We start from the raw sequence: 102,549 nt of genomic DNA on the forward strand, positions 1-102,549 counted from the left end.
CCCTATCGATTGCAACCCCAATCAGCTCTATCTCACCCACAGAGCACTCTAGCGGGCCATGGTCCGGGTGCTCCTGACTGCACGGATGAAAATCAAAAATTTTTGTGGAACGTTGTTCAGGGTCACAAGCAGACTAAGAATATCCAAAAATATCAAATTTGCGGCGACATGTTTAATAGATTACGCCAAAATCACTTTTTTCCTCAATTTTTTTGCATAAAATTATTGAACTTTGAAAATAAAGATACTCGTGTTTCATTTTTTGATGAAAAAACTTAAAACCGAAAAGATTTCACATTTTATAAATTCCAGGAAAATGTGATTTGCGCCATTTTCCACCCAAATTCCACATAGACTATGAAGTTTGGTGCAAAGCACTATACCTATAGAAATCGTATAAACTGTCACAGTGTCACACGTATAATCACATGTATAATACGTTGAAGTATTAGATTTTTGTTGTTGACATTGAAGTATCTGAGATATTGATTCACTTGAATAAGGGTAAATATTATATTACAGCTTAGCTGGACTCAAATTAGAGCAATGATTTGTTACAGCTCCAGTAAATGTAGACGTAGGATACGAAAAAGCCAGTAGCAGTAACTTTCCAATGGTGCCGATTCAAATGTTAGCGGAATTTTTTAACAGAACGACAATGTACATCAACAATGAATCCAGTGGTATTAAAGCAAATAGGTCCCTAGGGAGCAAGTACGGCGATGAAGCTATAGGAAGAGTGCAGGTAAAGCACGCCAAGGAATCTTGTAATGTAGTTGCCGCTGTAACTCCCGAACACAAAATCAATAATCTGTTGGAAATACACTTCATATATCATAATCTAGTGATTGTACAAGACTTTTATATTAAAATTATAATCGTCTTAGCCAGTCAGTCGTTCTAATACAGTCACCGAATAAAGAACTAAATTTACTTTTTCTTAAAACAATGTTTTCACTCAAATTACAAAACTGCAACTTACAACAGGTTATGGGCCCAGTTATACGAAACAGTGATTTAGTGAAACTCAAATTAGAACGATTCAAATTAAAGTTTTCGACGGCAAACAGAGAAACGAAACAAACTTTCCGTGGAAGAAATTTATGGGAAGTCGTTAAGGCACTAGCTGCGAATTAATAAAGGTTTCGACGACGAACGGAGAAACGAAATAAATTTCTTTTACACGTAAGAAATTTGTGGGCAGTCGTCATGGTATCAGCATTAATTAAAAGAATTCGTGGAGCGTCAAGAGTAGCGTTCTCACAGGCATCAATTTTAAACGAGATACAAAAGCAGTTGGAAGGCCGATTTTTGTTGTTGCGTAATAGCAATCACGAATTAAATGATTCCATGCAAGAGAAAAGAAAGAAATTATCTGCATACGAATGAGGGATGTGACCTACCCCTAACTAAAGGTGTTATCGTAAGGTTCCTCAAAAGTGATTGCTTTCGCACTAATTTATTTTACCGGAAACGTATACACATTTAAACTAAAGCGTTTCCGCTAAAACGTAATTTTTAAGATTACCGCCGACATTTTATTTTTATTGGGCAACGCACAGTGCTTTGTACTGGGTCATCTCTTTTGAACTTCACATCACACCAAACGACAATATTTTTGTTTGTTTACATGATTGGTCAATGTAAATTTTTCGTGATTTCGGTGGTTTTGACGAATATTTTAAGTCAACCGTTGATTGCACTGTTAAAAAAACACAAGAAGCACATTTCCGCACAAAATATGAATTAAATCACATCGAAATCACCGAAATTATTACAATTTTCACAAGATCGTACAAGACTTTTATATTAAAATTATAATCGTCTTAGCCAGTCAGTCGTTCTAATACAGTCACCGAATAAAGAACTAAATTTACTTTTTCTTAAAACAATGTTTTCACTCAAATTACAAAACTGCAACTTACAACATAATCAACCGTATAAAGTTGTTGCAAGTATTGATGTACGTAACCAAAAAATTAAGAGCGCTGAGTGTAAGGGATGTATGGCTGCGCTAGGAGGCTGCAAACACGCCATAGCTTTGATTGGTTGGTTGCACAGACGAAGTGAGGAGAGCCTTCTCCAACCGAAGAACTTTGCTATTGGAAAAAATCTGTACTCGCAACTGTCGACACATCTAAACCCTATCATACTGATACAGAGGAATCATCTACTTACACCGATTCTGAAGAGAACGATAGCGATGGATTCATTTCGGAATTTGCGGCTGAGTCGGAAAGACTACACGTTAAAAATTGTCACTTCTTGCTTCATTACGATTTCAAAAAGTTTTCGTCGCCGTTACTTCATGTATCGTTGCACCACTTTATGATCGATTACATGGAGTATAACGTTATACATTCGCCAAATGATTTCATATCGTTTTGTGAGCGTAAAATGAGTCAAAGTATAATTGACAAAATTTCCATTGAAACGATGGCTCAACATAAATCTGCTTTATGGCGTGAGCTGCGGTATGGAAGAATTATTGGATCGTTGGTTTATGAAGTAGCGCATTGTAAAACTGGAAATGGTTCAAGGATTAACAAAATTTTTGGAAAGAAAACGCTTGACACGAGACATATGAAGCGTGGCCGCGTGCTTGAATCGAAAGTGAAGCTTGCACTTGAAAAACGTTTAGGTCATAAGATAACCGATAGTGGCTTATGGTTGAAATCAGATTGATTATTCAGCAGGGGGAATGAATCCACGCAATTCATGTACTTAACACTTAAGAAATTTTTAAGTCAACGAAATATAACATTGGAACATCTTTTGCCTTCAGCGTATGCTGCTCGACAGTCAGCATAATGACAATCAAAAAAATTGCGCGCAAAACTGGAATGAACACGCACGGTTCTGAAAAAGTGAATGACTTCGCGATGATTTCATTTTTTTATGACAACCACTTTACTGACAGATTCACTGTTATCAAAAGAGTTGTGAAAAATGATTGTCTGAAAAATTTTGTTTATCAAATTATGAAGAATAAAATAGTGAAATAAGCAATTGATCGGTGAACTTGCATGCTAAATAGTAAGTTAAAACATTGGATATGACTGGACGCAATCGAAATACGAATGGAAAAATCGAAGCCATCATCGAAAGTTGTCGTAGTGAAGGTAAATGGAAGAGAGTTATCGAACTGGCCGAGGAATTGAAAGTTGGCTCACCCTCCAACTATGGTAAGGACTTTGCTTAAGTGACTGCAAATTCACTGAAACTGTACCAACTCTTTCCGCAAAGAATGTTTGTCCAACTTTCTGGTCGGCGAAGGAAAATTGGAAAGTTATCTGGAAGAACATCCGCCCATTGAATCCAATTTTACGAAGGCAAAGTCTGGACTGCAAGAAGCTAAAAATTATTTGACATTAGTAACTGGTGAAAGTGGACGCCGGGCTGGTATCGCATTGGACGCACATCTCTTACTGGCCAAGCTGTATTATTCATGCGGTCAATATGACGATAGTTTAGAGAATTTCGTGAAGGCTGAATTAAATTCCTTGTCAGAAAAAGAACTAACTCTGTAAGTCGTGGTGCTCGTTGCCTGTCGAATTCTAACTTTTGATAAACAAAATAACTTCATTGTTCCAGGCGAAGTTTGAAAATTTTAGCCGAATCATATGCCATCAAAGGGTTGAGTCTCGAAAATCAAGGGCTAAAGGGAACGTCCAAATTCAAGCAAGCAGAAAGAGAAACTGAAATGGTGAGTTAATCGTTGACCTATCCACACAGCCATTTTCAAAATGTCATGGATGATCATTCCTTAGATCACTTGCTTCGAACGAGCTGCCGATCTTGGACTTCTTTATCTTCAAGAGCAAGATCTTGCCGACATTGCTTCGGAAACACGGTGTATGGGCGCTATTTTGGAAACAGCGTTACAACGAGCTCCCATTGTGCTAATTAAGGTTGGGCGGCTGTTGGATGCCATAGAACGCTATCGATCGATGTTAAATGCAGTCGAAACAAAGACTACACAGTCTCTCCGGCTCACCTTAGCTCGTCAGCTGGCGGAAGTTCTGCTTAGAGGAGTGTCTGGTACAATCTATGCACCGCCCGAGAAATTGGTACCCACAAAAAATACTGCGACGCCCCGTAAGCTGTGGAAACCGAAAAAATATTCCGGCAGAAACTACTTCACGCCGAAGAATCTACCGGAAGAGACCATACTCTTGTTGCTAATTGCTGAAACGTTGGCAGTTCGTGACGCTGTTTTGTCACAAAGTACAGAGTTTCGAGTAGCTCGCAGCCATGCACTGGGTAATGCTGCAGCTGTATACGATCTATTAACTTTAGCAACGATGCGTTGGGGTCAAGTGGGACTGCTACACGAGTCATTTGAAAAGGCATTGAAATTTTCGTTCGGCGAACAGCACATATGGCGACAGTATTCATTCAGTTTAGCAGCACTGGGCCGACATGCTCACGCGTTACGAGCGTTAAAGGAAACATCAAAACTGGTGCCACAAGATTCACTTTTGTGTTTGATGTCATCACGACTGTGCTACGAAGAATTGGGCTTGATCAAAGATGGATTGTATTGGGCGCAGCAAGCTCAAAGCAAAGATATCAAAGGATTACGACCGTCGCGAGCATTACTGTACGTCGGTATTGGTTATCAACAAGTAGCTGCATCAACGAATTTAAAATCTCAGAAGGAGCACTACGGGAAGCTTGCATTCGAAGCATTAGAAAAGGCTGTACAATTGGACCCGAACGATCATCTCTCCGAATACTATCTGGCTTTGCAGCATGCTATGAACTACAATATTATTGACGCCTTGTACCACATACGAATAGCGTTGTCTTTGCGTGCTGAGCATGCCAGCAGTTTGCATTTGTTTGCACTACTGTTAACAGCGAACCGTCGACCGAAAGAAGCTCTATTGGTTGTGGAAGACGCATGCGACGAATTTCCAGACAATTTACATCTGTTGCATGTAAAAGCTTACTTAGAATTACATTTACACGATGCTGAAACGTCGCTAGCTACAGTGCAAAAAATGTTCCTGATATGGCGCGAACTTTACGAGTCGCAAGTGACTGGATTAGACAATGATAATTCCGACACCAAAAGCATCTTTCAAATGCATTCAGCGCATTCGGATAAGGATTCAAGTAAGTTCTCGTTTCATGGCGTTCAGTCCCAGTGGGTGTGACTTTTAACATTCAGAGTCACTGGACTGGATTCCTCTCTCGATTTCAATTAATCGAAAAACTTCGAAACAGGTTCCGTTCATGCCGCATCACTGGCCGCCTCACGCGTTGAGCATGCATTGAGTGAAGCAGCCAGTTCACTAAGTTCATTTAGTCCACGACCCGGTCCACAAGGTGCTTGGATTATTCAACTAAAAGTATGGCTACTGCTGGCCGACATTTATCTGTCCATAGAACAACCCAACGAAGCAATGTTTTGCATACAGGAAGCGTCACAAATACATCCACTTTCACATCAAATCATGTACATGGTAAGTGTTGTTCGTTTAACTTCCGATTGATTGATGACATTGTCTGATTACTCAACCACTTGTCCAGCGAGGTCAGGTTCATGTCTTTTTGTCGCAATGGGCTGACGCGAAACAATGCTTTCTCAATGCTGTCTCAGCCAATCCATGTCATACCGAAGCACTGTGCGCGTTGGGAGAAGTTCATCATATACTGGGCGAGCCACGATTAGCGGAAAAAATGATTAAGGACGCGGCCCGGTTGGATCCGAATAGCCCGAATATTTGGTATAGTCTAGGAAAAGTCATGGAAACACTTGGTGATCATCAAGCAGCCGCCGATTGTATGGCAACTGCTTTGCAATTGGAACCATCATGCCCGGTTCTGCCATTCTCGACGATTGCACTAACATTTGAATGAATGTCACGGAGCAAAGTTAAAATTATGTGACCGGTGGAATGGGGTGCAGTATCTGGTGATAGAATTTTTTTTTTCGAAATTCAATTTATTGTTGAACCGACAACTTATATACAAGGGTTCTGGATGTTAATCTATCTGTAGATAAAATCATGTTAAATTTTAATCATTGTTCAAAGGAAAATGTAAAAATTCAAAACGTTACTCATGTATTTCGTGAATAAAGAGGTGGAATGCTATGCCTGGGTATCAAAACTATTACAAAAAATAGAGGTGAACTAAACAGATTGATTTGATGCATAGTTCCGTGCGAACGGTGCGTAAAAATTCAACGTGTCCACGGTATCCATGTTAGTAGTATATAGCGATAAGTCACCTCTACATCGCTTCTTAACGGGAAACTTTGACTCTAACACCTAGACAAAACATAATTTACATGCTTCTGCACCCAAAAACCGTTCAGCAGTGAATAATAAATGGCAGCATGTCAATAATGTTGCCTTCGTCGCGTATTTCCAACATCGTTTAGGAAAAACTTTGTTCCTAACTTAAGTTAAAAGGATTTTTAGTTACTTAAATTGCTGAACTTCCCTACAAGCTCGGTCGAAAAATGAAAAGTCACCTTTTAAAGTTGAAAAGTCGCGTTTTCGCGTGTTTACTGACCTCAGCGTCGACTCAGTTCAAAAAAACAAACTTCACTCGAAAACTCGACTTTTCAACTTTTCCGCCCATGTGACGTAATGGTTGTTCATCGACTCTCGGTCTGTTACATGCGCACGTTCGATACTTATGACTTGCGCGTACTTAGGGAAACTACTGTCGTGAACTATAAACGAATTTACTGATATGTCCACGTCCTTCAAGGTTTGAAACTGTCTTGAAGACCTGACAGTTGCCGACGAGGCGTTTACGGATACTTTAAAATTTCTCCTATTTTAGCCTTCCTCTTTTTCTTCAAAATTTTATTTTATGAAGAATGCATGTTGAAACTTTTTTCCTTATAAAGTTCGCTACCATCAGTGAGTCCACTGGAATCGCGGATTCATTAATAAGTATTGAAGTAAAAAACGGATATTTTATTTCAAAAAAACTTGTATAATATTCATGCTTCACTGTTTCATAAGTTTTCATAACAATTGTGTGGTTCCACACGTAATGAAACAAAAAAGAAATGTGTTACGCATAACACACTTCAAAATCCCTGAAAGGCATCTAGCCAAGCCACGTCTGGATCTCTGAATTCGATATTCTTCAAATCGAATTCCGATTCCATCCAACTGCAGTTGTCTTCGTCTCCATCTGACAATATTTCCGGCACCATTCCATCTCCATCCACACAACGTGGATATTTAATATGCGGAATGGCTGGCAGTACTTTTTCTAGCGTAACGCGAAACGTGTACGGTCTCAGGAAATTGTACATGTAGACACATTCGCAATTTGACAACGAAAAATATTTGGCAATCAGAGCATCTTTCTCAGAAATTATTGGCTCGCACATCAGATCATCCGGAATGCCTATGTGGTCCCGTTCCTTTGTTAACGGGTTTTTCATGTCAAATTTATGCAGCTCAACATCGGACCAGATCAGTGAATCTTGAATGGCAACGTGAAGATCGTAGAAACTGTAGCTCTCGGGTATTTCCAATATTCGCCATATTGGTGCATCGAGCCGGTCTTCGCATAGTTCTACCGTAAATTTATAGATTTTGGCAGAGCTTGTCATTTTCTGTTGCAAATTTTCCATTTTACTGAACGTAATTTCAATGTGAAACCGAAGCTGGTTTGCTGTTGTCAGGATATGAATAATGACTGAACTGTATATTTTGCAAACGTTTTATGATAGACAAGGGTTGACCAAATTCGATAGAGAATTTAACATTAACAAAAACGGTCACTGCCTAGTGCTGGCTTTAAAAAGACCGAATCAGCACAAATAATAGGCATCATCTGTAATCGGCAACGGCGACGAAAATAAATAACGAACCAACGCACTTCAAGCAAAGGTGCTATTAATGACAGCTCTGCCAAATAAAGTACTATTTTGTATGAAATAATCATAAAGCTTACTGACATATTTCTGGCCAAGACATTCTTTTAGTCGATTTTTCACCATGAAGCGATGATGGCTAATTTTTGGTCAAACGGAGAAAAATGTAGACCACACCCAGATCAAACCAGTTCATGGTGAAAAATCGACTTAAAGAATGTCTAAGTGATTTAAGGTCTTTTGGTGATATCTATGGCAAAATAAACGATGGAAATGACACAGCAAATGATAGGTATTGTCAATTTCAATCCAGAAGAAAGTTGTTTAAAATCGGGTGAGTGGGCCGTGAGCTAGGGCTTCTTAGAAGTGAAAGGCTGCTCGGCCCTATGTGTATTCTGCATATAACTCGAGTAAATTTGATCCGTTTTTCCTAATTTTTGTTCCGTTTAAAAGGTAATCGAACAACGAATAGAATGTTGTTGAAAAAAAATTGGGTCCTTGGACTAAGGCCGCTACAAGATCCTATGTGTATTTTACATAGAACTCGATTAAATTTCATCAATTTTCGTCAGCTAAGCTACAGCCGAAAACGCGTTCCCGGCCCTCGAAAACCACACTCAGAAACCACTTCGAGGCCAATAAAAGAAAATTATGATTTTTCCTGTGGTAATGGCGTATCACATTTTCATATTTATGCCCACCCTGAGGCTCCTGCAAAATTTCATGGAGATTGGCTGACTAGTTTCCGAGATCGACCGTCGATAGATAGGCAGACAGATAGATAGATAGAAACATACAGAGTAAGTTGAAAGATTTTGATTGTTTGGAAAAGGTCAATTTGATGTATTTTGTATGAAAATGACAAATTTCAAAACGGATGTATCTCCGGCAATTTTAAACCTACATAGTCGTGTGATAGCTCGTTTTGCTCGTATTTGAAGCGAGAATATGATAGAATAGGTTTTGTGGGGATATAGTCTAAAGGGCAGAAACTGAAATGTTCGACTATACATAGTTGTCTCGTCTCAAAAAAAAATTTCGTTTTTTTTGGAAGTTAGACTGCGTCAAGTCCTCCGCTATCGCTCCGGACATGATGATTGACCCGGACATGAATAGCCACTGCCTTTGGTCTTAGTTTTCGAGAGGAGAAACTGTTCAAATAAAATTAATAGCGTAGCGGCTCTTGAAATAATGTTGAAAAATAACTCAGGGACAACGATGGATTCAGGTCATAGACTTGAAATCTGATCATCAGATGTCTTGTAAATTTCCAATGGAACAGTTGATGGGTGATAACTCGAATAACTTTGCTCGTTCAAAATCCCTAGACTTGAGGTCGGATTCAATTGTCAGCCCTAAACGTTAAGCTATGCTTTAGATAATAAACACAATGTATATCAACAAAACGCCCAAAATGACACGATTTTTTTTCCTAAACATTGAATAACTTTGATCACTGAGCGGCTCCAAACTCGGGACCGGTTTCAATCATCAGCCCTAAATGATCCCTAAACGATAGACTATAATTTCAGTCAGAAGCTTTTTGAATATCGTCGAAAGAGCTAAATGGCATGTTTGTGTTGAGAAAAAGCTGAATATCTCCGGCGGGATAGCAGCCCTAAACTCAGGATTGGCTTTAATTATTAGCCCTCAACGAGCCCCAAACATTAGTATATACTTTACAACTCCAAGCTAATATATACTTTCAACTAGGAACACTATGAATAACCTCCAAAACTGCCAATATGTTTTTTCTAAAAAAAAATAACTTTGGTATTTGAGCAGCCCTAAACTCGCGACCGGTTTCAATCGTCAGCCCTACACTAGCCCCAAATCAGAGATTAATTGGAAAGTCAAAAACCTATTCAGTTTATGACAAAACACTTAAGTGACATCATAGAGTTATACTCGAGAGGTGGCATGGTAGCGCTGTCGATGAGGTGGCATGGTGGCGCTGTCGATCAAAGAAAACCACAAAAATATGTGGGAAACTAGACATGTTGAAATAATAACAGCGCCACCTTGACATCTATTCGAGTGTAACTCTAAGAGTGACATACTTGAAAACTTCAAAACGGTATAACTCACGTAAATCGACAACCGTAGCAGCTATTGTTATTGAAATAATATTAGAAAAATTTCGAGGGCCTTAGTAAAGCTGAAATCTGCCCATCAGATCAACGCCAACTTTGTTGTCTTGAAAATTTCCAATGGAACAGTTGATGAGTGATAACTCGAATAACTTTGCTCGTTCAAGATCCCTAGACTTGAGGTCGGTTCAATTGTCAGCCCTAAACGTTAAGCTATGCTTTAAATAAGAAACACATTGTATATCAACAAAACGTCAAAAACGACATGATTTGTTTTCTTAAACATTGAATAACTTTGGTCACTGAGCGGCTCCAAACTCGGGCCCGGTTTCAGTCATCAGCGACATGCCAGCGACATGTACCTCTGAAACTGGGCTGTGTAACAAAAAAGATGGCATGCAAAATCGTACTCTATTTGGCAGCTACATAGCACTGTCAAGCAGCGAAGTGCTGGCTTTGACATCACTCAATTAGAAGGCCAAAAACACACCTGTTGACTATTTAAAAAAAATTGATATCTATTGCATGAAAAAGAATAGCCAACTTTGATCAGTTCAGTCCTCTATTTTAGTGACGTCAAAGTCAGCTTCGGTGCTAGACAGTGCGTTGACCAAAGCTATATTTAAATGTCTTATTGTATACTTTCACTGACTTAATTAAAACAAGCTAAGCCCGCCCTCCCTGTGCGCATTAAAATAATACAAATTTCGTCATATTTCCGATTTTCGCTTTGCTTCAAGCTTTATCACTATATCAGCTTGGCAGCTCTCATTAGAATCACTTTTGATTGAAGTGTGTTGACGTAAATATTTTCGCCGCCCCCTTGGAAAAATTTGTGCCCCACTGAGAAATTCCTGTTACTTCATTTTCGACTCTTTGAGATCAAGATCATCGCTGATAGAATTGGTATTTGTAATTCTTCTATCGTTATTTAAAGTAAAATCGCTGCGCGGCTAATATCTTGACCTTTCAATTTTCTCGACATAAATTTACAGGTCTTGTCTTAAATGAATATAGACTCACAGATAGAAATACGGACCTTGACAATAATCTTTTGTGTGTTATTCCCTACCCGACCGAATCTTTTTTGGAGTAAAGTTTAATTTTATTAGAAGCTACTTCCATTTCCGTTTAGCCCCAAGTCATTACGTCCAACAGGAATTACATCTTAATTTTTCGTTCAAAATCCAAAAAGGTTTCAGATGTGGTGATATATACTGTTAATATCAGTGGAGAAAGCGTCTTTGTAAATCAAAGAGAAATTCACTTAATTTAATTTAACCTGTCGTGATTTGAATGCGAGGCCTCCAGCATTCCAGTCGAGAATCTTTACACTGATCTATTGAGTTCTTAATCTTGTTGGAGGTTATTTCGAACTGTCGTAACGGAGAGAAATAACCCTCAAGGGATTAAATGTGATATCTACTTGCAAATTCAATGCGAACATCCCGAACCTAGGTTCGAAATCGTTTAAAAGCGTTTAATGAGCCATAAGTTAAATGCAACACAAAAATGGAAACGATTTTTTTTGCATAAAAATCAGTCGTACGCCTAACACAAAATTACATTTCGAGTATCGCACAAATATTACAATAAATTGTATTGCAATAAATGTTTAAACTTTTCACTTGAGTTTCTGCTTTCCTAAAGTTTTGCTAAGTGTTTAATGTTAAGTGCCCATTCCACTTAAAAAAAGTACGCCGTGAGAGAGCCGTGAGAGAGCAAACTGTCAAATAAACAAAGAAAAATTGAAAAAATTCAATTTTGTCTCTCACACAGAGTACTTTTTTTGGTAAGAGGAAACTAAGCATTAGCGATAATCAGAAGAGAAAAAAAATCGCACGCTCCGCTCGCGCTGGATTTGCAGCTTTAATAGTAGATTTAGCTGGAACATTTGACGTAATTTCGAACAAAGAATTTCTTTGGGGCGCGTGCCACTTCTGAGATTTCGTTCTGGCTACGGCCCTGAGTTACCATACAGTGTAAGCCCAGACGGGCCCGACCATACTCTCTTATTACCGTTTCAAATTTTTCAAAATATAAAACTATGTTGAACGTGTGTTCAGGTAAAGGATGATAAATATTACGATACCGAACCACAGAGGTAGCTCTGTATTGTTTTCTCTTTTTTGACATTTCAATTTTTTGTTGGTTATGTTTCACAAACATCCGAAATCAAAATAAAAAGATGGAACAAGAAATCGGTAAGTTAAAAAGAAAATAAACAAAACCCATTTTTGGGCGCTGTTTATGTGATAAATTGGCGACTGATGTTGGTCACCAAAGTTTACCGTTGCCGAAACGTGTAAAATCAAGATCATTGAGCCATTCAAACTGTGTTTATTTGGCGAGACTTTGAAGCTTTTTTTAAAAGTTTATTAGGTTCGATTGACTCAAAAGTGACGATGACAATACAGTTTTTTGTTTAGATTAATATTAGAGTCTCTTGGGTCCCAAATTCAGTATTTTATTCGGAACAGTGAATTTTATAGCCAGATTTATTGATTAGAATTATTTTCTCGTTTCGTATAAAGACAAAAATCTTGTTTCAGAACTACTGGAGAGAGTGCTATTCCGTTTGGGAACATCTGACAGTGATGAACAACTTGAAAATGCTGTCAATAAATTCCTTACTCCTGTGCTACTTAAAATTACGTCTCCAAATGAGACAGTGCGTTGCAAGGTAAGCTGCCTTTAAATTGGCACTGGTGTCCTACTTTATGTAAATTTTAGTATTGCTGAAGCCAGCATATGTAATGACCAGAGACATTTCTGACTAACTCTAAATTATCAACTCAGAATTCACCGTTGTACCATTGGTGGTGTGTGCATTTTCTTTGTAGGTCATGGAAGTTCTTACCCACGTCAACAAACGTTTGAAATCGAGACCATTGGTTCAACTTCCAGTCGAACAGCTTCTCGTGCAATATAACACGACTGATTCAACGTTTCTACACAATTTTTCGATAATTTACATAACGATGGGCTTTCCGCGCTTATCGGTCGAAAAGCAGACCGAACTCACTCCAATTCTACTGAACTGCCTAGAAGGTAAGACAGAGACCCATCAAGACAAGTAAGTCACAAAAATAATTTTTTAGTTTACTGTCGATCCGATTTGATTGGATATTGTCATTTACAGACTGTTGATGTTAATACTGCCACTGTTGGGATCGATTAAAATTCCTGAAGATCCAGAAAAACGTGGAACTTTACTGGGATTGGCGGACAAACCGCTAACGAAAAAACAGTTGATCAATCTCTTGCAAGACGTCATTTTGCTTCCTTACGGGTAAAACAATCACTTATTCCTACCCGAGAAAGTTGACGCTGATCGAATCGATTTCATCCGTTTCAGAGTTACATCTGAGGGTGAAGTGCCGCCGGGAATGAGTCCATATTCCTTTAAACGCGTCATCGCCAACAACTGGAAAGCCGAAGAATTAGAACAGTTGAAGAAAGGAATCTGCCGTTTTATATGTGCGAGCGTTTTCCCGGACGAAGATATTTTAACCTTGCTGGTGCTGTCTTCAGCTGATACAAGGTACGTGCCAATTTGGAAGAAGTTGTTTAGTTTAGTGCGCACTATTCTGTCATTTTACCGTTTTCTAAACGTCGTTTTCGTATTGAAGGTTCAGCGTAGCCACTCCTGCAATTGCTGAATTGAGTAAAGTGAATAGTTCGTTGGATTGGACTGATCCCAATTTGTCAGCTCCATTTTATTCGTTGTTTCTGGGAAATGCTTCCAAGATTGTGGATCGAAAGACGACTGCGTGCAGTGCTCGAGTTCGGCAGAAATTGCTGCAATATCTGCTGAAAAGTCGTGGCAAGGGTATTAACACGGTTCGTGGCATTCAAGTTATATTTGAGGCGTTATTCGGCGAGAACACCAATCAGAAATGTAAAGTACTCTCCCTACAATTCACTGAGAACTTAGTTAAAGAGTAAGTACCTGCCGCGTCGGCCAGTTTGTGTCCAGCCATTCTCAATTGTTTTACTCTCTTCCATAGTGGGCCCATCGAATTGATAAATAAGATCTCCAAGGTAATTCTAGCCGGAGTGACTAAACTAATTGGCACCGAATCCACCGAAGCGTACGATGTGCAAAACGGTGCTTACTGTGTCATTGCTCAACTATCTCGGGTTTGTCCCGACGGATTCAACAAGGATTTACAATTGATCGTGTCATATTTTGCACATCTGGTTGTGGCACCGACCGAGCTGCACGGATCAATTAGGGAAGCGCTGATAGCAATTGCACCAGCATTTAAGTCGACTTACGACATCAGTGGAGGGACAGAGAAATTCACTCCAAACGCCAATCAGACATTACTGTTGGCCATGCTTGCGGAACATGTTGAATCCAAGTTGGCAATCGTCCAGAATGTGGCCAGTGTCTTTCTAACTACTTGTTTCCCGGAACACTATGTGCCGGCACGTTACTTATTGCTGCTGATAGCCGGAGAACGTTCGTCGCTAAGAGAGTCCGTCATCACATCACTCTACGGGGTGGCTCGTACGGATCACATTAACTATTCGTACATATCGTCTGTAGATCATTCAGAGTCTGTTCAGGAACAAGATGTCGACAAATTCAAATTAACGCCCGAACAGCGACGTGTAATACTACCGAGCTTCAAAGAAATGGTTAATTACGTGCACGAACAGATGGACAAGCGGGCATCAAATTCGTCACAAAAACACATCTATGGAAAAGTGACACTATCTTGTCATTATGAGACGTACACGGAGGTAGGCTAATAAGTTCCGCGAACAAACAAAAAAAAATTCACGAAATTTTCGCTCAGATTCTCGACTATCTCCGGTTATGCCTGTGGTTTTCGGCTGGTGCTAAAACATCTCCTGGCGACCCGAAATCGGTTCAACAGATTAACGATTACATCCGCAATGAGCTGAGCAATTCAATTGAAATCAACAATTACCTCGCGTTGGCCAAGCGAATTCTGTACTCTAAGCGAGGTAAAGTAGAGCTTCAGTGTCTGTACGACTTGCTGAACGCCACACCAAATGCATTGGTAAATGATTGCTTGGACCTGAAGGAGAGCTTTATGCTTGGCCTGAAAGATGTTTCGGACTTGACAAGAATTTTGGTCGCACAGCTACAAGGTATTCTCATTGCTCATGGAAACATTGAGTCAGAGTTTAACGCAGAGGTTAAGGACATCATAGCCACCTTATCCCAGAGAACTTTGGAACATCGTCACGGAAGCATTTTAACGTTAAGTCATGCTTTTCAAAGACGCATCAAGAGTTTAAAGTCCCAGAGCGATTTCAATGAGAAGACAATTCAAAATTGGGAGGTGTTGAAAAAGTTTATGGATTTGCTGGGTGAGTTATACAGAACTGTACTCTCCGTATTTAATTGTTGCAATAATCCGGTGTCGATTTTAGGAGCCCTACTATCAGAGCAGCAATCACTTCTCATCTCAGCAGCAATTAAAGGAATTTCATTGATCGGTTCATCTACGATTCTTCCGTTGCCCGATACATCAACATCATCTGCGGCAGGCTCGGAAGCGATGGAAGTAGATGGCATAGATTGCTCCATGTCGAAATCATCGTTGGTGTCTACCATATTTCGTTTGCTGAAAAGCGCACACACGAAGGCCAAACTTAGAGAAGATGCTGCAAATTGTCTCGGCTATCTGGCAGTTGGTGATGGCAAATACTTCGCTGCGAGTAATTTGAAACTGTTCATTGAAATCGTAAAATTGGTATGTGTTGCGTCACTGTAACACAATCGGTCCACTCGAATTACTTTTCTTCTTCGTTTCTTTAGTCAAAGGACACGGCATTGAATATTGCGATTGCACAAGGGATTGTTCTAACGATTGCTGGGGAAGAAAACATTTATGGCGATGAGTCGGCGAATTCAGAAAATCCGTTTTGTGATGACAAAACCTTCAACGATTTTCTGAATGGTGTCATCGGCTTCGTAAGTGATCCCAATCCATGTTCGCGTAATTCGACAGCAATTTGGCTGCTGGCATTGGTTAAGAACTTTTCCAAACGGGCGCCAATCTATTCGAGGAAGCAGACGCTACAATTTGCATTCACAGAACTATTGTCGGATGACAGCGAGTTCATACAAGACGTTGCCTCTCGTGGTTTAGGTTTAGTGTTTTCCCTATCGGATCAAAGCGGCCAAACCGATCTGGCGAATTCGCTGCTGGACCAGTTGATTGGTGGAAGACGTCAAGTAAATCAGGTGAATGAGGACACGAAGATCTTTGAGGAAGGAGTTTTGGGAAAAACTCCAATGGGTGGTAACATCACCACCTACAAGGAGCTCTGCAGTTTAGCATCGGATCTGAATCAGCCGGAAATGATATACAAGTTCATGCAATTAGCCAATCACAATGCAGCTTGGAATAGTAAATTAGGTGCGGCCTTCGGATTGAAGTCAATATCCAAAGCCGCTAAGGAGCAAATGCAACCGTTTCTGGGCAAAATCGTTCCTCGCCTGTTCCGCTACAAATACGATCCGACGCCGAAAATTCAAAATTCCATGATTTCGATTTGGGACTCGATTGTGTCCGATTCGAAAGAAATTGTCGAAAAGTACTATTGGGAGATCTTCGACGAGCTGACCACCAACTTGACGCACGTCGAATGGAGAGTTCGTATTGCCTGTTGCTTGGCTATACGCGATTTAATCAAAAGACCGGCCGGACTAAGATTGAGATTCGATGACCGAGGTAATTTCGAATTCCGACTATCTTGATCATGAACTGAAGCTTTCATTGAAGCACTGACAGTAAACAAAATGGAAGTGGATTCGTCGGACGACATATCGAGAATGGAAACGGACGATGTCGATGTTCCTGAACCGGAAGTGACGAAACTTTGGTCGCAACTGTTCCGCGTTATGGACGATGTCCACGAAGGAACGCGTTTAGCTGCCGAGGGATCTGCAAAAGCTTTAAGCAAAGTAAGAAATCAAGTCGGATCTGAACTGTTTTTGCATCGATAAAACGAATGGATTTGTTTCTTTAGATTTGTGTGGTTGCAGCTTCAGGCAACGGTAAATCTGCTCAAAATCTGGCTAGCTCAATATTACCGCTGATTTTAGAGGTTGGAGTCACGCATACTGTACCCGAGATTCGTAATTTGAGGTAAGAATTCATCCTGTCTCCCCAAACTTAGTTGCCGTGACCAAATGTTATTTAGCATGAAAACATTGTCCGAGTTGATTGAATCATCGGGTGGCATTCTGAAGGATCATTTACATACGCTGGTGCCATGTTTGCTTAAAGCAACTGGAGAACTTGAGGTCCCGAAGCTGTCGTATTTGTCAACTCGACTAGGAGCTAATATTGAGGCTCAGGAAGCCGTGGATTCATTAAGAGCTGAAGCCGCAAAGCAACATCACAGTATGGAAACTTTGGTGAAGGTAAAGACAATGCGAATTGATTTCCAGTTTCCGTTTTTCTTTTAATGCACCACAATTCTCACACAGTGCATCCGACACATTTCCTTTGAATCGCTGGAGAAAATGACACCCGAAGTTGTTGAGCTGATGCGCACCACCGTAAATCTCGGTACGAAAATTGCGTGTGCACATTTCGTTTGTTTGGTATGTGATCCCGAATGATCTCTGGCTCTGGCGCAACGCAGTGAATAAATTTTGCTTTCAGATTACCGTTCGTTTCAACAATGAAATGACTTCGCTTGTGAGTAAGTATCTCAGCGCCTGTTTCAACGGATTGAAAGATCGAAACACAATCGTTCGAAAGTACAATGCCAGCGCAATTGGTCACCTAATCGGTAATTAATTTCGAACAAGCGAGTCGGACGATTTTTTTTACCTCTTTGCCGCAACAGGTTTGGCGAAAGAACAATCGATTATCCGGCTGTTCGCAAAACTGACTGAATTCTATTTCGAAAATCAATCGAACAAAGGCGTCCCATACGCCATATCAGCAATAAACAAACGCCATCAGGACATTTTGAAAGACTATCCGGCACACGTGCTGCCGTTGATATTCTTTGCCATGCACGAAGAAATCGACGAAGAGAATCGCAGCAATGTGGAATTGTGGAAAGAATTATGGCTGGAAGTGAGTCCGGGAGATGGCGGTATTCGAATGAATTTGGAATCGATAATTCCGATGTTGGAGAAGTCCCTGGACGACCAGTCTTGGTTGATCAAAGCTCAGAGTGCGAATTCCATAACCACAATAGCAACCCGACTGGGAACGAATCTGGGTCAAGTAGAACGTGAACGACTGATCGCATGTTTGATGGCTAACATATCGGGACGGACATTTCAAGGCAAAGAAAGACTACTGCAGGCTCTATCGAGTCTGTGCAAAGACTTGAAAAAGAGTGAAAGCGCCAGCTACACCACAATCATTGATGCTATAATGAAGGAGTGTCGTAAGGAGGAACCATTGTATCGAACGCATGCACTTAAGGCGGTTGGTGACATTTTGGAACAATTGGGAGAAGATCGATTCGAAGAGGTTTGTCGTTTGTAGCTTCCGTTAATTATGCACGAAGGCTAATTGCATTTCGATTCAGATCTACAACATGATCTGGTATTTAATGGACAAAAAGGATCTGGCCGCAGTAACCGGTGATGATGAGGACAAGAACTTATCAGCAGACGAACGTAATAAGCGGGCCATGATCGTGATTTCGTTAAAGGAAACCGTTTGCGAAACATTGGGCAAAGCTTGGCCGACAGAAGAAAAAACGCAGGAAAAGTATCAGCTGATGTTTGTGGAACAGTGCGTTCGATGTTTGCAGAACAATACACGGCCGGTCCAGTTGAGTGTTCTGGTTTCACTGGGCAAGTTTTTGGATCGGTTAAAGATACTGGAGCCGCCGAATACTGACCAGAATCAGGAGAAAAAACAAAAGACCGATGGTAACGAATGTCTGCAGAAAATATGTACGGACGTTCTGTCGGCTGTGGTTTTCGTTGCCGGTAAAATCTTTTTTGTTTGCTTGCATTGACTAGAGACCAACATTTCCCATTTTGTTTCCATTCAGGCATACCACATACCGGACTGAAGAAGGAAGCGCTGAACATTGTGCTGATTTTAGTAAAACGTCTGATAGACATCAAAAGTCATACGGAACTGTCCATGGTGAAGAAAACGTTCGACGAAATTCTGATTACACTCCAGAAAGACAGCGCTCCGGAAATAAAGTGTCGCATCAATGACATTGAGGATAAGCTTAAGTCAAATTAATTACCGTGGCGGGCAGAGTCAAATCAAAGTGCCGTGAGAGGAGAACCTTTTTTTAATTGCAAATAAATGTCGTACTTGAGAGCTGTCTCGTTTATTCAAGTTTTCATTGCCACAATCGCAAAGCATCTCGGTGACACAACTGGATCAAACAGTTTGACCAAGAACGAATTGGAAATGTCATTTTCCTTGACATACAACAGGCGATCCAATAAAATTAACGTTTCAATTACGGGAGCAAACGTCATCCGAACCAAATAAAACAAATTGATTTGCAGCCGATGATGATCCAGCGATTTTTCCAGCGTGAGTAATTCGTCATCGGTTATTGAATCGAAGTTTAGTTCACCTTTCTTGCACGCGACACGCACATAGTCAACGAAATTAGTCGTCCTCTTAGATCGACCGACTTGAATCCGATTTTTGTACTCGGGATATTTGTCTGCGATCAGTGTTTCCAGCAATGCTCGGTAAAACAACGAAATTTGCGGTAAATCTTTTTCCTGTTTAGTTCGATGAATCGATTGTGAGCCAAGCATCCTCGCGTTCCGCCCAAGCTTGAATTCCTGAAATCAATTTTTCATTCAAAATCAGACCCAAATGGTGTCGACTATCGCTGCGACTAACCTGATTCCTCAAATAATTGCTCATCGGAAAGCCAGAATCGATTTCAATTTCCCGGACTCTACGATTCTCAAAGAATTCGTCAACGCAAAATTCTTCGCCCAACAAGTGGTAGCAACAGCCAACATTACACAGTACGTTGAGGTCCTTGTTCTCCGTAAATATTCTCAAACAGCTCGACGCTAAATTACCGCACGTATGTAGTCCGCTTAAACAAAACCCAGTCGGATTTTCGTGCGGAAAATGTTGATCGAATAGTTTCACAAAATCGGTTTGTGGTGTAATGTAGTGTGTCGACGTCTTGTAGTTTTCCATTGCTAGATGACAAACTTGCGATTGACTAGGACTTTGTCCACCACTCTTATAATTTCGACGTCCCTTACGCGGTGGAACAATCCCGTTCTCAATGTCCTCCGCACGCTTAGTCAGGCCATTCCAAGCTTTCTGTAAATGAAAAACAAAATAAAATCGTCACCCAGCCAGATTGTCGGTTCAGAAATTACTTCTAGTCTTGCGCTTCGCTTGATGGCATTCTCCGTATTTGTTGGACTGGAATCAATACCAAGAACTTTCAATTTGTACTCCAATGATAGACGGGAGGATAAATAGCCTGAAATTACTGGATTGGTCACTTTGTCAGTTAACAATTAAAAAAGGTTACAGACCTTTGCCATCTCCTGCTTCGATAATAACCAGTCTATCATCATTTTGCATGCGAAACGTACATAGAGTGGACACCAATTTTGCTGTTTCTTCGACCTGTAGCAGCAGAAAGATTGTAATTAATATGAATCTGATGAAACGGTGAAAAATGTTTGATGTTGTGATGACGACATGGACGACGACGACTGTCGAATTAATTTTGTTTAAGATGTAGAGAAACTGGTTTGTTGTGTTCTTGACATTGATTGTAACGCAAATTCAAGGGGCCGTTCACAAATTACGCACTCTGGTGGGCCGACTCCTCGAACCTGCGAAATCGGAAATAAGGCAAGTCTTGGTGCACCGTCGGTTATGATGAACTCTAAGAAGATGAGGATTTACCATCATTAGAGTTCAGGGAAATTTCCATGATAAAAGTAGTAAGGCCAGGGAGTAAGGAACAAGGGATCTTTGATCTGGGTTCCTGCTTCTCATTTCAAGAAGTCTCTCAAAAACTCTAATCTATCTATCTAGATAGATGACGGTGCTGACAAAAGCGTACGTGTTTACACTTTAAACTTCGTCTTTTTGCGCACTTGTATTTTGTGAATGACCTCCAAGTAGTCTGATGACGTGATATATTGAAGATAGAGTTTTTGTTGTTGTTAATCTAATAAAAAAAAAACTCAGTCATGATGTCGTGACCATTTTATTGTCGAATTAAATCGTAAGCAACACTAACAGCGACGTTCAAAATTCAAGTAAACCGTTTCCTTAATTCGCATGTTGAAATTCGACGAAAATGTCAATTTAGCTGGCGTTTTTGGAGACGGAACGATTTTGAAATTAGCTAAAACATTGAACAACAATAGCTTGGCTTCCATTAATGCGAACCGACTGAAACAGATAAAAATTCATTCAATCTGCAGCAGATAGACCGTTTCATTTATCAGTATACCTCCCGATGCACGCTCGCGGCCCGAGTCCGAATGGAAGATAACTTCCCGTGACAATGGAATTCCTGTTTTCATCGCTGAAGCGATACGGATCGAATTTCTCTGGATTCGGAAAATATTTGGAATCGTGATGCAGCAAGTAGAATGGAAGGAATATCACTTCATCCTTCTTTATTTCAATCGACTTTCCGCTTCCCAGATCCATTGTGTAGTCCTTCGAACAGCATCTGTCGATTTGTGGCGCTGGTGGTTGTATTCTCAATCCCTCACATACGACCATGTCGAGGAACTTCATTTTGTGGAGCGCTTCGTATGTCACTTGCTTGCCACTTAAGGTGCAGGCCACTTCGTTCACTTCTCGATACAATTCCTCTTGAATTGCAGGATTCATCGCCAAATTGTATGTAATCGATTGCAAGAGATTGGAGCTTGTATCAAACCCAGCAACAAAAAAAAGAACTCCTGCCATAGAAGAAGTTATTACAACTCGACATATTTACAAAATACAGTAACCAAACCTTGAGCGATCCAGTACTCATCATCGTCAACGATTTCCTGGAGATTTTTCACATTCGACTTTAAACTGTGCTCCTCGTGAGCTGCAAAGCCACCAAGGTCTTTGTCATTTGCACCCTCATTCTCATTTGATTGCAGTTGACCGTTCTTTACTTGCATCATCAGTTGAATTATGTCCGGTCGCGTGATCTTTTCACGGCCCCGTTCTTTCATTACATCAATGATAACGCGTTTGAAGAATTCAACCGTTCTGTCACTAGTTAGTTGTATGTTCAGCGCTTTATACAGCTTCGGAAATGTGTTACCCAAGATAAACTTTAGGCCTCCGACAGGTCCACCAAAATCTCGGAGAATGTCCCTAACCTTTTGGTACAAAAAACTTTTTTCGTTTTTCACACAATCACCTTCGAAACCCAGCACAGCAGTTGCTATACCGTCGGCAGTAAACCTTGCGAATATCTCCAACACATCGATGTCATTCTTTCCATCGCTTCCAGCTTTCACTTCAAAGTGTTGAACAAAGTCTTGTGCATGATTCGACAGTAGTCCAAATATTGATTTCAACTTAGAACTGGTGAACATCGGCGATAGCGTAGCTCGCATGTCTTTCCATTGCTGTCCCTGCATGCCAAACAAAGTCTTCCCAAAGAGTCGATCCAGATTTGATAACATTGCATCGTGATTGACAAAATGATCGAAATCTTGAATTGTAATCCGCTTTATAATTTCTGGATCGGTAAGAATGTAAACCTTTTGGTTGAAATTGAAGAAACCGAAGATCCTTATCATCGACAAACCGATAAAACAACAATAAATTAATATTTCAGCTCCGCAATGTAGGCAATGAAAAACTATACTTTGAGCCTTCAAAGTTGTAATAGGAGCGCTTTGTAATGTCAACTATCGATTCTCGTCCCAATACCATGTTCAGAAGATTACCGGCAAGAGGTAGCGGTTCCTCAAACTGTATTCCACGCTTGCGAAAGTAATCATGACTTGCTGTAGACCATTTGTACAAAAGGTACAGTAACACCAAGACGATCCACAAAAACATGTTGATTCACTAATGAAATTCGTACAACACTGATTGTCAATTTGCTAACGCGACGCACTTTATACAATACGAAAACCAACAACAAAATTATATTCCACACAGTATTGATAATTTGACCGCTCTTGAAATGTATATAAACATATAAAGATTAATAAAATTCGAGTTTTGAATTAGTTTGGCGCTTTTAATCTGCTCGTTGATTTGATACGCTTTATGGTTAACTTGGTAACAATTTTTTTGCTGTTCAATTTAGCTAGATAATTGTTTTGGAATATTGATTTCGGGTTATTTGGATTGTGACAATGTACTGTCACCAATTGACAAGAAAAACAAATTCTGCTAACTCAATGTAAAGATTTTGGTATGTAGTGATTTGAGCGATTCTGAATTATCGAACTGCATATCAGTATCTCACAGTTCGAAATCTTTGCCACATTATTACACTACAAATACAAAATATGAAAAATATTGGTTCTGCTACTTCGGTTTTGAGAACGAGAAAACCCTTAACGAAACTAGACCAAGTGTATGTCTAAGCCATCGAAGAAAATCCAAATTGGTTACAACATGAATGACGAAACAGATTTTATATTCAGGCGGTCACTTTTGTTCGAACTTTCTGGTGCGCCTGAATACATAGTAAAGTTACTACTCTACGCTTCGCTACATCCGAGGCTACAGCCTTGGACCTTTTCCTATCCTAACTAGTGTTGAAATATATCGCTGGAACCCTCTCATTCGTTGGGAAAATAACTATTTCAGCATCTGGGTCAGAAATAGACGTTTTTGGTCCTAGTGACGCAATATGCTATTATAATCAGACGGACTAAAAACGTTCCATTCTCTCACCAGATCGAGCCGACACGAAAACTATTTTTCCCACTTTTGAAATTGCAGTCCACAAGGAAATGCACAAAGAACCAAATAAAAAATCGAAAGTCTTTTGTAACATTAATATGAGATTCTACCGCGAACGTTTGGAAATTTATAACGACAAATACGGTTTTCTAATTGAAACTGTCTCTACTTTCCATTGGATTCAGGTAAGTCAAATATTGAGCAAGTTCCGGTAAGATAACATGACTCACTGCCACACACGGTGGGGTTGAACAAAACTTAAATACAGTCCCTCTTTCAGTTGCGATAACAATCTGTATTCAAATTGACTCGTCGGTCCCGCACGGCAATGAGTGCCGGTTTTCCGAAACAGCTGGATGGATCCGCGAACTGAATGTGGTTCCTTATAGTGCTCGAGTCCCTCAATAAGAAAATAAAGAAAAATCAGAGGTGGTATCGCGACTCTATTTAAATTTTGTCCACCCCACAGTGCACAACCTCGGATTGTAATGACAAAAATAGATAAAAGCTCGGTAGCATAGAGACATGATCGAAATATAGGCGCAACAACCATAAATTGTATATCATCCAACTAATTCGACAGTTCGAGTCGAAGAATTTTATCAAATTTGCCCTAAAAGTATAGATTTTCAACAATATCATCGCTTCCCGAGTAAAAATAAAAGTCTCAAAGGTTCGAAAAGAGACGTCTCACGTCTCACAATACAAAGGATTTGAGACCGTGAGACGTCTCTTTTCGAACCTTTGAGATTTTTATTTTTACTCGGGTTAAAACCAATACAATGAAGTGATCGTCTAATATCTTACTAAATTCATCAAAACACTCACCTCATGGTTTTTCTTCGGCGACATGAACTCCTTGATTTTCAAATATCCCGCTGAATCCACTGAACATCCAACAACATTCATGATATCACGAAATCGCACAGCATCAATCCAAGTATGAGTCAGACTGTCGTAACTAAATTTTCGCCCTTCCTCAATAAATTGGACGAAATTGGAAAATTTTGATAATTCCTCTTGGCTGACAGAATCATGGTTCCAGTACACGTCTAGAGCTTCCGCAATATTCTCCTCTGTTCCAATTTCATTCTGAATATTTTGTGGAATGAAAGTTTTCCAGTGACCGTCAGTTATATAGTTCACCATGTGACAGCTGATTAACGGGGAAAATGGATTTAAATATTTTATTATTCCATCCAACGTTCCCTGAAGTCCAATTGTTGAAATCATATTAAGTGTTAGAAGTTTAAATCGTCTGCTTCCGGGTACTTTCCATTAATTTTCAGTAGCGAACAGGCTTTACGAAACTGGGCTCTAATTGCATTTGCTAATTCAAATATATCACAATTCTCGTCGTTCGTTTGCGGAAATTCTTCAAGCGACTGCTTCAAATTCACCAGAACACCAGCTACTTTAGAGCCTTTCTCGACTTTATTTTGTAGATAACACGTCGTGATTCCGTAGTAGTAACCAAGTTCAGCACCCAATTCACTTCCACGATGATATCCTAGATGAAAACCGTCAGAGTTACCGCTTGCCTGTCCGTCTTTAAAACCGTCCGAATATCCTTGTTCGGTTAATTTCTCTTCAATAAAAACAATATTGTCAAATACGTCGTTAATATCTGGTTCAATTTGATTTTCGTGGTTAGCAGACATAATGTTTACAAAATTATTGAACAGAGGTTAGAAATTTTAGTGTTGACATTTTGGACAGGAAAAGTCAAGGAATGCATTTCATTTACCCAACACCAGATGGGACTAGGGGAGACCATCGTATTCGTTCGATTTTGTTTCTTTGATTGATAAATTCGAATAAGCCCGCGTTTAATCATACATAGTTCGCATACATTATACCTTCTTTATAGGGGAGTGCGATGGATAAATGATCGAGACTGTCGTAGTCCACACAAAATTGTTATCCTCCCTAGATGTCAAAAATAGATTTTAAAGATTTTTGAAAAATTCTTTCACAACTTGCGACAAATCATAGAAGCTAAAATTTCGAGAACTATCCAGAAAAGTAAAGTTTTTAAAAATTGTTTTTCTCAGTTGAGGCATTTTGATCCAATTTTAAGCCAAACAAACACTCACGACACAAACGTTTCTCACATGATTTTCGTAAAAAATTTCCTGTTCTGAATAGTCTACAACATTCGCAAGAATTTATGCCCACTTCAGCACAAATTGAATAATTTTCCAGATGAATTTACGAATTTTCAAGTTCAAGATCCACTCAATTTTTCATAGTCGGCGAACTTTGACGACTCACGAAGAAGACTTCTGCGACAAACTTCTTCCGGATTTTATTTTTTTCTGTTGCATTGGACTAGTATGTAAATAGGACTGATACAGCTAGCAAAAATGTCAAAGAAGTTTTTTGGTAGAGGTCGAAATAGGTGGGAGGCCAACAACTCGAAAAGTTAGTTTCTATGATTTGTCGCAAGTTGTAAATGAATTTTTCTAAATTTTTAAAATCGATTTTTGACATCTTGGGAGGATAACAATTTTTTGTGGACTACGTCAGTCTCGATCCTTTATCCATCGCACACCCCTACTTTTTAGGAAGGAAAATGTGATGTTTCACCCTTTAAACAAAATTCCGAATTTTCCTTAAAAAAAACATTTTCTTCGCACACAATCTGTACTGAGTGCGTTTAAAAATGTCGATGTCACCCAATGAAAGTAAATAGATAGGTATGGCCAAACGTTCAAATTTGTTCTAGCCGGAGCACATACGGATTTGCATGGCGCCACCTCAAACGAACTCATTTCTAGTGCAAATTTCCACTAGAAATGAGTTCGTTTGAGGTGGCGCCATGCAAATCCGTATGTGCTCCGATTTGTATGGACTGGCCATACCTACTTATCTACTTTCATTGGATGTCACCCGCCTTAGTGGCTGTCTAACCCAAGGTAAATATAGTGAGGAGGTAATGCCATTCAGACGCGCGGCCTAGCACATAAGTTCGATGCCAATGACATCTTTTTTTAAAATGGTTGACTACGATTTACTTGTAATTCACAAAAATATTTTTGCTATCTCACAACAGATGGCCCGACTTTCTATTCCATTTTTTGCTTTCAACGAAGGGATGAGATGGCGTTTATATCGAACTTTCGTGCCACCGCACATCTGATTCGGTTATATATGGCATTACCTCCTCACTATATTTACCTTGGTCTAACCCAAGGTTCTGAGAGAACAGGTTAAGACACTCACGAAGGCGGGTGTGATACACAAATTTTCACAAATAGATGCTTTTCGTTGAACACACTCATTACAGATTGTTTGAAATGTCAAGTTAAAGAAAAAAAAGTTTTTATCAAGTTGATATTTCAAACAATCTGTAATGAGTGTGTTCAACCAAAAGCATCTATTTGTGAACATTTGTGTGTCACCGCCTTCGTGATCAACTCAGAAGTGTCTTAACCTGTACCTTCCAAAAGCAATTTGTTTTCTTCATTAGTGTTCAGATAATCAAGATCTACATTACCCAGTTAAAATTTATGCAAAAAAAGCTAAAAAGACGAACAAAATAACTTAAAGTGACTGATTTTCGTCGCTACACAGGTATTTCAACTTTACATTTTTTTCGGCCCATCCTGTATTTTCCACAAACTTTTTGTTTCTATGTTTCTCCCGAAGAAACCAACTTTTTGTCTTTTCTGGTTCTCTTGATATTCAACGAAAAGTGTGGAAAAACACGGTTTTTGGGCTTTGAGCCGCCGCCAAAAGTTATTGCCCAGGAACCCAGCCTGGCACCTTAACTTTTCTTCATCAGGGTGCTAACCTCTACCGAAAAACACTTTAACATGCTCCGGACCCCTCTTTGGACACAGCTTTTTCAGTGGCCCCTGTATTTCTTTCAGAACCTTGTATACTTCTCCATTTGCCCAAAAATGTGCCATCATGGCTTTTCACGGTTAAAAATCGATGTTAAGAATGTGTATAGGCCAAAAGTGACATTTAAGTGGTAAGGTTCTTTCAACGCACACTATGAGAATATTGTGAATCACTAACATACGACGCGTTGTAGTGACGTGCGTTTGGTTTGATGTTGTTACTTCAAATTTTGAATTTTCAGCGGACTTACGCGGCGTGAATTTATTCAAGTTATCTAGTAAATCATAAATAACGATGGATAGGAGAATGTTTTGTCATGGCCGTCTGCTTGGAATTTCACATTTTAGAAGCGACATAGAGGTTCTTTAAGCCTTTAGTTCTTCGTGGGATAACTTTAAGTATTAAACTTAAGTGAGGTTATATCTGAAATTAATGTAACTTGAAGATGAACTATAGGCATCTGTTTCCCTGATAATGTCTTTAAAAATGTTGTAGTATTTTGAGGCGTAAGGCTTCATGTCACTAAAAGCAATGACCTCTCTGAACATTATTTAAAAAGATCGGATTGAAGAGATAGTTATTTATGTATTTGGCATTGAATCCAATAAAGGATAACCTCAGCGTAATTACACGAAATTCACATGCAAAACCTGAGCACGTAAAAGCAATAAAATGAATCAGCAAAGAAAGAACCTCGAAAAGAACGTTTTTCCTAAATTTTGCGTGTTTAGAAATAATTTCTCGAAGTAAAACATAGCTAACGCCGACCCGTACGAAACACCTATTCGTATCAAAAGCCTTTAATGTGAAACTCTTCATTTCTCTTACTTCATTTTCTTCTCTGCTGAAAAACTATTCTCCCTTTAAAATCACTTACATTATCCACTCTTTGCCTTGTTATCATATACAAATAAATTGCCGGAGGCAATATAGACAGCCCCGTACGAAGTCAAATTTCATAAATTCCTATTTAAACAGCTATATACCGCTTTATTTACCTATATTTCACTATAAATAAACATTTCACAGAGGAATATGCTATTATATAGCTCTATATGCCTGTATATAGCTCAATATAGCTGTATATAGGTATATATAGATGTCCATATATGGAATCCCTGAAACCCCATACACATAACAAATTATTTCCTTGTTAACAGAAACTATCTATGTATCATTTTTTCCAAGATGTTTCACTTTTAATAAAATCCAATATGGCCGCCGGCAGCCATTTTGTTAGGAAACCGAAAATAGTACCGACGCTTTACATTCGTTAATACCTTTCAAACAAAAAAAAAATCATGAAATTCGGTCAAAATTTACTCGAGATATTGACAAAATACTCCACGTTCATTGTACGGCCGAGTAGCCAGATAAGAGCTCACTCCAAGAGACCTAGCTCACGCTCCGGAGAACATAATTTCATAATTTTCCCTGATTGGTACGGTCAATACCTATCTAATAAAGCTAAAACGAACGAAATATGTTCAAATTTGGCCGACCTACAAGCAAAAACTGCTTGCCGCCCTGTGCCTGTTTCACACCAAGGGGTCTAACTCACAAGTCGGTCATCCGATTTCCATAAACTTTTTTTTTGTCGATCGGTATTGCAAATATCTTTCATTCGATGTATCATTTACGAGTATAGCGTTTAAATGTCCGGAGATATCTTCGAAAAACCGTAAAGCACTTATTGGGCCCCAGCTCAGGAGGGGTCGATCCAAAATCACTCATCTTCGAACTTAGCCTGTCTTTTGACATTACCAAACGGGGAAAAAAAGAATTTTCAAAATCGGATGCGTTTTACTCAAGTTATCGTGCAGACAGACAGACAGACGGACGGACGGACGGACAGACGGACATTTTTTTTCTTGCTGATTTGGCATCTCTGGACAACCACAATAGGTTTCCCCTTACTCAGGGAGTCCAATTCGACGTGTTACAAACGTATGCGTAAACCTATAAGACCCCAGTACTTCGTACGGGTCTAAAAAGCTTGCACTGGTTATGTACTACATAGCGCATCATAAGGATATTGCCTTGAAAAGACAATTCGGTTCGAGACAATTTCGTTCAATTTTCTATTTCTATTTAAATAAAGTTAAACTTAATATGATCGCATCTTCCAAGCATCGAAGCTTTTTCTAAGCAGCATCTGGGATTTATCAACATTTTTTTTGTGTTGCTTGTAATTATTGTATTTGCTTTTTGACACACAAGAAACAACCAGTAAACCAGTAAGCAGCTAAAAAGTTTTCCATGTTCGTTCAATGCTCACACAGGCAGCCGTGATGGGGTTTCAGATATAAGAAACCTTTTAAGTGATTTTATATTTAGATCATTTTATACCAGAGTAGAATTCATTAGTATCGCATTCTTGCCTGTTTAATATCTTACACATTCATAAGTACACTTCACACACTTCGCTTCGTATACGTATCCGTATACATCAACAGTCTTCTCTTCAGTAATAAAAATAAAACTTTGCTCCGTTTTTATGTTTAGATTCCATAATGCGAAAAGTTTATATAACATTGAGCGTAAATATTTGAATCGAGCCAGATTGAAAAGAAATGTAACGTAATAATATCAGAAAATAGAGAAAGGGTGAATTTGGTTTTGTTGTGCGATAATACATTAATGAGTCGTATTAAATATGAATCAGTCAAAAACCCTCAAAAAAGTAAAAAGTGACGCAAGTCCCAGTATGTACTTCCAAAACAACTGATATCGTTGTAGGTGGCGCATTCTGCGGCTGTATGCAAACATTGTAATAACAAAAATTTGACCAAAATAATTTTTGAAGGAAATACAAAAAAACGTTTGGCGCATATGGTAGATGATTTGGCTCTCTTTGAATGTCTTTAATAAACTATGTTCTTTGACAGTACTTTCCTCGAAATCTGCCACTAAAAATTTTTGGGTCAAATTTTTGTTGTTCCAATTTTTGAGTAGGAACAGCAGAATGCGTCAACTACATACAAGAATATCAGTTCTTTTGGAAGTACATACTGGGACTAGCATCACTTTTTACTCAAATGTTTCCTTCAGATTTGGCATTCTCATATCGTTGTCAGAATACTTTGACGAATTGCCGAAAAAACTATATTTTAGTTTTTACAACTTTTGTCTCTGTGATGTCAAATATGTGAAAAAAACGAGATTTTTGAGTATAGGATGCCCACAACCCGAGATCGTAGAAAAATTGAGCTTATCACCCAAATGATCCTTAACCTATTTACCGTTGATTCCACCAACAACATGCTCTTCAGTTACTCGTTTCCACGCTTGTTCTACAGCGAGTGTAGGAAAAATAACCAATTGTGTTAAACCAATCTATTTATACTCACGGTGATGCATTACTGATGGTGTAGAATCATAAAACGTGCGAATCTACTCATTCGTAGCATTTATTTTGACATCCAAACAGGTTTATTGATAAATTGATAAATCTTTGCATTTTGCCAGTTTTAAAGTGACCACACTCGAAAGATGTCAAGGGGGCGTTGTTATTATTTCAACATACCACAATTTTTGTGTTTTCCTTTTATCGATAGCGCCACCATGCCACCTCTCGAGTAAAACTTTATGGATTTAGTTACATGAATTGTAACTTAGTTCTTCAAGATTAATTCTGGCAATAGCTTACAAGTGATTACACGTAATAAATTCTATAAAAAGCCTTTGAACACCCTACCCTCCCTCCTTCACAGGGTAGAAGGAGATGTACCAATTGAACCTATTTAAACCGCCTACATACAAATATATTCCCTAATATTTGTGAATAACTATACGAATTGTTCCAGTGGATTTTCAATAAAAATTGAACGAATAAATATCTAATAAATCATTAATGGTAAATGGAATCAATAGCCCATCGGTCCTAGCTAACCACATTAAATTAATTTAAAACGAAGACGACAATAAAATTATTTTATTTTTGATTTATTCATACTGCACGTACACCATTTGAATATGAAATATAAACATTGTCTTTCGCAGAAACAAACCTGTATTTATATCGATTCACGATTATTACACCCCAACGACAATAAAATTCTGAAAAACTCCGCAATTTCCCTTCATATCACATACAGAATGCCTTATCTATATGACGTTCGGTAGATATATAAATTTTGGTTGAGGAGCATAAGTAGAGAAGAGATACTTACTTTTTCCTAAACGCAAAACTCCCATTAACCTTTTCCCTTTTCAGACCAATAAAACTTGACATAATACACTTACTTTATTACCATCATTTCAACTGTTAGTATTATTTATGATAGGATACCTATTTTATTCAAATAAAATCCAGAATACGAAAATAAAATATAAAATGGTTGGTACATGAACATGGTACATATATATTGGTATGGTATGGTATGGTATAGTTTACCTCCGCTTCTACACCCGCGGAATTTTGAAAACCGACACATTTTCTGTTTCGTGGTTTACTTCTTGTGAATTTTGCATGTATTGTTATATGGAGAAATCAGAAACTCAAGTAAAACACAGAAACAGAAAATGTGTCGGTTTTCAAAATTCCGTGTGTGTGTGTAGCATGGTGCATGGACATGAACATAGAAAATATTCGGACACTGATGAAATCACAATAGGCACTGTTTTTTCTTGTTTTCGTTGTATGAGTCAAAAGATACAACACTAAAGCGGTACCTCTTATCACTAAAGCCTCCAAAATTACCACTTGGCAATAGGCTTCTTCCAAGGCCATTCAAAATGTCAATCGTCATCCACAGAGAAGTCAACACAACATCACTTTGAAGTTTTAACGAACAAATTTCATTAAGTTGCTGTTATGTTTGCTTCTGTTGATGACGGTCGGTTGTTTTCGGCCTGTCAAAATTCGTTTTTACCGTATGGTGGAAGAAATCTATTCATGGTTTGTGCTAGGAGCAGTGCTGTGGCATTACCTCTTTTCGCGTCGTTGCTTGAAGCTGTTTTCCTTTTGCCACAGCACTTCTCCTGAACACTGAATTAACAAGTGTCAAATTTAGAGGCTTTAAAGTACAAATGAAATTAAATTACTTTCGATTACAAGATCTTGTGGTGATGAAACTAAAGAAAAAAAGGTTCCAAAGGAGTTAGATAATAATTGCAATTTTATCAGCAAAAATCCGAGTAGGACTTAGTCGAACCGTTAGAGTTTAGACCACGGTCGAGTAAACATCGCAGTGCTATAGGCTGAGCTGTTCCGCTAAGAATAAGGCTGATATTGTCCGAAATATTTAATTTAGTGCTGTTGCCGAAATGTATATTTTGTGCTTGTGCCTAAATTTTAGTGTTTGTGCCGTATATTGTGGCAGGTGGCTCGGTTCTGTTTTTGTCGAGGCCCAAACAGGAGAGTCATTTCGATTTTATGACTAGACCTGGATTGGATTCAATCGCATAAATAGTTTGGAAGGGAAAATTCCCGGTATTATTGCGAATACACACAGCTCTGTATGAATAAGTTGCGCGTCGATTGTTTTCAATGTGTATGCTATGCATACAACAGCAGTAGTAGCAAACAGATTAACTTTCAACAACGTTCCGAAACAAATCAGTCACATTTGCTCTGAACTGTGTTTTGTACGTAGCCAGGCGAATTTGTATTGATTCCGGTTTACGTTATGACAGATGTACCGGCACTTTGGCTAGCTGTCGTCCCACTCAGTGGCTATGCTATCGCTTTAAGTGCTCGCTACAGTGAAGGGATGATATTTGGCTTCGTTCCATCTTAGTCGAGGCACAAGCAGGAGAATTTTAACGATTCTACAAGTGTGTAGAATACCTGATTGTCCTCGACACCCGGCTGCTGGCTATGGTATGAGGGTTGCGATTTAGAAAGGTCGGGAGAGGTTGATGTGTGGAGAGGAGGTCCGGAAAAGGGCTTCCAAAAGATTTTAATGATGACTGAGTAGCACAAAGGATCCCAAGATCTGTGTGCGTCGATCAGAAATAGTCGGCTCAAACTGACGAAATCTAGTTGAAGCGTAATAAATGGATCTATTATTCCCTCAGCTTCCTTATAATTCTAAGACTATTCACGGTACATGTCGCCCACCCACTATTTAGGGCTGTGTCGAGTTAGGGCCAGACGCGCTTAAACAAACAGTCCTTTATTTATCACTATTTTCATATGAATATAACAATGGCAAACGTGTATATTTGTAACAGACATGCCGACTTCTACTTTCTCGTTGGGTGCAGTGCAGTGCACAATGTAAATTACAAGGAAATGGTTGTATATGTTGAGCTGATTGAGGGGCTTTCTTTGACTACTCACAAATCTACGAATTTCCATAACAAAATATTGGTCCAACCCCATTCTTAAAGGGATAATTACGTTTTCGTTGGTTTAAGGGTTAGCGGTGGAAATTAGGGTTGACGGTCGTTAGCTTTAACGTTCAATAATATGACCTTTATACACGTATGGTAAAGTGATCTTGATAGAAATATATATATTATAGGGTGTGTCGATTTCAATTATTTTTTTTTAGTCATTCCGGGTTCCGCCCTACCGCGATTCACCCTCGCACTAGCAATAATAATCAGCAAAATTTTTTTTTTTCTAAGTCAATATAAGCTTGCACCGTCACTTTTTCAAAAATTTTCGAGCTACACGAGATAGCTGGATTATGGGTCCGAACCAAAAAAAATCTACAGATGCTTTTGCAAAGTTTTCACTCTGTACGGCATCTAGAGGGTCTACTAGAACATACAAAAATTAAAAAAAGTTAAAAAAAATGTTTTACCGTCATTTTGGTATAGCATCAAGTTTCACCGAGGTGGAATTTTCAAGAATTTTGTAAGTGGAAAAGTCATCTCACCTGGGTGAATTTTTTTCAAGCTATTGTTGTGATAGCTCATTTTGTAGGTATTTCAATAGCGCATCCAGCAAACGTACAGTTTCGATAGGTAAATTTAAATATTTTTTGGTTTCACTGTTGGAAGGCCCAAAAATGGGGCATTTCTTTAGGTATTTTCGAAAACATAACAAATTGGCTTCTCTTAAAAAACGAAATCTTACTATTTTCAGCTTTTAAATGTGTTATTCATGAATAATATTTGAATTTCTGTCAAAATTTTTCATTTACTTGCTGTATTTAAAATGTTAATTGTCTCCATACTCGAAGAAATGCCCAATTTTTGGGCCTTCCAACAGCGAAACCAAAAAATATTTAAATTTATCTATCTAAACTGTATGTTTGCTGGATGCGCTATTGAAATACCTACAAAATGAGCTATCACAACAATAGCTTGAAAAAAATTCACCCAGAAGAGATGACTTTTCCACTTACAAAATTCTTGAAAATTCCACCTCGGTGAAACTTGATGCTATACCAAAATGACGGTAAAACATTGATGGCAGAGTATTAGCGATGGAAATAATAAATGCGACTTTTCGTATTGAGTTTACAATCAGAACTAAACTTTATTCAAAGAGTTCTCATCCTAATTACAATGTACCTACGTGTTACATTAGGTGGTGAATATAAGTAGTCGGGTTGCTCTCAACACCCTCACTTTTTATGATTGTTAATTAGATTTCAAATAGCAATTTTAGTTCAAAGCGTAATTCAAAATTTAGGCAAAAGAATTAGAAAAATAAATTTATCAGCAAATTACTAAACTGAATTAAAAAAATTAAATGTAAACGAAATTAGACTGGAAATCAGTTAGCAAATCTTAAAACCACAACCCCATTTCCTCTGAGCAAAAATTATGTTTTTCTTTACTAACCGCTTTGGTGAGATTATCTGCAGCCATATTATCAGTCGAAATGTACTTGATGACCACTGTACGATCAGCAACTTTTTCACGCAAATAATGATGACGAATATCGATATGTTTTGTGCGTTGTCGGTATCCATCAGAATTTGCTAAATCGATTGCACTTTGGTTGTCGCAAAACAATGTGACTGGCCCACCAAAACTTTTGTCCAACTCGTAGCCAAATTGTTTCAACCAAATCGATTCTTGAACACTCGACGCCAATGCCATATATTCCGCTTCGGTCGTTGACAGTGCTACTGTTTGCTGACGTTTACTGTACCATGAAACAGCACCACCGGAAAGTTTGAAAAAATTTCCGCTGCACGAACGTCTCTTATCAATGTCTGATGCCCAGTCCGAATCGGTGTAACCAACTAAATCTTGATTTCCATTTTTAGAATATCGAAGCTTACATCCAATTGTTCCTTGGAGGTAGCGCAAAATTCGTTTGACCGCTTTCCAATGTATGGCACGATGATTTTGATTGAAACGACTAACATCGTTGACAGCGAATGCTATATCCGGTCTCGTGCCTTGGGCAATAAACAATAAACATCCGACAAGCTCCTGATATGGTACCTTTCCAGTAATATTCTCATCCTCCTCATTGTTGGATGTTGCATTCATCGATAATTTTTGATTCACATCGCTCGGTGTTGACACAGGCTTGCTATCCGCCATACCAAATCGTTTCAGAACTTCAGCGATGTATGTTGACTGGTCCAAACAAATGCTGTTTTGATTGTATGTTATTCGGATTCCCACACAATTTGTCGCTCGACCCAAATCTTTCATTTTGAACGTTGAACATAAAGAATCTTTCAACTGTTTCAAAATCGATTCGTCCTTCCAAAAAATGAAATTATCGTCAACCCAAATTGCCAGCAACAAATCGAGCGCTTCTGTGTAAAAAACACAAGGATCCATTTTCGACTGCTTCAGCCCAAATGATTTTAGCGCGTTGACGAGCTTAATGTTCCAAACTCTTCCAGATTGTTTTAGACCATTTATCGCTTTATTCAATCTGCATACTCGGCTTGAACCGTCGTTGAAACCCTCCGGTTGTTCCAAATAAATTTCTTCCGTTAAATCGCCTTGCATAAACGCAGTTACTGCATCCATTTGGTCTATGCGTAACCCATTCTTCACTGCCAACGCAACAAGAAATCGTAGCGACGTGTAACGGACAACAGGTGAACATGTTTCCAGATAATCAACGCCGTAGCGTTGCGAACATCCTTTTGCAACTAATCGTGCCTTGTGACGAACGACATTACCAGATTCATCTTTTTTGAGTTTGAAAACCCATTTTGTCTTTACCGGTTTTCGATCTGGCGGAAGGTCTACCAATTTCCAGGTGTCGTTATCGTTCAATGAATTTATTTCTTCACTCATGGCGGACCGCCACTTATCCGAATCGTTGCTCGAAATTGCATCACAAAGTGTGATAGGCTCTACACCAGGTGGTTGACATGTCAACGAACAAATGTTACGGTCGAATTGTTCTTGACGCACATACATCGTCGTATCGTTTAGTTCACTGTCGTTTGGCTCATAGTCCGGGTCTCGCAATTCATCGTCAAACGATTGATCCTCCTCATCCGATGTAATGTGGCTTTGATCGTTCGATAAATTTCTAATGGTAACAACTGATTGATCAGAATCCAATTCTTCTTCAGACAATTCGCCCTCACTGTCGCGATTGACCCTCACTGAAATAAATACCTCAGTTGACTGTGTGATTGAATCTCTTACCTTCGCCATAAATATAACGTCACGGCTGATTACGAGCTTCTTTGTGGCTGGATCAATGCATCGATAGCCTTTTGAATTGCTATCCAAACCAACGAAAATTAGCTTGTGTGACTTGCTGTCCCATTTCTTTCGTTTTTGTTTCGGAACGTGTACCATAACGGGCGAACCAAACAGTTTCAGGTCACTCAGGTCCACTTTCTTGCCACTCCAGACCTCCTCGGGAGTTTGATTGACCAAAATTGAGCACACTGATCGATTGATGAGGAACACTGCCATATTCGCTGCTTCGGCCCAGTATGACTTATCCAATTCTGCGTCAAACATTAAACATCGGGCACGTTCTACGATCGTTCGATTCATTCTTTCCGCTACACCATTTTGTTGCGGTGTGTAGACGACGGTTCTTTGATGTTGGATTCCATTTGCCACACACACTTTCTGTATCTTCTGGTTGCAGAATTCGAGACCGTTATCCGTACGAAAAACTTTAATTTTTTGGCCAAATTGATTCTCCGCCCACGACTTAAACTCAATGAATTTTGCTGGCACTTCACTCTTTGATTTAATGAAGTAAATGAATGTCTTACGGGAGAAATCATCGATGAATGTTAGAAAGTATCTGGCTCCTCCAATGGAAATCTGTTCCATATCTCCACACAAATCTGAATGAATCATGTCCAACAATTCATTCGTTTTTCTTCCACACTTGTTTTCTTTGAAAGGTTGCCGACTTTGTTTACCCATGGCGCATATCTCACAGGATCTCAAAATGTTTGCATCACTCTTGAACGACATTCCATGCACATCTCTCATGTTGCACATACTCCGGTAATTCAAATGACCTAATCGTCGATGCCACTTCACCAAATTGTTGCTTGCATTTGTAAACATTCCTTTTGTTACCGTTGACGCACGAAGTTTGTACACACCATCGGTTTCTTCACAATGCGCAACGATATCGCCATCCTTATTGAAGATTGAACAACCGTTTTTATCGAACACAACTTTGTTTCCACGGCTAACTATTTGCGACACTGACAAAAGATTAACTGATAAATCCGGAACATGTAGGCAGTCATTCACTTCAATGTTGTTGCTTGAAACGTTTATATGGACTTTTCCCATGCTTGTAACATCCAAATTTGAGTTTTCAGCTGTTGCCACTTTGTTGATATCACTTTTCACGTTATCCACGACAATATCGGCGAATGGTGTCATGTTACGACCACTGCCGCTATCTATATACCAATCATTCTGTCTCCTTCGATCTTTCTTCTTCATTGTAAATGCCGATGACCGAACAACTTTTGCTGTTGTCCCTTGCTTCGATGATTGAGCCGATGACGCTGATGACTCATTGTTTTTCAATTGTGATACATTGAACGACCTTTTATCACTCTGTCTCTCTTTCATACAATCACTTGCTTTGTGATTTTTTTCTCCACATGCAAAACATATGAACTCTTCTTTTCTGCCGACCTTCGGTTTCCATTGCCTTTTTGATGCGTATAATGCGTTGCTTTCAGAACTATTAACACCCATTGTATTAACTTCCGAATCGAGCAATTTATGTTTGATAGTGTCGGCTGTAATTTTCGCACCAGATCCCTCGATGCTCATGATAAATGGCTTATATTCGTCTGATAATCCAGCTAGCAATATAGATGCAATCCACTCATCGCCAATTTCAAATCCAATGCTGTTGAGTCGGTTTGATATATCCATAATTTCTTCCACATATGCTTGCATAGAATTGTATGACTCCAAGCGAACCGACATAAGCGCGCGTAGCAAACCGGTTCTTCTCAATAGACCGCTATCTTGATACAGGCTCTGGAAAATGTTCCAAATCTCTAGTGCACTTTTTGCATTCTGTATATGGCAAATTAGTGAATCAGCAACACTCAATGACAGAATTGATTGAGCCTCCACTAACTTTTCGGGATCATTTTCGCTGGATACATTTGGTAAATTTGGTTTCGGCTTTATGCACTTTTGCAGTTTTTTTTAGCGCCAAATAATTTTGCATTTGGAATCTCCAATAATGGTAATTGTCCGACCCCTGCAACTTCTTCACCTCGAAATCCGATTTCTTTGACATCTTTACTGAATTCCAAATTAACTTTTCGATAAATTAATTTGCTGGTCTACCCATAACCTGATGGCAGAGTATTAGCGATGGAAATAATAAATGCGACTTTTCGTATTGAGTTTACAATCAGAACTAAACTTTATTCAAAGAGTTCTCATCCTAATTACAATGTATCTACGTGTTACATTAGGCGGTGAATATAAGTAGTCGGGTTGCTCTCAACAAACATTTTTTTAACTTTTTTTAATTTTTGTATGTTCTAGTAGACCCTCTAGATGCCGTACAGAGTGAAAACTTTGCAAAAGCATCTGTAGATTTTTTTTGGTTCGGACCCATAATCCAACTATCTCGTGTAGCTCGAAAATTTTTGAAAAAGTGACGGTGCAAGCTTATATTGACTTAGAAAAAAAAAATTGCTGATTATTATTGCTAGTGCGAGGGTGAATCGCGGTAGGGCGGAACCCGGAATGACTAAAAAAATAATTGAAATCGACACACCCTATTATATTATATATTTCTCGCTTAAAAAACGCACTTTACCTGACCGCAAACCTCGATATAAAGAAGGCTTTTTGCGATTCGCGTATAAACATCAAATACATAAGCCAATACATAAACTTTATAGTCGAGTATATAAGTTTTATAGTTGAACTGTAAAGGTACATAGATGATGTGTTTATATACACACAGAATATGTGATTTGTTTTTGGTCAAATAAAGTGCGTTTATAGTAATAAAGTTTTGCTGATCGCACATCGAAGTCTAAATTAGAGATGAGTGGGCCGCCCGCAAAAGCGGGCTGCCCGCAGCCCATGCCTCATGCCCATGGGTAAGGGCGTAATGGGCTTCAGAGATCGTGGGCATGGGCCTGGGTGTGGGCATTTTTATAAAACTTGGGCGCCCAAACTACGATTTGTTGTCGTCATCCCATCAATTCATAAGAATTATTTTTCGATAATTAGTGAAATATCGGAATTTTTTTGGATGCTGGAATCACATTTTGTTTGAAACGTTCGTCATTAACATGGGAATCACTAGCAGAATGTCTTTATACAAACTTATTACCCATACAAGACATATTTAACACTAACTAAATCAGCGATTTTTGTAGGCAAAGTTTGTGGGTTGGGCTAGTGCCCATGGGCATTTTACTTGAGGGCATTGGTCGGGGCATTGGGCTCATTTTTTAAAATGATGGGCATAGGGGGCATGTGGGCACAAGAATTTGCTATGCCCACTCATCTCTAGTCTAAATTCAATAATACCAAAAACATACCACGATACCTCGCCCGAATTTTAACTTTCAAACTTATGTAGAATAAGTTATGCTGTTTAAAATAGCCTGTTTTATTTATTAAATAGGGCGAATGACTAGTTGCTCAGTCGTACATGCTATAATAGATTATCGCCCAAAACCACTTACAGTGGAAGTGTGACGCTAGTACTGTTATTCACTTACAAAAGAACTGATATCGGTGTAGGTGACGCTTACAGGATCGACAAACAAAAAGATATGCGTCACATGTGGCAGCTGATGAGGAAAGTACACGAAAGTTTTATCAACAAAAATTTTACCAGAAAAATTTAAGGAAGAAAATTATAACAAAACAAATTTGCGTCAATTAGTGGCAGATGATTCGGCTTTCTTCCGTTTGAATTTCATTCTTTAAAGAAATATCACAATTTTAAAAATTTTCCTTCCTCAACATCTGCCACTTATGACGGCAATTTTTTTTGTTAGATTTTCTTCCTAAAAATTTTCGGGTAAAATTTTTCTTGATCAAACTTTCGCGTGCTTTCCACATCAGCTGCCATTTGTGACGCATATCTTTTTGCGTGTCGAATCTGTAAGCGTCACCTACACCGATATCAGTTCTTTTGTAAGTGGATAACAGGACTTGCGTCACACCTCCACTATGAGTGGTTTTGCGCGATATCAGCTCTTTTCTAAGTTGTTATTTTTTAGAATTTAGTCGCAGATAATAGACAATCATATTGTGCTGTTTGAGCGAAATATTCTTCTTACAAAACTGTATAACTTTCTCTTTGATCTGAATCTTCATTTGACAAAAATCAAAAATTGTACGAAATTTAAAAATTTGACGAAAATCGAAAATTTGACGAAAATCAATTTTTTTTTCACAATTATGCATATTCTTTATTGACAAGCGAAAAAAAAGACTGCTCACAGTGGCGCAGCCATGAAATTCGAAAATTTGACTAAATTTGAAAATTTGGCGAAAATTCAAAATTTGACGTGATATGGGTCCCAATTAGCCAAATTCTTCCACCGGAATTCCTTAGGACAAAAAAATCGGCATCTTCAAAATCGGATTTGCTTTACTTATCGGAATTGCAAAAAGTAATAAGTCGGTTCCTAAAAGGAAAAGCAAAAGGATGTCAATAGGACTTTCCACCTACTTACGATTTTTGATATATGCCGTCATTTTGAGAATAGAGTTTAGTTTTTGTGTTCAGTTGAGTAAGAGCTCTCGCAAGAAATGAACAACAATAATTCAAGAAAACGTAAAATTGATGAAACTGACAACGAAAGGTATTTTAGATTGAACACCTAAGACAAATAATATTTTATGAAACTGAAACTTCCCACAGGAATGGAATTCCTAAGAAGTCTAAGTGGAAGCTATCAAGCGAGATTGCGTCATGGGCCAACAATTTTAAAATCAAAGCAGATGGGCTCACGGCACTCCTGAAAATACTACGTCCGTATGACTTCCCAGACTTAGAGTCAGACTCCCGCTCGCTGATGCACACTCCACGCGATACGGCTAAATTAATTCGAAAAGTGGATCCAGGGCATTACATTCACATCGGGATTGCAGAAGGTGTTGAATTTACATTGAAACAAAACCTTCTAGACGCAAGTGAATTAGAAATCATCGTGATTGATTACGATACGGATGGCGTCCAAATGACAGACAGCACTGATAATGTGTTTTGGCCTATTTGGTGTAAAATTAGAACTCCTTGCATCGGAAGACCGTTTCTTGTCGGGATTTACTACAGTTCTACTGGTCAACCGAAAGATTTCAACTGTTTCACGAGTGATTTTGTTTCTGAGCTGAAAACGCTAAAAGAGCAAGGCTTAAAAATTGGCTACAACCACGTCGTTGCAATTCGCCCGGGAAGATTTCTCGGTGATGCTCCAGGTCGATGCGACATGCTAGGTCTGTGTTTTCATCGAAATTATGTTCCGGCTTACCGAATAATTTATTAAACAGAAAAGTGGTTTCTCATCAGGCATAAAATATCCAACTGGCTACTACGGATGTGGACGATGCACTGTAACCGGCGTTCACAAAAATAATCGGGTCTGCTTCACTGACTTGGATGCTCCACTGAGAACGGATGAAAATTTTGAGGACAGAATACAACCAGAGCACCACCATTTTCAGTCGCTGGTCGAGGAACACTTAGGGTTACGTTGTATAACTCAATCACCTCTCGATGCAATGCATTTAGTGTACGGTTGCGCGGTAAGACGACTACTCTTTTGGTATAATGTTGATACTGTTAATTATAAACTTCGGTTGTACTCTGCTCAAATTGATGAAGTGAATAACGTATTAAACATTGCTGTCTTAACAAAACCAACTGAATTCGCTCGACCAGTCAAAGATATCCGAAAGTACAAAAGATTTAAATGTACTCAATTGAGACAGTTCCTCTTGTATCTTTGTATCGTTGCGATGAAAAAAGTCTTACCAAAATTTCAGTACGAGCATTTGTTGCTATTTGTAATTGGAACCCGAATTTTGAGCCACGAAAGACATTTCAAAGAAAAAAATTCTATTGCGAAGGGAATGCTGCATGAGTATGTGAAAACTCTTGGTAAAAACTTTGGACAATTTCGTCTGATTTACAGCATTCACAACTTAATTCACTTAGCTGATGAGTGCCTAGCTCAGAACGAGCCGTTGGATGCCTTTGCTATGTGGGAGTTCGAAACTGCTAATTCGGGCTTGAAAGAGTTCACTAAGCGACAAGGAGCGTATTTAGAGCAAGCATATAATCGAACAATGGAAAAATATCACTGTCGTTTTGTCTCTAGCGCTGAAGTGACTAAATTTCCCATGCTAAAATTCAAAGTGGACGAGGACTATGATGACGATGGTAATGTGACTAAAACTTTTTTTTCTCGTGTTGAGTATGAAAAATTTATGCTGGATGTGTCAGAGGGTAATCGGTGGTTTTTAACGAAATCGGGTTGTGTGGGACTATTTCATAAAGCAATCTTGGTCGATAAAAAAATTAAAATAAGTTGTCGAGTTTTTAAACAAAAATTTGATTATTTTGAGAATCCATTAAAATCAACATTTTTACATATTTGTCAATGTTTTGAACGCGATTTATCAAATTATTTGAATATTGATGTGGATCACGTTGAATCAAAATTATTTATGATTAAAGATGTAGACTCGTTTGTATTCATTCCACTCTTGTAATAATTTGGTTAATTTTATCACACTTCATCACATTTCGTTGTAATTATTATCAGTCGAAAACTAACACTATTGCTAATCTTGTTTTGGTCAGTCTGCGATGACTGATGTATTATTCATTGCACTTGTAATTATATCACATCATTTCATTCAGTTAAATTTATATAATTTCGTTGTTTTTAACAGTTAGTTTTAGTCCAGACTGTCATTATCAATTCATCTTCTCAATAAAATTGTTTCAATTTTATTCACCGGCATTTTTTTAATTTCAATAATTTTATTAGTTTAGGAACGATTTTAATTGGATAGAATGGGAACGTAAATTACGCGTAAATATTCGACTTACCCGGAAGTCATATTATCATCGGTTTCGACACTGGACGGCACTACGATAACCACCGTTTCGTTCTCAATAGTCGGCGTTCCATTCGTCGGCTTATCATTTTTGTTGACAGTGTCAGCTCCGGAATCAACAACTTGCGACACCGATAATGATTCGTTCTGTTTTGACCAGGCTTCTTTCGCACTTTTTGTTCGTTGCTGGACAACCTTTGTTAGAATGCTCATCGCATCACATTGTGGATATTTGCCTTCGATTAATTTTGTCATCATATCCACAATCAAGTGCAAGTCTTGGAAAGATTTCATTTTTCTTGTACCCAACCAAGTGAAATCCTTCAAGCATTCAAAATGACAAAGTGCCTTCAAGATTTTTCGTGCGGTCTTAGTTTCATCGTCGCCTTTCATTTGTTCGAGCTTCTGCAACAAATTGTCGGCAAATTTCTGGTCCATTTTCAACGATTTGTTGAAATGAATTAAGTATTCCGAGTCTTTAATGGGGAAAACGGACTTGAATTTTTCATTGAATTCATCAATTTCTGCCATATCCAAGTGAACCGGTTCATCTTGGACATCTTCAGGTTGACCGTTACCATCGTCCTCGTTACGTTTCAAAAGCTGGAGCAACAATTTACGATTACCGTTCGTTTCCTGTCGAAGTTGACCCAACTCTTTGGAAAGCTTTTTCTGGACATAGTCGATTTTATTCAGGATTTTCTGATGCCCTTTGCAGCAATCGGTGTTCGGAGCACAGTTCTGAAGGTCAGTTTCAGTTGCTGAGACCTGACCATCCATTTCGGAAATTCGTTCTTCATTCATGTCTTCTTCGTTTAGCACTTCATTGATCGCCATGAAAGTTTCGTTTAATGGTTCAGCAAAATTGCCTAGCGAAGCAAACGTTTGTCGATTTGGAGGTGAACTGAATGTCGGTTGAATCGTTTGCGAATACGACGTTGGTTGCTGAACTGAATGTGAGGTTTGATTTCCTGAACCGAACAGACTTTCTTCAGCCAACTGATCCATGTCAATGCTCAGTATGTTGTTCGACTGATCCAATGTGAAAAGATCCTGAGCGTCGGTGGCGAATCGAATGTTGTAATTTGAGATTGCATTGACTCCTGAAGTGATGATAAAAAATACGTTGACAAAACGCTACGGAAAGCAAATGTCACACAGAACGAAAAGCTGAAATCCGTACCACCATTTTCATTATCGTCGCTGTCCGAGGAATCACCGACTTTGTTCATCGACTTCAGGAATGCCTTCTTCGTTTTGCGCATGACCTTTTTCGTAGATGATGCGGCCGCCTTTTCATAATTTTTTTCAGCTTCTGTTGTACTAAAATAGTCACTGTAGTACTTTTCAGCGCTGAGGGCTTCTTCAAGAGACCCTGCATCCATAATAATTACATTTGTTTAAAACGGAACCTTAAATGTCAGTGAAATTAATAATCAAACCTAAGTTTAGCTTCAAAATTCTTCCATTTTTCAGCTCCCATTTTCCATCATCCAGTGGTTTCGTACACATAAATTTCGCTTGTTTTAGGAACCGCAAAAAATTGTCCCTGCTTTGCTGTTTTGTACGGCGTGGAAAATAGAACTGCACAAGGTCCCGCTGCTTCAGAGTACTTTTTCTAGCCAATTCCAGCCACAATTGCGGTACGAATTCGACATAAGTACCTTCTTCGTCACTAGTTTCAATTACCGCATATCTTTCACTGTTTTCGTGAGCTCGCTTCATTTTTAAAAATCAAATTGTGACAAATTATACAATTTAATAGAAACAATCTTGGAAACAATCACCCACACTCAGCGAATAAAACAAATTAATAAACGACATTCATTTGACAGATGATCAGCGTTGACATCTTTATAGGAACTCATTTTCGAAAAACGGCATTACTCAACGAAGTCCGATTGCCTTCCTTTCGAAAAAAAATAAATCCGATAATCAAATTGAAAATTGCGGAAGTCGTAATGAGATTCGTTCGCTTTTCCGTTCGGATAACATTTTTACTGATTCTACAGACACTATTTAAAAAGTTCCGAATTGGAAATAGGCAGAATTTGGCTAATTGGGGGTCACATAGCTCGAACTTTAATCGCTCATAGCTACCAAATAAGCGACTTTTATAGGTTCTATAGCTCAATAGCTTAAAACGCTTATAGCTCCGAAATTATAAGCTTTTATGAAAATTCCTTCAAAATAGTTTCTGAGAATCACGTCCTTGACATACACTGAAAATTTCAGCCAAATCCACCGATAAATTCAAAAGTTTCGTTCTAACAAAGCAACAAAGGTTGGTAAAATTCATCTATTTCAAAATGTAAGGAAATCAATTTCTTCATACAAATTTTCAAGTTTTGAAATTTAATATCTCTTTATGAGGCGTGAGGCGTGTGATAGCTCGTTGAACTCGTATGACCGAATTACGAATAAAATAAGTGGGGGCAGTAGGAGCTGAGGGGGAAAAGTCAAAACAGTTGTGTATATATGTTCCTCAGTCCTTTGTCAAATTTTTTAGTGTGAACGGACTTGCGTCACGGCCCTTCACTAACGTAGGGCCATGATTCACAGTTAATTTTGTAAAAAGATAGTAGCTTCGCTCATGATTTTAGCCTTTATGTTATGTTACATATATGTTATGGTTATTACGTTGGCTGTCCTTTTTATACCATAACTATACTGAGACCATGACTGGTACCGTGATAAGAATGAACTATTTTAGTATGATACGTAAAAATCGGTCTGCACTTCCAGATATAACGAAGTAAGCCAGGAAAATGATTATCGAAAGTTAATCGTCCGCAACATCAATGTACTCATAAAGAGCGCAGAAAAACTTCTTATTTTCTTCTCAGCGGCCTCGAACCGCATTCAATGATTCGTTTATAGGACTGAAATAATTATTTACGAAAATAAAAAATTCAGTAAAATAAAACGGAAAACTTTTTATATGCCAAGAGAAACTTACAAATCCCTAAATACCATGATAATCGTTTATGTGTCCACCCACTTCCCAGCCCCCATCAAAAGAAGTAAGATCGTAGTAACATCTCTATATCATATATATACTCAATTCATATCCTATGCATATTGTGAGCATGTAATGAAAATTGATTTCTTGTAAAAGCGAAAAAAAAACTTGCGACTTACAATCATCCTCTATACACTACACAGTCTACATATAAAAAAAACCTTCTGATCAAATAGGGGTTGGAGAATGGAGATATACAATTCTCCTCAACCGGATTCTTGGCGCATAGTACGTATAGTTGTAAAATAAATTGAAAGTGTGGCAGCACAGACGACGAGACCAATTCAACACAATGAAATGCTGGAAAAACCCAGTTCGTCATATATAGTCATATTATACAGCAGGTTTGTGTCTGTTTTTGCTGCAACACATCAGCAGTGCGCGTTTATTACTGCGCATTAATAATATTCGAGTTGATTACTTTATATTTACAAGCTACCGAACGTCTATATTATTTTGGAAGTACATGATTTTGTGAAACGAAAGACTCAAACGCCTGTTGGTTTTTTTTATATAAAAGAGCTGCATGAAGATGGATAGTCTGTTGTTGGTTGTGATGATTTTTCTCTTCACTTTTCTGTTTTTCATATTTACAACACGTTATCACAATTTAGAGATGGATGCATTACAAAGCATATCGTAAAGAATCGTAATTTGCACGGTAACAATATCTGATAATGGAAAAGTGACGCAGGTCACTTTCACTTTCAAAAAACTGATACCATTTTAGGTGACGCATTGTGCGCTCGTTTTAGAAATTGTATCAAAAATAAAGATGTTTCACAAGGGATAATCCTTTTCTTCTTCTTTTTGATTGCAGCTCATTCGTCATATATTTTTCTCTATTTTAAAAGTTCCCACAGTTTTTTGTCTTATAAAGTCTTACATTTGAAGAAAATCACAACACACAACATCCGGCGGTCAGATGGATACGATTTACACTGACTTTGCTAAGGCGTTCGACAAGGTTGATCATGGTATACTGCTAGTCAAGTTGAAAGACTTCGGCCTTTCTACTAACCTCGTTCGTTGGTTTTCCACGTATCTATGCCATCGGTCCCAATTTGTGGTCATTGGCGGATCGAAATCATGTCAGATGATGCCCTTGTCAGGAGTACCGCAAGGATCAATCCTTGGACCGCTGATGTTTATAATGTTCATCAATGATCTGCTCTCGTCGCTCTCTTCCTGTTCGGCATTTGCGACGACTTGAAGCTGTACAGGTCGATCAGCAGTGAGTACGACTGCTCCCTGCTGCAAGAGGATATTGGTAAAGTTGTCGATTGGTGTAAGGTGAACAACATGGCACTGAACGTGGAAAAATGTGCTGTGATGTCGACTACTCACAGCCGTGACAAGGTTGTATTTCAGTACTCAATTGGAGCTTGAGAGGGTATCTGTCTAGAAGGATTTGGGAGGTTTTTTTGACGACAAGTTTTCATTCAATGACCATATTGACAATATGACGTGTAAAGCCTACAAGATCCTTGGATTTGTCCTCATTAACCCTTCTCTACTCGTCCTTGGTCCGCAGCCATCTCGAAGACTGTTCAACCGCCTGGAATCCGTAACAAATTGAACGAGTCCAGAAAAAGTACACTAGGCTGTTCTATTACCGCTTCAATACGGCCAATCCGCGACCACCCTACGACGAACGTCTAAGAACATTGAAGATGAGATCATTAGAGACACGCCGTTTAGAGACTGATGAGATTGTGCTCTACAAACTGCTGCACCGTCATATGGATTCCAAAAAAATGCTCCGATTTATAGAATTCAACACAATCACGATGTTTACTTTACCGAATTGGACCTTGACGTCACTGATGTTTCCCTGGACTTTTCAATCTCTCGATGGCATTTTCTACTTTCTATTCTATTTTTACTGTTTCATTGTGACAATTTCTTGTTCTTGGTTGTAATTAATAATAGACTGATTTGTTATTGGACCGCGAGGTCTGTTAATTAGTCTTAAAACGTGAAAAATAAAATAAATAAATAAATAACATTCGTAATGCCATTGAGTTAGCTGCTGTAAATTTCTACATCAAAATCCTGAAGTCCAGAACTGGAAATTTGTTGGACCATGTGGAGTGATGAAATCGCTGGAACCAACCCACTATCACTTCAATAAATCCAAAAAGTTAAAAAGGAAACCAATAAAAATCTTATACAAAAATCTCTATAAATCCCGAGTTCTAGAACTGGGGAGATGGTGGATGTGAAGTGATGGAATTGTGTGAACCAACGAACCAACCTATCACCTCAATAATTCCAAAAGTCCAGGAAGGAAAAAAAAATCTTCAAAAGCCTGGAGTTCTAGAATCGCAAATATTTAAGAAGCCAAAAAAGCTCTCAGAAAAGCAGGTTACCTCAAAATTTCTTTATCTGAAATGTCTTAACATATACGATGTCCCTCAAAAAATAAAAATAAATGTAAAGAAGCGTTGAGATCTGGAGAAAGACAAAAGAATTTTTTAACACTTCTATCAAGTGCAATTTATTTATGGTTTGACTGGAAAATTTCTTTTGTTACGGTTTAAAACAGGAAATAGAACTGCACACAGGATCCAATTTTTAATGTTGAAGGAAAATTTAAGTAAGGTTAAGTTGAGGATAGTTTTTCTTTAACGCTTTTATGGAAATAGTAATTTTTCCAACAGAACAATATCAAAAATTAAGAGTTACTTTCAAGTCAGCAGAAAAATTTGCAAGTCTGGGAGTACGCCTCGACTTTGCTAAATGCGAGCTTATGGTTTTTTTAAGGTTAACAATAGAAAAGAAGTAGCTAGATTTTCGCCGTAGCACCCGGAATGAAAAGACGGAAATTGAACTTCTTGGATTTTTTTCTCTCGTTCATATGGATAATTGGTACTTGTCAGCAATAAATGAGATAATGGATTTACATATTAGTAGGTGCCGTACTTGTTCGAGACTGTTTTAATACTGTTTTAAAATCAATACACACTGCTGATAAAAACGCAACAATTACGTACACAAATGCGCCATTGCGGAAAAAAATTTAAAGAAGAAAATTGAAAAAGCTTAATAGTAGATATGTAGGTAGATATATGTATAGATATGATACTGTCCGTTTGTGAGTGTGTATTATATTCCTTCGCATCCATTAGAACTGTGTTATATCGTTAATCCGATTCGATTTTACAATTATTATATCGAAACAGTATCGAATCATATGTTGATAAATTGGAACGATATTTAAGATAACATACAGTGACTGTTTTAACTTAAAAGCTTCACACATAATCCAATAAATAAATATTTTGTCACTATATACAGATTCCAGCGGAAATAATTTAATTTTTCAAATTGTTTTAAGTAGTCCCATGGCTATGGCGCCGCTTAGTCGAGCAAGATAAAAACGATTTCAATTAACCATTCACTGGATGGAATGTAATTTTGACTTTTCTAAAACTGTATGAAATGGAAATAATGTAAAAATTCTAAAGGCAATGAGGGCAATGATGACCATTGACATTTCTTTAATAGAGAATTAATGGAATTTACCCATAACCATGAGGTGAATAAATGGACTATTAATTTCTTAAAACATCCACACATTGAAAATAATTGCGGCTCGTCAACTTTCAGCATCCTGGACTCTACTTAAATAGTCGAGGAATGCCTTCAAATACATTTCTAAAAATCCAAAACTGAATTCTAGATTTTTAGAAATTTATTTGGAGGTATTCCACAACTATTTAAGTAAAGTCCAGGGTGGCGAAAGTTGACAAGCCACAATTATTTTGAATGCATTCCTTAACATTTTTGACGAAAGAATTTTTTTTTGGTAAAATCTGTTGTTTGCGAGTGAAAATATTTTTTACATGCTACATGCGTCGAAAACCGTACTTTGCATGTTTTAAGCACTCCTTTCGATGCCCTCAGCATGTAAAATCCATTACATAACTCGGGATGAAAATGAAAACTCTACTTTTCATCTTTTTATACCTAGTCATGTAAATCCTGAGTTATGTAATGGATTTTATCGCATACGCGGTGTGATTCCCCGAAAAAATTATTCACCTAGGATATATAAACAAACATTATACTTCTGTAAATTGTCAAAGTGTCATTCGCATATCTTGTTGTCTCGTTTTCGCTTATGCGATAAAAAAGAATATGCACGTATGACAAGCCGTCTCGGCAAGCCTCGACCGCCTTGTCATACGTGCATAATACATATTTATTACATGCTGAGGGCGTCGATTGAAGTGCTTAAAACATGAAAAGTACGGTTTTCGACGCATGTAGCATGTAAAATACTATTACATGCTACATGCGTCAAAACCGTACTTTAGTTTCACTAAAAGTTGATTTTAAATTTTTAAGAAAAATGGTTACTATTTGGTTGACTGTAGTTCTCGTAACTAGATGGTAAAGTTACGGTAATATTGTCGACAACATTTTAACCAAAAGTATTTTGTGCTAAAACTATGTACATATCTCACTTCGTTCGGGCTACAACTACAAGGGGTCGAAAACCAGAGAAAAATCTCAAAACTCCCTCATTTTCGGCAACGACACATGAAAAACGTTTTTGAGAGACGTGACGCATACGTACCTGCGCTACTTAATAACTATCTCTCATAATTTTTATCGATCGTTCCATAAACAATGTTTATTAAACATCTAAAATGAATAATTCGATTAGTTTCAGTTTAAAAAAAAACTTCCTGCAAGTTTGTCTGATTATTAAATTTAGCTGGTCTGGTATACTGGTATACGGATTTAACACCTGAATGACATACTCACATTGCGCTTTAATCGACTTTTATTCCCCTTAATACGATTAAAAAATAATAACAGATTTCAAAATCTTCATAAAATTATTGCTAATTAATGATTGGATGAATATTTTATGGAATTAACTGTGACGGACAAGAATGAGCCCGAGAATGGAAGAAAAAAGTTCAACATAAAATAAAGCCCAAATAAAATCCAATGCAAAAAAATGACGACGATGATGATGGCACTGTAAAACTAATACAATTTGCACAAACATGTCTGAGAAAAAGCCATATCTGGTTTTGGAAGATATTTCAACATTGAGATTATTACTAGAGTTGTTCTTGTGAGAGCAAACATAAATCCTTATATTTGTAACATGCCACATGAACATTACAATCAACGGATCAAACATGAGTTTCAAGTATAGTACCATGAATAATGTATGATTATAGTATTATTATATAGTTTGCTTTATCGAGCAACAGGTAAGTCTGTGAAGCAACGCATGCGTAAGGACGCAACACGACATCTAGCTTCAGAGCACCATATGTATATGCCGTATCGATACACCGCGTAAAATTTGTAACGGTCGCGTATAGTGTACAGAGTGAATTTTAATGTTTTTTCCATAACTAAAATCCATATTCGAAAAGAAAAGGTAATGTCTAAAATAACATGTATCACTACAGCTCATCTTCAAATGCGGAATGCTATATGTTACTCGTGGGTTTCTGAAACTAGATAGCAATTGCGCAAAACTATTTACTTGAGAACCCTTTTAATATCGCCATAACTGCATGCATGTTATGTGGAAATAGGAAACGTTAGTTGATGTAGCGCAGAATAGAAAATTATGAATTTTAAGTAAACCGTAAAATAGTTTTGTATTGATGGTCATATCAATTTTTCGAATTTGTCAACTGGCAAGCTGAAACTTGTGTAGTGAGTATGGAGGTCGAGCAGGTCAAGGGCTTCAATAAAAACATTTTCGATATAGATACAGTTCAAGGTTATTCGAAATGTCAAAAATAATTCACAGAGACCCTAATCTGAAAATTTTTGCGCTGAAAATTCGAAATAGAAAGTTCACGAAAAACCATAGAGGTAGACTACCTAGACTCGAAATTCATTGTAAAATCGTATCCCACACACCACTAAAACGAAAACGTCAACTTTAGTATTCTTTTGACATTTTGAGTGTCCCTTTACTTTTGACATTAGGAGTCCCTTTTACTGTCTGTACTCGAAGCTGTCACACACACATTTAAATATATGATTTTTCATTTTAATTTGTCAGTTTGTTCTATTGAGAGGGCCCTTTCAAAAATGAACGTGAGAAGTTCTTTTAAGCGTTAAATCATCCCATTCTCGTATATGGAAGCGTTCAAATTAAATTTTTCGTTCATTTCTCGGACAATCGTACACTTAAAATTCAAATTCTAAAGGGCCCTCACAGCTTGAACTGTGCAGTGCAACTCCGGGGTGAATAAATATCAATAAAAATCATACACCAATAAAGTAACAATCGTTAAGTTAAAAAAAGCCGCTACTTTCTGTCTACCATAAATGCCGCCATTAAACGAACTTTTATTTATTTGCGACAAAACATAAGCGGCACTCGTCCGTGTATGATTCACCCATACTATTTTAAAACAAAAACCGCCATGTTCATCCCCGCCACTCTGCATCCATACAGTCAGTGGTTGTACGACTGCGCGTTTGTGAAACGTATACCAAACCAACTATTTATGTGGAAATGAAAATAAATTTAACCTAAAAAATTGATGCTTTTTATGTTATTTTAAAACCGGATCACAGAGTTATTGAATTGAATTTGGAGAAAATGTACTAAATTTCTATTTGACAGGCATTGCATGCTTCAAACGTTTACAGATAAAAATAGAAATGCTACAACAATTCAATAAATTTAATTCAATTAAAATTGAAGCAACAAGCGGTTAAGATTCCATTCAAAAATGAAAACAGCGACAAAATGTATGTATGTTATACGCAATGCAGATTTTCGTCAGCCAATCAAGTTACAGATTCAAGTCAGCCGCACCCAAATGACATTGCGCAATGACAATGTGAACCGCTTCAACTCAATTTTGGCCGATATTTACATTTTATTTACAAAAAATTGTCGAACAATTGGACTTATTGTCCGAATATCTTGTCGTTTGTTTCGATTTTGCGGAAAAAACGCTCTCCGTATCGGTAAAATTTTAATTCCATGCAGTGCGACATTTTATATGAGTAGCATTACCATACCGACGGATCTATATAATCAGGGACAACGATACCGCAGTTCTGACAACCAGCACCAGTCGCGACACTGTGTTTAACTGTCGCTTTGAATTTTTCTTCAGTTGCACTTTAACCACCGAAGTAGTCGGACTTGCTTGTGTGGTGTTTAAAATTGTGATAAGAAAAGAAATTTTTGAATTTGAAGTAATCCAACTTTTGATAGTGAATACAGCCAGATTTACTAGAAGAGCATCGATAGTATAATTCTGTGGAATTCTCAAATATCGTACTTTAATCGAAATTATTAGTGTAGAGAAGCTGCTGCTTTCCGTTTTGCCGATCAAGGGAATACACATTTAATTGAAATTAGAAAAAATGGTAAATATTGATCTTCTATTCAATTTAATAAATTTATTTTTGGTTCATTATTTTCGTGTAACGGTTATAGTTTGTGGTCAGATGGTGTTTTGTAAAAGAGTTTACGAGCATCAGTTTTAATTGAATTAATGTGTGTGTGTACTTCTATTTTTTTCGAAGAAGAAAAAAAACCTCTTCGTTACCTGTCGCTACCGTCTTCGTAAAATTTTACTTTTGTCGCAATGCGGGACTTTTCCGTGTCACTTTTGACTACACAAACACCACTCTGTTGCTCATGCTTGTATTATTTTATTACTTTTTATTACTGCAGCTTAAATTGTAGTTATACTTTTATGCAAAGAAATTAACTTTATCTCCGCGCAAAAAAATGTATTTTATGCCAAAAAAAATGGATTTTCTTTCGTTTGCGTTTGATAAAAATTCAATATGAACGACACCCAGACACCGCCTTTTGCTGTTTGTGTATACGACTGATGTTCGGCTAGCTGATTCATAGCGCGTGGAATTTTTCGTCTTTTTTTTGTTTGACGTGTCAATTCAATTAAAATTATGCAAAAAGTTAACTTCCGGCAATGTTTTACCTATTTCGTAGAATGAGTAGATGGAGATGACAAATTATGAGCATCATCTGGGTAATCGTTTACCGTAGCCAAACGTTTAGTCGGAAACGACCATACGAAAGGCATAGTTGAGAAGCAGCTGCCTGCTGCAAAGTCCTTACTTGATCTATATTTTCTTGTATGTACTTTCAGAAAAAGCTCAAAATTACTGTTCATACAGCAGAAAATATTGAGTTTCATGAACAGATTAGAAAATTAATTTTTATCGTGTACCCGTTTTCATCTACTTTCTCGTTGTGATCTCTGAAATTTTCAAATGAAACAAGAAAACCGATCACACATCAGTGTTAATTATTGCCAATACAATAAGTCGACAACACATGTCATTACTAATCGTTAATTCCGATAAAAGCTAAAATTCGGTATAGGTCTTCAGATAAAAGACCTTAAGTGGTAATTTCTTGTCAAAAAACACATTAATTTAAATGATTCATTTGGTTAGAGTGGTGTGATTTCGTTTCTGCTTCTTCCATTTTTCATGTATTATACCCATTGAACATTCTATTCGTGCTAACGATATGTACCGTTAATTGGATGTATTGACTTCTTTAAAGCTAATTTGAACACAAAAAAAAATTGAATCCATTCCGTCCTTATTTCGTTACGAAGAAAACAACGGGTGTGTGATAGCGTGTAGGAAAAGTTTGTAGTTTCTCAGCTGTGTGAGACAAATGATGAATGTTATTTGTCCGTAGGAAAAAACTGCTGACGCAATAAAAAATCCTGACCCTTTAAAATTTTCGAACACACTACCACTACTACAACTATCAATATATCTGTTTTTAGCTGTCTCGTTGACATAAGTACATCGATATCGACATTTTATTGATGATAGGCTATAATCGCGGTGTTAATAGAAACTTTACCCAATGATGACTGACATTTTATGATAAGATTACAATACTTCACTTTACATAAAAGCATTTCATTCATAGCAACAATTCAGTTTCGATACCTAGCTGAAAATTCTTTCAGATCGTTAGTGTTTGCTAGTATTGTAGCAAATTTGTAGCCACATTCGCTGAATTCATTATCGAGTGTTAACTTAAGTTAAATGTTTCGTTCACTTTGGATGGCATTTCAAAGTCCTTGTTGTTGTTGTTCCAAATGGGCTTTGCCCACATAATTTGTGGCGTGGATCTACTGATCCGTGTACAGCCAATGTCTTCTATTGCATTCGATAGTTCCGGAAACTATCTTCACACGCGCTAATGTCGATCACACGTTTATCTTTGTCTTTCTAAAATGGCGTCTTCACCATTTTGTTACGAAATCGTGACGTTCTACTTTCACTTAAAACTCCACTACACACCAATGAAAGTATAATCCAGGTTTGGAATGTTCATACAAACCGGAGGACACTAGCGATTTCATATAAACAAACTCACCTCTCATGAAAGTTGAGTTTGTTTATATGAAATCGCTAGTGTCCTCCACTACATAGAAAGTGTGACATTCGACCATACCTTGTGTTGACGTCTACACACGCCCTATTGGACAAAACTGTTCTTCTATCAACGGCACAAAAACACAAATTTGAGCTCGCTCCAATCCTCAGACTGGCTCAAACGGACGCCCATGCTTCCTCACGGAATCTGAGAACCCATAGTATTTACCAGGGGCCGAACGTTCTTCCCAGTTGAAGGCTGAACTCTCAAATGTCCTCTTAGATGATCTGTTGCTTGAATGACACATTTATCTTCCTCTTACATAGATCATTGTCAATGTTTTTTGAGATGACAAAAAAATTGTCATTTTCGTCCAACTAACCTCAACGTTGGAAAAATGAAATTTTCATTTTGTTGAGGTTAGCTGGATAACATTGACAATTAATATGTGAGAATTTGAGAAGAATGGCTACTTGACAATGACCTATTGGCGAGAATGTGTATCAAAAGACGTTTTCCCGTTTTTCCTCTCCTATCGGCTGTGGCTAGATTTCGATGGTATCGCGTGTGGAAATTCACGCTATCCGCGGTATCCTAGATACCGGGAAATCGTTTGGCAAAAATTACGGATACCGGGAAATAAAACCACTGCCGAACAAACCCACCGGGAAATGTATGTACCGGGAAGTTCCCTTTAGCTTTTTGGCTACCGGGAAATTTTGACTCGGATACCGGGAAGAAAACATCATTTCCAAACGCGGATGGTATTAACAATTCAACATCTTCATGCGTTGGCAAAGTGTTTTTTGTTTAATGTTTATTATCTCAAACGATCAAACATTTCGTTTATTTTTCTTATTTAGGTCGTTGGTTCGTAACATGTACGATACATGATCGATCATTTGATCATAATCAACTTGTATTGATTATGCGTGTACAAATATGTTTTGTTTTATAGTATGTCCATTACACGCAATTCTATCTGACTCGAAGCTCTTCTACATATTTGCCGATGCTTGGGAAATTTGTAGCATAACCGTTTAGTAACATTCACTTTTCATGAAATACACGAAACAATTATTTTTTCTTCCATTTCCTTTCTGTTATATTAGAAGTCAAAACAAGCATCAAAAATAAATTAAATATTTAAATTTAGATCGTTTTCTCGTATATTGACCGGTTGCTTCCCTCCCAATCGTTTACTAATTAAACAATGATTATATTCCATGGAACAGAACCATTTTTATTAAAATAAAAAAAAAGTTTTATGCTTAATGATGCAAACAGATGTAATAAGTAGAATGTTGTTCAACTACAATATTTTATACAGCTTAGCCGTGATTCCTTTAATGACCATTGCCATGGCGTGCATAGAATATTATACGAATGGTATGAATAAATAACGTAATTTGATTTGATTATATGCGCGGGGAAATTATTATTGATATTTTAACACACAGTTTGTTTTCATTTCAATCTATCACAATATTTTGAAACCAATATCATATACCATGATAGCAACACAGTAAATATTCGAAATATCCGATCCATGCGATCCCATTGCAAAACAAATCATTACCGAGCGATCCGAATCAATTCGGTCGTTGATTATGAATGCTACTTGTCGAATGAATTGATCATACATCACTTCGATATAATATATAATTATACTTAACCGGTGTGAAACACTGTGTGTCACCATTCATTCAATTCGTTTTTGTGTTAATAAATGTCTCTGAGACGACGAGGAGGTAAACTAGACGTTTTGAAATGACTATTTGGATGGATCTGTTCTTTGTTATTTACATAATTATTGTGACTACGGCACTTTTTTTTCTTCTTCTTCTCTTTCTCGTTTCATTCAACCATTCATTTCAGCTAGATCTGACTCGTGATCGTGATGTAGTATTTTTAGTTTCTGAATAAAATGATTGTTGAATCAACCATCGCACACTATATATTGCCAGTATGATGCTATGTCGGTACGGTAAAACGAATGAAACGTGTTCGCTTTATAATTCTAAAAAAATAGCTATTCTGCTGACTAGTTAGTAAATGGGGTTGTCTTAAGCATTAGGAGCGAAGTGACTTTGGCAACTCATCGTGTGTGCAAAACCAACCTTATTTAGTGACGTCAAAATCATCACAAATTAACACAATTTTAGTCAAAAGATTCCACGCAAAAACACATTCTCAGCCATAACTAGCACATAATACATGAAGCATCTACTACAATACTAATATAATCCGTGCGTAAATATTAGATTAGCGTATGGATCTGTCAATTTTTGCTCTGATATAGCGTAGCATCCACTACTACAACGGATCTGTCAGTGTGCATGCTTGATTTCCACTTACGCCGTTTATGCTTCATTTAACTAAACCACGCCTATTTTTTATTGTTTAAAGAGTAAACGAAGAGAAAACGGAACGTAAACGACGTAAGTGGTAATCAAGCATTACTCCACTTAGTCACTGAAAAACAGGGGTACCAATTATGAATATTTTGACATTACAGTTGATAAAAAATATTTCCCCCACATCGTTTAGAAAACAAGTTTGTTGACTGCAAATTAGCACTGTTATACAATAATTGCTGATTTATTTTAGCATAATTGCCCATATGACCTTCACAGACGTTAGCTATATTTCCATGTGAATTCTTAAAAGAAAATCCGTTTTGTAAAACCCTAAATGTTCTCAATACTTTTTTTTTTACAACAAAATGTGTAACATACGAGTATGCGATGAACCGAATAAATGTGCAGAGAAAAAAAGTTTTTTTTTGTATATTTGTTAATGTCAAATCCAATTATGACGTCAATTGTGTTTGATTAACTGACGAAAAATACATAGGAATATGTTAGGCAAACAACAAATTTGTATAAACTGAAAAGCCAAATCATCAAAACTTTGTTTATTGGTGCTAAAATTCGACAATAAATTACCATTTTATTTGCATACAAATAACTCCAGCTCGCATACGTACATACGTACATACACTCATATATTGCTGGAGATGCTTCTCTGACGTTTTCTCGATCTTGTTTTAGTAGTATTATACAGTTGTTGGGTGTTTTTTTTTTCATTATTTTGTTTCTCATTTTGTGTAAATTATACTGTCGTCCCCTAAAACAATTCGCTGGCGGAACGTGTTTGTTGAGGCCTGTTAGACACGTCTTGTGCTGTAATTGATATTTTTAATTCCGTCATTTAAACGTATGGTTAAACACTGTTTCAAAATGTGCGGCGAAATTAAACACCTCTTCAAAATTGTGGCTGAATGCCATGACATTAAGATTACATTGTAGCGGAGTTTGTTTTTTTTTAATAACGTCATCGTGTACAGAGGTCGGATTTACCAAAATGTTTCCAATACTATCAAACATATCAAAATTATTAAAACCTCAATCAGACACGACGTGTTTGCATCAAAAATGATACTCAAAACTCAAAGTTATATCTCGGAACATTTATTTTTCCATTAAAATTGATATTTACCATCCACAGCGAATCGGCAGGAACAAAACAAACCAATTAGCCATTTGTCAAATTAATTTCTTTCCAATAATTTACCCCTCCCATTAAAAATAGGTCCACATAAAGTCATCCCTGACCCGTTACCAGACAGTACGTCACAAGCACACCAAACTGGGTCACCTGCAAACTAACACACAAAAAAGAGGAATCCAATAATACGGAAGAGCGATTCGCTCAGCCTCTGTGTTAGTCGTAGATGATACATGATGCAACATTTTACCATATACCTTCTGTACGTATGCATGCAGCAGCACACATTTTCAGAACGCTGGATATTAAATGTATTCCTTCCACTATATTTCGTATTATGTAGTTTATGTTATTTCCCTGCAATAAAACTGGGTGTTGTGACGTAATTCCAGTTTGGAGTTGTCAAAACCAGCTAAGTTTTATTTCAACTTAAATTCTCCGATTTCCCCTGGCCATTCAAGTTAGCTGTTGGGTGTTTTTTTCCACTATAAAATTAAATATACCATTTTACTAGCCTTTGTTCAAATGGCTTTATTAGGTTCTTGTTTTTGGCAAGGGCACTTTAGTTGGATGGAATAATGAAATTAAAAACGGTTTTAAAAGTTAAAACGGTTAACACCACTAGGTTTAACTGAATTAGGTTGTATTGCAGTTATAGATGGGTCATTTGAGAACAATTTAGAAACCATGACTCTCGAGAACCATGACTAAACTTAACATCAAAGGTTACCGTTATGCTTAAAAAATCGGTTCTATTAATGCATTTTGTAGAGTTTAGCTCAATGAGATCACTCGCTAAAAATGTGTATTATGTTTACATTACATACATTTCCATCTAAAATTAAAAGAAAAACATATAATGGGTACGGCGGGGAATGGACCAGCCAAAACAAGTTTTGTATGAAATGTCTTCGTTTTGTGCAAAAGCCCCACGAATTCGCATTGAACCATAGATACAGCTATAACCACAGTAACTATCGCTGAAACATTAACTGGTATGAGTTGGTAGTTTTATTGAACTCTCTGTTTCCGAACGGTTTTTCGAAATCATTTTAAGCGTTTCTTCGTTTCATATATTTGGCGGGATTCTTAACATATCTCCATAAAGACAAAGAAGGGATACAATTGTTTATTTGTTTTACATTTCTGTCTCTTTTTGTGTCATTCGGTCACCTTTTTTCTCGTCACAAAACTTAGTTTTTTTTTTGCACTCCTGTTAATGATTTCTTTTGCACAAAATGTTCACATATGGCTACATTTGTGGTCGATGAAGACGAAAACTCATCATCGTCACATCACGTTGGTATAGATACACTCGTTGTATAGGAATGGTTGTCATCCGAATGTTTTGCTTAGTGTCTGGGTTATTGACATGATTTGACTCGTACTAATGGCGTGGCAATGAGTGCAGACCGAAAGCGTATCAGAATACGATTGATTGATTCGTGAAAGTAATTATGTTGACTTTTTGTTTGTTTCATGATTTCATACATTCGATTTATTTACCGAGATTGCAACTATTTTCCACTGTTGCTGGCAAAGCTGATGCACATTGACATATATTTTGTTGGAAAAAGTAATTTATTATTCACTTACTGGTTGGAATGATTGTGTTTAGAATATGAATCATCTTTAAACACACGATATGATCGTCTTTCAGTCGATAATGTTATAAGTTTAAATGTGACGTTATTTAGCGTGGAATATTGCTTTCTCAAATGTTATTATGATTCGTACCTACTGTTGGGGGGTACTAAGAACTGCCGCTACAAGATGTGATGTGACTGCTATGAGTTTAAATGTAATCCATTTCCGGGTATATATACAAAGTGGATATTTAGAATATCCGATTTGTCGAAATTCGAATATTTTCTACACTTTTATTGTCATCGAAAAGATCGATCGAAACGAATTGACATTCTATTTTAAAGATTATCTGCTACGAACGATTTACGGCATATGCATACGAACACTGTTGTAAGCCAGATTAAGAGCAAAGAATTGTTTTGCGGATTTAAAAAAAAAATAATCTGGCCACTGTTAGAAGCCTGTAGCAATTTTACTGAACAAAATTTTCTATATTTTTTTATGATCCATACTGAGTGAAGATGTATAACGCGTATTCATTCGAACTGTGAATGCTAATCTGTGCGCACAGTCTTATCGAGTCGCTAACATTGCGATAGAGTTATTTAATTGTTAATAAAGTCGATTTTATTTTGCGCCTTATCTTATCAGAGCACAAAAATTTAATTCAATGAAAAATACAGTCGAAATGTTATATAGCACTGCAGTAGAGCGAATAGGGTTTCACAATAATAATTCTGTTTCATTTTTTGCTGTTCTTCAAGTTCAATGTGCAAAACACAATCTATGTGTATGATGAACAGAATGATATAACAGCGAGTACGTTGAGAGTGTGGGTAACTACACGTTCCTTCAGTGCAGTGCCGAACTGGCTCAAAAAAGCCCTTCGGGCGTTGTATGGCAAAATTTCTCAAAAAGCCCTTCGTCGTCATTTATCCATACAAAAATCAAAAGGCCATTCGGGAAACGCCCGAACGCCCATAGGGCCAGTCCGGCACTGCTTCAGTGCGGGTTCGCGGGCGGTGACAAAATGAGCGAGATTTTTTTTACGCTTTCTGACATACGGATTTGTTAAAAATAACTGTAGCTTTGACAACACGAACAGCAACGATTTCATGCACACCGCGACCTACTCGATTTTACAAACAAACGTTGATGAGGGTATGTGTCTATAGAAGAATGAAGTTTAGAAACTAAGGGTAAAATCTAACAATTTAGTACTTTTCTTCATCAAAAGTCTGCTGTCACTGAATTATTTTTTCATGAACAAACTTCACTGCTGTGACATTTCATGGAAATGAATCAATGTGAAGTTGTTGCACAAAAAAATAGTACAGTGAGAATGAAGTACTATAAAAAAATGTGGCGCCTCTACAGGCCACCCGTCTCGGCGATGAAATTTAACAATTTGTATGGCCTTGGAACTAGGTCTGTATAGGTCATTTTAGCTGTCAAAACGTCATCCATAGCGACATAACCAAAAAACTATTGTTGACAAATGTTCGCAAAAGCGTTGTGGTTGGGGCTTTGTGGACGCTCTCGTTCTTTTTCGACAAAAATCGTTTTTACAGTACGATGGAACCAACCTTCTTGAAAAATTAAACTCGTTAAAATAGGAGGCTCAGTTAATTTCTGACGCTTGTGTATAAATTTGTAACAATCTAGAAATGGTATGAATTTTTTGTGGTTCTTATCTCGAAAATTATTTTCGTTTTACGTATTTTCTTGAGTAAACAAATTGAACCGATATGTTGCGCGTAGTACAACATTTGAATAATAAATGTGTTTTTATTCCGATCATTTACAGGCTGATCAACTAACAGAAGAACAAATTGCTGAATTCAAAGAAGCATTTTCACTTTTCGATAAAGATGGAGATGGCACAATCACAACAAAGGAATTGGGAACAGTAATGCGATCGTTAGGTCAGAATCCAACAGAAGCTGAATTACAGGATATGATAAATGAAGTAGACGCAGACGGTAAGCGATCATTTTCCATTTATTCCATTTTTTTTTCGGATTCGATAAATATCAAATATTATCAATTTTGTTTCGTATTTGCCTTGCTCTATATACGACTGTGTGTCAAATCTAGGGACTCAAAACATAAGTGAAATTTATAGAAAGGAGAAAAGTTTGTAGTTTCGTTAGTTTTGGTAAAATCAATCGAATTGCATTCGAAAAACAGCCAAAGGCCGACGTACCAGTTTATTCTGAAAACAACAAACCGTCCTTGGTCTTATAGCTGAATATCCGTATTTTCGACGTTTATAAGCTTTTCTTTCAATGTATTAGAAGAAATTTACGTACCTACGTATAGAAAGAGACCGTTGTCATTAATGAGCTTATTTATTACGTGCTAAAGAACTTTATTTGCCAATATATAAGCGGAGAAATCGAGCGGCGAATGGATATAAAAATTTATATAACAAACATAACATGACATCACAATGCCGAAATGTACTGGTTTCTAAAGTGCCTTAATTTAATGGCCACTCGATTTATTAGTCATAATTATTTTGTTGATTGATCATGTTAAACAATTAATGTAATCTTATCTCTCTAACTCCCAAAGCCAATATTATTTAATCGATTTGCGAGCAAAAATGCGACTCTCTTCTTCTTCTATTTTGTTGTTGTGATAACACGAACGAGATATAAGCAGCGACAATTTAATACTCTTTAAGAATATTATGCAGACGCTTAAAAAAATGTCTACTCATAAGCAATACTTATCGTTAATATATATTTTCCATGCTATGAATAATGAACGAAAACGTTTAATAAATTTCGTGCATTTCACGATAGCCCCTCTTTCTGACAAAAATAATATTTAATTATTCATAATAATTCATTGTTCATTACTCACTTTTTCATTATATATTTTCAACCCAGTCGTTATCGTTGGTTCACTGGGCATTTAATGACACTCTCAACCCATAATGTAACGGTTATAGCTTGTCGAACATGGTTAATATGGAAACAATCAATGCAATTTTTGTTCCACAACAAAAAAAAACGAAACGAAAATTATTGAATATGAGACTGAAATGATAAATTGATATACCACTACCGACGACGACGGCCGTGGATCAATTTTATATAACTTATCCTGTTGATCTCCTAGTAGGATTGATTAGAATCAGTGTGGTAGTAGTTACCGCAAAAGTTTGCTTTATCTACTGCAATGTCAAAATATTCATAATTGGTTACCAACCTTCGGTAACTTAATACGGTACATTTGAGCATGGTATTTATGAACTGTCAATTTACGCACGGATTATTTCGATATTTGTTTACGCATTAACAGTTTAAGTTTTTTATTGGGAATATGCTCCGCCCAGTGAGAAGTAAATGCAATGAGTTTAGCAGCTTTCCGCGATTTCACCAATTTTTCCATCAGCAGATGGCAATGTCTCAATGCAAACTATCCTACACTTGTTCATGGAAAGTCTTGCTGCTGTCTTGTGTAAGAGGCTAGCGGCAGCAACTGAAGATGGTCAGTCCACTCTGACCTGTGACCGCCGCTAGTTCTCGAGGTCGAAGCAGCTTTTCTTTTTTCTTTTTTGCCACTTTACGTGATGTTCGGGAAAGGGTAGAGCTCTAGCTCTGTTTGTCGTTCTAAATGATGTTTCTTCGAAGTTTGTTTCGTTGAAGTTCAATAAATGTGAAAAGGAGCCTGGTTTTGGTTTTCTGTGCACGGAAGTTCGGTTCTTGCAATTTGCGCCCCTGAGCTTTTCGTCTCAGGTTAAGCTAAATTGGTATTTCGGTATTTTGAGTGCAGATACCAGTATTTTCGGTATTTAAAAGTAGTCATGAATCATGATAATCGGTATCGGTATACATGATTGTGCCCAGGTGTGTTGATTTTTACATTACAGTAACTAGGTAGTAAATGAAGGTTTTGCGCACACAATATTTTTTCGAACTTGCTTCGCTCGTATCAAATGCGCAGAACAACCCCATTTACTACCTAGTTGTGAAAGTAGCTATTTTCTGTCGTATTATGATTTCGAAACATGAGTGAGTACTGAAAGAAAGAAACGCACCGACCGTTTTCTCACGTTTATTGTTTGCCATATTATCACGGTTCATGTAAAACAGAAATAGTACAAATGGATGAATTTTTCCGAAAATATGAACCGAATTTCAATTTAAATTAATTTTTTGGCAACAATTGTAAACAATTTACACGAAAATACATCACATGCCACACGGTGTAAACATAACAAAAAAATTTTATTTCTGTTCGTATAATGAAAAAGTTTGTTGTCTGAAAGAACAAACAACACTTTTTAATATGCGGAAAAAATTTTCGAGACCAATTGCAGAGAAATGTTCTAAAGCAATTTTCTGATAAAATTTTCCTCCTTTTTTTTCAAATATTTATCTTAATCCAACTGTTTGTTATGTTTTCGAATGTGGTATCATCTATTAAAGATGTCCGTTCGTTTTGTCTTGATTGTCAGATCTTCTCCTCTTTCCGCACATTATTTCATAAGTTAAGAGAAATTCCAATCATTTTGGTTCCGCAGAACCATTAAACGTACACGATCAACGCAAAGCTGAAATTAGATTTACGATAATTGCAAATTAGTTTTTCTTGAACTAAGTTTAATTAGTGGGAAATTGTTAAAAACAGTTCAATATATGTGGTGCTAATGTTTTTCTTTGAATTTTGATCAGCATTTTAATGGGCACATATTCATACCAGTAGTGCACGAGTTTATACATTTAGAATATTGATTATCGTTGTCGATCATTTAAACAGTCTTCGCTTACAATTCCATTGTTGCATATTCAAAATAACATGCACTAAGAGGATAATGCTCTTAGCACTTCTCTCCTTGAAGAAAGCATGGAATTGGAGTATGGTAGAGTACAAACATCATAAAAGACAAGTGCAACGAAATGCAAAATATTGTATTCATTCCAACAAAACCACTCGTTCAATTTTGCAGAAGGTTCTAACAATGGTCACACTAGTTACTCTTGAACGGTTCAGTTTAGCGTGCACAAAGCTGTTATTTATGACAAACAAGAGTCATGCATAACTGAATGTGAACACGCGAGCTGCAAGGCATAATTAGGCGATGCTATGAATGCGCCTGTTGCAAACAACACCGTTTGTGATGTAAGATGCGAAATTCTTTGGTGCTTTTTTTTCGAAAGTCACACAGTCAGACAGACACTTATGCACATAGGGAATGGGAAATGTCAGTAATTATTCATTCAATAAATTAAATGGGAGACCTGGTTAATTCGAAATTTAATTTCTCGAGACTGCGCAGCACTCGACCGAGGGAAACAATTAACATTTAATCGATTTAAAAAAAGATATTTTACGGAAATGAATTTTAAATTGCTGGAATAAAAAAAAACTAATGCTACACAAGCACCTGAGCGACCACCATTCCGTAGGAGTTACGTTTCTATGACATTTTGAAGCAACATAACTCCTGTATAGTTTTTGTTTTGTTTGCATTAAAATTTTCAAAAGATTTTCAGTAAAGTTTCTCTATGTCGAAAAATGTTTCTTTGCTTTTTATTGAAAAACTTTTAATAAAACAAAAATAGTTCTGTTATTCGAGACTCAGAGGTGTGTCTTTTACATTCTCAAAAACATTTAACGTCAATGAAGTGGTTACGTGTTCCGAATCAAAGCTCTACAGAATCTTTTTTCTTGTGTATAGCGAAATTAGATACGACGTGAGAACCGTCAAACGGAGCGCAACGAATGAATCGTCTGTCGGTTTTGAGACCGAATAATATCAATTAGTTTCTTGACTATTGATAAGAATAACCAAGTATATTAACCGTCCATTCTTCTTGCTATTCTTCTGTTCAAAGAAGAGCTTCTCTCTTATGGAAAATCTTCTACATCATATTACATCATATTATGGCGTCAACGATCACGAGTTGTCATCTAATTTCTATGTCTCCATATTTTCCATATATTTTTGACGTATCGTGATTTTTGCTAATAATGTTGCCAATTGGCACTGTAGGTGTAAGCTGGTAACACTATTAGTAAAGATCACAATACGTCAAAAAAAACATCGAAAAATTAGAAAAAAGTTGACAACTCATGATCTTTACTTTTTCATTAAAAATCGGCACCATCTACAGTGGAAGTGGCAGACAGTGCAGTTTTATCTTTTTTCTATTTTTCCAACGAAAGCTATTGGAACGATGTAAAACTTTATTTTTCACGCCCGAATTCGATGCCCCATTAACTAATAAACTTCGTTATCCATCTTCTTCCATAATAAAGTTCGCAACGTGTTTGACATAACTGGATGATAAATAACCGAATTTCGAGAAGGGAAATAATTTACTAAAACATTTCTCACTACAAAAAAATTACGTGAGGTCAAAGTGTCATATCATTTCTTTCCACTTTTCAATTGAGACAATATTCAACTAAAGTCATGTCGCCGGATGTATAATAATCCCTTCGAGAAACCAGAAATTTTTATTTTAACCGTAACGTTTAAGAATGCTTCATTATGCATATAATACACGGTATACGGACGACGGATGAATCATTATTATACACAACTTTCGTCGACTCATAACGATAAAACCCAAAGACAATGATGATGATTTGTTAACCCACTAACAAATAATTAAGACTAAGTGAAGACATAAAACAGTCAAGCGAAAAAAACATGCCCTGAATATTAATAGGTGGGTTGTCTCTTCAACACAAAATGTTATGCTGTGTGTTGTATGGTGTGTATTAGTATTGTTTTGTGACTTGGGTCGAAGTTTTGGTGTTATTAAAAGACCGAACGAAATATAAACTAAACCAAATGAAAAAAGTGTTTTCTTTTTCATAAATATGTCCAAAGACGTCGACGACGACGTTAGAAGGAAGGAAAAAAAAAATAGTCAAATAAATATTTCGTTGAAACAAACAAGATAATAAAGATTTCGAGAGGGAAAAAATTTTGTAGATGATTTCGGGTGGAGTTTTTTTTTGTCGGTGAAATATGATCTTATAGAAAATGGAAAACTGAAACTGGGTTATGTATGGATTTGTGGGGATAAAAGATTATTATTTTTTCTGGTAATATTTATGGCATTTCATGATGGCAGTTAAAATATCCGAACATCAAAACTGAATTATCGAGAACTTTGGAATAATAAAAACTAAACCGATTACAATTGCGATGTATTGAAAAAGCAAAACCAAAGGGAAATCCATGTGTCACTCCATTGATAATATCATTATTTTTGTTCCTTTTTTTACATAATAATAAATTCTGTTGAGTGTACTGTACACACTATGCATATTAACAGATATTTTACTCAGCTACCCTCGAAGCCGAACCACAATCTAACTGTTCTAAAACAACAGCTTGTTTTCATCTACCTCCCCAGAATACTTCTGGATGGCTAAGACTACTTCTTCGGTTTAATACACAAGTGAATATTATATGGAATTACTAGATGTGTACGTGAAAAATAGCTGAAAAGCTACTGCCAGCTTCAGTATTGATTTGACAAAGACAGAGAAAGAGCATGTTTCTCCGGCACACACAGCACACATAGAGAAAACTTTGACTTTTCTCTTAGTATTCTAACCCTAAGTTTTCTACATTTTGTATATTTTGTACGGCTGTGTATGCCCGACATTGTATAGATGTGCTATTATATAACATCATCCTCTAAAAGCAGCTTTTTTCAGAATCCCCAGAGAGCAGTAGAAAGACTGAACGAGGAATAACAGCATGTACCTAAATAAAAGGTTCGCAAAGTAAGGGTGAGGTATTATGTTCGATGTTGGCATTACTCTATATATGCGAGACTTAGGTGTGTTTATTCAACGTTATGTTCGGGGCCGGTTTCGCTGTTGTTCAATTTTAATGTAGTCTGCTTGTTTTCTGTGCTTTAAAACAATATGAATTCATTGGGATGTTGGCAATGTTCATATTTCTACATAGCGAAATATCCTTGTATAGTCGAACAGATTATATTGGGTGGGAAAAGTGAGGACAAAGCTATAAACACAAGAAATTTTACAGTCAACTAACTGTATCTTTGTACTTGGTTCGTTATTTATTTGTTCCAATTATTCGATGATTAGTATTGTATAACCTGGATGTTCGGCTGTTAAATTGCTGCTAGATTGTTTGGATAATAAACCAGGGACTAATTTTAAATATTTTGTTTGTTCAGAAACAAAACGTTTCAGTGCAGACATAAATGTGTCAAGTCAAACTAAAGATTTGTTACAACTACAAACCCATTCATTTTTTACTCCTTTCAACCGTTTTATATAAGGTAGTGGAACGTGATTGACGAAACGGTGCAAAAAAAATTGGAAAAATTCGAACCGCCGAAATTAGAAGTTTATTGTTATAGCAATCGTCCCAACTCAAACCGCAACCACCTACATAAACGAATATCGATAAATTTACTTCAGCATGAAATGATGTGATGAATTACTTCACCAGATTATTATCTGTGGCCGTTAAGGTAAAACGTGAAAATGTAACGTACCGAATCGATTGAATCACTCAATTTGATTTTGTGGTTAGGGGTTGGGGAACACATACAGATAAATAAGTAGCATGGTAGGCGTTGAATAGTTTCTCCGGTTGTATAGATCCTCATTGAAACTGTATGGTAGAACATGCACCATTACTCACCTTGTCAAAGCTCACATTGTTTTCTGATACATATCTGGCTATTGAATTGATTTCGTTATACGAATTTCAAGTGGGCGCTCAACTCACGCATTCCTCATATATATTTAATTAGTGTCCAATAATGCCTAGAATAATGGTATGTCTTGTCGTAAAGCGTTATGTTTGGCGATCAAATTGAGGGATCTAGTACAATCGATTACGACATATTGAAGGATTTCAATTTCAAGAGTCTGGAGACTTATCCGGTGTAAGGTTTCGTGTATATCGGTGGCGTGTAGTTCGATTATATTTTCAGTCGTTTGAACAAGCAAGGCTGGGTAAAAAATCGATGTGAGGTGAGATTATTTAATATTCATGGCCCTTTGTGTAACATTTTTATGACACATTGAACAGAACCGACTGGAAACGTTACACCAAAAACATGCAACACTAATACATGCCTGCAGCCAACCCTACTTGTAAATTTTCCTGTTTTTTTTTCTCTCTCTGTATTTTAAATATTATTTTGATCCGTGTTATGTATGCTCGAAAGGTTACATTATGCTTTTTTTATTGTATCAAAAGGAACACATTGCATAAAAATGTACAGGACGAATGAAGAATTTCTAATATTTTTCGTGCCAAAACTCGAGGCTGTCTAAACTTTTTTTATTTGTTTTTGTTTTTTTTTTCACGTTATTCTAGCTACCTAACGACACACGGGTACAAAAACCATAGATACATCTTGTTTTAAAAAAATATGGTAAAAAAATGGCAAAAAGGACTTCCGTATTCGCGTCAAGAGATGGAAACAAAATTTGAATTTTTTGTGGGTATTGTTACAATGTTACCAGGCTTGTCTCGCTACGGTGCGAGTATTTTTTTGTGATGTTGTAAAAATGTTTAGCGTAATAGTTGAGGGACTTGGGATTATGTTTTCGCTGGGATCTAGTTAGTTAGAGCGTTTATGCGGATTGAAAGAATAAATAAGGGATCATTCATAAAGTATAGTTTCCACTTAAAAAGAGGACTCCGTTTAGCCTCCGTCTACATGACAGTTGTAAAATAGAACAAAAGAACTGTCACGCAAACGGAGTGGAAATTGAATTTATTTCAATTTTTTACTCCGCTTACGTGACAGTTCCTTTGTTCAATTTTACAACTGTCATGTGGACGGAGGCTGAACGGAGTCCTCTTTTTAAGTGGAAACTATACTTAAATGACGTCCGCTTTCTCAGTGCTGCCAACAGAATTAAATCATTAATAATTCGGAAGATTCGGAAGTGTTCTAGATAGCCCAATGTATATTCTGTCCCCAAAATTAGGGGGTAGAACACATATTTGACTCACGAAAATATCTTATTATTTTTCAATAATTTAAAAATGCTGGCAGCACTGAACAAGCGGAAATCATTTATGAATGATTCCTAATATCTCTGAGCTCACAATCGCGCCCTCATCCAATAATCTCGTCGATATTATACTTCGACCATTAATTTTCGTTCGTTGAACAAACTTCGAATGAAAGCAAAAAAATGTTCATGAAGATAAACATAAGATAGTTACAACACAATAGCAAGTAGTTGCAGATCGCACTTAAAATCAGGAATTAAACATTTTGAATTATTTATAGTTGAAGAATCATGCTCAGATGTTCACTGTTCACTAAACCGTGATTCACACAGATCATTTCCGTCAAAGTATTCACACATTCAGCTCATACCGTGCGGAATGTTGTACATTTCGTACAAAGAAGCGTTCACCGCTCCTACGACACAAAAATAAAACTTTTAATTCTATAATTACCACTCGGTCATTATTTTTGGCCAAAGTAATTAAGTATTTTACTTAAAATAAAATTACAAAGAAAATATTTGAAAATACACACACACACCTTGCAGGTGCAGTCGTAATTAACGCATTTGTGCTTTCCTGTTTTTATTTTTGTGTTTTTTATAACAAAACGAGTGTAAGCATGTTAATGTTATGACTATAGTTTATTGAATTTCAAAAGAGCAAAGTCATATTGAGTAAAAGTACCGGCTGTAATATGAGAAGCTGGGTGGCTCTGCCGCCTTTTTTTGTGAAATGTGTACGATAATTAAAGTGATTGTTTCTAACTTCAAAAAGCTTTCAACTTAAACTGTTGGAATAAGTAGTAATCGCAAGGTACGATTCCGTTTTTATCAACTTGAAAACAATGCTCAAAAAAACCGTGCAAGCACAACAAGCCCAACCGTGTGGCCTAGATGTTATGTCAGCCCACATAGGATGATCAAGCAATAGAAAAAACGCTGAAATCCGGAACGCCTGTCTCTTACTCATTTCATGATTCGTCCATGTTAACGAAAAAAAACCTAAATTTACGTCAGAACCTGCAATCAAACAGTAAATATCTCTATTGATTGGTGATAGAACGAAATACCTGCGGTAATGCTACGATAAAAACACTATCTAATCATCGATTTTCAATGAAAATAAGAAAGAAAAAAAGCATAATGACTGTAATAATGACGACGACGAGACTCTGTGTGAAACCCCCGATTAAGTTCAATTCTAAGTATCCATGACACACATATTCAGAAAGAAGACACAAATTTATTGTGTTTGATGATGCGAATAGACACTGTCTAGCTTCGGTGCCAGAACCAAAAAGTTTCGTGTTTCATATTAAGCCAACAAGATAATTTATCAAAATCAAAAATTTTCGGTTTTCTTATCTATATTGTGTGGGAAGGAAAAGTTTTCTACTTCAATTGGCTAAAAGGCAAATACATAAACATAAAGCCGAACAATTAATTCGTGCCAAATGCGGTTATTAAAAATAGATCTGCCAGAATTTACGTTGGAAAATATTGATAAGACTTTTAATTGAACGAAAGTTAAACCGTAATTTATTGACGACAAAATGGTCCAACAAAAGCTTCTTTTTTACTCTCTTCCTGCTTTCAATTTCCTTATGGAAGGGTAAACATCGAAAGAGTATAAGTTGCTGTGAAAGAAAATAAATTGCTGAAATGATAAGACCGTTAGGTTCGGCTCAGTTCGAAGTGAAACACCATTTCCTGCTAATTAAACAACAACTAAACTAAGAAAATGTTCTCATCGATACATATTTTCAATTTTAATTAAAACTCGGAGCCTAAAATTACGCACCGTTTAAAAAGGAATATTTAATAAGCTACGGAAGGGTAATGAACTCTCCATTAGTTCTTCCAATTATCGACATTTGATTGACTATATCTATTACTGTTACAAGGTTTTTGGGTTAAAAAATATCGACCATATCGGCTGGGTGCGTTCTCCCACTTAGATTAGAGTCAATAAATATACAATTACGCTGATTTAGTTTCGACGACAGCACCGAAAGACATGAATGTCTAATAATATAAAATTGGAAATAAAACCGAAAAACCAACAGTCAAAAATATTTTGGGTATTGCAAATTATAGTCGAATCAAAAGGAAATTTACGAAAAATCCAACTGTGTGTACAATTCAGTGCTAGGTACTTGTCGCATTACCGAATTCTAAATATGGATGGAAATATGTTAAGCTTTTCGACTAAACCCATCAACGTTGTTGTCGTCTTTTTGTTTCATTTTATGGCGGTAGCTGGGTGATATTATTTTTGGTTTTTATTGAAAACATTTTGTGAAAAAAAATAAAACTTTTTTTTTATCGAGCTGTCACTAAAATAATTTGAAGGATTCGGTTATGGTTTTGATCAATTTTCCAAAGTTGGCAGAATTTTTTTTGCATAGCTTGGCACAAACACAACAAGGATTTACCGTTAAAAGCTTCTGAATAAATCTATAATACATATCCACCATGCACATCCATAACATATCGTATCAGCACACACACCCAAGTTAAACGTTCGAAGCAAAGCTCCGATTAAAGCGAATAAACTAATCAAATTAAAAGGAAACATAAAAAAAACTAGGCTGATTCAAGGTGGTATTAGCATTACGCGTGTAATAAACTCATTAATCATCCAAAAACGACCTTTTTTCCTCCAAATATTAATGAACCTCAATCAATATAAAACTATACAACCGGCAAAACATATGCTTCGTTCTGAACACAATATTTTTTTTACATTTTTTTAAACATTTAAAAGTGTGTATTACGAGAATCGAGAAAGGAAATTATATTTCGTTCAAAAATCTTAACTACCTCTACCTCTACCACAACAGCATTCACACGTATGTCGCACAATATCTCTCTCGTCTCGATACACCACACATTATTGAATGGAAAAATCGATATCATCATCCGAAAAACAAAAATTTATTACAAATTGTGTTTGGTACTACAATTTTACTTGACAACAAATAATTTATCAAACAATTATTGTCTTCATTTATTTATATATATATGATGATATTGTATAATATGAATTACGTGTGTGTTTCGTTTTCACCTGTAGTTTTGGCCTCGTGTATAAAATAGACTGAACCTTAATAGTGAACCAATAGTGAAAAATCGATATAATTTTCATTCCGAGTCATGTTGTTACAGATTAAACGAAAATAATACAAAAAAATCATTCTGACGTTGTATACAGTACAATTTAATAATTGCTCTTCAATATAGCAATTTTATGTGTGGTAGCCACACACATCGGACATTAATGGTGGTATAGAGAATTCAGATATTGTAAATAATTAATAATTAACAAGTTTGTATAACATCACAGCGACCTGATATACAATTATGGTTAACATTTTATCGAGAATATATTTGTTTTCTAGTTTCCCCGCATAAATTTCAATCGGCTGCACCAAGCAGAGCGTGCGAAACATTTCAGTTAATTGTGGTACAAAAGGAAATAATGATAAACCGAAGACGAAAAAGGTCGTTTGCACAGATTTTCACATCCATGTAATAAGGAAGTAAAGGGATTAATCGATTTTTTCTCGATTTTTGTCAAATATCCGAAGAAACTCTTATATTGGGCTTTAATCAATTTGGTATAATGAACATGAACCAAACTCACAAGCTATGGAAACTGTTATTTTGACAAGAGTGTAAACTGTACAGTTTGCATACCCGAGTCGAAGGCGAGGTATGTGGGTAACTCCAGGGTTAGTTGCGTTACAAATTTCGTGATTTCTGAGGCATAAATGGAGCTGTGTTGGCTATGTTTTGCGGTAACAAATCAGTCTATAAATTTTCTAATACTCAGGAGACCCAGTGCTTTCACGGGGAGATATGACCAAAAAGTGTTTGTTTGTATTCGACTTTCCAAGATATTCCCAATAAATCTCAAATGATTTCTGTAAACCTGTTTCCCTGTAGAAACGAACGCTACAATTCCACAATTGCACCAAATGACACGAAATTAAATTTTTAGAAGATTTTTGGTTCATTCTGCTTCGAAGTAAGGTGAAATCACCTCGACCCAAACGTTGCCAAAAATACATTTTTTCATATAAAAACTGAAGATCGGTGTCATTCGAAAGCTACAGCGTATGACTTCACGAGAAAAATAACTTTGGCTCGATCAAGTTAGTTGGGTGGGTGAAGTAGGTGAAATCAGCTTCCCAGTGGTGATAAGTGTCATCCTCGAATTTTGACTCGTCGATGTTATCTCGAAAAATTTTGTAACCATTTTTTTAAACGGTTTTGAGCCAAAGCAACATTTTCTGTGGGGCAACAACCACCAATTTCGAAAAACACTTTTATAGACATATCTCTCACAAATTTTGGGCTACCAACCTCATATTGGCCTTAAACTGCGCGTCTTGACCATAGCTTTACAGAAATCAGTTTACATTTGGTGAAAATATTTCGAAAAGTCACAAACGTGTAACGCAACTAACCGCTGACTTCTTTGATCACACAAGTCACACTTCGCAGACTAAAAATACTAAACGAATCAAGATAACAGTTCCCAAAACAAAAATATCACAAATTGATCTCGAATTACTTCATAGCATCCTTCACATGTACCAATAAAGTCCTTCGTGTGATCAACGCTAATGAACACTGTTTCTGAAAAGAATCTGTTTTTTCATTCATCTTATCCAGATGGAAATGCCGCTTGCATTTTGGGAACATTAGGGAAGAAGAAAATTGATGATTTTTATTTATTGTAATTTTTTTTATATGAAAAGATCGATTTTTTACTGGCTGCGCCACTATTGTGAGCAGTCTTTTTTGTCGCATCAATATAAATAAATAATGCAATTTATCCAGATCTTTCATAAAAATGCAAATCGTATTTTGGCTATTCAAACGACTAAAATCATAACAAAAACGAATTTTAAAAGGGCCATTTTATAAAGCTTAATATTCTCATGTATTTACATAGACAGTAACCCGAGACAGTAACCACAAAATTTTAACTGCTATAGAAAAGCGAAATACGCCAATATTATCTCCATACACATACCGATTTACTCGCCACCTCTACACAACTGTAGTGATGCTTGCTTTACACTTCATTCTGCCAAAAACCTAAGCAAATCTTAAATTCGAAAAAAAAATTCGGATGAAAAGGACCCCATTGTCGATAACGATGATGATGACAATGTAATAATAAATGTCCTCAAAGTCTCGTTTCTTTTTCTTCACTAAGCTTTGCATTGCCATGCTGACTTGACTATTCACAAGCAAATGGTGCGAAAGATATCAGATGTTATAATACACACCCCCACAGCACGACTAAAATATGGCGAAAAGAGGGTTTCGTTTAACATGAAAACATTTTTTTTAAAGTTCTTTTTTGTTGGGTTCAGATTCGGTATTACCATGCCGAGAGTAGTGTATATTATACGGATGAGACCAGTCACTATGTTTTTTGGCGTTTAGAAACCATTTTCGGTCAGAGGGCAAGAACCTCTACAGACACATAACTTTGTAGCTAAGCCGTTGTTGCTACATGCAGTTATTGTGTTATTCGTTTGAATCAGGGAATATCACACTCATTGTTTGAGTCGAATTTTATCATTTTAATAGCCATTAGTCTAGCAGTCTAATCTAGACTGAAAGTTTGGAAATTTGCGATTAACAAAAGGAGGTGATAGGTTATGGTACTTAAGTGGTGCCATTAAGTTCACTCGTACGGATCAGCCAAAAGCTTTTATTGTTTTCTCCATTTTCACATAATCACAAGTTTATTTACGTGAAGCCTATGAATGGCTGGTCTCGTGATTTTCGTTTCTATATGATCCTGGATCCATTAAATATTTCACAATTTTGAATTTTAATGCGAAAGCCTTTTGTAATGCCCCCAGCATTAGTATAAATATGTAATTGAGAAAAAAAAGAAGAGAATTTGCATAATAACAGGAGATCATGAATGGTTATGGTTAGATTGTTGAAAAGAATTTCTTTCACCGGAATTATTTAATTTTGTTAAAATATGCGAAATCTTCCGAGTTCTGTGTTCTCCATGCTTTCTCTACTCTTAAGAAAAGATTTATGGCGGCCTATCAGTAAGACGGTTAAGTGTTTTTTTTTTGTTTGAAAAGAAATGCTACGACAAAAGAGTGTTGAGTTAGGAAGGTAGGAATAGGAATACCACGGTGAAATTTTTAATATTTTTTTTGTTTAATTGTTACTCCTCCTGTCGAATCAATTATTTTGCCTAAAGTTTTTCAATTAAAACCCGACAGCAAACAATGTTTAATTAACAAAAAAACCATTCATATTTTTAGGTAATGGAACAATTGATTTTCCTGAATTCTTGACAATGATGGCACGCAAAATGAAAGACACTGACAGCGAAGAAGAAATTCGAGAGGCGTTCAGAGTGTTCGATAAGGATGGCAACGGTTTCATTTCCGCTGCCGAACTCCGCCATGTCATGACAAACCTCGGTGAGAAGTTAACAGACGAAGAAGTCGATGAAATGATTCGTGAGGCTGATATTGACGGTGATGGCCAGGTCAATTATGAAGGTAAGAGTCCATTTGATGTAATGACAAACAACAAAATATGTTGCAAATTATCTTTTAATGTGTCTTTTAACAACGTTTCTTCTATTGTACCGTTTTCACACTCATCTTATATGGTATTTTGATTGTACTTCATAGTTTTATGGCACTCCATGCTAACTAAAATTAAAAAAAAGTCAATTAAGCCTAGCGCTCGCTATCTCTAATGAACGGAACGACGAAATGCAAAAATACAATTTGCTACCACTCACGACTTCCGCAGTCATCCATTTCCGTACTATTTTTTTTGTAATGCAAAGCACACACATCGCAAAACAATTTCCTCAATTTACTTTTCCACACAATCTCCAACACCAAACCAGCGCACAACAACTGTGCCGCGAACTTTGACACTCTTTCCACACTCTAAACTAATTTTATGTAATTTTCATACATACCAACAAAAATCACCCGCGACCCGCGAATCTGTCGAATGTCTGTTTAAAATGTGCGACGGCGAAAGTTTTCGTTTCGAATTTATCGCTAGTAACGTTGTTATTCTTCAATTACAACTCAAAAAGATCAAAAAAAAAAATGATCCAACGTTATGGAATCTGAAAAAGAAAAGTCAAAGTAAATCTAAACTGAAAATTTCGATTGTTCATGTTTCTTGTTAAAATATCCTGGCTGTGCGCCAAATAATCTGGATTATAATTGTTTCTGTGCCACCTATTGATCAGATAATGTTTATATGAGTGTATTAGGTGGCGTCTCGTCATTTAAATTTTTTATTCCCGGTGAATGTGCGAAAAATGTCCGAATGATAGTGCGGGTATGAACGTCCAATAGTTACACTTTTGGGTAATCTCAAATTGAAAGATTGGATTATGTAGTTTATCCCGGGGTCAACATTTGTAGAATGGGTTCCCAAAAATTCCGATCGAGAATCTCGAGTTATTCGTAAAAAACCGAAAAAAATGAGTTCAAGTGCAAGCACTTTTTCGTTGTTCTACCAAAACCCGGATTTTCAAAATTTTTCTTAAATAATTATTTTTCCCTTGTTCTAGAGACCCTAAAGTATCCAAAACATGTTAAATAAAGAAAAAAAAAAATTACTTGTGAGAAATGAAGTTTCAAAGTCAAAATTTCGTGAAAAATTTGACCCGCGCGGATATAAATTTTGACTATGTGAAACTATTCCCATACATTGTGGACGTTAATACCCGCACTATGAAGGCGGGTGAGTTTACATCGTCGGTGTCGCATAGACACAATAAATTCGATTATTTTTTTGTTGTTTTCTCTTGGTTCAGTAATACGTGATCGAGATATTTTTCTAATGGAATCCAATGAATTTCAACGAAATTTTATTCAATATTGTATGTGTGTGGTCACGTGGAATATTTATTGCAAAGCGCTAAGTAACAACACTGAACTCTGGCTCCGTCTTTTAACAATTTTTTGTCTTGTGTGTATAGTATAGACGAATGAGAAACTCACCTAAATTCGTTCTCTTGTCTACGCAGAATTATCCTAATGAAATTCGAACTAAATGTTTAATTACATGAAAATATGTTTGGATATTCTCTTTAAATTCTCTTCTTTTTTTCCGTAATAACATTAAATTAGTGACGATAATTTAAGCACAACAACATGCATATATAGCAGCACAACACCGAGAGGCGAGCACACGTCGTATTATAATTTGATGTGATATTTCGTGTTGGTCACACACAGTGTTACCGTCGTGTGTCTTGTTTTTACGTTAATTATTAGGTGTGCTTTTGAATGAATTAGACGAATTTCTATGATTATTGCTATTAGTATCAATCTGTCCGTCAGCAAAATGGTAAAAATTTCGCTGATTAAATTTATTGATTTATTTACTGTCACGTATTTGCATTCCACGAAGCACTTCATGGTGTCGACGTGGTATTACGAATCATACCAGATATTTAGCATCGCCTGTCACAGTTGGATGTAATACTTATTGAAATTGGAAAATGAATTGGTATCACCTTTGTGTAGACCGTTAGTCAAGGCGTCTAAGTCTCTAGGGAGGTATTTAGTTGAGAAACAGTTTTCTGATTTGTTTGTCTCAAACAAAAGCTTATTTTTACGCCGACGTTCATATATACATTGATGTGTATCCAGGGAAGGTACGCACGGTCTAAAATATTTGTTTGTACTCGTCGATTCTACGAATGAAACCTTAAAACGATATTCCCTTACTCAATTTTGATAGTGTAAAAACTATCGAAAAGACTACTTTGGAACTTATTAGGCAGCCGCGACTGGTATTTTCTAGTACTAGTTAGTTGTTACAACCCTAGCTATTATAGAAAGGACTAATTGTGAAAATATTTTTCTACAACTAGTGCTTTCAAAATGTATGCGAATGTAAGTGAAAGTTATGAAAATTTTGTTAGAAAGCTACTTGTTTTGTCACGTCTATGATTTACTTTTGAAATGTGAGCTCATGCAGCACCTTTTTGAAATTAACTTTTGTATGTTTCGTCAAAATTGTTCTAATCTTTCTTCACGTGACACATGGATCACAATCACTAAATTAAATATAATTTTGCCTTATTTATCTTTTCAGAATGTTCCTTTATTTTCCTTTTCTAATATTTAATTTAAGTGCGTCAATGAATTTCAAAATTTGAGCAAAAAGAACCCGAAACAAAGGCCTTCCAAAAATGGTTTTTCTTGTGTAGAGACAGTTTGCACAAAATTTTTATTTATATTTCGTTAAGGAACTTCAATTTGCATAGCTAAACCATAATCGAATTTAGATCGAATCAGAAGAAGAATTTATTATAAATTTTTGACTTTATATTTTTCTTGTTCATTAACGGGCTTACATATTTCAAAAAGATGTACCTAAGCTTAATGAATGTACATACATTTATTGTGCGATGCAGTAAGTAATGTCCATTCAACAATGGTACACGCTTCTAGGGTGATAATCGATGTAATTATCCACAATTAATCATGATCACTTTGTCTGTTTATTGGGTGAGTCGCGAGCACCCAAGAAGACGAAGCATGTGCTGTTGCAGTATGTATGGGGGTTGGGGGTTGACATACCGTTAATGACATTTGAAACGTTTTGATCTTTAATAGATAGTTAAAGAACAAATTGACCAGCCGTGGACAACTTCTTAGAATATGTTAAGCAGTAGGTTGAATTTAAATATATTTTAGTGCACAACACAAAGCATAATTGAACGTTTTTTCTTGTTTTGTTTTCAAATTCTTTAAATCAATTTAGTTTTTATGTTGAAATTAGCATTCCATTTTTACAATCAATTAATTTTAACACATAAAACCGGCAACTTATGTACAATGCAAATTTTTAATTTTGGAGATAGAGATTTTCTTCTAAATTTATAATTTTCCAGACTTCCGGAATATGACGAGCAAGCTACTTTTAAAAGGCTCACAAATCAATTAAAAAAAATTCTGAAACGAAATAAAAACTCGAATTAATACATATTAACCGAGCAACACACACAAAACACGCAAAACTAATTTGAAAACTAAATTCATAGAATTATTTCGAATGCAGAGAGATTTGGATACTCTGCTGAAATTACACTCTACATTCAGGCGTTTCCTTTCTAAAAAATGCGATACAACAATTACCACCACAGATCTGTTAGCTGTCAATAAAAAATAGATTTACTTGTGGCAGTTTGACCACTTCTAACAAAAGTCAATGGTTTGCTGTCATTGGGTCAAACTGTCACAAAAAAAAACATTTTTTTTGTTGAAAGCTAACACAAATGTGGTGGTTATCGTCGTCTTACATTGTTCAAAAAAGTTTGTTGTAAGAAGATATCAGTCAAAATACAGTAATTAAAAGGCGCCCTGATGTAGGCTTTTATACAGAGCATTCATTCCTCTTAAAAACAAATCCAAAATGAAAAGAAATTTCGGTTGTGTGTATGTCGCAAATAGTAGAATTACATTTTTATTGAATACATAAATTAAGTATTCCTGATAGTGTTACAGTACCAATGCTTAGTTATCGTGCAAATTTATAGCAATAATAGCAATAAAATAAAGCGAAATTAATTGTAGTCTTCTATATTTTTGCCGAATGTTCAAAAATAATATATTTTTAACAGTAGTATTTGACACTGTAGTATAGCTATGCAGATTAAGATTAGAAATCGATAACTGACCAATGTAAAAAAATAAATCTAATTTATTGAGAAGGCCAATGTTTAAATTAATTGAAATTTAATGTTTTTATCATAACAACGAAAATTTATTTCCTTTTGGCTAAATAATAAACAACATTTTTTGAATTGCTAGTCAAATATTGTGCTTTATTAATTCGCCTCTGATCATTATGCGTCTTCCGTAGGGCATTTTTAAGTAAGCATTTCATTGACTATTTCAACACTTGTTTACATTTCGTGGATACGTTTCTTCATAAACTTTTGCTGTCTTTGGCATTTCTTTTCTGTAAGACGTCGTCAACGCTTCTGAGTAACTGTAATGAATGAGTGAATTTTACCTTAACAGATTGTGTGGTCTACTTTCCTATCTGCTGAGCAAACCAGAGTCTATTTTTGAGTAGATTTTATTCATTCCACATTCAATATCCGCATTAACATTGGTAATGCATGTGGAATGAATAAAGAGAATTATATTATGATTGTGTCTGAATTTTGCCAATTTTCACCTATTATCCCAGATTTTCGCGAATTTGTTTGAAAATTTCAATAAAGGTTTTATGAGAAATCGAGAAAATAATGAAGAATATTAGCAAAAATCCTAAGAAGTAATACTTCCGCTTTCTCTGAAGTAGTTTAGACTGTTTTTTGAAACTATGGTACGCACCAATAATTGATCTCTCAAAAATAAATCTTCTGTTGAACTGCCGAATGATTTAGCTCGGGTCTCCAAAAGAAAGAGTGTGTGGATGGGTACAATGGTTAGAAGTGACACAAAATAAAACAAGATCATTTTTCAACAGCTGAAATTTCAATTTAATTTGTATTTACAGAATTCGTGACCATGATGACATCGAAGTGAGCGTCATACTGTCATCATTTAAAGCCTTTAAATTTGTTTAAGATGTTTAGAAAAAATACTATAGCAATGCGCCATTCCATCATCGTTGCGCAAACACGTCGTTGCTGTGGTTGAATGAAAAAATAAAAAAATAAAATAAAAATAAATTAAAAGTAAACTTAAATTTAAATAAAGAGAAAAAAAATGAAAAAAAAACTGAAGTAACTTAAATTAATTGTAACAACACAATTTTAAATAAGATAAAAAAAAAAACATATATAAATTAATCACTACCCCCTAGCCCCCGATTTTCCCCCCTTAATCTATATTTGTGTAAATTTTTGTAAAATATTAAAGAAACAAAAACAAAAACAAAAAAAATGAATTAAAAGAAATGAAACAAGAGATAAAGAAATGAAACAAATTACTATCATCAAAATATGATTGAGAAAACTTTGATTCAGGTTTTGTTCCAGTTTTTCATTTTCGTTTTTTTTTTTAATTCAAAACTCAAGCAATTGATACGAAAAACCTCTAATGTGCTTGTTTGCATTTTACTGTCATTTTTTTCTTTTTTTTTTTTAATTGAACTTTAACGAATGTGTAATGCTGTCTCTGTTTTTGAGGAATTTCCATTTCAAAACAAACAAAATAAAATTTATGTTTGAAAAAACATAAATTTTCAAAATGATAAATCTATAAAAATGATAAGAAAAACCTAAAAAAAATTAATTGCGGCGTCGTGTTTGAAAAATAAAAATCATTTTTTGTACTTAAAAAAATGTTAGCGTGACACAAACAATTATGTTGTGCACTCTCGTACCAGTCAACCGGTCTGAAGTCTTTTTCTTTATTCTCTTAAATTAAACACAAAAAAAATAAAAAAAATTAAACTTAAAATAAACAAAGAAACATCAAAAGTTTAAGTAAAATAAAAAATAAAAAAAAAAATAAAAAAAATTGTTGTAAAATTATTTTCAATAAAGAAATTTTCGAACGAAATTCCAAATATGGTGTGGATTTTATCAGTGGATCGAATGTAATTTTCTCGAAAATGCAATCATCAAACACAAAATTCCATTTTCTTTTCTTCTGTTTTTTTTTGTTATTTTATTAAGTCTCCTCCTGACACAAATACCCCACTCCTATCTATACCTACAAATCCCAAAATCGTCCTAGATCAGTACCTATGCATGATGCCCGTATTCTTCATTATTTTTTTTTTCTTGAACAAAGAAAATTTTTGCATTGGTTTGGCGGGCAAAATTTCCTAAGCGCAGCATTTACATTTTCAAAATAAAACTTAAAATTAAATTTAAACAAAAAAAAACCTACAAGAAAAACGCAAAAACTAAAATTAAGTGTACCTAGAAGAGAAAAAAAGCAAGTCAAAAATTATGTGTAACTTTTTCTTGATTTCTTGTCGGTGTATCAATGAAAGAATAAAAAATATTTATAAATTTTAATGAAAAAAAAAACAAAAAAAAATTAGTAACCAAAAAGAAAAGAAGAAAAACAGAAAAATTGAATAATCGTAAAATAATTTTTTTTATTGATTAGGTAAACTGAGTGAAGCCATTTAAAAATGAACATTTAAAAATCGTTGTTGTTGTCACGATCTTTTTTCTATTATAATTCAACTTAAAACCAAAAAAACACCTTCCACCATATACCACTATAATTATTCCTTGTCTACCTTAAAGAAAAAAAAAGCAAAGAGAAAAATAACCAAAAAAATAATTCTTCGTTCTTTTACTTACGTAATTTTCAATTGAATTAATGAAGAAGAAAAATTAAAAAAAAACTTTTTTCACACCAATTTAACAACAAAAAAAAGAAAAAAAAATTAAAAAACGAAAATTTTACTTATTAAAATAAAATCTGAATGAATTTCAAACAAAAATAAATAAAAAAAACAACAAAAATATATTAAATAAAAAAAGACATAACATGAATAAATGTTTCTTCATTTTTAGGTCGAGACAAATGTGTTTTATTTGACCAATCCAAAATTTTATTCATTTTTTTTTTAAGTTTCTTTCTTTGTTTGAAAGAACAAATACAGTAAAATCTTAAAACTATGATCACGGACAAAATCCTACTGCTTTTGTTGAACCACTTCATTCTATGATCGTTAGTAAAAGATTGAATTCGACGGCAAAATCTCCGAAAATTAAAAAAGTTCAAAAAGGAAACTGGTAGCGACGATCAAGTAAATTTAAAGACGATTAAGCTAACAACTCACGAGCACAGTCCGGGAAACACAGAATCCAAAACTAGCGCGAAGTCGAACATAATCACTGGTTTAGACTGAAGACAGCTCGAGGCGCACCTCGTTGACTTTTATTGAAGATAGGAATCGGATGGTTACGGTCTGCGATATTGTTTTCGGCCTGCCATTTCGGCCAGAAGGCCACGGGTAAGTATTTCGGATCGACACCACCATGAAAATTGACAATATTTTTGATTCTCGGGTCGACTTCTTCGATATTTAATGTTGTTAATTTAATTTAATTTAATTAATTAAAGTCACTACCTCGATCGTCGGCAACAAAATAAATTTCACCGAACGTAGTACTACGTTTTACTCGCATCAGTTAAACGAATCGAATGAGCTATAACTCAATAAAATCCGTGACACCTTGTCCCAAAGTTGTTCGAAGATTTGGCGATATCACTCTTAAGTATAGTACATACATAGTAAATTTAGTGAGAGTGGAACTTTAACATTGAACCAAAGCCAGATGGAAGAAATTGTCTCACACAGTCAGGCGCAGTGCCTATATTCGCGAAAATATTTTCACGAATTTTCTCAAATTTTCGCGATTTTTTCAAATTTTCCTCTGCGTTGTAGACTAGACTGTACTGCTTGCTGTAGTGTTAACTCTAAAGACCAGAGACCATTTTTGTCTGAGTCTGAATATTTTCCTACATTTTCTGACGATAGACCCTTCACTGTTAAGAGTGATATCGCCAAAACATCGAACGAAATCAGACATTTTGGGACAAGGGGTCACGGATATTATTGACTTATAGCTCATTCGATTCGTTGAACTTTTGCGAGTAAAACGTAGTACCACGTTTGGTGAACTTTATTTTGTTGTCGACGGTCGAGGTCTGCCAAAAGGAGCCCAAAATCGTTTTCTCGCGATTAGTCGAATAAAACAATTTTCGGAAAAAAAACTTTTTTAGCTAGTCTTGTAGGCCTGGAAGAGACGCAAAATTTGAGTATACTTACCACCAGGTCCAAGTTCACCTTACGGTGATATTAATGACTTTAGACGAAAAAATAGGTGATTTTCCGAAGTACCTGAGCGGCTGCAGTGACACAAGTCCGAGACATGGTATGTATGGTGAGAGAGCCTAGTCTCTGTAGTACTATAACATGTATCAACATCCTTAGATAAGTTTCACTGCAAAGGGTTGGAGCGACTTTAGTGGAAGTCCACCCCGAGTCGACGAAATTTTATCCCTTTATTTCGTTTGTTTTTCGCTTTTTTGAGGTTTTTTGTGCAGCTCTTCATTATTTATTGCTGATAAGAGTGAGATCAACTAAAATAAAGAATTTTTCGATGTATTCACGTTGTTCTTATACTCTTGGAATCCAAATTTCGATCTATTTGGACTATTTTCTATACAAAAAGTGGGATATGAAGCATTTTTGGCCTTTTTTTGTGGCTATTGAATATTTATTTTCAATAAAATTGTTATTTAAAGTGAAGTAAACTAAAATAAAGAGTTACTTGATACATCCACGTTGGTTACGTACGTCTCTTCAAGACCTAAAAATGTTTTTTCCCGAAATTGTTTCACTCGAGTAATTGTAAAAAAACGATTTTGGGCCCCTTTTGGCAGACCCTTACTTCACTACCTCGATCGTCGACAACAAAATAAATTTCACCAAACGTAGTCCTACGTTTTACTCGCATCAGTTCAACGAATCGAATGAGCTATAACTCAATAAAATCCTTGACACCTTGTCCCAAAGTTGTTCGAAGATTTGGCGATATCACTCTTAAGTATAGTAACATTGAACCAAAGCCAGATGGAAGAAACTGTCTATATTCGCGAAAATATTTTCACGAATTTTCTCAAATTTTCGCGATTTTTTCAAATTTTCCCAAATTTTTTTTTGCCTTTTTGGTGATGTCAAGTAACAAATTTTCAGACAAACTATCAGCTAAGGACTAGAAGTATTATTTCAAGTTGTGTATGCCAGTATGCCACTAACATCTCATCAGACGGACTTGTACCAACCACACAGTTATACATTTCCCATGTTGTAAGATTCACGAGATCGGATAAGGAAATTAAACCAAAAATGGTGAATCTCCCTTACGGAGATCTTTCGGATGTAGAGCATAATCATATTCATCGGAACCGGTACGTCAATTGAGGTTCAGCTTTTTGTGTGATTCTCCTTTATCACTTACTGGTTGTCCTAGCGTAATCTCGTCCTGGTTGAATAGCGATTCAAATACATAGCTCGGTGGGTACACACGGACGGTTTTGGGAATAAGAAAATGTCAGCTGTACTCTCTTAAGATGACTTCGTAAGAGAATTGCATTTTAGTGGTAGTCACTACCGTAGTGCAGTACTCATAAATCTCAAGATATAACAACTGATACAGTAGACTTCATAAAAAGTCTTTAAAATAATTGATAAAACATCCCTTTATCAGAAGCACTGAGTGGAGAGATGGAGAAGCGCCTGTTTAACGTACATGCTGAACCAGCCAAAAAATTTTCCTTACACTACACAAGTATTTTTGAAATGGCTCGTAATCTAAATCCCACAAAAACCTCAAAGAGGAAAAGGTGACGCTAGTGTAGTAAAAATTAAACTTCCAAAACGTTTGATATCGGTTTTGGTGACGCATTCTGCGCCTCAACGTAATCAATTTTTACCAAGAAAATTTTAACAAGAAAATATGTCAACGAGAAGTTTACCGATGAGATTTTACAACGAAAGCTTTACAAAAAAAAATGCGTCACAAGTGGCAGACGCTGAGGAAACCCCTCATACGACAATAATCATCTGCCTTTTTGTGACACATTTTTTTTTGTAAAGCTTTCGTTGTAAAATCTCATCGGTAAACTTCTCGTTGACATATTTTCTTGTTAAAAATTGATTACGTTGAGGCGCAGAATGCGTCACCAAAACCGATATCAAACGTTTTGGAAGTTTAATTTTTACTACACTAGCGTCACCTTTTCCTCTTTGAGGTTTTTGTGGGATATCAGTTGTTTTGGAAGTTTTGGGTAATACATAGAGTTAGGCAAGTTATACAAGCGACAATTTATCCCAAGTCTACATACCGTACAGTTACAGTGGGTTTTTTTTTGGTTAGGAACATTTTGAGACATTTTCGAATTTTAACAGTCATCGATGTTCCCAGTCAATTAAGTTGTTTCTACTTATGATATTTTGCGCAAAGTTATCAAACACTGGAAATCACTTAATGCACTGGGTGCGTCGATGGACATTAAAACTCTGATAAATGATCTAAAATTGTGTTTTCTTAAGTTGAACATGCAGTAAATGTACAATTGACACTTTATCCCAACTCTCTACATGCAATATAGCCGGAAATATCTCAAAAATACGAAATTCCAAGATGGCCGCCATTTTCTGGAAATATCGATAAAAGTTTTCCACCAACGAAACTGTACAAACGATTTCTCAACTCTCTACATGCCGTATAGCCATATCTCAAAAATACGAAATTTCAAGATGGCCGCCATTTTCTGGAAATATCGATAAAAGTTTTCCACCAACGAAACTGTACAAGCGACACTTTATCCCAACTCTCTACATGCCGTATAGCCGAAAATATCTCAGAAATACGAAATTTCAAGATGGCCGCAATTTTCTGGAAATATCGATAAAAGTTTTTCACCAACGAAACTGTACAAGCGACACTTTATACCGACTCTCTACATGCCGTATAGTCGAAAATATCTAAAAAATACGAAATTTCAAGATGGCCGCCATTTTCTTGAAATATCGATAAAAGTTTTCCACCAACGAAACTGTACAAGCGACACTTCATACCAACTCTCTACATGCCGTATAGCCGAAAATATCTTTAAAATCCGAAATTTCAAAATGGCCGCAATTTTCTTGAAATCTAGAAAAAAAAAGTTTTTCGCAATGGAAACTGTACAAGTGACACTTTGTCCCAACTATCTACATGCCGTATAGCCGAAAATATCTCAAAAATACGAAATTTCAAGATGGCCGCCATGATCTTGAAATATCGAAAAAAGTCTTCCGTCAACGAAACTGTACAAGCGATACTTTTCCCAACTCTCTATAGCCGAAAATATCTAAAAAAATACGAAATTTCAAGATGGCCGCTATTTTCTTGAAGTGCCGGAAAAAGTTATTCGTCAACGAAACTCTATGATTATCAATTTACTGCAACTATGTATGTACCATATAGGCCTAAATACAATAAATACAAAAATACAATTTCTAATATGGCTGCTTTCCACCATTTTGTTGGACATTCTACCCCCAAAACAAATTCCACATTGAAACCTGAAACCTGAAATTCGAAAATGATCCAAAAATTTTGCGAACAAACAAATTTTTCAAATTCATAATTTCGCGTACATTTTATATGACGCACGGCAACACTGATCTACTACACAATCATTATAATAGAAATGTAGCTGTCATATTTTTGTCATATGAATGAAATAATGAAATAATAAGTGTGTTTTAAATGTGTTTTTTGGAAATGTGCATGAAAATGTTTTAATTAAATTTACAGAAATTAAGTAAAGAACTTCAATAAAATTTATTGATTTGCCGATGAAAAAGTGTTAAGATTGAATTAATATACGTTTTAGCAAAAGTGCGAGCGCAGTTTTCGCAAACAGATGTAGTGGTTCGATACGTATATCAAACCCACATGAAACATTTCTATTAACTCGAATATGGAGAATGTGCTGAAAATGTGTGAAGATGCCACCGTTTTTAATGATCTATAGCTCGTTGAACTCGTATTGACGAGCACTTTCGTTTGAACATAATTTTTTTTTGATTTGGTTCAGTATGGAAAAGGTAAAATGTTCGCCTATATATAGGTTCCTTAGTCTCCCGTTGGTTGTTTTCTTTCTTAGGGAGTCGACTAGCGTCACGAACCTCCGCTATCGCTTCGGTTCATGATAACTTTGCTCAGAGCAACGTTCTTGAAGCCTGATCTCATCTGTTACTGGACCGAATTCAGAAGAATTGATTCAATCGAAGATATTATCAGAAAAGTTTAATAGATTCCAAGCTATTTCGATTTGAAGTTTCGCTAGTCACGGGATAGGTCGTGGATTGATCCATTTATTTACTTTCTCAGCGAAGTCTTTTAACGCATTATAAAAAGGCCCCAGTACGATTTTGAGTCATCGTTTTGTTGACCGTTGGATATTGGAATTTTCTAATTGCTCGATTTTATAGGTAGTGTGACATTATAAGTGCAGGTACCCAATAGTGGTGAGCGGGCGAGCGGGCCGAGGTTTTTTCAAAGCCCGACCCGACCCGAGCCCGACCCGAATTAAATTTTTGAAACCCTTCTTCTTCTTCTTTTTCAGCCTGTTTCTATCCACTGCTGGATGTAGGCCTCTCCAACTTCTTTCCATTTCGTACGATCCATTGCCATTTGCTGCCAGTTTGTACCTGCAATATTCTTAATTCCGTTTGTCCATCTCTCTGGTGGTCTACCTATAGCTCGTCTTTTATATGGTCGCCAGTTCATGATCTTTTTGGTCCAACGTTCGTCTGTCCTTCTTGCAATTTGTCCCGCCCAGCTCCATTTCAGAGATGCTATTCTTTCCATGACATCAACGACCCTGGTTTGTTGTCGAATCCATTGATTCGTCATTCTGTCTCTGAGTGTTATTCCAAGCATACTCCGTTCCATGGCTCTTTGTGTCACTCTCAATTTATCTTCGGATGCTTTCGTTAAAGTTAACGTTTCCGCTCCATAAGTGAGCACTGGAAGGACACAAGTGTCGAAAACTTTGCGTTTCAGACTATTATTCATTTTGCTTTTGAAAATTAGTCTGAGTTTTCCGAACGCTGCCCATGCAAGACCAATCCTACGTCTTATTTCTGCAGTCTGGTTGTCCAGACCTAACTTCAGTTTATGTCCTAGATATACATAGCTGTCGACTCGTTCAATGACAGTGTCACCAATTTTGATTTCTCTATCGTCCCTGATGTTGGTCATGACTTTTGTTTTCGATAAGTTCATCTTGAGGCCAACTTTGATTGCCTCTTCACTTAACTGTTGTAGCATAAGCTGGGCCTGACCTATATTCGCTGCTATCGGTACAATGTCATCAGCGAAGCGGAGATTGCTCAGGTACTCTCCACTTATCTTTATTCCCATTTTACTCCAGTTTAACTTCCTAAAAACACTCTGCAGAATCGCCGTGAATAATTTCGGTGAAATAGTGTCACCCTGCCTTACACCTCGGCCGATTCTGAATTTCTCCGTGCTCTTATGAAGTTTTATACATGAAGTAGCATTTTTGTACACATCGAATTGTGTTGGAGTACCTTGAGTCTACTCTACATTCGTCTGATGCGTCCAATATCGACCATGTTTCCACTGAATCGAAAGCTTTTTCGAAGTCTATGAATAGCAAGACTATGTCGATGTTGTATTCACGACACTTCTCAATAAGCGTTCTCATCACCTGCAAATGGTCGTTTGTGCTGAAACCAGATCTGAAAGCAGCTTGTTCAACAGGTTGGTAGAAGTCGAACTTGTTAGTGTTCCTCTTCGTAATGATTTTCATAAACAACTTGTAGAGTGTTGACAATAGGCTTATGGGCCGGTAATTTTCCAGCTTTGTTATGTCTCCTTTTTTATGCAGCAATGTAATTACCGCATTTTCCCAGGCTTCTGGTACTTCTTCCCATTGGAGACATTGATTAAACAAAGCCGTGATTGCCTTTAATAAGGAGTCTCCACCCAGTTTAATGGCTTCCACTGGAACACCATCTTCTCCGGGAGACTTTTTGTTTTTCATCTCGGCTACTGCGGCCTTGACTTCATCAACAGTTATGTCGGGCATATCCTCCGATCCCACGTTTCTTATTATTGGTCTATCTTCGGTTTCTTCCGTTGGGCTCTGTCTTGCTGAAGAAAACAAATTCTCATAAAATTCTGTTGCAATGTTTAATATCGCATTTCGATCCGTTTGGATCGTTCCTGTTTTGTCTCGTAATTTGAAGATTTCTTTTTTGGCGTTTGTCATTTTTCTCTGTAGGACTTTCATATTGCAATTAGCTTCAATTATGTTTTGAGCCAATTGGACATTATATTTTCTTTCATCTGATCTCCTTGCTTTGTTGATACTTTTAGACAAGTTCCGGTATTCCACCGAATCTCGCCCTCCGTTTTTTGCCAACTCTGCTCTGCTTGCGATCAGGTCTAACGTTTCTCTGCTGAGTTTTGATTATTTCCCTTGGACGGATTTGCATTTGGATTTCATGAATCCCATTATTGTATCGACGATTTTGGTATTCAATTCGTCCAATGTTTCACATTGATTGTTGACGTTATCTAATTCGGCAGTCATTTTCGTAGCAAATTCTTCATTTTGTGTGTGAAGCCGTTGTACGTCAATCCTTTCACTTTCCTTTCACTTTTCTGAACTAGTTGTGATCTTTGAAATCTGGTATTTAACGTGACTCTTGCACGAACCATTCGGTGATCACTACCGGTTGAAAAATTTTGAAACCCGATGACCCGAAACCCGGCAGATACTGAAACCCGTTAACCCAAAAGATATTGAAACCCGCTAACTTCGAAAATATTTAGAAAACGCAAAAAAAAATAATTAAATTTTGAAACGGTTTCTTGAATTATTCCAAGTAAAACAAAATTGCCTAAACTAGTTACACTTATAAGTATTTGACGCGATGACTTTACATAGAAAATTTTAGTTCGGGTCGGGTTTGGATTGTAAATTTGAAACCGAACCCGCCCCGATCTAAATTTTCGAACCCCGATAACCCGAAGCCCGTTAAAACTAAATCGGGGTCGGGCCGGGCTTTTGGCCAACTTCGGGTAGCCCGCTCACCAGTACCCAGGCAATCAATGCTCTGTATTTTGCATACTTTTGTTTTCCCTAGAGAGTCAAAAGTGGCGAATTACATCCATAGAGAAAACAAGATATTTGGTGTAATAGTTCACTGCAAGTAAGAGTTATTTACACGACAAGGGATAAAAGTTGAAAAGTCCAGTTTTGGTGTGAAGTTTGTTGATCCGAGGCGAAGCCGAGTTTTTGTTATCCCTAGTTTCATTTCATTTCATTTATTTCATCTTAAAAAAAAGTTCTGTTTTACATGAGCTGCGTAACTCTAGTTTTCACTAAACAATTCAAAAGAGCTACTAGTTTTGTAATGGATTTTACATGTGTTGAGGTCTTAAACTAATTCCCTTGTTTTCCCTAGTAATGTAATAAGGCACTTTCGACTCTAGCGAAAACAAAAGTATGTAAAATCCATTAGAAAACTAGTGATTAAAAAAATGAAAAGTCATGTTTGTGTGTCATCGTTGACCCGAGGCGTAGCTGAAAACTCAACTTGTCATCTTTGTATCCCCAGTTATTAAAACCGAATTTAAGGAAGGGGTTTGCTCGATACAGCAGTCAGAATTTCTTACCATAAATCAAGATTTTAATGTTGTGTTCCGACGTTCCATATAAAATCACGAAATTAGTTCTGTTGCTTGGTGCGTCGTACCGTCTGATTTTTTGGGAAAATATAATTTGACATTTAGTAATCATTCCTTAAGACATATGTAAGGGAAATGATGTCACAGGATAGAACAACGCACTTCAAGCAAAAGCGATCATAGTTGACAGCTTTGGGGATCTATTTAGTATGAAATTGTGTTGTACAATTGTATGACACACTGTCCAGTTTCTAATTTAGAATACCAATCATGATTGAAGTGCGTTGATCGTGTCCTTCTCGGCATGTATCAACAGTTTCAAATAAAACAAAACAAAAACCAGCAATGAATTGATGTTCTCGTTCTCGATTTTATTTAATGGATCAACCCAAACCTACTAAAAATTACAAAATAATTTTCTAATAAATATAATAATCTCAAACAAAATTGATATTCAACAAATTTTCCAACGGAAATGAACGCGATTCCTTTTCGGTGATCTTACATAAAATTTACAAATTATTGCTTGCTAGACGTATATATAGTGGAATGTGTGGAAGTTATACGTGGAATGTCTATTTTGTTTTGAGGTATTTTTTTTGATAAAATTTCATAAAATCACAACACAAATTTTGATTGATGAAGAATATTTTACAGAAAGTCTCATTGCCAAGCTATCATGATGACTAGTTCGATAAAATGATTGAGGATTCGAATGGACGAAATTCAAATAATGTTTAAGCTGCCAAATGAACGAACAAAATGTTTTTTGAATAAAACTCAGTTACGAGCTGTCGAATCGACCAATGTGCAATCACTGAATTACAATTCTCCTTGAGCTCCACCCTTCTTGATAATTTTTAGTTTTTCCGGTTCAGGCTTTTTTGTATCTGCTGGCCTGTCCTCATGAATTGGAGCTGGTTCGGATGGTGGCGCTTTAGTGGTCACTGTTGGAGAAGCGGTTGTAGTAGTTGTCGGCTTAGCTGTTGTGGTTGTCGGCCTAGCTGTAGTAGTTGTAGACTGGGAGGCTATAGAAAATTCCGAAATTTAAAAAAAATCAAAAATTTAAAGAGACTCAACAGATATCACGTATCTGTTTGTCTGGTACATTTCTCTACTCACTTTCCGGCTTAGCTGTTGTGGTTGTCGGCTTAGTTGTAGTGGTTGTCGGCTTAGCTGTAGTAGTTGTTGGTTTAGCTGTTGTGGTTGTCGCCTTAGCTGTTGTGGTTGTTGGCTTAGCTGTTGTGGTTGTCGGCTTAGTTGTTGTGGTTGTTGGCTTAGCTGTTGTGGTTGTCGGCTTGGCTGTAGTTGTGGTCGTCGGTCGTGGTGTTGTCGTTGTCGGCTTTTCAGTCTGTTTTCGGTACGACCCACCATCGGTTTCAATTGCAGCAGGTTTCTTTACCCTGGACAGGTATGCTTGATCGAATGACCCAAAGTACAAATAGTTGTCCAACTCCATTACGTGTGTAATTGACCTGACCGTTTTATCTTTGCCCGACAAAACATATTCGATTTGCCCATTCCAGTCAACACGTAGCACCGTTTTGATGGATGGCGCCAACGGTGTTACAGTCGTAAAGTGACCTATGTAATGCAGAGCCATTTGGCAATACGAACAACTCGGGAAAAATTCAAGAATCGATTTGAATGGCATCTCAACCAGTGACAAGACTCTCAGAACAAATTTACGGATCAACGGTGCATTACTGGCCGATTGCCACAATGCTGGATGATTGCTGTCACGTGAGATGGGCATCGGAATCCATAGACCCTTTGAGTCGGGTGTAATGTTATCGGGTGTGCCTGGTAGGCCATCGATAAATATATCGGTTGTTCCAGCCTTCGATCCTTTCAAATAAAATCGACGAATCTGCGATCCAGCGCATTCTGCAACCAGTACAAAATCTTCGTTGGGACTTAGCGCTACTCCGTTCGCAAAGTAAAGTCTATCGATGAGTAGCACATTCAGCTTCTGTGTTCGATCGTAGCGGAAAAGTCGGCCTGATGGGTTAGCCATGAACGTCTGTACACCATCTTCAAGATAGAAGTCGGACGACGAATCAGACCAGTAAATATCACCCGTTTCAGACACTGCTACGCTGTTAAAGATTTTCGCAGGACGTGGAATCTGAAATGGTGTTGATAATAGAATCTAGCAGTTCGTGTGATGCTGTGTGTCAGTGGACTTACTTCACCGTCCAGTTTCTCATTTGGTGAAACTAGTTGTTTTTTGTCGCCGGTTTTGGGATTTACCGACCAAATTCCATAGTATGCATCAGCAACAATTAAATCGTCGCTGATTGTGTCGAATGCGATTCCTAGTGGTCTGCCACATAATGCGTCTTGGTATAGTTCTGGGAAAATGAAGAGAAATTCGTTCATTAATTGTGGGGTCATTTTTCTAGAATCCTCAAGAATGCCACATCGTTCGGACCCAGCTTCCAGTTTCGAGCGGCTTCTCGAATAACTGGGAAATTCTTACTTTGAGTGCCGTTGGCACGGGCTGCAAACTTCTAACTCTTTTCAAAACGGCCAAATAATCAACTATTTTAACGCGAGAATGCAATCATCAGCTGCGAAAATATTTGTCACGACTTACCACATGGCTTTCCAAACTTGGCGACATGAGTTATGTGATCACCATTTATTCTCACGACTTCGTTTACCAATGTTGCATAAATATCTTTTCCGTTGGTGATTAAATGCTCCGGACCCAGTACACGGTTGACTAACAGACGTTCCGCATTGTCCAGGTAATTGTTTGGGACAGTATTCAAGGGTCTTGGTGGACTTACTCTGAAAGATGTCGAATTCGAAACCATAAAATTTACGGAAATTTCTTAAATTCACCACATTGCTTGACTGGCAACTTTAGTGAATTATCATGTCATTAAGAAATTACGTTTACTATTTGCACAGGTGTGGCCCTCAATATATTCACAAGGTATCAATATAAAGTTAAATTACCGAGAAAAACTGATATGGTTTTAGGCAATTTACCGGCGTAGATTGTTTTTCGTTTAAGACAAAGTAATTTCTTAAGTACTCCTTGAGTACATACCTGCAATAAAGTGAAATCATCGTCAAAAGACAAAGTGCAACTTTCTTCACTCAACGTTTCTGTTCAATAACAAAAATTTTAACATTTACTTCGGCCAAAAATTGATACGGTTATCAAATACATTGAGGTGCATTGTCTGCTATCAGTAAAATAAATGTCCAACTTACTTGAACGACTCGATTTTAAAGTGAGTTGTAGGTGGTAACGATGGAATGAATGTTATGATTGAGAAGAAAATAAAGAAATTTCTTATCGAATAGTACAAGAACTTTCCGAATTTCATTGTTGGAAATGAATTTTGATTGTGAATTGTCGAAATAAATCAGAACAAATCGCGTATTTGGCACATATATTATTGACTTCACACGAACGGTCGATTCACTACTGCATATGATGGCACTGACAACGAGACACTGATGGGCTACGTACACAATAGCACTTTTTAGCCGACGTAGAGTATACTCATTATTTGAGTGTAAAAGTTATAGTGTTGGCAATACGGTACGTCAGCAAAATTGTGCATTTGGATGGGTTCGCTTTCGGTGTGTATCATTGAATTTGTTATAAAAGTCGAGGGGCAGATGAACGTGAAAAGTACTTTGTCGATCAAAAAGTTATTAGAATAATCCTTTGAAAATTTGTGAAAACTTAAAAAAAAAGCTGGAAAAAGGAAATGAGAAAATATACTCCAACACTCCTTTCACAAAATGTTTTAAATCACTTTACCAATATTTTCATTAATTAGTACCAATTCGACGAAATTATTTGTAAATAGAGTTGTTTATAACGGTCAATACTAAATAACGCTCGAATGTTACCATCCAAAAGGATTTCATTGAAAATCGGTTCACAACCAGCAAAAACGGGTAACAAGATATCCACGTAAACAAGAATAGACCGGCTAAAGCCTGGTGAGGTCTTTTTTCTTTTTCTGTAGACAAGGCGGAAGAACAGCTTCATTAGTCGATATCCAGATGTTGAAGAGTAAACATCTACACTAACGTTTTACCAATTTGGTAGTCAACTACCAGTTTGGTAGTCAACTACCAGTTTGGTAGTCAACTACCAGTTTGGTAGTCAACTACCAGTTTGGTAGTCAACTACCAGTTTGGTAGTCAACTACCAGTTTGGTAGTCAACTACCAGTTTGGTAGTCAACTACCAGTTTGGTAGTCAACTACCAGTTTGGTAGTCAACTACCAGTTTGGTAGTCAACTACCAGTTTGGTAGTCAACTACCAGTTTGGTAGTCAACTACCAGTTTGGTAGTCAACTACCAGTTTGGTAGTCAACTACCAGTTTGGTAGGCAACTACCAGTTTGGTAGGCAACTACCAGTTTGGTAGGCAACTACCAGTTTGGTAGTAGAAGAAAATCCTTAGTAACTCATTGAAAGTCCTCAGACTATTTCCTTTTGAAAACTCTTTGAACAACGAAATTTACAAATATCCACTCCTAGATAAAAGGCTCCTGCTTTCTGATTAAAAATTATATTTTGTCAATTATGATCGAAATTAGGCATGTTCGATAATTCATTCGATTATCGAATCGATTATCGACCTTTTCAAAAAAAAATCAATTGAATGTTTTATCGACAATCGATATTCATCGACTTATTATCGATTGATAATTCGATTGATAAATCGTTTATAAGTCGCCGTTTATCACTAATATGGAAATTTTATCTAAGGTTCTGAAAAAACAGGTTAAGACACTTCTGAGTTGATCACGAAGGCGCTTTTTATTGAACCGACTCATTACAGATTGTTTTAAATACTTTCAAAAAAATTACTGAAAGTCGAAACTATTTCATTTAAAATATAAAATCAAAAAGCACTCTGCAGAAGACCAAAGAATAAACAAAAAATAAACAAACGTCAATATCGCAGCCGCTGCGTCGCAGCCGATGCAACACATTCCACATAATATGTGGGAAGTGAGTTATAGTAGATTACAGCAGAGCCTATGTAAATGAGTAATACATGTGTGCGATGTTTGCGGCGTATGCGTCCTGTGCGTTGTATTTACATTGTCTAAGATGAAAACTAGAGATGTGCGGGCCGCCCGAAAATGTCGGGCCGCCCGGGTTTTTATCCGGCCCGACCGGGCCTGGGCCGGGCGGGCTTCAAATCTGTCGGGCCGAGCTTGGACCGGACCTAAAAAATCAAATTTTTGGCCCGATTTTCAAAGTTTCGCGCTATTTTTTATATGAAATTTGCTTCGACGGGCTTCAAAAAAACATCGGCCCGCACACCTCTAATGAAAACTACGAAACAATTTTGCATAAAACAGCATTTCGGATCCTTTCCACTTCTAAACATTTCACTAAAATTTAATTTTCATTTAGTAGGCATCGGTTGTGCACGCCATTTCGGCGATATTTATTTGACTTCTTTGTTGTTGTCATTCTCAGTTGGTAGTCAACTACCAGTTTGGTAGACAACTACCAGTTTGGTAGGAAAACTTTTTTGTCAGTGTACTCTTAGAGTTGATCCTGACTCAAATTCATCACTACTAAAGTTAGTATTGCGATTAGTTCGGTTCGTTGAAACGAAAGAGTATACGTTGGCGACCTATAACTATTAGTTACTAAACTAATGCAAAAAAGTCGGATTATTCTTTTTAAATAATAAGTAAAATTTCTAACGTTTACGATGAGTGAGCGCAACCACCGTTGCAAACGATACGTAGATACAAAAAACAGCTGATGACCTTTTCTGTCATCAGCTGGCCCCTCGACCAATCAAAACAGAACACACACAAAACAAACGTCAATATTCGAAAAATATCAAGAAAAGTGCAAATAGAATTTTCTTCGCAATTTATTTCGCATTTAAAAGCATACTCTAAACTCACAGATATTGGACGTTAATACATCAAATCGTCAGTTGAGAGCGAATAATTAAAATGAGCAAAAAACGGTTCGGAACTGCGATTCCCAGATTGCAACAAGACTATCTGAATTTGAAAAAAGATCCAGTTCCATACATTCGTGCGGCTGAACCCAATCCATCGGATATGTTGGAATGGCATTATGTCATTCAAGGTGCGTACACATACTTGCTTTGATCATTACATTCTGGAACGTGAATCCGTCCATGTTAACAGTGAATTTAGTTTGCTAGCTAGATCGAATTTCCAGTAATTTAAGTTGTTCGTTTTTACAGGTCCGGATGATTCACCCTATGCTGGGGGTTACTACCACGGAATTTTGATATTTACCCAACAATATCCATTTAAACCACCTTCGATCTTCATGTACACGCCGAATGGTCGGTTCGAAACTCGCCGACGATTGTGTCTAAGCATATCAGACTATCACCCGGAGGAATGGAATCCTGCGTGGGGTGTGTCCAGTATACTGACGGGATTGTTAAGCTTTATGTTGGAAAATAGCAAAGCACTGGGCACAATCGAAACGCTGAATTACGAAAAAGTCAAATATGCCAAACAGTCGTTAGAATTCAATTTAAAGGATGAAATGTTCTGTTCACTATTTCCGGAAGTCTGTGAAGAAATGAAGGGGAAACTACGGCAACAAAGGGAAAATGATAAGACAACAGTGGTTAAGGGACCAGCCGTCGAAGTGAAGCCTGTCACGTCAACGGATAGCAATGAAAGCAGCCTAATCTTTATAATCTGCGTTTGCATTATTGGACTGATAACTTATCACTTTTGTGGCCATTTGTTAACTGACTGAGTATTAATTGATAGATAGACTAATTATTTAACTGCAAATTGGTATTGGATTGATTATGGTCTAGAAAATTCAATTCTGTTTACGTTCCCGAAAATTTTTCATTGTTAAAAATTCTATTTTGTTGAATAAAAATACTGAAAAGCTAAACATCGCTGTTAATATAGGAACATGCTATTCCCAGTCGACTGCCAATAATGCTATTCGCAGTCAATATTGATGCTATTCGCAGACTAATGGTGCCTTCACATTGATGAGAAATGATTTTGCGCAGCGCATTTTAGAATTTTTGATTAAAGTTTACCTTTTGTAAATGTGAGCAAGAGTCTGTACAATCGCAGTTTGTAATAGACAACAACAATCTGTAATGTCACAGTTTGTTAACGGTAGCAACACTTTGTAATGTAACAGTTTGTAAAAGGGATCAACACTCTGTTATGTTACAGTTTGTAAAAGGGAGCGACAGTCTGTAATGTTATAGTTTATAAAGTGTAGCATCACTTTGTAATGTCAAAGTTTGTAAAATGGAGCACCAAGACTCTGTAATTTCACAGTTTGTAAAAAGGATATACACTATGTAATGTTACAGCTTGTAATGGGGATATACACTTTGTAATGTCACAGTTTGCGAAAGGGGTCAACACTATGTAATGTTTCAGTTTGTAAAGTGGATCAACAGTCTGTAACGTTACAGTTTGTAAAAGGGATCAACACTCTGTTATGTTACAGTTTGTAAAAGGGAGCGAAAGTCTGTAATGTTACAGTTTATAAAAGGACGCGACAGTCTGTAATGTTACAGTTTCTAAAGTGGATCAACAGTCTGTAATGTTACAGTTTTTAAAAGTAATCAACACTCTGTTATGTTACAGTTTGTAAAAGGGAGCGACAGTCTGTAATGTTAACACCCCACTTATCAAATACACAACTTGGAACTTCGGAAGTAATATACTAATAAAAGAGAGCTCACTTTGTAATGTCACAGTTTATAAAAGGGGTCAACACTCTGTTATGTTATAGTTTGTAAAATGGAGCAAGACTCTGTAATTTCACAGTTTGTAAAAGGGGTAATGTTACAGTTTTTTACAGGAAGCAACACTTTTTAATGTCACAGTTTACGAAATGGATCAAAAGTCTGTACTTTTACAGTTTGTAAAAGTGATCAACAACCTGTTATATTACAGTTTGTAAAAGAGAGCGACAGTCTGTAATGTTGAAGTTTATAGAAGGGAGCATATATCGACCAACTAAAACGGCCAACGGTTGATTTGGTCTTGTATGGTTAAAAAATAAGTAGATTTCTACTTTAAACGAAAGAAGTAATAGATTCAATGATTAGACCGTGGTTATACGTTTGCTGTTTTTAAGAGGTACAAATTTAGAGAAGTAATTGATATTTTCATCATTGAAGAGACGTAATATAGGTCAAAGGGAAAAAATCTTCAAAATCACTGTACCCCCTGGTCAATGCGGGTGTGATAATCAGGGCTTATAATTCCGAATAAATACTGAATATTCACCTGAAAAGCGTTCACACAAGCACAACATAAGAATTTTCTGTTGATACCACTTATTCCCTTGACTGAAAACCATGGGTATTACGGATGATAAACACTCTAAAATGTTTGTCACACAATGTTCACTATGATTGAAAATACATGAATGTATGACCAAAAACCTTAAATAGAGAAAATGGTTGTCACACTTTGTTCATTCTTTGATAACTCGATAACTCGAGTAATTCTCAATGGATTTCCAATTTTTTTTTTATTCGACCGGAACGTAAATATCGTCAAAATCCCATTTCTCTTCATCAGGTACGTAAATCGATTCGAAGTAATCAGCAAACAAGTCTACCACTTCTTCCTTTGTATTGCCAATTTTATCACCGAATTTTAGTGTGTCAGGGTACTTTTCGATGCCACCATTCATTTTCGCAAACTTCCAAA

At 36.7% G+C, this 102,549-nt stretch overlaps 9 protein-coding genes across 10 annotated transcripts; 4 read left to right on the forward strand and 5 right to left on the reverse strand.

Annotated features, from left to right (window-relative positions):
* Positions 1-2,911: 2,911 nt before the first annotated feature.
* On the forward strand, positions 2,912-6,104 carry LOC119071479 (tetratricopeptide repeat protein 7B). Its single transcript, XM_037176329.1, has 6 exons — positions 2,912-3,185; positions 3,247-3,526; positions 3,595-3,706; positions 3,771-5,121; positions 5,233-5,471; positions 5,539-6,104. The coding sequence occupies exons 1-6, from the start codon at positions 3,056-3,058 to the stop codon at positions 5,866-5,868; spliced, it is 2,442 nt and encodes an 813-aa protein (XP_037032224.1). The 5' UTR covers positions 2,912-3,055; the 3' UTR covers positions 5,869-6,104.
* Positions 6,105-12,111: 6,007 nt separating this feature from the next.
* On the forward strand, positions 12,112-19,247 carry LOC119071477 (proteasome-associated protein ECM29 homolog). The gene is made up of 18 exons (XM_037176326.1): positions 12,112-12,149; positions 12,498-12,628; positions 12,789-13,021; positions 13,088-13,237; positions 13,304-13,489; positions 13,578-13,889; positions 13,956-14,697; positions 14,754-15,294; positions 15,358-15,680; positions 15,746-16,664; positions 16,716-16,897; positions 16,963-17,081; positions 17,137-17,359; positions 17,426-17,542; positions 17,604-17,733; positions 17,791-18,431; positions 18,490-18,898; positions 18,964-19,247. The coding sequence occupies exons 1-18, from the start codon at positions 12,134-12,136 to the stop codon at positions 19,164-19,166; spliced, it is 5,577 nt and encodes a 1,858-aa protein (XP_037032221.1). The 5' UTR covers positions 12,112-12,133; the 3' UTR covers positions 19,167-19,247.
* LOC119071485 (methyltransferase-like protein 25) lies at positions 19,234-25,532 on the reverse strand. Its single transcript, XM_037176336.1, has 5 exons — positions 24,642-25,532; positions 20,453-20,546; positions 20,291-20,397; positions 19,791-20,231; positions 19,234-19,729 (listed from the first exon to the last, which is right to left on the reverse strand). Exons 1-5 carry the CDS (start codon positions 25,044-25,046, stop codon positions 19,262-19,264), a joined length of 1,515 nt encoding a protein of 504 aa, XP_037032231.1. The 5' UTR covers positions 25,047-25,532; the 3' UTR covers positions 19,234-19,261.
* On the reverse strand, positions 21,122-23,027 carry LOC119071483 (cytochrome P450 9e2-like). The gene is made up of 4 exons (XM_037176334.1): positions 22,759-23,027; positions 21,904-22,682; positions 21,388-21,847; positions 21,122-21,326 (listed from the first exon to the last, which is right to left on the reverse strand). Exons 1-4 carry the CDS (start codon positions 22,953-22,955, stop codon positions 21,167-21,169), a joined length of 1,596 nt encoding a protein of 531 aa, XP_037032229.1. The 5' UTR covers positions 22,956-23,027; the 3' UTR covers positions 21,122-21,166.
* Positions 25,055-25,474, reverse strand: LOC119072003 (protein LTO1 homolog). Its single transcript, XM_037177121.1, has one exon. The coding sequence runs from the start codon at positions 25,472-25,474 to the stop codon at positions 25,055-25,057; it is 420 nt and encodes a 139-aa protein (XP_037033016.1).
* An 18,063-nt stretch (positions 25,533-43,595) lies between the features above and the next one.
* On the reverse strand, positions 43,596-45,999 carry LOC119071484. The gene is made up of 3 exons (XM_037176335.1): positions 45,545-45,999; positions 45,286-45,477; positions 43,596-45,205 (listed from the first exon to the last, which is right to left on the reverse strand). The coding sequence occupies exons 1-3, from the start codon at positions 45,825-45,827 to the stop codon at positions 44,091-44,093; spliced, it is 1,590 nt and encodes a 529-aa protein (XP_037032230.1). The 5' UTR covers positions 45,828-45,999; the 3' UTR covers positions 43,596-44,090.
* An 8,194-nt stretch (positions 46,000-54,193) lies between these two features.
* On the forward strand, positions 54,194-85,138 carry LOC119071490 (calmodulin). The gene is made up of 4 exons (XM_037176342.1): positions 54,194-54,501; positions 63,414-63,588; positions 77,911-78,153; positions 83,150-85,138. The coding sequence occupies exons 1-4, from the start codon at positions 54,499-54,501 to the stop codon at positions 83,176-83,178; spliced, it is 450 nt and encodes a 149-aa protein (XP_037032237.1). The 5' UTR covers positions 54,194-54,498; the 3' UTR covers positions 83,179-85,138.
* Positions 85,139-94,347: 9,209 nt separating this feature from the next.
* LOC119071481 (adipocyte plasma membrane-associated protein-like) lies at positions 94,348-97,397 on the reverse strand. Of its 2 annotated transcripts, XM_037176332.1 has the most exons (6): positions 97,077-97,344; positions 96,448-96,644; positions 96,039-96,202; positions 95,046-95,976; positions 94,971-95,003; positions 94,348-94,876 (listed from the first exon to the last, which is right to left on the reverse strand). In XM_037176332.1, the coding sequence occupies exons 1-6, from the start codon at positions 97,190-97,192 to the stop codon at positions 94,671-94,673; spliced, it is 1,647 nt and encodes a 548-aa protein (XP_037032227.1). In that variant the 5' UTR covers positions 97,193-97,344; the 3' UTR covers positions 94,348-94,670. The 2 variants fall into 2 exon arrangements, with proteins under 2 accessions (XP_037032227.1, XP_037032226.1); XM_037176331.1 differs by having other exon boundaries at positions 94,971-95,976; positions 97,077-97,397.
* Positions 97,398-99,632: 2,235 nt separating this feature from the next.
* Positions 99,633-100,749, forward strand: LOC119071489 (ubiquitin-conjugating enzyme E2 J2-like). The gene is made up of 2 exons (XM_037176341.1): positions 99,633-99,952; positions 100,074-100,749. Exons 1-2 carry the CDS (start codon positions 99,814-99,816, stop codon positions 100,604-100,606), a joined length of 672 nt encoding a protein of 223 aa, XP_037032236.1. The 5' UTR covers positions 99,633-99,813; the 3' UTR covers positions 100,607-100,749.
* Positions 100,750-102,549: the final 1,800 nt, after the last annotated feature.

The sequence above is a fragment of the Bradysia coprophila genome, assembly GCF_014529535.1.
Source record: "Bradysia coprophila strain Holo2 chromosome IV unlocalized genomic scaffold, BU_Bcop_v1 contig_5, whole genome shotgun sequence".
Classification (NCBI taxonomy): Eukaryota; Metazoa; Arthropoda; class Insecta; order Diptera; family Sciaridae; genus Bradysia; species Bradysia coprophila.

Bases quoted from the DNA above. Each gene is read 5' to 3' on its own strand.
- LOC119071479 (XM_037176329.1), top strand. From the start codon at position 3,056: ATGACTGGACGCAATCGAAATACGAATGGAAAAATCGAAGCCATCATC. The intron at 3,186-3,246 runs GTAAGGACTTTG...CTTTCCGCAAAG, and splicing joins TGGCTCACCCTCCAACTATG to AATGTTTGTCCAACTTTCTG. The intron at 5,472-5,538 runs GTAAGTGTTGTT...CCACTTGTCCAG, and splicing joins CACATCAAATCATGTACATG to CGAGGTCAGGTTCATGTCTT.
- LOC119071477 (XM_037176326.1), top strand. The intron at 13,890-13,955 runs GTAAGTACCTGC...TCTCTTCCATAG, and splicing joins ACTGAGAACTTAGTTAAAGA to TGGGCCCATCGAATTGATAA. The intron at 16,898-16,962 runs GTAAGAAATCAA...TTGTTTCTTTAG, and splicing joins CTGCAAAAGCTTTAAGCAAA to ATTTGTGTGGTTGCAGCTTC.
- LOC119071483 (XM_037176334.1), bottom strand. From the start codon at position 22,955: ATGTTTTTGTGGATCGTCTTGGTGTTACTGTACCTTTTGTACAAATGG. The intron at 21,848-21,903 runs GTTTGGTTACTG...CTTCTATGGCAG, and splicing joins TGAGTACTGGATCGCTCAAG to GAGTTCTTTTTTTTGTTGCT. The intron at 21,327-21,387 runs GTATACTGATAA...TATCTGTTTCAG, and splicing joins CCGCGAGCGTGCATCGGGAG to TCGGTTCGCATTAATGGAAG.
- LOC119071485 (XM_037176336.1), bottom strand. From the start codon at position 25,046: ATGATTTCAACAATTGGACTTCAGGGAACGTTGGATGGAATAATAAAA. The intron at 20,398-20,452 runs GTCTGTAACCTT...CAGTAATTTCAG, and splicing joins CGAAGCAGGAGATGGCAAAG to GCTATTTATCCTCCCGTCTA. The intron at 19,730-19,790 runs GTTAGTCGCAGC...AATTGATTTCAG, and splicing joins GCAATTATTTGAGGAATCAG to GAATTCAAGCTTGGGCGGAA.
- LOC119072003 (XM_037177121.1), bottom strand. From the start codon at position 25,474: ATGTCTGCTAACCACGAAAATCAAATTGAACCAGATATTAACGACGTA.
- LOC119071484 (XM_037176335.1), bottom strand. From the start codon at position 45,827: ATGAAGCGAGCTCACGAAAACAGTGAAAGATATGCGGTAATTGAAACT. The intron at 45,478-45,544 runs GTTTGATTATTA...TTATGGATGCAG, and splicing joins AATTTTGAAGCTAAACTTAG to GGTCTCTTGAAGAAGCCCTC. The intron at 45,206-45,285 runs GTACGGATTTCA...TCATCACTTCAG, and splicing joins CGACGATAATGAAAATGGTG to GAGTCAATGCAATCTCAAAT.
- LOC119071490 (XM_037176342.1), top strand. The intron at 63,589-77,910 runs GTAAGCGATCAT...TCATATTTTTAG, and splicing joins AAATGAAGTAGACGCAGACG to GTAATGGAACAATTGATTTT. The intron at 78,154-83,149 runs GTAAGAGTCCAT...TTGTATTTACAG, and splicing joins TGGCCAGGTCAATTATGAAG to AATTCGTGACCATGATGACA.
- LOC119071481 (XM_037176331.1), bottom strand. From the start codon at position 97,192: ATGAAATTCGGAAAGTTCTTGTACTATTCGATAAGAAATTTCTTTATT. The intron at 96,645-97,076 runs GTAAGTTGGACA...GACATCTTTCAG, and splicing joins TTTAAAATCGAGTCGTTCAA to AGTAAGTCCACCAAGACCCT. The intron at 95,977-96,038 runs GTAAGTCCACTG...ACACCATTTCAG, and splicing joins ATGAGAAACTGGACGGTGAA to ATTCCACGTCCTGCGAAAAT.
- LOC119071489 (XM_037176341.1), top strand. From the start codon at position 99,814: ATGAGCAAAAAACGGTTCGGAACTGCGATTCCCAGATTGCAACAAGAC. The intron at 99,953-100,073 runs GTGCGTACACAT...TCGTTTTTACAG, and splicing joins ATGGCATTATGTCATTCAAG to GTCCGGATGATTCACCCTAT.